General features: G+C 40.2%; 3 protein-coding genes, 1 non-coding gene and 1 pseudogene across 6 annotated transcripts; 3 read left to right on the forward strand and 2 right to left on the reverse strand.

Moving 5' to 3' along the window:
* Window positions 1-45,784: 45,784 nt before the first annotated feature.
* PLIN2 (perilipin 2) lies at window positions 45,785-54,624 on the forward strand. Its single transcript, XM_039244426.1, is given in 9 exon segments — window positions 45,785-45,821; window positions 47,175-47,226; window positions 47,314-47,509; window positions 49,499-49,581; window positions 50,645-50,930; window positions 51,853-52,034; window positions 52,944-53,078; window positions 53,755-54,135; window positions 54,137-54,624. Coding segments are annotated over 8 exon segments (1,446 nt in total). The 5' UTR covers window positions 45,785-45,821; window positions 47,175-47,196; the 3' UTR covers window positions 54,290-54,624.
* A 10,840-nt stretch (window positions 54,625-65,464) lies between these two features.
* On the forward strand, window positions 65,465-109,023 carry HAUS6 (HAUS augmin like complex subunit 6). Of its 3 annotated transcripts, none has more exons than XM_039244433.1 (17): window positions 65,465-65,828; window positions 69,748-69,843; window positions 71,750-71,828; window positions 72,365-72,497; window positions 76,011-76,158; window positions 78,336-78,401; window positions 79,160-79,208; window positions 81,990-82,160; window positions 84,248-84,441; window positions 85,068-85,194; window positions 85,677-85,779; window positions 92,901-92,982; window positions 100,721-100,787; window positions 101,011-101,193; window positions 102,581-102,716; window positions 104,272-105,318; window positions 107,150-109,023. In XM_039244433.1, the coding sequence occupies exons 1-17, from the start codon at window positions 65,701-65,703 to the stop codon at window positions 107,209-107,211; spliced, it is 2,871 nt and encodes a 956-aa protein (XP_039100364.1). In that variant the 5' UTR covers window positions 65,465-65,700; the 3' UTR covers window positions 107,212-109,023. The 3 variants fall into 3 exon arrangements, with proteins under 3 accessions (XP_039100364.1, XP_039100365.1, XP_039100366.1); XM_039244434.1 differs by having other exon boundaries at window positions 107,153-109,023; XM_039244435.1 differs by lacking the exon at window positions 81,990-82,160.
* LOC120239879 lies at window positions 65,900-69,702 on the reverse strand (annotated as a pseudogene).
* LOC120239900 lies at window positions 100,508-100,638 on the forward strand. Its single transcript, XR_005530533.1, has one exon.
* Window positions 109,024-112,633: 3,610 nt separating the features above from the next.
* RRAGA (Ras related GTP binding A) lies at window positions 112,634-114,311 on the reverse strand. Its single transcript, XM_039244437.1, has one exon. The coding sequence runs from the start codon at window positions 114,038-114,040 to the stop codon at window positions 113,099-113,101; it is 942 nt and encodes a 313-aa protein (XP_039100368.1). The 5' UTR covers window positions 114,041-114,311; the 3' UTR covers window positions 112,634-113,098.
* Window positions 114,312-124,929: the final 10,618 nt, after the last annotated feature.

Genomic DNA, 124,929 nt, shown 5'->3' on the forward strand with positions numbered 1-124,929 from the left:
AATCAAGAGTTGGAGGCTTAACTGACTGAGCCCCCAGGTGCCCCTCAATATACCTTATTCTATTTGATCCAAAAAAATTCTGTAAGATAGGCAGCAGATGTTTCCTCCTTAATCAGAGAAGCAAAAATGGAGGTTCAGTGAAGCAAATCAATCATTATAACTCTGTGCTACAATTATTAAGTTGATCACACCATTAGGTCTTTATTAAGCACCTCTTACATGTAAACATTGGGCTGAGGGCCAGAGACAGGACTTCAAGTCTAAGTGCATTATACCTCAAAGTGCTTTCTGTCACTTGGAGTGGTTCTTAAATGCTTCAGCTTAAAAGACTGAACGTTTAAAATCTGAGGAGGTTTTTTCTTTTTTTTTTTTTTTTTTTCAGTGTAAACACTTTGTATAGAGAAATCTTAATCCACAGAGTATAGTGTACCCAATGCCATTCTGTGACAGTTTAGGCCAGTAGAAAGAGAAAAGAAAAGGTTGGCTTTTCTAACCATAGTATTCGCCTGCGTACGCATCTAGGTTTTCATTTTAAGGATGTCCTAAGAAACCCCAATGCTACAAGGAAGTGTTGCTTCTGGTTTAATGTTTATCCTGCTGGGGCGCTCCACCCTTAAATGATCTTAGTGACTAATAAGACTGGCACCATCTCTCGCTTACCAGATGTGAAGCCTACTTACCAGCTTGTTTTGGGGACCTTCTGCTAATTTGTAGTTGTAGACAAATCAGACTAAAGAACTTCTTAAAATGAATGAGAATAGGCAACAATGCACTTGCTCTTTAATTTTTACATTGGCCGGGAACAATGGCCTCCCCTAAAAGTCATATGGTCAGTGATATGGTCAGTGAGTTGGTTTTGTGCTCCCTGGCAGTTAGAGGGCCCTTCCCAGCCACCCAAGTGACTCAAAAGGCAGTCACAGGGAACAGGAAGGCATGAGATTCATGTGACAAGCCACTAGCCTTCACCAGATCAGACCCTAAGGAGGTGGCACGTCTCACTCCTGCCTTCAAGCTTTCTCTTGCATTTTGGAGATTTTTTTTTTCCTTCTGAAATTTGTTTGAATATTCTCTTTGACCTAATTTCATCTACAGAAAAATGCTGCCCAGAAGGGCCTGCTGAGGTTTTGTCCGGGCCTGCCTCGCTGAAGAAGGCCAGCAGTCTGTTTGAACACCAAGAATGGAAAAAGTGTTTCTAGGCTTCCGAGATTAATGAACACATTCTTCCCAAAATGAATCCATTACTTCCAGCAGGGATTATTTTCACTAGGTGGGAAAGCGAAGCTGTCAATAGTCAAACCTCTAGATTGCAAGAGCCCACCTGTCTTTACCTTGTGTCTTGAGTTTTCTTTACCAGGATTGTCATTGATCCACAAAATGTGGCCTCAGGGCCACCTACGTTAGAATCACCAAGATTTAGGAATTGTTATTTCTTTTTTTTAATTAATTTTTTTTTACTGTTTATTTATTTTTGAGAGAAAGAGAGAGAGAGAGAGAGAGTGATAAAGAATGAGAAGCAGGCTCCAGGCTCTGAGCTGTCAGCACAGAGCCCTACACGGGGCTCAAACTTACAAGCTGTGAGATCATGACCCGAGGCGAAGTTGGATGCTCAAGGGACTGAGCCACCCAAGCCTCCCTAGGAATCATTATTTCTAGAAAAGGACCCAGTAATCTGTGATTTTAACAAGTCTTGCAACTCATGTTCATACACAAAATTAACTCAGCAAAATCAGAGTTCGCAAGGCTTCATTGGGAAAGCCAAAGGAGGCAGTCCTGGGGAAATGGGGTGTTGTTAATGTCACCCTGTCCTCACTTCCCATATTTCCCCCATCCTCCTCAAAATGCCATTTCTGATAGTGTAATGTGTCACTCTAGAAGGAAATAAGGAACAGAGTGGGAGCTAAGGAAACTGCACCATTCTCCCTTGATTGTACTGGTGTTGGAATTGTTCCCTGGCCTATGCAGTGGTGGTGGTGGGAGGGGGAGGCGGAAATGAGAGGTCAGACTCCCAAGATGGCCAAACAGAAGACAGGCTGAACCCAGCAGCCAATTCAGGACCACTGGTGCTTCCTCAATGTTGGGCCCACTCTTGGCGAGAGGAGCTCTGAAGCCAATTCTTAAGTCCTTTGTAATTCTCGCTTTCTCTCATAAAGCCACTTGAGTCCAGTCGGAAGAAAGGAAAGGAAAGGAAAGGAAAGGAAAGGAAAGGAAAGGAAAGGAAAGGAAAGGAAAGGAAAGGAAGAGAAAAGAAAAAAGAAAAAAGATTTCACAAATGGCTTTAAAATAAGCATTTCTGAAAGGACTGGTTTTGGAAAGCAAAGGACCAAAATGCTTAAGAATCACTCAGGAAGGGGCACCCGGGTGGTTCAGTTGGTTGAGCGTCATGACCTCGATCAGGGTCATGATCTTACCCTGATCATGAGCCCACTTCAGATCCTCTGTCTCTCTGTCTGTCTCTCTCTGCTTCTCCCCGACTTGCGCACACATACACTCTCTCTCTCAAAAATAAATAAACATTGGGGTGCCTGAGTGGCTCAGTCGTTGAGCGTCTGGTTTCAGCTCAGGTTGTGATCTCATGGTTTGTGAGTTCGAGCCCCACGTCAGGCTCTATGCTGACAGCCAACTCAGAACCTGAAGCCTGTTTCAGATTCTGTGTCTCCCTCTCTCTCTCTGACCCTCCCCTACTCATGCTGTCTCTCTCTCTCTCTCTCCCAGAAATAAATAAAACATTAAAAACATTTTTTAAATAAATAAATAAACATTAAAAAAAAAAAAGAGGGGCGCCTGGGTGGCTCAGTCGGTTAAGCGTCTGACTTCAGCTCAGGTCATGATCTCACAGTTCGTGAGTTGGAGCCCCTCATCGGGCTCCTCACTGACAGTGTGGAGACTGCGTGGAATTCTCTCTCTCACCCCCTCTCTCTGCCCCTTCCCCCACTTGTTTAAAGAAAAAAAGAATCACTCAGGAAGCTTGTTAAAAATGCAAATCCCCTTTCTCCCCATTCTAACTAAGTAAGGATGGTGTGGGATCTGGGACATACATTTGTTAAAACTCCTAAAGTGATTCTAATACAAGTGGATCTAGGGGTGCATCAGGTGATCAGTCACCTGTTTATTGCACTGGACTCTGGAGCAAGTGATAGACTAGCAAGATAATTTGCGACATCTACAACAAATAGGAGATTTAATAGTTAAAACAGTAGTTTTCAAAGTATTGTCTCTGGATGAGTTGGGTCTCTGAAAATTTTCAGGGGGTCTGCAAAAATCAAAATTAGTTTCTTAGTAATACAAAGATTTCACATGCCCATTTTATGTGTTGACTTTCACACTCATTGCCCAAAATCAGTGATGGCCTGGGTAACTTAGCAGATAGCAGTGTGTTAACCGAGATAGAAAACAGAAAGGATAGCCTGAGGGGAAGGGAAGACTGATTTTGGATGTGTTGGTTTTGAAGTCCCTATGGGACATCCAGATGGAGTTGACATGAAGGCATTTATGGATCTGGAGCTCAGCAGAGTTTTGAACTGGATGTGTGTGCAGTCAACCTTAACTAGGCAAGATGGGGAGGAATTCTGCTTCTTCCTACGTACAACCTAATTCTACTGCCTATGTTAAAGTTTCCTGACATTCTTTTTTTTACCCAAAAATACACAGCCAAGGATACACTTACCCATCTGTGTGACCTTGGGCAAGTTAAAAAAAAAAAAAGCTTCTCTCTGTTTCTCAATGTTCTCACCTGTAACTTTTATTATAGGATTGCTGTGAGGATTAAGGGACTTAATGCGTGTTAAAGGCTAAGAATAGTGCATGGGACACAGCAAGCACTCAATAAATATTAGCTATGTTTTATAATTACAGCACCTGTACTTTTCTTTGAATTACTTATCACAGTTTGTTAGCACATAAAATCACCAGGTTATAAGCTCCATGAAAGTTTGGGTCTGGATCTCTGCAGTATCCCTAGCACTGGGACATAGCAGATCCTCAGTAAATATTTATTTGATGAATTAATAAATATATTTCCCAGAGTTGTGGTTGTACTGTTTCAATCTTTTTTTCATTTTGCCTTCATTTTATTTTAATTTTTAAATTTTATTTAAATCCAAGTTAGTTAACATATAATAACGATTTCAGGAATAGAATTTAGTAATTCATCACTTACCTGTAACACACAGTGCTCAGGCCAACCAGTGCCGTCCTTAATGCCTATCACCCATTTAGCCCATCCCCCACTCCCTCTCACCCAGCAAACTTCTATTTGTTCTCTGTATTTAAGAGCCTCTTATGGTTTGCCTCCCTCTCGCTTTTTATCTTATTTTTCTTTACCTTCCCCTATGTTCATCTGTTTTGTTTCCTAACTTCCACAAATGAGTAAAATCATATGATATTTCTCTTTCTCTAACTGACTCCTTTCACTTAGCAAAATACACTCTAGTTCCATCCACATTGTTGCAAATGGCAAGATTTCATCAGATTGTATATATACATATATATATTCCACATCTTATTTATCCATTTATCAGTCGATGAACATTTAGGCTTCTTCCATAATTTGGCTATTGTTGATAGTGCTGCTATAAACATTGGGGTGCATGTGCTCTTTCAAATCAGCATTTTTGAATCATTTGGATAAACACCTAATAATGCAATTGCTGGGTCATAGGGTAGTTCTATTTCCTTTCCTTCTTCAAGCTGTCCTTGATTTAACTCAGATCAACAGGTTGGAGAAGTTCGCTGTGACTTGTTCCATGCTCTGTACATGGAACAAAATTCCATGCTCTGTACATTGTTTAATGGTGCAAGGGGTCAACAAGTGCTTTGGGGTTCAGTTATTGAGTGATGTGGATTAACCCTCATCTCTTGCCCGAACTTTGCCTGTTGTCAGATACAAGGCAAAGAGAAAAGCTGGAGAGGAAACTCTTAGGTTACAGGGGTCAAATCTTTACTTGGACTTTTTGCCTGACATCCATTGGAACTTGCCCACTTTTGTCCACTACTTGCCTGAAAAATCAAGTATCCCAAGGCAAGAGCCTAATGGCCAGTAACTGACTACTTCATTATGTCGAGCATTACAGATAGCATTAAATTCCAAACATGCCCCATATTGTGAAATAACAGGTGTTAGTATAATGAAAAGTATGTTTCATCTTGTGTTTTGCAAACAGATGGGTAAAGATTCACTATTCTTTGTTGTACCACAATAATAACTATACCAGAACCCCAATAATTCACTAGCTGCATGGCTTTGGGTATATTATTTCTCTCTGGAAGTAAATTTTCTCATTGATAAAATGAAGAGCTTGGATTCTGGTGTAAGGTTTCTTTCCATTCTAACACCTTTTCCTCCCAATATCCTTCAATGCATTGGACCCCCCAAATTAGTTTTTGTTCATCTTTTGCTTCTGTTCACAGGGAAAAGATAAGTTTCCATCTTCCCATAAATGTGTGGGTAAACTTATTTTTATTGCCCTTATGTTACAATGGACTTTTCCTTGAAAATAAAATAATGAAAATCTAGACTTTTCCCCCGTTTGGCCATTAGATGTCGCTCAATATCCAGAAAGTACAAGAAACCAGCGGCGTAGTCTATAACCTTTGTTAGGTCCACCAGGGCCCACCCCTGTCCACTGCCTGAATCTGGTTTGCTTAGTCATGTACTCATACTTGGGCATCTGTGCCCTGCTGTCTGTAGCCCCAAATCCCCTCAGCCATGCAGAAAACATGTTTTCCAAATGCCTTAATTTTGCCGTTTTGGTCAACAGAGTTGGTGAGCATTTGGCCTCCTACATGCCAGGATCAAGGCGCTCCATAGCCGAATTTCTGCTTGTCCTTCAAGGCCACCTCCTCTGTGGAGCCTCATCTGATTCTCTTTCCTAACCAAGAGCATGCAGGAAAATCTTTGTCACAGTACTTTTCAGTTGTGTTTGTTTACAAATCTCAGAAGAGATTCTGAATCTCCTTCACAAGAAAATATATAAATGAATAAATAAATAAATAAATAAATAAATAAATAAATAAAACTACAAAGAGAAGCCATTTTCACTTAGCAGACTGATAAACACCCAGTTTTGATACTGTATTTGGTTTAGAGTAACAGGCATCCTCATACATTCTTAGTGGGATTGTATACTGTTTTATGCCTTCTAGAAGACAATTTGGCAATATCTGTCAAAATTTTTAAGTTCACAGCAATTCTTCTAGACACTTTCCCCTCGTGATATATGATACTTGCACACGTGCAAATATCTGTATAAGAAGATATTTACTGCAAGACTGTGGTAGCAAAAGACTAGAAATGACCTAAATGTCCATTAACAGGGGAGGGGCAGAGAAAAAAGAGACACAGAACCCAAAGCAGGCTCCAGGCTCTGAGTTGTCAGCATAGAGCCTGGTGAGGGGCTCGAATCCACGAAGCTTGAGATCGTGACCTGAGCTGAAGTCAGACACCCAACCAACTGAGCCACCCAGGCACCCCTACGTTGTACATCTTATAGTGAATTACCATGCAGCTATTAAAAGAGGTATACTTTTAGGTGTCAATATAAAATTATCTACAAAATATATTATTAGAAAATGGCTAGGTGCAGAAAAATGGGAGAAGTTGTAGTAGTCAACATTTATTGAGTACTTTATTTTTTAATTAATAACTCATTTTTTAATTTACATCCAAGTTAGCATATAGTGCAACAATGATTTCAGGAGTAGATTTCCTTAATGACCCTTACCCATTTAGCCCATTCTCCCTCCCACAACCCCTCCAGCACCTCTCTGTTCTTTATATTTAAGAGTCTCTTATGTTTTGTCCCCCTCCCTGTTTTTATATAATTTTTGCTTCCCTTCCCGTATGTTCATCTGTTTTGTATCTTAAAGTCCTCATGTGAGTGAAGTCATATATTTGTCTTTTCTCACTGATTAATTTCACTTAGCATAATACCCTCTAGTTCCAGCCACATTGTGACAAACGGCAAGATTTCATTCTTTCTGATCACCGAGTAATACTCCATTGTGTGTGTGTGTGTGTGTGTGTGTGTGTGTGTGTGTGTGTGTGTATCACATCTTATCCATTCATCTGTCAGTGGACATTTGGGCTCTTTCCATACTTTGGCTATTGTCGATAGTGCTGCTATAAACATTGGGGAACATTGTGCCCCTTTGAAACAGCACACCCATATCCCTTGGATAAATACCTACTAGTGCAATCCTGGGTCATAGGGTAGTTCTATTTTTAATTTTTTGAGGACCTTCCATACTGTTTTCCAGAGTGGCTGCACCAGTTTGCATTCCCACCAGCAGTGCAAGAGAGATCCTCTTTCTCCGCATGCTCGCCAACATCTGCTGTTGCCTGAGTTGTTAATGTTAGTCATTCTGACAGGTGTGAGGTCGTATCTCATTGTGGTTTTGATTTGTATTTCCCTGATGATGAGTGATATTGAGCATTTTTCCATGTGTCAGTTGGTCATCTGGATGTCTTCTTTGGAGAAGTGTCTATTCATGTCTTTTGCCCGTTTCTTCACTGGATTATTTGTTTTTTGGGTGTTGAGTTTGATAACTTTTCTATAGATTTTGGATACTAAACCTTTATCTGATATATCATTTGCAAATATATTCTCCCATTCCATCAGTTGCCTTTAGGTTTGCTGACTGTTTCCTTTGCTGTGCAACTGCTTTTTATTTTGATGAGGTTCCAAAAGTTCATTTTTGCTTTTGTTTTCTTTGCTTCCGGAGATGTGTTGAGTAAGAAGCTGCTGTGGCCAAGGTCAAAGAGTTTTTTGTCTGCTTTCTCCTCTAGGATTTTGATGGCTTCCTGTCTTAAATTTAGGTCTTTCATCCATTTTGAGTTTATTTTTGTGTATGGTGTAAGAAAGTGGTCCAGGTTCATTTTTCTGAATGTCGCCACCCATTTTTCCCAGCACCATTTGCTGAAGACACTGTCTTTATTCCACTGGATATTCTTTCCTGCTTTGTCAAAGATTAGTTGGCCATATATTTGTGGATCCATTTCTGGGTTCTCTATTCTGTTCCATTGATCTGAGAGTCTGTTTTTGTGCCATATTGAGTACTTTAAAGTGGAGTTTCTCACTTAGTCTTTGTAAAACCCCTAGGAAGTAGGCATTTATTATTATCATTACATTCCAGATAAAACTGAGGCAGAGAGAAGTTTAAATAGTTGTCCAAATGCTGGCTGGTGATTAGAAGAACTGATATTTAAACCCAGATAGTCTTGATTTCAGGAGACGGGCTTTTAATCATTATACTCCACCTATGTGTAACAGTATAAGAGATACAGAAGGGCTCTATAAATCTTTTTTTTTTAATGTATTTATTTCTGAGAGAGAGAGAGACAGTGTGAGCAGAGGAGGTTCAGAGAGAGAGGGAGATACAGAATCTGAAGCAGTCTCCAGGCTCTGAGCTGGCTGTCTGCACAGAACCCGACACAGGGTTCGAACCCACGAACCATGAGATCATGACCTGAGCCGAAGTCGACGCTTAACCGACTGAGCCACCCAGGCACCCCAATACAGAGGGACTCTATAAAAAAACCTGGTTGCATCTAGCAGAAGAATTGGGAGCTAAAAATCAAGGATAGAAGAGGAATTTTCTTCCCATGCTACACCAGTGGGTGTCAGTCTTGGTTGCATATTAAAATCACCTGGAGAGCTTTTAAAAAGCTGGGTGCTCAGTTGGTTTAACATACAACTTCGGCCCAGGTCATGATCCCTCGGTTTGTGAGTTCGAGCCCTGCATCAGGCTCTGTGCTGACAGCTGGCAGCTTGAAGCCTGTTTCAGATTCTTTGTTTCCCTCTTTCTCTGCCTCTCCCCTGCTTGCTCTCTCTCTTTTTCATTTCCAAAAATAAATAAACATTAAAAAAAAAAAAACTACTGTTCCCCGAGCCCATTTCAGGTGAATTAGATGAGAGAAGGACTCAGGCACTGGTATTTTATTCAAAGCTTCCCAGGTGATTCAAATGTGAAGTTGGCATAATGAAGAAATAGACAAAAGACATGAATAGACACTTCTCCAAAGAAGACATCCAGATGACCAACTGACACATGGAAAAATGCTCAATATCACTCATCATCAGGGAAATACAAATCAAAACCACAATGAGATACGACCTCACACCTGTCAGAATGACTAACATTAACAACTCAGGCAACAGCAGATGTTGGCGAGCATGCGGAGAAAGAGGATCTCTCTTGCACTGCTGGTGGGAATGCAAACTGGTGCAGCCACTCTGGAAAACAGTATGGAAGGTCCTCAAAAAATTAAAAATAGAACTACCCTATGACCCAGGATTGCACTAGTAGGTATTTATCCAAGGGATATGGGTGTGCTGTTTCAAAGGGGCACAATGTTCCCCAATGTTTATAGCAGCACTATCGACAATAGCCAAAGTATGGAAAGAGCCCAAATGTCCACTGACAGATGAATGGATAAGATGTGATACACACACACACACACACACACACACACACACACAATGGAGTATTACTCGGTGATCAGAAAGAATGAAATCTTGCCATTTGTCACAATGTGGCTGGAACTAGAGGGTATTATGCTAAGTGAAATTAATCAGTGAGAAAAGACAAATATATGACTTCACTCNCCAGGATTGCACTAGTAGGTATTTATCCAAGGGATATGGGTGTGCTGTTTCAAAGGGGCACAATGCTCCCCAATGTTTATAGCAACACTATCGACAATAGCCAGTCTGGAAAGAGCCCAAATGTCCATTGACAGATGAATGGATAAAGAAGATGTAGTATATATATACAATGGAGTATTACTAGGCAATAAAGAAGAATGAAATCTGGGGTGCCTGGGTGACTCAGTAGGTTGAGTGTCTGACTTCAGCTCAGGTTATGGTCTCACAGTTCATGGGTTCAAGCCCTGCATCGAGCTCTGTGCTGGAAGCTGAGACCCTGTTTCAGATTCTGTGTCTCCCTCTCTCTCTACCCCTCCCCTGCTCATGGTCTGTCTCTCTCTTTCTCAAAAATAAATAAATATTTAAAAAAACCAAAAGGAATGAAATCTTGCCATTTGCAACAATGTAGGGGGAACTAGAGGGTATTAAGCTAAGCAAAATAAGTCGGCCAGACAAAGACAGATATCATATGACTTCACTCATATGTGGAATTTAAGATACAAAACAGATGAACAGAAGGGAAGGGAAGCAAAAATAATATAAAAACAGGGAGGGGGACAAAACATAAAAGAGTCTGGGGGTTGTTGGAGGGGCTGTGGGTGAGGGAATGGGCTAAATAGACAAGGGGCATTAAGGAGGACACTTGTTGGGATGAGCACTGGGAGTTATATGTAGGGGATGAGACACTGGATTCTATTCCTGAAATCATTGCTGCACTAAATGCTAACTAACTTGGATATAAATTATAATTTTTTAAAAATTTTTTTAAAAAAGAATCACTTTCTATACTCTCTTATATCTTTTGAATTAATTGTTTTTTCTTTTTAAGTAGACTCCATGCCCAAAGTGGAGCTTGAACCCATGACCCCAAGATAGAAAATCACACCCTCTACCAACTGAGCCAGCCAGGTGCCCCTTAAATATTTTTTTTTAAGTAAACACTATACCCAACCTGGGGCTTAAATTCACAATCCCGAGATTAAGAGTTGCATGCTCTGCTGGCTGAGACTGCCAGATACCCCTGAATTTTTTTTTTTTTTTTAACAGTAGTGTTACTTCAAAAAGAATCTCACAAGGAAGCATTGTGTCTTATAACACCAGTCTCTGGAGAACATATTTTGTGGGTTGACACACTTCTCATTGTGCTAAAAGTGATCTCTGTGAAATTTGATATGGGGTGCCTGGGTGCCTCAGTCTATTAAGTGACTGACTTCGGCTCAGGTCACAATCTTGCGAGTTCGAGCACCACATCAGGCTCTGTGCTGACAGCTCAGAGCCTGGAGCCTGCTTCGGATTCTGTGTCTACCTCTCTCTATGCCCCTCCCCTGTTCATGCTCTGTCTCTCAAAAATTAAATAAACATTAAAAAAAAAAGTTGATGTATTAGATGGGTTAATTTAGCAAAAATAAAACCTTTAGGTTTTTGCCAAAAATTCTTTTTATACAAAATAAATACACAAACACCTAAAAAAAAAATTCTTTTTATACATACTTCAATTGTCAAATTACCCATGACCTGGTATAACTGAGTTTACTCTATTTCCTTACAATATTATAAAAAGCCTCTGGCTTGACGTGTCCTTCAAATAATATAGATTTCAAAAAAAAATAATATAGATTTGTCAGCTTTATCTGTTGTTAAAATAGTGACCAACAAAATTATTTAAGTATATTTTAGTTTTTTGTTCCTGGCATCTTCATTCCCCTTTCTTGCATCACATCATTCTGCACTGAAGAGTCTTTGTGATCTATGCACAGAAGAGCTGAAGTTTCATAAGTCAAAAAGATGTTAGCAATTTATAGATAAAACATTTCCAGAACTGATTTACATTCTTCAGTCACAATTCTGTTCTTCTTCTTTTTTTTAAGTTTACTTATTTATTGTGTGTGTGTGAGAGAGAGAGAGAGAGAGAGGAGGAAGAAGAGGGGCAGAGAGAGAGAGAGAGAGAGAGAGAGAGAGAATTCCAAGCAGGCTCCATGCTGTTAGCATAGAGCCCCATGAGAGGCTCAAACTTACACACTGTGAGATTATGACCTGAGCCAAAACCAAGAGCCTGATGGATGCTTAACCAACTGAGCCACCCAGGTACCCCAATTGTGTTCTGTTTTATTGCCATAGAACAGCCAAAGATGGGCTTTCCAGAAAATTCCAGTGAAGTCTTTACTAGGGCTGAAGTAGGACATACAGTACGCAACCCAGGGATGAAAAAGTTCATGCCAAGTCAATAATTAACAGGGCCTAGGCTAATAAACCAAAAAGATTGGGGTTGAGGAAGAATAAGTCAGCTTGAGCGCTTTTTCGGCAGACTTGAGCGGGGGAAGGGAAACGTTGGCCTGAGAAAAGATTGGTGGTAGGTGGGTGATCAAAGACCCACTTATATCCCAAGACCTGTGGGTAATTCCATACCACCTTACAGTAGGTGGCTTTCTGATCATTAACTTGGCATCTTCTGACATATTTCTCTTGGGAAACAAATCTGGTATTCACCACCTCCACCCCCTTTCACTCTTCAGAATGCTGCTTTGTATATCTGAGTAGTGCTTTAAAATCATTTTTAATTGGTTGTGCATTTTACAATTTACACAGAGAAACTGAGGCACAGACTTTCCCATGAAGTGAAGTGCTCCAGCCTAATCTAACACCATGTTTCAGTACAGAACCTCGAGTGTAATCGTGGTAATGGTGAACTTTGGTTTCATCACATAAAGACTGAATTTCAGCACTGCAATTTTTATTGAGCCAATTAAGTAGATTGCTTAATTACATGTGCTCTCTCTCTTTTTAAGGGAACTCTACACCCAACTTGGGGATTGAAGTCACGACTCTGAGATCAAAAGTTGGTGAGGTTCACTGACTGACCCAGCTAGGCATCCCTTAATTGTTCTCATTTTTAAGATGTAAAAAGCCCTTCAGTAAAAGGCTCTTATTTGCCTCTCATGGGATTGTTACCAGAAAAAGAGAAACCTGGTTACATCCTAAATATTTCTTGCTACCTCAACAATAGATCCAAAACAATAATGGGCTACAATAAAAATAGAATCATGGAGAAAATGCAAAGTTAACTTAGCACAGAATGCTTATAATCAATTTATTTAAAAATTTTAAATGTTTTTTATATTTGAAAGAGAAAGAGAGACAAGTGCAAGCGGTAGAAGGGCAGGGAGAGAGGAAGACAGAGTCCAAAGCAGGCTCCAGGCTCCGAGCTGTCAGTACAGAGCCTGATGCAGTGCTCGAACTCATGAGCTGTGAGATCATGACCTAAGCTGAAGTCTGGATGCTTAACTGACTGAGCCACCCAGGTGCCCCTAACCAATTTAATATATCACCAGAACAACTAGGCATTTATTTAATAAACAGTTATTGAATACGCAGCCTTTTAATTTTCCAGCTGATTTATAGTTAATAAATATATTTGGATAGTATGTATGCTTTGTGTCAGGCGATATTATAGGCAGTTTGTGTATCACCTTATTTAAGCTTTCTTCTGGCTTCCCACTTGGATTCCCCTCCTCCAAACTGCCTTTTTCAATCTTACTTGCATCCGACTCCTATTCCTTTCCTCTCTTATTTACTCTGCTCACCTGATATATTTTTCTCTCTGTCTCACCACTCTGTCCTTGGAAAACTTCTTCTGTTTTCCCTCTTTGCCTGCTTTCTGTGTTTATTGAGCAATGGGAAGAAAATTCAGGGGAAAGTTACAAATAGGTTTTCTTAAAATATTTTTAATACTTTTTTTTTTTAAGAGAAAGAGTGTGAGTTTGCTAGTTGGGGGAGAGAGAGAATCCTAAGCAGGCTTCATGCTCAGCGCAGAGCCAGATGAGGAGTTTGATCCCACAACCCTGGGATCATGACCTGAGCAGAAATCGAGTCTGACACTTAACTGACTGATCCACCCAGGTGCCCTTAAAATACATTTTATTTGAGAGAGACAGATAGAGTGCAAGTGAGTGAGGGTCAGAGAGAGAGAGAAAGGGAGAGAATCCCATGAGAGGCAGAGAGAAAAAGAGATTGAGAGAGAGAGAGAGAGGGAGGTGGTGCTTGTATTCACCCAAAGTGCAGCTCGAGCTCACGTATAGTGAGATCACGACCTGAAGTCAGATGCTTAACCGACTGAGCCACCCAGGCAACCTAAAATACTTTTAAGTTCTAATTACCATCAACAATGTATGCGTTTTTGTTGCTCATATCCTCACCATTTAAAACATATGAGCTACTCTGCTGCATATTGGTACCTCATTCAAGTTTATGGTTGCAATTCCCAGATCACTACTGAGACTGAGCACCTTTTCTTGTGCTACTAGACACTCTTCATCTTCTTGGATGAAGTGACTGTCCAAATCTGTTGCCCATTTTGAAAATGAGTTTTTTGTCTTTTTATTATTGAATTCTAGGAATTCTTTGGATATCCTGGATACTGGACCTTTATTTGATATATGCTTTGCTAGTATTTTTCCCTTGTGTGTGGTTTGCCTCTTTATTTCCTTACAGGTGTCATTTGATGACCAGAAGTTTTTAGTTTTGATGAAGTCCACTTTACCCATTTTTCTTTCGTGGTCATTGTTGCTTTCTGTGTCCTAAGAAACCTCTAATCCCAAGTCATGCAGACATTTTCATGTTTCCCTGTAAGAGCTTTATGGGTTTAGTTTTTACATTTAGGTTTGTGATCAGAATCTCTTTTGTGAGGGACACCTGTGTGGCTCAGTCAGTTAAGTGTCCAACTTCGGCTTAGGTCATGACCTTGTGGTTCATGAGTTTGAGCCTCGTATTTGGCTCTGGGCTCACAGCTTGGAGCCTGCTTCATATTCTGTGTCTCCCTCTCTCTCTGCCCCTCCCCCCACTTATATGTGGTGCACGTGTGCTCTCTCAAAAATAAATAAATGTTTAAAAAAGAATATTTTTTGTGTATGCTGTGAACTAAGGATTGGGATTCATTTTTCCATATGAATATTTAGTTATTTCAGCATAATTTGTTGAAATTATGATGAGTAAAAGGAAATTGGTGCCTTTTTTGAAAATCAGAAAGGCCATATAAAAAGTTGGATGGTTTGCATTTAAAAATTATCTTTTTGTTAGTAATTTTTCAGTTTATTGTGTTGTGATCTGAGGATATGGGATCTTTTATTTTTGGACACCTTCTTTTTGGGTTACTACATTGTCAGTTTTTTTTTTTTTTAATGTTTTAAAGTATTTTTATTTATTTTTGAGAGAGACAGAGAGCATGCAAGCAGGGGAAGAGCAGAGAGAGGGAGACACAGAATCTGAAACAGGCTCCAGTCTCTGAGCTGTCAGCACAGAGCCTGATGCAGGGCTTGAACTGCTGAGCCGTGAGATCATGACCTGAGCCAAAGTCAAACGCTTAACCGGCGGAGCCACCCAGGCACCTCTGTACATTGTCAGTTTTATTAAATAATTCTATATGCTTTTATTTTATTTATTTTTTGATGTTTTTATTTATTTTTGAGAGAGAGACAGAAACAGAGCATGAGTGGGGGAGGAACAGAGAGAGAGGAAGACTCAGAACCTGAAGCAGGCTCCAGGCTCTGAGCTGTCAGCACAGAGCCTGACATGGGGCTTGAACTCGTGAACCATGAGATTGTGACCTAAGCCAAAGTCAGATGCTTTACTGACTGAGCCACTCAGGCACGCCTGATCCCGTGTGCTTTTAAAAGTATGCTTTTTCTCTAATTGTTAGTTTCATAGCACTCTCTCAGACCTTTGAGACAGTGTTTTTGTGTTGTACAAATTTCATACTCTTTAAAAATGTTTTCTTGGCCTAAGTGTCCATCAAATGATGAATGGGTCAGGAAGATGTGATTTATCTATACAATGGAATACTACATGGCAATGAGAAAGAATGAAATCTGACCATGTGTAGCAACATGGATGGAACTTGAGGGTATTATGCTGAGCGAAATAAGTCAGGCAGAGAAGGACAAATACCATATGTTTGCACGTACAGGAGGATTAGGAGGAACTTAACGGAGGACCATGGGGGAGAAGAAGGGGAAAAATAGTGGCGAAGAGGGAGGGAGGCAAACCATGAGAGACTCTTGAATGCTGAGAAAAAACTGAGGGCAGATGGGGTGGGGAGAGGGGAAGGGGAGTGATGGGTATGGAGGAGGGCACTTGTGGGGATGAGCACTGGGTGTTATATGGAAACCAACTTGACAATAAACTATTTAAAAAATTAAAAAAAATGTTTTCTTTGTCTGAGGTCTTATTTTTTGAACTGTATGTCATAATTTTCTAGCTTGTCATGCTTGCAGGATGGCAAGGAAGCCAGTGTGTGACTTAAACACAAAGGGGAGAGGAGTGGGAGTTGAGATCAAAGGGCCAGATTATGTCTTAAAGGCTTTGGATTTTACTAGGAGCAAGTTGAGCCATCTTTAAGGGCTGTGAGCAGAGGATTACACTGACACTGTGCTGGGAATTGAGTAGGATGTGGGGGTGGGATTCTGTATGAGTCTATTGTGGAAGGTCAGGCCATATGGATATATATATAATATATGTATTATATATATATAAAATCTGTGAGCTCCATAAAGATGTAACTAGTATCTTCTTTTTTTGCAACCTCTCAATAGTACCTTCATTATCAGAACCCCAACAAATATAATAATGCTAATAGCTAATATATATCTAGTATTTATGTACCAGGCACAGTACCAATAATGTAAATTTAGTAAATGTAAATTTAGTCTCTTAATGTACATTTATATTTGACCATTTAATCTTTACACAAACCTAGGTGAAATGTCCGATCGTTATTTCCAAGTGTAGCTCCTTACTTTTTCTTTAAAAACCATTGTTTTACAGGTGCCTGGGTGGCTCAGTCAATTAAGTGTTCCACTCTTGGTTTTGGCTCAGGTCATGACCTCACGATTGGTGAGTTTGAGCCTCCCGTCAGGTTCGGGCTCTGCCCTGAGAGTGCAAAGCCTGCTAGGAATTCTCTCTCTGCCCCTTCTGCATGGATGCTCTCTCTCTCTCTCAAAATAAATAAACTTAAAAAAATAGTTTACTTGGGGGGAGGGGGGATGGGCATGGAGGAGGACACTTGTGGGGATGAGCACTGAGTGTTATGTGGAAACTAATTTGACAATAAACTATTTGTAAAAAAAAAAATAGTTTACTTAAAAAAAGACTTTTTTAAAATTTTTGAACAGATGACAGTCACATCATTTAAAAGTGAAATGACAAGTTTCTCTTTGAACCTTTTTCTCTCAGCTCCCCACTTCCCCTCCCCCTGGCAACCAGTCTTGTTAGTTTCTTGAATATTCCCCCAGAGACATTCTATTTCTTAAATCAGCAGATATAAAATAGAGGATGCTTTCCTCCTTTTTTGTCTTTCTCACAAAGGGTAACATACTTGATACGCTACTTTGTATCTTATTTTTCCACTTGGAAACTTTCTACATGGTTATACCATAATTTATTTAATTGATCCCCTATTGGTAGGCACTTAGTATATTTCCGGTCATCTGTTATTATCAACAGTTCTGCAGTGAATCACCTTGCATTTACAGTATACCATTTGCAAAGGCGAAAGCCAGGAAAAAAACCTACAAGTGTGGGACCTTAAAGCTACTCACCTTCCACACCGCACTGCCTTCCCATATGTTGTTGGTTCCTTGAGGGTGATTCTTCTTAACCCCTCTCAATCTTATGAGAATGCTTTGTCTTTACCCCTGTGAGCCCTTGGCCCCCAGTTCCAAGTGTAATCACTTCTTTTTTTTTTTTAAACGTTTTATTTATTTTTGACATAGAGACAGCATGAGCAGCGGAGGGTCAGAGAGAAAGGGAGACACAGAATCTGAAACAGGCTCCAGGCTCTGAGCTAGTTGTCAGCACAGAGCCTGACGCGGGGCTTGAACCCACGAACGGTGAGATCATGACCTGAGCTTAAGTTGGACACTTAACCGACTGAGCCACCCAGGCGCCCCCAAGTGTAATCACTTCTGAATGCCTCTTAGGTTCATAAACACTCAGTCCCCTCAGGGGATCTGGGGCCTCATCCACACTCCTATGACCTTGATGACAGAGTCTAGAAAAGGGGAATCATAACCTCAGAGTACTTGAGAAAGATTTTCTTTGCCTATTGGTTTAAGGCAAACGTACTTTGGGAGGTAACCTGGAGGGTTAAAGTGTCTAGGGGAAGTGGAAAACATTTTTCAAATGAGACGATGATGGACCCCTGCCAAGATAGATGGCACACCAGTATCTTGAGCAATATATCACCACATCATTGTGACATTTAACATTTAACATCCTTTGTCTCTTGCACAACTTTTGATTGTGCGCGGGACTAACTTTGTTCTGGATTTGAGTCACATCCTGTTAAGTTTTACATCCACCTTGTGCTGCCAAAAGGTTAACGGGTCAAATAACTTAGCAACTCTATCTTGGCTCTGAACTTTGGTCTAGTTTGTGTTGCAATGACACGTACTCCTCTCTGAACTTTCACCTAGATACTGGATTCCCTGAAACTATTAATAGTTCTGTATGTGGGCCTAATAATTATTTTTAATACTGTATATTGACATTTGAGACACCTAAACATTTCATAAATGTTATCAGCACATACATTTGAAGTTAAAACCACTCTTCCAATCTCAGCCATAGAAAACAGTACTTATGGGGCCGCCCGGGTGGCTCAGTCTGTTAAGCGTCTGACTTCGGATCAGGTCATGGTATCATGGTTCATGGGTTCAAGCCCTGGGTTTGAACCCTGTGTCGGGCTCTGTGCTGACAGCTCGGGGCCTACAGTCTGCTTCAGAATCTGTGTCTCCCTTTCTCTCTGCCCCTCCTCTGCTCATGCTCTGTTTCTCTCCCTCTCAAAAATAAAAACATTTAAAAAAAGAAGAAGAAGAAGAAGAAAATAGCACTTGGGGGAAAAAAGACAGCACTTGCTTATCTTTTTCATTCTGTGGCGATAGTAATAAATAATATTTATTGAGCCCTCACTGTATGCTAGGTATGGTTGTAAGCCCATTAGATAGTACTCACAAGAGGTGAATTCTATTACATTATCTTCATTTTGTAAGCAACGAACCTGAAACTCCCAGAGGTTAAGTATTTGCTGCAGGCTATACTAGATGGCTATCAAAGGGGAATCGAAGATTTGGAAGCTTTGCAGTCCCGCTTTGGAGACCCTACTGTTAACCACTTAGGGCAAGAATTTGTTAAAACACAAAGCCCTCCGGCATGAATTTTAAAAACACAAAGCCCTCTATCTGCCTTACTGTTACTGCCATTTCTTATCTGCCCTTTCTGTTTTTCTGTTCTGTGATCACATCACCACCTCTGCTCTCTACTATCTTAGCCAAAAGTGATGAAGCTGAGTTGAGAAACCAGGAACCCAATTTAGTGATGTGCTGGAAAGTCAGGGTTCTCTGACTGGGAAATGGTTCTGTTAGCAATGGCTCTGTGCTAGTTGAGAACATTTCAATGAGTGCCATAGTCCTGTGTAGAGGCCAAACCACTGTAAAGAAAGTCAAACCATGTTGTGGGACAGGTTTGCATTCTAGGGAGGACCTCGGAATTACCCATGACCCACTGTGTGAGGAAGGTACAGGCAAGTTTTAGTCTAAGGAACAATTGTTTTCCCACCTCTGGCTTCCTAGGGATTTCAAACTTCTTCAAGGTTTCCATGAAAGCAGACAAAACTAGCTCTTTCTAGACAACAAAATAGCTTGCTTTCTTTCCCTTCCTTTTTGAGAGAGGGCACAAGTGAGCAAGGGGCAGAAAGAGAGAGAGAGAGATAATCCCAGGTGGGAGAGAGAGAGAGGGAGAGAGAGAGCGAGAGCAAGAGAGCGAGCTAAGCAGGGCTCGAGCTCACCCAAATTGGGGCTTGTGCTCACCCAATGTGGAGCTCGGCTTCACCTGAAGCAGGGCTCAAGCTCACCCATTGTGGGATTCGAACTCACAGACCGTGAGATCATGACCTGAATGACTGAGTCACCCAGCCACCCCTTCCTGAATATTTCTTGAATCCTCTGGTGATCTCGCTGCAATCCATCCTTCACACCGCTCCCAGAAACCATATAATCTCCTTCAAGGACTCCCCAACATCATGGTACAAATAAAGGTTCAACTCCATGGGGCGCCTGGGTGGCTTAGTCGGTTAAGCGTCCGACTTTCGCTTAGGTCGTGATCTCGCGGTTCGTGGGTTCGAGCCCCGCGTCGGGCTCTGTGCTGACTGCCAGCTCAGAGCCTGGAGCCTGTTTCAGTCTGTGACTCCCTCTCTCTCTCTGACCCTCCCCTGCTCATGCTGTCTCTCTCTCTCTCTCTCCTGGAAATAAATAAAACATTAAAAAAAATTTTTTTTAAAAACTCCTGTGCTTCTCGCACCATGCCTGAATGATCTGGTTCCTGCCTCTTTGTCTGTCACTCCCTCCACCAAATACCCTTCATTTCACTCCCTTCCACAACCACCAGTGGCTTGCCTCTGTTCTAGATCAGTCCCTTCATATGCTTTTCAAGGATCTCACAGATGTACCTTTCTGTCCTCATCTCCTTCTGTCCTTCAGTGTACCCTCTGTCCCAGCCTCACTACGCTAAGCCTCCCCCACATATATCGTGCATTTTGCCAGTATGGTTTCCTTCCTTGTTCCTCACTCATTCTTTTAGGATCCGCTTCAGCACCACGTCCTTTCTGAGAGCTTCCTGGTGACTACTCATACCACACCCCCAGTCTGAAGGAAGCTTCAGCTTCAGCTATGTCCTCAGAGAATGATTCTCGGTTTAGATTACCTTGCATCTTCAAAGTAGTGTATTGAATTGTTAACATTCTTTTCTCCTCCAATAGATTCCAGGCTCCTTGAGACCAGTGAAGGACGCCATTTCATTTCTGTAGCCTTCTGCAAGTTCCACTAAAGTAGCTAGTACATAGACCATGTTCATTGGAAAGTCCCTGAAAAGTCTATTTCTTATGAGTAAAAGAAATGCCAGGCAACGTTTGCTAAATCATTTGCTTTGAGAGAAGTCAAAGTAACAGATGATACAACTCCCTTTATTTTCATCAATGAAGGTATATCTTTCAGGTGTGGCTGAAAGATTCTAGAATGGCACCATCCAGTATGGTAGCTATTTAAGTTTAAATTATTTAAAAATAAATCAAATGTGGGGTCTCTGGGTGGCTCAGTTAAGCATCCAACTTCAGCTCAGGTCATGGTCTTGCAGGTTTGTGGGTTTGAGTCCAGTGTCGGGTTCTGTGCTGACAGCTCAGAGCCAGGAGCCTGCTTCGGATTCTGTGTCTCCCTTTCTCTCTGCCCCTTTACCACTCACACTCCACCTCTCTCTCAAAAATAAATAAACATTAAAAAATTTAAAAATAAACAAGATGTAAACTTCCATTCCTTAGTCACATTGTTCACATTTTAAGTGCTCTATAGCCTCATGTGGCCAGTGACTAGTATATTATTAGCACAGATAAAGAACATTTCCATCTATCACTAGCAGAAAACTCTATTAGACAGCATTGATCTAGAAAGATAATTGGTACAGATCAGTGGGGTTCAAATAAAGTTTATATACCATTAAAAAATTATTCTTAAAAGGACTTTAGGATTAACACTGATACTATCACCTTGGAGAAAATTTGTGAACTCTTTCCCTTTGGAATTATCAACACTTGATCAGTGACTCAGGGTTACAGAAGAGAAATCAGGAGAAAAATAGAAGCCGTTAGTAAAACATATGTGGTAGAAAATTGCTTAGAAGAAAATCTCGGCAATCAGAATCTTCTGCCTTAAAAGCAACTAACAGTTGTTAAAGGCACATCTCTATGGGCCTTTTCCAAGATGTATATGGTAAAAGATTCGCAGAGTAAACTAAATATCTATTTTGATCTTAGAAATCTAGTCCCACCAAAAGGCCAACAAGTTTCAATTTATCATCTTGACGCTTCAAAAAAGAAATCTTTCAATCAAGAGATAACGAAGATTGATAAAAGCAATTTCAGGCTTGTGCTCAGATACAATTTTTTCTTATAGAACAGTAATTCTGGCAACTCTGGACTTGCAGTTTGCTTTGAGCTCCTCCGGTCCGTCATGTATAGTCCCTGAAGGAGAAAAGAAAGTAAGAGGTTGTCTGCAGACAAGGCATGGAAAGACTGGGATTGTAAAAATGTGAGCATTCATTTGAATTGTATGGTTATCTTTCTGACATGTATGTTACCTTAAAAAGTAGCAGATGCCTTTCAATGAGACAAGGAATAGACCATATTCTCCAGATGTCTGATAGAGCATTATGCACATTTCATCTTAGAGAGGAGTTTACATTTGAAGACTAAATATTAATCCTCTCATGGGCCGCCTGGGTGGCTCAGTTGGTTAAGCGTCTGACTTTGGCTCGGGTCATGATCTCATGGTTCGGTTCGTGGGTTCCAGCCCCTTAGCGGGCTCTGTGCTGACAGCTAGATCAGAGCCTGGAGCCTGCTTCGTGTTCTGTGTCTCCCCCTCTCTCTGACCCTCCCCTGCTCACGCTTTCTCTCTCTCTCTCTCTCTCAGAGAAACTCTTGAATCCTGAGAACAGACTGAGGACTGATGGGTGTGGGGGTAGGGAGGAGATGGGCATGGAGGAGGGCACTTGTGGGGATGAGCACTGGGTGTTATATGGAAACCAACTTGACAATAAACTATTCGTAAAATAAATAAATAAAAAAACTGAATTTCTGGACAAAAAAAAAAAAGTAAAAGCCCAGAACTCATATCTGAACTGAAAATTTCAACCTAAACTCACTTATTCTCGTAAAACATATTTTTCTGGGTGTTATATGGGAACCAACTTGACAATAAACTAAGAAAAAAAAGAAATAAATAAAACATTAAAAAAATAAGTAAATATTAAACCCCTCAAAAACACTGCCATGAAGAAGGTAAGGAGACGGGTGTATAGAGGCATTTTATACAGTGAGGAATAAGAACATACATACCCGGTATCATTTGTCCTTGATTCTTCAAAAAAATTTTTTTTACATTTATTTATTTATTTTTGAAAGACAGAATGAGAGTGGGTGCTAGTGAGGGAGGGGCAGAGAGAGGAGACACAGAATCTAAAGCAGGCCCCAGGCTCTGAGCAATCTGTCGGCACAGAGCCTGATGCGGGGCTCGAACCCATGAACAGTGAGATCATGACCTGAGCTGAAGTTGGACACTCAACTGAGCCACGCAGGAGCTCCTGTCCTTGATTCTTAAGATGCAAACTTTTCAAGGCATTTAGAAAAGAGAGGAAGAGTTTGGATTTTTCATTAAAAATGTTAGAAAGTCAATGGGTCATGATTTGCTGGTACCAGTGAAAGTTGGTACTTCTCCCAGTGATTTTTCTCTGACTTTTTTGGCCAGTTCCCCAAAACTGGGTGTTCTTTAAGATTTTCTCAAAACCTCCTTTCTTTTCTTTCTGGACTCTTTCTTGACACTTAGCCAAATTACAAAACTCCAATTACCTCCTCCAAAGTAATGACTTCTAAATCAACCTTCCCTGCCCTGAGCTCTCTGTGCCTGAAGGGACAATGTATGCAGGCCGATGTAGCCGGTCTGGGGACCAAATCTGAGTAGCAAGGCTCTAGATAAGGGCTTGACAAACCTTTTCTGCACATGGCCAAATAGTTTCTGTCTCAATTACTCAATTCTGTCATTGTAGAGTGAAAGCAGCAGCAGACGATATATAATCAAATGGGCATAGCTGTGTTCCAATAGGATTTTATTTTCAAAAATGAGGCAGGCAGGATTTGGTTATAGTTTGCTGATTTCTGTTGATCACTGATTTTCAAACCAGAAGCCCCTGAGGAATCTGCTCAGAGAGAAAGAAGTAGAGGGAATGAGAGGGAGGATACTTCCCCCCATTTTCTTCAAGCAGAGCAATTCAACTTTAATCCATTTTGTTTACACAGCCGAGCATGATCTCATTTGCAGAAAGGGGTTCATGGCCCAAAAGTTTGAAAGCCACTCAGTCTACATGTTCTCAGAGGTTCATTCTCAGTATAAATCGGTCACCTCCCTCAATTGGTCTCTGTCTGCTTCTGCTTTGATCCATTTTCTGTGCCAAAGTAGTAACACACTTATCGACTTCTGACCATATCACTTCTCAAACTTCAGTGATTCCCATGGGCCATTCCCAGCCTGCCTCCTTAATCTCCCTCTAACTGGCCTCTAACATATTTTATGGCTCAGACACACAGGACTCTAGCACACCACTCTGCAAAGATGTTTTCTCTTCTGTCTTTCCGCATGTTCCCCCCTTTCCTGCCATCCCCTTTCCCTCCCAACCTACCTTTCCACTTGGCGATCTTCAAATGCAACTTGCTCTATGGAGTCCTCTATAATTTCACCAAAGCTTCTAGGTGCTTGGCTCAGTGGGCTTTTACGTGTCCAGGTCCCATCTCCTCTACTGGATTAGTGTTCCTTAAGGGCAGGGATCACATTTTATGGGATCTTTCTACCCAGCATAGATGCCGTATGCCTAATGCCCAATGGAGTTCTTTATTTGGATCAAAACATGGCATGCCCTGGTACAGTGCATCTCACCTGCCCTGGTTCTTCTTCACCTGCCCGTCATGTTCTCACTTCTCCCTCCTCTGCTGCCCATACAGGGCCACAGTTACAAGGCACAGGTGTTTCCCGTTATTCCCAGATAATAAGAATAGCTGCTTGATGCTTAGGAGCTGGAAGATCAAGTTCCAGGTAAGCTAGCAGTGAAAGGGACATAAGAAAGGGGCGGGGAGGGAGGGACAAAACCAGGAGCCTCAGGTGACAGGCAAACATGAGGCCTCTGGCCCAGATGAGCAAGGTCTAGGAAGGGGCAATTGACAGGGCTTTGAGAGCCAGAGTGGTGCAAGGGAAAGAGCAACAGGACTTCGAAAGGGACACATCCTTGCTGAACATTTACAGCTGTTTCACTTTGTATTTCTAACCCTCTGAGCCTTCAGTGCACATTAAGAATAAAAATATCTTGGGGCATCCGGGTGGCTCAGTCAGTTGAGCATTCGACTTTGGCTCAGGTCATGATCTCACAGTTTGTGGGTTCAAGCCCCGTGTCGGGCTCCGTGCTGACAGCTAGCTCAGAGCCTGGAGCCTGCCTTGGATTCTGGTCTCCCTCTCTCTCTGACCCTCCCCTGCTCACGCTGTCTCTCTCTGTCTCAGAAATAAATAAAACATTTAAAAATAAATAAATAAAACATTATCTATATATATATATTTTATTTATTTCTAAGAGAGAGAGAGACAGCGTGAGCAGGGGAGGGTCAGAGAGAGAGGAGACACAGACTCTGAAACAGGCTCCAGGCTCTGAGCTGGCAGTCAGCACAGAGCCCGACGCGGGGCTTGAACCCACGAACTGCGAGATCATGACCTCGAGATCGGACGCTTAACCAAGCCACCCAGGCGCCCCCCAAAAAATAAATAAATAAAACATTAAAAAAAAAGGAATAAAAATATCTTTTAAAATGTTCTAAGGGTTAGGAAAATAATGTGTCTGTTACAGAGTAGGGGCTCAATAAGTGGCACTGGAGGTAGTGAAGAAGGGGAGTGAAGAGGCAAAGGTGATTTAAAAAAAAAAAAGGAAATGTGGGGCGCCTGGGTGGATCAGCCGGTTGAGCATCTGACTTCATTTCACCTCAGGTCATGATCTCACTATTGTTGAAATTGAGCCCATGTTGAGCTCTGCTTGCTATGTGTAGAGCTTGCTTGGGACCCTCTCCCTCCCCCATCCCTCCCCAGCTGGTGCACACGCATGAGTGTGCGTGTACTCTCTCTCTTTCTCAAAATAAATAAACTTAAAACAAAAGAGGAAATGTTTTTAAAATAAGTGTTATTAATTGATCCTTATCTTCACCTGGGCTTTATCTAGCAAATGACATTGGTCTCCTTTCTAACTGGTTGAAGTGAGAAGGTAGTGGTCTAGCATATGGGTACGAATCACCTGGAGATCATTAAAATGCAGGTGTTCATTCACTGGGTCTGGATGGGTCTGAGGTCAGACTTTAATAATGTAATACTGCTGATCCATGAACCACAGTGTGAGTAGCAAGGTGGTGGTCCACCTATGCTGTTGACAGAAAGGAAGATGGATGGGTCTCCTGGCCTGACTGGTTTGCTTTTCTCACATGTCGGAAAGCTCCCATTCTTCACTCTTTAGAGGAATGAAGACTTGAACCAAGGGGGGTTAAAGTCTGTCAGAAAGCCTAGCACCATGTGCTACCAAAGGGCAGGGAAATTACGAGTGACAAAGAGAACTTGTGTTCTCTAGGGCTTATCTACAGAGGACATTCAGAGACAAGGGAATTTGATCTCTTCGGACTTTGCTTGAAATGCTGGAGTAGAAAAGAGTAAATGAGGAGCAAGATGGCATGTGAAGGTTTTGCAGCAAACCATGAATGAATACCTTTACCCCCTAGCAAATTAATGTGATGACGTGAAGGAAGTACTAACACACATTGTCAACAGACTTTTTGTAAATTACCTAGATGATCTGGACAGCTTCCCCACAATACAGTGGAAATAATAACTAAAGCAAATACAGCAAATTATTAATTAAGTGGTGGGCATATGTATTCACTGAACAGTTCCTTCAACTTCCCTGCTTATTTGAAAATATTTATAATAAAATCTTGAAAAAATTGTGTTTCCTACCTCTCCCATGGTTTCCATAAGGTAGAAATGAGATAAATTAAAATACAGTAGATGTATCCAAATAGCATTAACTTAGTCTAAACAGTGGGTACCCACTGAGGGATTTTTTTTTAATGTTTTATTTATTTCTAGGAGAGAGAGAGAGAGAGAGAGACAGCGTCAGCAGGGGAGGGTCAGAGAGAGAGGGAGTCACAGACTGAAACAGGCTCCAGGCTCTGAGCTGGCAGTCAGCACAGAGCCCGACGCGGGGCTCGAACCCACGAACCGCGAGATCATGACTTAAATGAAAGTCGGACACTTAACCGACTAAGCCACCCAGGCGCCCCTGAGGGATTTTTTTCATAGCAGTTTCAGAAATTGTAAGCATAGGGGCACCTGAATAGCTGATTTGGTTGAGTATCCGACTCTTGCTTTCAGCTCAGGTCATGATCTCATGGTTCGTGGGATCAAGCCTTGCATCATGGTCCATGCTGACAACACAGAACCTGCTTGGGATTCTCTCTCCTCCTCTCTCTGCCCCTCCCCCCGCTAGCATGCATGCATGCACACGCCTGTGTGCTCTCGCTCAAAATAAATAAATAAATATACATAAAATATATGAGAGGATACACAAGAAAATAGTAACATTGTTGGCCTCCAGGAAGGGGACATCGGTAGCTAGAGGTCAAGAATGGAAGGGAAACTTCTCACTGAATTTCCTTCTGTAAGTTTTGTATATTAGATGATATGTACATAGTACCTATTTGAAGATAAATAAAATAAACACAGATGTAGATCTCTCAAAGTCTAATAGTCTGCCCCTTTCAGTACAATAAGTGTTAAATTGCAGAACTTGCTGTGCTCAGAAGCAAAGAAGTCAACATCCAGCTTCAGGAAGTGGGGCATCATGGGGCTGGACCGACCCATCAGCAAGTAGCTGGCTCTATTTGAGGATGGTTTTGGCTATGAGCCAAAGGTCTACATTTTCCATTCCTGCTTCTAGATGGGGCTGGGCCAGGAAGTAGCCAGGTTGGGTAGCCCAGAAGAATGAGGGGTTCAGAGGCAGACTGGCAGTGGAGCCCACAGCTGTAGACTTGCATTAAAGGAGGCAGACAGAGATAGGGAGTGAGAACCATACTAGTGATTCGGGCGTAGTCCTGAGTAAAGTAGAACCATATTCCTGATTGGGGCGTAGTTCCTGAGTATTACGTATGTTACTGTTTACAAAGTGTTCATAAACACTACTTCCTCTGAGTGACACAACTGTCCTAGGAGGTGACAGGGATTTTGTCCTGTTTTACTGAAGAGGAAGCTAAGTGTTGTAGCCATGAGGTATTCCTGTCAGCTACCCTTCCAGCTGCAAGGAGCAACTGACTGAGGGCCCTGCTGTGTTGTGAATCCACCTGCGTGTTTGAGTTGAGGCCAGGCTACCCATGGGCGGCCCCTGCCAGTGACAGAGTACAGCAGGGGAATGAAGACAGGCTCATTCTCTGGAGAAGACACCAGACTTCTCTGGTGGCCCCAGTGCTCCCTGACAGCCTTGCTGGACTTTCTTCAGAAAACATCGTGAACAGGGGCACCTAGGTGACTCAGTCAGTTAAGCGTCCACCTTTGGCTCAGGTCATGATTCCCGGTTCATGAATTTGAGCCCCGTATTGGGCTCTGTGCCGTTAGCATTGAAGTGGCTTTGGATCCTCTGTCTCCCTCTCTCTCTGCCCTCCCTCGCTTGCACTCTCTCTTTCTCTCTTAAAAGTAAACATTAAAAAAGGAAAAAGAAAACACTGTGAAGTATTATGCTTCCACCCACCCTCCCTTCCTTCTCTCTCTACTTTGCTCGCAGTGAGGCCCGTGTCAGTCTGATGGCTCTCTCAGCCTCTCCTGGTTCCCTCCCATTTTCTCTTAGAGGCAAGTTGAATACTGTTTGGGCATCAAACATAGATCTGGGCGATTCTAGCTGTGCTGCTTCTTTTTCTTTTTCGAGAGACAGAGCATGCATATGCATGAGATGTGTGTGTGGGAGAGAGAGAGAGAGAGAGAAAGAGAGAGAGAGAGAGAGAGAGAGAGAGAGAGAGAATCTTAAGCAGGTTCCATGCTCAGTCTGGAGCCTGAAATGGGGCTCGATCCCACACCCGTGGGATCATGACCTAAACTGAAATCAAGAGTCAGACACTTAACCAACTGAGCCACCTAGGCCCCCCTAGACTGTGCTTCTAATCAATGCACTGTATCATCTTTCTTTTCATGAAATTCATTTCAACTTGAGTCACTAGATGGACACATCCTTTATGCCACCAACTTGCTGCATTTTTAATACTTCATTATTAAAAATATTTATGAATATGTGATTATGTCTGGCATATTACACAGGCATATAAGTTGAAGTTATTCTATCTTATTAAAAATGGAATTATGCTTTATTAAATTATGATCAATCACTATTTTTTTTTTTAAGTAAGCTCCACACACATCCTGAGGTTTGAACTCACAACCCTGAGATCAAGAGTCACATGCTCCACCGACTGAGCCAGAAAGGTACCCCTGTGCTTTATTAAGTTATGTAAACTTACAAGATTTAGGGGCACCTGGGTGGCTCTGTTGGTTAAACGCCCAATTTCAGCTCAGGTCATAATCTCATGGTTCGTGAGTTTGAGCTCCGTGTCAGACTCTGTGCTGACAGCTTATAGCCTAGAGCCTGCTGCGGATTCTGTGTCTCTCTCCGTCTGCTCCTCCCCTACTTGTGCTCTGTCTCTCTCTCTCTCTCTCTCTCTCTCTCTCAAAAATAAATAAACATTAAAAAAAGAATCAGTTTCACGAAGATTTCTGTTTAGTTTACAAGCACACTTTGAGGTTTCTTTTGTTGTCCTTTTTTTTTTTAAGAGTTCACATATTCTTTTGTTTTTGAGTAAACTCTATGCCCAACGTGGAGCTCGAACTTGTGACCCCGAGATCAAGGATCACATGGTCTTCCGACTGAGCCAGCCAAGTGCCACATGTTGTTGTTCTTTGTTAATAATTTGCCCTCTACCATTCTCCATCTCCACTTTCCATTGTCTTTATTAATATTCTGGGATTTGTAATTGTGCTGGCCAATTTAGAGATTCTAGGAATGTACACGGGCCAGAAGAACTACCATTTGCAGGTAGAACTACCATTTGCAGGCCACCCTTACAGTTTGGCAGAGAATGTCATAAACCCACAAATGCTAGTCTAAGGAGGAAGCTGTTGAAATGGTGTCACCAGAAGAATGGGGACATTGTAAGCTGTGAGCACAACACCGTATAACATGGGGTGAGAAGGAGGCACAGGAATCAGCAGGCTCTTGCTTCTAGGCTCTTCCTGGAACTGGCTGGCCGTAATCTGGCAGTCCTTTGGCATGAGTTCCCAGGACTCCATAGGGAGTTCCTTCTGAATGGACAGAATGTTTTGTCAGACCATTTAGGGTTTGCTTCCTAAAGTGTGCTTGGCTGGGAAAGAGAGCAAGAACCTTTGGGGGGGGGGGCCAACGTTCTAGGTGTGGTTGGTCCTGAAGGGATGTATGGAAGAAGGGCTACAGTGTAAGGATGGCAGAGGGGATTTTGAGCAACTTGAATAAGCAGTCTTGTGGAAGCAACCCTCATAGGCAGCCGACCTGAGCACTATAATGCTTCCCTCCTGCTCTTACATCCCTGGAGACAGGAAGTGTGGCTGCAGAACAGGAGAGCGCCAAAGCTAGAAAGGCCAGAGGCTAGAGCAGCAGAACTTGATTCGGTGAAGAAACGAAGAATGCCTTTAAGGAACTATGTATGTAACCAGACTGGTGATTAGCAGGAATCTATATCTTACATGTGCAAGTGCATGTTTGCACACATGTGCACACATACATACACACAGAGGAACAATATTACCTTGTCCTTTTACAACTGTCAGAATCTTCAGACATTAGCTGTGTTTGCGGCTCTTCAAGAATAGGGGTCATGAATTTCCCATTGGTTGCAATGGTTGCATGACGGAGCCTCCTTGAATACAGTGTATTATTCTTTTGGGCGTCATGGAAAAATGTGTTCTCAGCTCCCGGGCAATGTGCTCTGTGCTAACTGATTTGCATGTCCAGGAGCACAGAAGTTCCCCATCTCATTTCTAACATCTTTCATCCACACATTTCGAGAACTCTACCTAACATTCTAGTTTTAACACATACCTTTGACTAAGCATGAGGTCTCTTGTTGCCAACAGTCAATACTAGATTGGACCCCTACGGCCATTAGCTATTTCCTGAGAGGGAATCAGTTATAACAAAAATGGAGGATGAGGGCTATTGGTGGTGGTGGTAGTGGTGGCTGCTGGAAGGTAGGGGTTGGGAAGGGGGCACGGCAGGTATGGGCAAGGACCTGAAAGGAAATTGCTCATCCTGACAGGGAAAAGATAGTGTGTGCAGATCCAAGAGAAAGAGTCACAGGAAAAGGAAGCCTAGAGGGCTTCCATCTTCCCCAAGATTTATGTCTGCCTAATTTCCTATGTATTCAGAGGATTGGTAAAGAACTGCCAAGTCTTCTCAGGGACTCCACAGCTGCTTGAAGATTGTATTAGGGATTCTCAAAGGTGGGCAGGACTTCAAAAGAAAGTCTGTGTGGGGCCAATGATGGAAATATGTGATCCCTTTGTAAGAGTTATGCATGCTGCTTTTTGTGTATTAACTTTGTATTCTGCAATAATCTTTTCTATGATCACTTATTAGTTCCAGGAATTCTTTTTTCAATTCCTTTGGGTTTTCAACACAGGTTATCGTGTCATCTGTAAACAAAAATAATTTCATTTCATCCTTTCCAAACTGTATACTTTTTATTTCCTTTTCTTGTCTTATTGTATTAACTAGCATTTTCAGTACAATGTTAGAAAAGAATGGTGAGAAGGGACATCCTTCCCTGTTTCTGACCATTGTAGGGAAGCTTCGAGTTGCTCACGTTATGATGCTTTTTGTTTTTAAATTTTCTGGTATGCTTACCAAAGTAGAAATACAGGCTCATTAAACATTTTTGTATGTTTCAAGAAATATATAAAATGAAAAGTGGGAGTTTTTTCAGTCCCTAACCACTTACCCCAAGTTGCCTTTGCCAGTTATTTGGTATGTCTCTCAAGAGATACTTTGTGATTTTGAAGCAGATTGTGTATGTCTTAGCACATGATATCTCTGACCCCCCAAAAAATTGTGCCACAAACTGAGATTCCTTGGTAGTTTGGGGTAGAAGTATCAAGCTGTGTGTATGTTTGAATTTAAAAATAGAGACAGAATAAATGTGATAAAATCGCCCCTACTCTTTTTCTGGGAAATGCTCTTCAGTTCTTGATTTTTATCTTTCACGGGAAATTGCGTTACGAATTAGGTAGCTAGATCATATATTTAATATGGATATGTTAAAATTTCCTTCAGTTACAGAATGCCCTAATAAGAATTACCTATAAACAAACAAACAAACAAAGTAACTGGTTATGAGTTATGACCCACATATGTGATCACCTGTTGGACAGCTGTCCAGAACATGGTGGCCTATGTATGGCTTCTGCCCAAGGATCCTTGAAGTTCTTATGAACCCATGAAGGGAAGAAGTCATGTCTTAGATGCCTAGCAAAGATACCCTGGAGGAGAGACTTAAGGAGAATTCTTAAGGAAATGATTGGTTGGAAGACTCCTCCTGGAAGTGAAACCTTGTACCTTTGAGGATGTGCCACCACTGATCAATTCCAGAGATTGGTGGTGCCAGCTGTTTGGGGGCGTGTGTTGCTTGGGGAAGGCAAGTGCAGAGCCCCAGAAGGGGTCTAGGAATGGATCCTGTGATACTGTTGCTGCCTCTGCTCAGTATATGCCCCCATACCCAACTTTTTTTTTCTTTTATAGTTTATTGTCAAGTTGATTTCCATATAACACTCAGTGCTCATCCCAACAAGTGCCCTCCTCCATGCCCATCACCCCCTTCCCTTCTCCCCTGCCCCCATCAGCCCTCAGTTTCTTCTCAGCATCCAAGAGTCTCTCATGGTTTGCCTCCCTCCCTCTTCCCAACTATTTTTTCCCTTCCCCTCCCCCATGGTCCTCTGTTAAGTTTCTCCTGTTCCACTTATGAATGAAAACATATAGTATCTGTCCTTCTCTGCCTGACTTATTTCGCTCAGCATAACACCCTCGTGTTCCATCCACATTGCTACCAATGGTCAGATTTCATTCCTTCTCATTGCCATGTAGTATTCCATGGTATAGATAAACCACATCTTTTTGATTCATTCGTCTGTTGATGGACACTTAGGCTCTTTCCATGATTTGGCTATTGTTGAGAGTGCTGCTATGAACATTGGGGTACATGTGCACCTATGCATCAGCACTACTGTATCCCTTGGGTAAATACCTAGCAGTGCTAATGCTGGGTCATAGGGGAGTTCTAGTGTTAATTTTTTGAGGAATCTCCACACTGTTTTCCAGAGGGGCCGCACCAGTTTACATTCCCACCAACAGTGTAGGAGGGTGCCCATCCCACACCGAACTTTTTCAGAACTTTGATAGAGTATGTCTTGGCTCATGAAATAGATTTGCAATTTTGAGATTCCTAAATGGCCATCTCCAAGTGGCTATAGGAATTCCTGACTCCAGTACATGTGTAAAGTTCCCAGTTGGGTTTTCTAGAACAGGTAAACTGTATCCCATTACTGGCTTTCTGTAATCAAGTTGCTAGACAGAATTTAGCAATCAGTGGCTCCTGTGACTAGTCCTGTGTTTAGCTTTTGAGCATTAAGTAGAAGCTTATGAAAATCTTCATTAAGGGGCACCTGGGTGGCTCAGTTGTCAAGTATCTGACTCTTGATTTAAGCTCAGGGCATGATCTCAGGGTTTGTGAGATAGAGGCCTGCATCAGGCTCTGTGCTCACAGTGCGGGATCCTCTCTCTGTCTCTGTCTCTCTCTTCCTCTCTCTGCCCCTCCCCCCCTCAAAATAAATAAACTTTAAAAATTGTCATTAAAAAACCCTTAAAAAAACAAAAAACCTTTTTATTCTGTCACAAATGATATAGTTTATTTGTTTATTGCAATATAGTTCATTTTAGAGAATAGAGATAAACAACATGAAAAAATGAACTGTAATCCTCCTACCCAGTGATAACTATAATTAACATTTCTGTAGATTTCCTTCTAAAATTCCCATACTTTGGGGTGCCTGGGTGGTGCAGCTGGTTAAGCATCTGATCTTGATTTTGGCTCAGGTCATGATCTCATGGTTCATGGATTTGAGTTTCACGTTGGGCTTTGAGCTGACAGCATGGAGCCTGCTTGGGATTTTCTGTTTCCCTCTCTCTCTGCCCCTCCCCTGTTCATGCTCTCTCTTTCCTTCTCTCTCTCTCTGTCTCTCTCTGAAAATAAATAAACATTAAAAAGAAATACATAAAACTTAAAAAAATGAAATTGCCATACTTTAATAAGCTTTTGATAAATAGATATTTTATAGTTATATGAGAATGTTTTTCTTCTTCCTTTTATTTCAACTTAGGGATAGCTATGATGTTCCTTTCTTTTTTCTCTAAAATTGCGATATTATTTTTATTTTTCAAAAACGGTTGACCATGAATTCTTTTTATTCATCTTAATAACAACATTGGGGGATTTAAATACCATATCTGTGTCTTTATTTTCTGGATAAAGACACTGGAAGCAGTGATGTTTCTTTATGAAAGTATGAAAATCATGGATTAACTACAGGTTGAGAAGCAAATAAAAAATCAGTCTGCTTTGGTTATTTAAACACACATTCTGGGGTGCCTGGATGGCTCAGTCAATTAAGCATCCAACTTTGGCTCAGGTCAGTTCTCAGGGTTCGTGGGTTCGAGCCCCACATCAGGCTCTGTGCTGACAGCTCAGAGCCTGGAGCCTGTTTCAGATTCTGTGTCTCCCTCTCTCTTTGCCCCTCCCCTGCTCATGCTCTGTCTCTCTCTGTCTCAAAAAGAAATAAACTATAAAAAATAAAAAAAAACACACATTCTGTTCAAATAGCATTCTTTTTTACATACATCTTTGAGGAGGGTTATGTTTAAAAAAGAGCTTTAGATCCATAGACTGAAGTCTTTGACCTTGGTTAGCATTGCTTTGGACCTAAAAGAGGCAATAATATTTCTGCCCTCTAAATTCAACCTGGGTTGTTTCTGTATTCCTGCCTTCAGTGTTTATAAGTCTTTGGTCTTCAGAGAGACTTATTCAACTAAAGAGTCACGTTACTCAGACTGGAGTCATGTAGGCCACTGGGTAAACAGCCAACCTGGACACACAACTGTAGAATATTTAATGTTCATGACATATTTAGTGAAAAAGCAAGCTACCAAATAATAATCATAATATAAACCTACTTTTATGAAATATAAGATTAGATAGATACACTTACATAGAAAAAATATGGAAATGCTATAATTTAAAATATTAACTGTGGTTATCTCCAGGTGACATAGAGTCATGGGTGATTGTTATTATTTTATTCTGTTTACATTTACTTTTTTCTTCAATAAACATAGGTTACATTTTCATATATTATTTTTATAATCAAACATAATTTTATTTTATGGTAAAATCATAGTCTTTATTGATAAAAGATAAAATGATATTTCGAAAAAGGAAATTGTATTTATTTCCAACACATTCTCCTTCCCAATAACTCTCCTTTAAAAAAAAGTTTATTTATTTCTTTTGAGAGCAAGATAAAGCAGGGTAGGGACAGAGAGAGGGAGAGAGAGAGAGAATCCCAAGCAGGCTCCATACTGGGAACACGGAGCCTAACTCAGGGCTCAATCTCACGAACTGTGAGATCATGATGAGATGAAACTAAGAGTTGGATGTTTAACCGATTGAGCCATCCAGGCACCCACCCCAATACCTCTCCTTCTTATTTAAAACATTAATCTAGCTAACTGCTTTATGATTTCCTCTCAACTCTGAGAGGATGGTTTTAAGAAGCAGAAGATTTGCAAGAGTAGAGTGGGAAGAGGAATAAAACACTAGCCTGTGTTATATGTATGATATTCAACTGATTCAGCTGCATATTACCTCAGTACATATGGATTTAATTATTTGCATTTTCAGGATTACATCTTTCAACCTGTAAAACTAGCCTGAAGCCCCTTAATGTGGAATGGGGGGTAGGGAGGAGAAGTGTCTTTGAGTCTGTATTCCATTACCGTGCTGTTAGTTTTATCTAATCAGAGTAAATGGTGGACAGGAGGTATAGAGACTAGCTGATCTATATCTCAGTTTCAGAAGAATGGTTTTTCCTTTCTCCTGGGACAGTAGACTAGAGTGGTTTTAGTTTGTGAAAGCCAAATGTGAACACTTTTATAGCATTGGAAGAGTGACATTGCTGTCATAGATGCCATTCTTGCAGGCATAACTTGGTTACAGGACTATTTTTATTTATTTATTTTTAAATTTCAGTGTTCTAACATTTGAAGATTCTCAAAGACAGATTGGTTTTGCTTTTTTTTTTTTTTTAATGTTTTATTTATTTCTAGGAGAGAGAGAGAGACAGCGTGAGCAGGGGAGGGTCAGAGAGAGAGGGAGTCACAGACTGAAACAGGCTCCAGGCTCCGAGCTGGCAGTCAGCACAGGGCCCGACGCGGGGCTCGAACCCACGAACCGCGAGATCATGACCTAAGCGAAAGTCGGACGCTTAACCGACTAAGCCACCCAGGCGCCCCTTGCTTTGTTTGTTTTTAAAGCTCTGTTACAATGACATCAGGATTACTCGATCCCAGTATGGTCTTAAATTTTAGAAGATCAACTGTGAATTCTTGATGCATTTCATAGCATTCACAGTAGTGTGCTACCGCACATCTGCGGAAATTTGGAGATCATGTTATATCCCATTGTCTTTACTTACTGAAGCTTTTTGGGGTTTTCTGTCATAAAATATTAAATCGGATGCAGAACTTGAATTAATTGGCTGGGATAAAAAGTATGACTCACCCTCGGATGACACAAATTGAACCTGACCTTGGAGGTTTCATTCTACACCTCAGAGAGTACAGCAGTCCTGGAAATGGCACTGGCATTCATAAAGTCCTGTTTCCCCTAACTTCCTCAGTTGTTTATTGAGTCATGAAGGACCATTAATATTGCCTCTGTCAGAAGCCAGCCTAGGAATTGAATCTTTGCCCAATCACGTTCTAGAGCTAGGATGTAGAATGACAGGGTACATAAGAGCAAGTCACTCCTGAAACGTTTGCCTTAGTCATCTTTCCAAAATTAACATACTTAAACAAAACCAAAAACCAGATCACTCCTCTCCTGCCCCTGCTTCCCACCTTGCTCTTGACCAATAGGAGGACCCGCAGAAGTGGAAGGACCAGGTATCTTCACAAAGATGAAGCCAGGCCACAACGACAGGTTCCCAAGGGTGCTGACCACAGCTTTTGCCTCCAACACAACTGCTGAAGCAGCCACCTGAGGAGAAGGCGCTTGGCTGAGGATCTGTGCCCTGGCCCATTTTCATGCACACAGAAGCACAGAGAGACCCACTGAGTTAGATAAGCAGTAGGGTTTCTTCCTGCTGCAAAATTCTGTGCTTGTCATTTGGGCTTTGTGGCCCCAAATTAAAATGACCTGATTATATAATTCTTAATTCCCGAGAAAGAGCAAACAAGAAATAAACATGGTAACCACAGGCCTAGTGTCCTTTGGTAACTGACCAAGCCTGGGGATTGACACATCGGTAGCGTATGGGAGATGGTGCATGCATGTTGCATGCGTGTTTGGGGTAAGTGTTCTTAACTTCACATAACCTTCCCTATCTACCAAAAACAGTTCCTTTCTGGTCGCCTCAGGAAATGACCTTCACCTTTGTTTGTTTGTTTCTCTCTTTCTTACTTACTAGTTCATTCCCTCTTGCTCTTTATTTTTTAAATTTTTATTATTTTTTAGAGACAGAAAAAGAGAAGCAGTGTGTGAGTAGGGAAGGGGCAGAGGGAGAGGGAGAGAGAATCTTAGGCAGGCTCCACTCCCCAGTGCAGAGCCCGATGTGGAGCTTGATCTCATAATCCTGAGATCATGACCTGAGCTGAAATCATGGCTCAGTCACATGACTGACTGAGCCACCCAGATGCCGCATCTTGCTCTTTCTTTTAATATTCATTCAACAAACATTTACTGGCGACTTTCAGACATTTCTTCTTCAGAGATGACATGACATAGCTGAAGGGAACTTGACTTTGAAAGAAGCAGACAGGACCTGAGACCCAACTCCATCACTTACAAACCTGATAAGCTTGGACAAGTGACTTCGAGTCAGAACATAGAATGGGAGTAGCATATCCTTCCTACTCCAAGAGAATGTATATTTTGTAAATTGTTTAAAAAAATGAAAAGATTTTTATTAGTTTGTAGATGCCCCTATGGAAGGGGGCCTAATAAACTTGTGTTTAGCACTTTCGTTTGAATTCATCTCCGAAGTACATTTGACTTTTTGTTGTTGTTGAGAGCATAAGCTTGTCAGGACTGGGTTGTGTTGGAGAGGATACCTCAGTAGAGAGACTCAAAGCAGACAAAGAACATTAAACTAACTTGGGAAAGGGGGCCTCTTTAAGGAGAGAAAATGGCTGAATGAATAAGTGAGCGGCCCTCAGAAAATACTTTGCCTGCCTCAATTTTCCTGTGGTCAAGACCTGATTGTAATGACCTTGATACCCAGTGGACTGTGACCTCCAGGTGGAGCTGCTTAGGTTACTCAGGACAAAGGTCACTCATTTTGCAAATTGTTATTCTCTAGGAATCCCCAAATCACAAGTTCTTGGGTTATTAGGCTTTGAGGTTAGGATTTGGTTCTCTCTCTAGCATTGGGGTTGGCCAATAAGCTTGAATTAGAGGTTTGGTTTTTTTTTAAGCTTAATTACTTACTAAATTTTTAAAAATATTTATTTATTTATTTATTTATTTATTTATTTATTTTTGAGAGAGAGACAGAGACAGGGACAGAGTGAGCAGGGGAAGAGCAGAGAGAGGGACACACCGACTCCGAAGCAGCTCCAGGCTCTGTCAACACAGAGCCTGTCATGGAACTCAAACTCACGAACTGAGAGATCATGATCTGAGCCAGAGTTGGACACTTAACCGACTGAGCCGCCCAGGTGCCCCTTAATTATTTATTTTTAGAGACAGAAAATGAGTGGGGGAGGGATAGAAAGAGATGGAGAGTGAGGATCCCAAGTAGACTCTGTGCTGTCCATGCAGATCCTGACGTGGGGCTGCAGCTCACACACCATGGGATCATGACCTGAACTAAAATCAAGAGTAGGATGCTTAACTGAGCTACTGAGACACCCCAAATTCAAATTTAAATTAATAAAAAAGTTGACTCTTTTTTTTAAAATGTTTATTTTTGAGAGAGAGATAGACTGTGAGCAGGGGAGGGGCAGAGAGGGAGACACATAATCTGAAGCAGTCCCTGGGCTCCAGCTGCAGCACAGAGCCCGACGCAGGGCTTGAACCCACAAACTGTGAGATCCTGACCTGAGCTGAAGTCAGACGCCCAACCAACTGGGCCACCCAGATGCCTAAAGGGCAATTTTTTTTTATATCAAAATGACTCAATGAAACAGACCTCCTGGGGTGACTAGGTGGCTCAGTTGGTTAAGTGTCCGACTTCAGCTCAGGTCAGGACCTCAAGGCTTGTGAGTTCAAGCCCTGCTAGGGCTCTGTGCTGACAGCTCGGAGCCTAACGCTTGCTTCACGTTCTGTGTCTCCTCTTTCTCTGGCCCTCCCCAACTCACGCTGTCTTTCTGTGTCAAAACTAAATAAACATTAAAAAATAAATAAAAAAAGAAAAAGACCTTTTGAGTGACATTTTTGTATACATTGTGGGAAGGCCATGGAGTCAGGCTTCTCAGGTTCTGGTTTCACCTCTGCCTGCTGTGGTGCCTTAGGCAAATCACTCAGGAAAGTCTGGTTTGAATGCAGTATTTCTTAATTCTTAAATAAATATTTCTTAAAGTGTAGTTCTTGGGTTACCTGCATTAGAATGTCCTGGGCTACTTCTTAAACATTTCTAGATTATTTCTTAAGTCTGGTGAAAAAGAATCTCTGGGGATGAGGTCCCAGAATTGGTATTTTTAACAAGTGCTCTAGGCCAGTGTCATGCACACAGGGAGTCACTGGCTAGGACCATCACTAGGATCTCTTCCTCCTTCTCATCACCTAGATTTTACATAGTTCTATTTTCTGTGAATAAAATGAAATTAAAAGGAGAAAGGCCATGACATAGGCTAATAACCTACTATTTGCCTGGTGCTGTGTTTGGGTACTTCTACCCATTGTCTTATTTTTCTGCACAATAATCCTTTGAGGTAGGCGTTACTGTTATTACCAAAGTATGCATGGGTTCTGAGTTGAAACTTTGTACAAACTTCCAGCTATAAGAAGGGTAAGTTCTGGGGATGTAATGTACACCATGGTAACTATATAAGTTACAATAAGTTACAATAGTAACTTACCAGTACTATTTTATATATTTGCAAGTTGTCAGGAGGGTATATTTTAAAAGTTCTCATCCACACACACAAATTGTAACTATGTGACATGGTGGATGTGATAACTAACCTTATTGTGGTAATCCTTCTTCTCTCTGTCTTTATATATATGTATATATATATGTGTATATATATATATATAAACACATATATAAAATAACTACATTGTATATCTTGAACTTATACAAAGTTCCATGTTTATTGTATATCTCAGTAAAGCTGGGGGGAAAAAGCAGGGACTCCGATTTCAAAGATGAAGTTTTTTGTTTTTGTTTTTATCTTTGCCACAGTATCACACTATAGTAAGAAACTACAAAAGAACTTATAATTGATAAGCTCTAGTACTGGCACGTATATCTTCATACAATAGATTGCTATTTTAAGAACTGTTTCTTCATCCTTTCTGAGGTTCTCCTATTGTGAACATTAATTACCTAATGTGAAGATGAGAATATAAAAACAGTAAGCAGGGGTACCTGCTTGGCACAGTCTGTGGAACAAGAGACTCATGATCTCAGGGTTGTTGAGTTTGAGCCCCACATTGGATATAGAGTTTACTTAAAAAATAAAACAGTAAGCTTCATTTTAATTACTCTTTGTCTTATTTTTCATACCTATTAAAAATATATTCTTCTTACATTCTATGCATTTTATAAGGCAATATAAGTCCTTTGTGTGTGATAGGGAATGAATTGGATATAACAAACAAGAAGCTATATTATGAACTCATTTAATAATTGCATTCATTAATTCAGGGAAAAATACATGAAGTTGTGATAGCCTATGATAATTTCAGTTTATAAAATCTCAGACTTATAACTAGCTACAAGGTGGAGGGAAATAAGAATGAATCAGACAAGAAATAGATTTGAAATTTGATGAGATCTATCTTTTGCATGCTTCTACTTGAGGTTATCTACTTCAGAGAAGAGCCTGGCAGGCTAAACTACATAAAAAGTTCTTTTAGAAGGAGAAGGAGGATGATTTGTTTGGAAACTAAGTCCAGATAAAGTCCATGTGAAAGAGCAGTTGCCGTTTCCTTCCCAAACTAGTTGTAGGGGAAATAAGAATGGCAGAGGATCGAGTTTGGACATGATTAGGAAAGTACATTAATTGGGTCATCCAAGAAATTCCTCCTCCTGGTGAGCAGTTTACATGGAGTTTGAACTGGTCAAAACAGAGGTCATCCAGCCTCATGACTTATGACCCATTATCTTTGTCTCTGGCCCATGAGAAAAGCAGTTTTATCTAATTTCAAGCCTAGATGAAAATAAAAGATAGGCAAAGTGTTATTTTTCCTACGTTTGGATGGGGCTGTCTTATGATAAGGGAATAGGAAAAGGCCGCTGTGTGGTTTGGGATAATGTTTATAGAAAGAACATTGTAAAGCCATAAACCACATAAGGTATTGCTATCTTTTGGATTAAGATAACACAGCTGGAAGGAACCCTAGATACCATCTAACTCCTTCATGTTGCAGGCACTGAGGCCTATGAGGGTCAAGTGTATTTACTGCCTAAGGGCACACACCAAGTAGTGGTAAGGGGCAGAGATTCTGGAACCTGACATACCTGTTTGAGGCTCAGTCTGCCACTTACTAGTTTATGACTTTGGGGCTGAGGAGGGCCTCACAGACGTGAAGGGCTATGTCGCACAGAGTAGAGTTTGCCAGATGGGCAGGCATTCCAGATGGAGAGACTAAAGTGTGTCCAAAGAGAAAGGGACGGGAGGGAGAGAGGCCTGCCCAGAGGAGCCAGTGCAGGTGGATGTAGCTGGTGCACATCCTTACAGGGGAGTGAAGAAAACTACTGCGGGGGGGGGGGGGGGAGAAACCTGTTGCCCTGGCTCTTCGTGAGAACACTTTGTGGCCACGTTTCCCCCCCTTGCTATTCACTATTACTTTGTATCAATAATAGACTCAAAGAAGGCTGAGTTACTACCACTCTAGGACAGCTGTCTTTATCAACAGGGTCTCCCATATTTTGCAGTCCAGGAAGGAAGACTAAGCAGGGGTTGGGATATTGCTGGTCCCTTAGAATCCCTTCTCCTTCCCCTGTGAGCTGAGCTGTCTTCAGCCCAATGCCCAGCCCGGCCCTCTTGGACACAGAAAGCTCTGGATGTGGTTAGAAAACATTAATAATAGGGGCGCCTGGGTGGCTCAGTCAGTTAAGCATCTGACTTCGGCTCAGGTCATGATCTCACTGTTCATGGGTTCGAGCCCTACGTCAGGCTCTGTGCTGACAGCTCAGAGCCTGGAGCCTGCTTCAGATTCTGTGTCTCCCTCTCTCTCTGTCCCTCCCCCATTAGTGCTCTGTATCTGTCTCTCAAAAATGAATAAAAACATTTAAAAATTTTTAGAAAACATAAATAGCTACCATGCCTATGTACCTGGCATTGTTCTAACTGTTGAGTGTATTGATTAATTTAATCCTTGCAAAACTCTTATGAAGTAAGCATAACTATACTTTTTCCTTTTCTCAACTCCTCAAAACTTTTTTAGTATATATAACATAAATACAAAAATATATAGAAGCTTAATATATTTTATTATATATATTAATACATATATATGATTATAATTATATTAATTTATGTAAGTTTTTTAAAATGTTCCGAAGAGCCAAAAATTAAGTCCTCCATTAAGAGAAACCTCGGGCTGCACGTAGCCCCAATCCCCGTCCCAATCTCAGACTGTTCAAGGCTAAAGCCATCCTCGGACCGCCCTCAGATCAGCTATGAAAAAACATTCCAATGGTCTGAGTCAAGGCTGGGAACTGCAGATACAAACTAGCCAATTTCTCACCGCTTGCCCGAGCCCCACGTGGGCCCTTTGAACTCACCTCATAATTGGTCATTTTCAAAGGATTCTCAAAAGTCATGATTGGGTCCCCCAAAAATAATGAACACCTCACAGATACTGAATGGTCAAAGCTGTAATTGTAATTGGTGCTTATGTGATGATGCTACAAGTACTGTAACACCCCCATCCCTTACTCCTTAAAAACCCTATTCGCTATTGTTCTTGGCTTCATCTTGCTGCCAAAACACAGGTAGGCAGATGAGCCCCTGCTAGAGCTAGTAATAAAGACCCTTTTGTACTTGCATCGGTGCCGGCTCCTTGGAGGTCTCTGGGAACTCGCGAATCGGGCACAACAGTTCATTTTTGAGAGAGAGGGAGAGAGAGAGGGAGACACAGAATCTGAAGCAGGCTCCAGGCTCTGAGCTGTTAGCACAGAACCTGATGTGGGGCTCAAACTTACCAACTGTAGGATCATGACCTGAGCTGAATTGGGACACTTAACCGACTGAGCCACCCAGGCACCCCTAAATTTATTTAAGTATTTAAGCTGGCACGCCAACAGTCACTAGCTCCCTGCACAGGAAACAAAATTAGTAGCACCCAAAGGGCTTTTGGCATTCCCATTCAGTCAGCAGGTCTCCTCAGCCCCCAAAGCAATACCATCCTTACTGCTAACAGTAGAGCTCACTGAGTTTGTTTTGTATGATATTACTTGTAGCTTCTTTGATTTACACTACATTGAAGTAATTACAGGTCAGATCATTTTCTCTCTTTGCTACATAATTTCCTCTATGTATATCTTGAAACATTTTAAGATCCAGAAAAGTTGAAAAACTAGTACAGCGAATAGTCATATGCCCTTTATTTCCAGCATGAAGGACGACTATTATTTTCACTTTATAGGTGAGGGAACTAAGACAAAGAGAAATTAGGTAAGGAGCCCAGGTCGTGCATGCCCTTAGGATCTAATCTTGCCTGGCTGGCTGCTTAGTCAGTCATAAGACTGGGCAAATCCCACACTTGTCTGAGCCCTTTCTTCATTTATACGATGGGAGTAACAATCCCCATTTCACTGAGTTTCCAGACTGTTGTGAGGCTCAAATGTGAACGTGCTATGTGAAGAATAAAGAGGTGATGTTCAACAGGGGTGTTAAAAATGCAGACTCCTGGGGCTCACTCCTTAGAGATTCAGTAGGTCTGGGGGAGGAGTCTGAATGTTTAACATGCACCCAGGTGATTCTGATGCACGAATTCCCTATCTCACTATACAAAAACAATTCGTTAAAAAGAATTTTTAAAATTTATTTATTTTGAGAGAGAGAGAGTGAGCATGTGCATGGGAGGGGTGGGGTAGAGAGTGAACTCACAAACTGTGAGATCAGGACCTGAGCCAAAATCAAGAGTCAGATGCTTAACTGATTTAAGACGAGTCCCTGGAGCCATCTCTTTTACAGAAGTAAAAAAGCAAAAGGAAGCTTGCTCGCCTTTCAGGAGGACTAGTGACTCGGGAGTTTAGAACAAAAGAGGACAAGATGGAGCCACTGTAGGTGAAAGGGCAAGAGTTTTCTGTTGCAAAATGAGAGGTCAGATTAGAGGGAAGTAAAAAACAAAACAAACAAGACACTCAACTCTTACTCACATTTCAATATATTCCTGCCCTCTCACATCACAGCAGGGGGTAGATTAACAACTGACACACCAAACTTCTGCTGACAGCCCTAAAAAAGCTGGAACAACAAAAAGGACAAAAAAAAAAAAAGAGGGGGGGAGGAGAGAAAGAATTTGATGGTTTAAAAGCTTTGAAAAATGTCAACACAGTGGGGGGGGGGACCTAAAAACAAGCTCTGTACCTTTTTGGACTTCCTAACATTCATCTTACGGTTTAGTGTTGTTTTATTTTGAATCGCATGGTTCGAGAGGGAGGGAGAAATACTGTATTTTCTTTTTATTTATTTATTTATTTCTAGGAAAGAGAGAGAGAGAGAGAGAGGCAGCATGAGCAGGGGAAGGTCAGGGAGAGAGGGAGTCACAGACTGAAACAGGCTCTGAGCTGTCAGCACAGAGCCCGACGCGGGGCTCGAACCCACGAACCGCGAGATCATGACCTAAGCGAAAGTCGGACGCTTAACCGACCAAGCCACCCAGGCGCCCCGAAATACTGTATTTTCTTGCAAAGGGCCTCTAGACTCCTGTCTTGTATAAGGGATACATTTTTAAGGGTCAGCTTGGAGCTTTAGATATGATACACAGTATCTATGCGCACGCAACACGAGTTAAGTAATGGAGATGAATGTCTTCGGGGGCTTTCCACGGTTGAAACGCCACTGCTTGACAAAGAGAGTCCCGGGCTCCGGGAGGCGACGATGACCCGGCGGCCGTCCGGGGCGGGAGCTCCTCTCCACCTGCGGATAGTCCCTGGTTTAACCTTCCCCGAGAGCGGGTGGGGGGGTGGAGGGGGGCGCGAGGGCCGGCGGCGACGGGACGCGGAGACCCCCTACCGCCGGTCTGTTCCGGGACACGTCCACAGAACTCCTACCCTGCCCGGCGCCGCTGCACAACTCGTTTGCTCAACCAGGTTCAAGTCCCAGCATTTGAAAAACGAAACACCTGGGACTCCTGTGTTGACGATGTAACTACCTAACGTTTCCTTTCTTTCTTCGAAAAAGCATAACCAACAATTTTTCATAAAGACCATCTTGCATCATCAGGATAGGCAGCTATCATCCTGCAGTGATTGGGGAATAAGTGTCACCGAGAAAAAAAGAAGGGGACCAGCCGACGGTACTCTAAAGCTTTTCTTGTAAATTAAATGAGAACCACATTTGAAAAATCTTAAAAGAGCAATAAAACAATCTCTACAGGTCCATCATCAGGTTGGAGTTTTACCAAACGTGAGAAGTTATTGACTCGCTCAAAAGTCCAGAAGCCGCCGTTTCCATTTTTAAAGGCAGTTCTATTCTGAGGACGGACGGTAAGCAACAGGTTACGGTTCATCTGCGCGTCGACACCGCCAACGCCTTTTACAAAACCTGCGAGCCCGCCTGCGCACCGGTCGCCTGCGCCACCCGCCGGGCAGGGCGCCCACCCCCGAGGGAGCGCGACCCTCGGGCGGGGCCTGCGGCCGCTCCGGGTCGGGGCCGCGGGTCACGTGCTGCGGGGGGGGCGGGGCCGGCGCGGTATATATAGCCTGGAGGCCAGCGCCCTGCTTTGAAAGCCGCGTGGGACTCGCGGGGGTCTCGTTTCTGCGCTGAGGTCGGTAGGTAGGTGCGCACCCTCTGTGTGTCCGGCGGACTGACCCGGGTCCCCGGCGGGGCTCCAGACTGGGAGACTGGGCGGTGGTCCCAGAGTCAGCCCGCCTTGCGGCTTCCGGGTCCGGGCTGGGAAGGGGCGGTCTCCTGGGCCTGCGCTTTCCACCCTTGCTCCCCCCCGCCCTTCCCGGGATTTTTTCTGCTCGCAGTTTCAGTGCGGGTGTAGCTTCTTGGCTTGGTTGCGGAGTAAGAGTTTCCATTTGTCCCGAAAGCACATTCTTAGGAAGTGTGCTAGCAAATCGTCTTCAGGCAGAATTGTATGGGGTTCACAGCGACAGCGAGGCTGTGGGTACTGGCGCCTGACTTGCGCCTTCAGGGTTGCTCTTGCACATTTCCTGCGGCACTGGGACCCTCGGCGGCCGGAGGGTGAACTGACTGGCCCTGAAGTGGTGGAGAGTGGGCCGTGCAGATGCTTCCTTCCCAGCTCTGCTGCTTAGCGGTAAAGCAGTTTTATGTGGGTGTATAGGTCGTTGGAGGAACTAAATTAGCACTGGAGCCCGCCCTTCCTCTTGTGCTTGGTCTCCCTAAGACTAGTCGCAGTCCCTTCACAAGGAAGGAATAAATTCCCTTAAAGTGCTCCAGCTTCATAGTCATGGCTGTCGAAGATGTCTTCTACTTGAAATCTTTCACTTAAAAAATTTTTTATTATTAGGGGCATCTGGGTGGCTCAGTCGGTTAAAGGTCCAACTTTGGCTCAGGTCATGGTCATGATCTCAGGGGTTAGTGAGTTCCAGCTCCTCCCGCTCCCTGCTGGCAGCTCAGAGAGCCTGGGGCCTGCTTCCAATTCTGAGTATCTCTCTCTCTCTTTGCCTCCCACGCTTGCACGCTCTCTCTCAAAAAGAAAAAATAATTTTAATAACAAACAGTTTAAAGTAATCTCTATACCCAGCATGGGGCTTGAACAACCTCCAGGTCAAGAGTCACATGGTCTGCAGACTGAGCCAGCCAGACACCCACGTCTTTAGTTTTATCCTGGATTTTAACTTGGTTCTAAAATTTTTGTGAACAGATGTTCCACTTCCAAAGGCATTTCTAGTACCCTGGTGGAAAACAAGACAAACACCTGAACAACTTTGTTTATTCCCATAGACCCTCTTTTCTTTTGGAATTTTACCCATAATTTCTGAAAGCCAGCCTCAGAAGGTGTTTGCTTAGGGGACAGCTGCCAGCTTGAGGGCGGGGAGAAGTGCAAAAAACTACACTTTTTGTATCTTGAATGTTTTCATGAAATTAGCATTTACTTGGGTGGGGAATGAATCTGGGAGAGTTTATCCTGGTGTCCTGAAAGAAGTTTATCTTCCACAGATTTCTTTCTCTAAGAAGAAAAATGGCATCGGTGGCAGTTGATCCACAACCGGTATGGCCTTTAAATACATTTTCTTGATTCCTTTCCCTCCCCATGCGTGTTTTGAGGAATTAACAATTCCCTCTGCCTTGGTTGCAGAATGTGGTCACTAGGGTCGCTAACCTACCCTTGGTGAGCTCCACGTACGACCTGGTCTCCTCGGCTTATATCAGTACAAAGGATCAGTATCCCTGCTTGAAGTCTGTGTGCGAGACGGCTGAGAAGGGTGTGAAGACCATCACTTCCATGGCTGTGACGAGTGCTCTACCCATCCTCCAGAAGCTAGAGCCACAAAGTGAGTTCTGACTTTTTCCTCAACATTCACTCCAAGGGATTGGGCAGGGGTGAGCCAGGAACTGTCTAGAAGATGTGAATGCCAGCCTTATGTTCCTACCACTTAGAGGCAAACTCAGGGAACCTCCTCTGTCTTTCCTAAGGCACATACTGCCTTTACTTACAAACTGCTGGGTAGGGGCGCTGGGGAGGCTCAGTCAGTTGAGCAACTGACTCTGAGTCCTGACGTCGGCTCAGGTCATGATCTCACAGTTCTGGAGTTCGAGCCCCACATCGGGCTCAATCGTGACAGTGTGGAGCCTGCTTGGGATTGTAGCTCCATCTCTCTGTCCCTTCCACTTGTTCTCTCTCTCTCTCAAAATAAAAATAAATTTAAAAACAAAAACCCTGCCCCTTGGCCGTTGTTGCTATGGACAGTGCCTCCTAACAATAGCAGATGTTCACAGTAGTTAAACAGTCTTCCAGAGATGCCTGTTTGGCAGCTGAGATCACAAGGGGTGCTAGTGGGTGAAATGAAAAGCTGATTTCCTTGGCATCACACAATATGCATGAACTATTGTCAAAAGTAACATTTTTGAGATATGATTAGCACACCATACAATTCGCCCACTAGTTGTGCAAGTGTCTCTGTAATCTGTTGTAGAACCTTTTCATTCCCTCAGAAAGGGACCCTCATTCCGGTTTCTGTTTAGAATGTTGAAAAAGTTCTGGAAATACTAATGGTGATGATTGTATACCATTGTGAATAAACTTAATGTATCTGAATTATGCAGAGATAAAACCATTTTTATTTTAAAGTGTGAAAATGGTGAAGTGTATGTTTATATTTGGCTACAATTTAAAAAAAGGGTAAAAAATTAAAAAATGTAAAAAAAGGATGAAACCTTACATCCATTCGCAGTCTCTCCCCATTTCCTTCCAACCCCCCTTAGGCAACTAGTAATCTATTTTCTGTCTTTATAGACTTCTCTTTTCCGAACATTATATATAAATGGAACCATAAAAAATGTTTTTTCATGATTGGCTTCTTTAGTATAACGTTTACAGGGTTTATCCATGTTGTGTCGTATCAGTGCCTCATTTTTTTTATCGTGTGGGTAGATCGTATTTTACTTATTCATTCATCAGTTCATGGACATTTGGGTTCCTTCTACTTTTGGTGATGATGAATCATGAATGTTACTGTGAACATTTATGTACAAGATTCTCTGTGGACGTGTGTTTTCAGTTGTTTTGGGTGTATGCCTAGGAGTGGGGTTCCTGGGTCTTAATATTAACTGTTTTAAGATTTCGAGGAACTGCCGGATTGTTTTCCAATGCAGCTGCACCATTTCCACTAGTAGTATATGAAGGGTCCCGTTTTTTTCACGTTATTAACTGCTTTTGAGTAAAGGTTTAGATATTTCCTCTAAATGGTTAAATCATGGACTCAGAGGATTGTAAGGAACCGCTAGAGACCAGTTTTCCAACTCTGCTCCTTTCCAGATGAATTTAATACTAGTGCTTGGCTTGGCCATCATTGTGCTTGGACTAAAATCTGGGCTTTGTTGGTGAGACTCGGGGTGCTGTTAGCATACTGTTTTCTGGTCATAACCCCAAAATACACTGCCACTTACTGAGTTATGTGTAGGTAAGGATTAAACTGGACAGGAACACCCATTTTTAGAATTTTCAGATACCTCCCTCCCTGAATGAGGGTTCACATGAAGCCTGGCTTCTCTTGGCATTAACCTTAGATATCAGTTGATGAGGAAGACGTTTCTTTGCCAGCTTCCTAGCTGATTTCCTTGCTGATTTCCCTCTCTGTAGAAGACCATTGCCAGCAACTTGCTAAGCCTCTTCTGTCTGAGCTGGAGAAATGAGACAGTGCATCGTATTGTAAATGAAGACCAGCATTCTTCCATTTTTTAATAAAAAGGCCAAAGGTTCAAGGTATAATGTATGCATTCTTACTTGCACTTGACATCTCCCCCATTTGTGATTCTTCCAGTTGCGGTTGCCAATACCTATGCTTGTAAGGGGCTAGACAGGATCGAGGAGAAACTGCCTATTCTGAATCAGCCAACAACCCAGGTGAGCGTCGTTGGGCAAGAGCGCTAGGGCTTGCTGCCTCCCACTTCTTCATGTTCTGTCTGGTTAGCCTGGGCTGTGCGTGTCATAAACAGGAGAAATAAATAATCCTCCTGGATGTATTTTTGAAAGAGTGACGGCCACTCCCTTACTTGCTGAATTGTTGTCAGGTTCTATCTGAGGAACAAGATGAGCCAGCCCCCCTTTGGATGGTCCTGGTTTAGTCTGATCTTGATTGATTTGTGGTTTTGCCTCTGTAGATGATATTGCTGTTGCAAATAACTGATTCCCATGTGGTATTAGATCAATGCAGAGGCGGTAGATAAAAACTTTTCTCCCTTGGTTCTGAGAGCCCATCCGTTAGCATGGGGAACTGACGTCTCTGGCCAGGTGTTGGCCTTCTGGAGCTGTGATTCCTAGGGACCGGTGGGCATGGGGCCACCTGTCTGTGCTCCTAGGCATGCACGGGGTGCTGCCCTCACTGTGAGCGTGTCAACATGGAAAATTCCATTCTTCTCTGGAGTACTTTTTGTGCCTTATTATATGTTCATCCTAGTTTAAAAAAAATATTCTGACAAATTTTATATCATTTTACCTTACTTGCTCCTCCAATAACCCTGGAGTGGTGGCAGGTAGGTAGAGCAGAAATACCTGATCAGGAAATTGACGCTTCTCAACTCTTGGAGATTTTTCTAAGACCTGAAGCCAGAGAGCAAAAAGTCCAGATCCCTTGTTAAGCATTTCAGACCAGGCTGCCCTACTTAACACTATAATTATGGCGCGCCTGGGTGGCTCAGTCGGTTAAGTGTCTGACTCTAGGTTTCGGCTCAGGTCATGATCTCACGGTTCATGAGTTCAGGCCGCACATCAGGCTCCATGCTGAGAGTGCAGAGCCTGCTTGGGATTCTCTCTCTCTCTTCCCCTCCCCCACTCGCTCTTTGTCTCTCTCTCTCTCTCTCTCTCTCTCTCAAAAATAAATAAGTAAACTTAACAAATAGAAAGACTATAATTATATATTTATGCCTGCGTTTCTCCTCAGCCAAGCAATGTGTTTTTCTACTTGTAGGTTGTTGCCAGTGCCAGAGGTGCTATGACTGGGGCAAAAGATGCTGTGACAACTACTATGACTGGGGCAAAGGATACCATGGCCAGCACCATCACTGGTGTGATGGACAAGACCAAAGGAGCAGTGACTGGCAGTGTGGAGAAGACCAAGTTTGTGGTCAATGGCAGCATTAACACAGTCTTGGGAAGCCGGATGGTGCAGCTGGTTAGCAGTGGAGTAGAGAATGCACTCACGAAGTCGGAGTTGCTGGTAGACCAGTATTTCCCTCTCACTGAGAAAGAGCTAGGTAATTGGATCGTTGTCTTGAACTCCGTTTATTTCCTGAGCTCATAGTTAACATTATATATTTATGTCTTTTAATCAGTCTTTTAAAACTGCTTCATTGAGATCTGCTTCATATACCAAAAAGTCACGTTTGATTCTGAGTAAACAGTTCTAAGTTTCATGTTGAATTCTACAAAGTTGGAAACTGTTGTTGGAGGAATTTAACTTAGAGCAATTTTCTATAAATGGATTATTGTCAATGGCCTGCTTTACAGAATCATTAAACATTCAGTGCCTACTATGTGCCAGATACTGTGTTGCCCAAGAAGCTTACTCTACTGGGTTGAGACATGTATAGATAAATGTCAGATGCAGGGGCACCTGGGTGGCTCAGTTGGTTGGACATCCAACTTCGGCTCAGGTCACGATTTCATAGTTCTTGAGTTCGAGCCCCGTGTTGGGGCTCTGTGCTGGCAGCTCAGAACCTGGAGCCTGTTTCAGATTCTGTGTCTCCCTCTCTCTCTGCCCCTTCCCCACTCATGCTCTGTCTTTGTCTCTCTCAAAAATAAGTAAACATTAAAAAATATTTTTTTTTAAAGTCAGGTGCAGTGATACGTATGTTTTGGGTGGTCAAGTCCAGACAGGAGCTGTCCTGGGGGGAATGAGGGCATAATTGCCAGGTGGGTGGGTAGAATCAACAAGATGAGATCCAGGTTAGAGTCCAGGCCTCATCACTTCTTTTTTACAGACTCCGAAACAGCCTCCAGGCTCTGAGCTGGCAGTCCGCACAGAGCCCGATGCGGGGCTTGAACCCATGAACCGCGAGATCATGACCTAAGCGAAAGTCGGACGCTTAACCGACTAAGCCACCCAGGCGCCCCTGGGCCTCATCGCTTCTAAATGTGATCCTTTATGATTTTTGTTCCTTTTTTTCCTCATTTCAGAAAAAGAAGCAAAAAAAGTTGAAGGGTTTGACATGGTTCAAAAGCAAAGTTATTACGTTAGACTAGGGTCCCTGTCTACCAAACTCCGCTCACGTGCCTACCAGCAGGCTCTCACTAGTGTTAAGGAAGCCAAGCAAAAAGGCCAAGAGACCATTTCTCAGCTCCATTCCACTGTTAACCTGGTGAGTAGAACTTCATTTAAAGGGAGCTAAGATGAGTTCATTTCTCTGGAGGGATGAGAGAGAATGTACTCATGAAATCCAGGATTCTTATGAACAATCCAATAGAAAAATGGGCAAAGAATTATATGGACAGCTCACTGAAAAGGAAGGAGAAATAGCTGAAATACTTGAAGCAATGTTAGTCCTACTCTGAGGGGACAAGTTACAGCTGCTTCTCCTGGCCTGTCACACTGGCAAAATCTGATGCCATGGGCAGTGAGGTAGAGAAAGAGGCGTGTCTGTACTTGTGCCCTTCTGGGGAATACATGGGATGGTTCTAGGCAAGTTACAGTCATACCAGTGCCTTGGGCAGCTTTACTTTTAGAAATGTTTCCTTCTAGATATAAGTTTAGAGTTGCATAGAAGTTTAGAGTTGCAAAACACTATAAACAAGGCCTGTCAACTAATAGGAAACTAAATTGATACATCACAAAAGACTATTGTGTAGCCATTAAAGGTTGCCAAGTTGCAGAAGAATATGTATTGTACTACTGTTAAAAGCTAGTTTCTTCTTGGAAGGGGAAAGAGGTCCCTGGCAACAGGGAAGAGGTGGTTTTCATTCCTTTTCCTTTTGTAGCTTTATGTTGTATGTGTATACGTGTTAAATTTGAGCTGCCATTTATACCTGGGCTAAAGTAGAGGTAAATTTGGAGACAGTGGTTTAATAGTTAAGTAGAAGCAGTAAAGAATGACGATTACTTGGTTGATTTACAAAAACTGGTAATAAATAACAATGAGAGTGGGGATAACACTCCTTAAACTCTCACGGGAATTCTTGCTTTTTATATTATCTGATTTATGTCATCTGAGAACAGGCTAACACGAATGTCTGACTAGTTGGTTCCTTTTTGTTATTTCACCTTATTCTAGATTGAATTTGCCAGGAAGAATGTGCAAAGTGCCAACCAGAAAATTCAAGGTGCTCAGGATAAGTTCTATCTCTCCTGGCTGGAATGGAAGAGAAGCATTGGCCATGACGATACCGATGAATCCCACTGTGCTGAGGTAAGACAATGGGGACAGCCATCCACGACCGTTTTGGAAGATGTTCTTAAAACACTTTTCATTTCCATTTTCCTGTTATCTTCGAATACTGTCCTCTATCACAAGTTTGAACAATACTTTGTACATGGGTTGGTCTGTGACAGAAAAGCAAAATGTGCAGTAACTTCAGCAACCTAGAGCCCCGTGTCTTGCCAATACCAGAATACAACTAAATGGGAAACTCACAGGGGATCCAGGCACTTTTAAATGCCCCAGGGCTTTCTGGTAGCATTCATACGGGGGGCTGTGAGAATATATAGGAGAGGAACCTAACTCCCCCTTAGAGAAAGAAAGAATGGATGAGTCAGATGGCTTCCTGGACAAGATGAGTGCTAAGTGAGATGAGTGCTAAATTGAAGTCTCATGGGTGAATAAACTAGGTGAAAGGGCAATAAGGGCACGAATGTTCCAGACAGAAGAAATACCATGCTGTAGTCTTAGAAAGTGGTTCTTTGGGTTCAAAAAGGTAGTGTGCCTAGCCGAGAAGACAACAGTACTGCTCTGCTCCAGGTTCTTAGGAGGATTTTTAAGTCAAAGAAGCCACGTATATAGACACGACCCAGTTTGCTGTAATTGAACTGACCGATACATAGCACCGTTGGATCCACAGCTAATTCTTAAACTTGCTTTATTTTAGCACATTGAGTCATGGACTCTTGCGATTGCCCGCAACCTGACTCAGCAGCTCCAGACCACGTGCCACACCCTGCTGTCCAGCATCCAGGGGTTACCACAGAACATCCAAGATCAGGCCAGTCACGTGGGGGTGATGGCTGGTGACCTCTACTCCGTGTTCCTCAGCGCTGCCTCCTCTAAGGAAGTGTCTGATGGCCTCCTCGCTTCTAGCAAGGGGCAGCTGCAGAAAATGAAGGAGTCTTTAGATGATGTGATGGATTATCTTGTTAACAACACACCTCTCAACTGGCTGGTAGGTCCCTTTTATCCTCAGCTGACCGAATCTCAGAACGCTCAGGACCGTGGTGCAGAGAAGGACACAACCAGTCAGGTCCAGCAGTCTCCAGACAAAACCCCTTAAACCTGTCCTTGTCACCAGTAGATGGTGCGGGCAGCCAGATGATCCTGTCTGTTCTCTTGAAATTAACCTGCTAGACAACCTGGAATTGGGGAAGCAGCTAGCTAGAACAAAGGTCCCCAGTTGTAGTCTGTTCTAACTGCATTCAGATCTTTACAATTTTCTGGCATCAGCCGATGCGTTCTGTTGTTTACCTGGCTGGACAGAAAAGAATGCTAAGTGATACACTCGTCGAACTCCCCAAGTTTCGGTGATGGTCTCTGCCTGTTACTGTTGTTGCTGTTTATTTGTATTGAATAAAAACACCTCCGTGTGGGCCGTGGTGTGAGCTGGGGTCTGCTCCGGTTTGGTCTGAGCAGGCTTCGTCACTGATTTGTCTCACCAAGCATGCCTGTACAACTGCAGTTTTTTATTTTTCATAAAGGAATGTCTCCTCTGAACTCAATAAAATTCGCTGCAGAATAGAGAACTTCATGCTGTGTCTTCCATGTGCTTTGTGTGTTGCTTTCATAGAGCTGCTTGGCCTGCATGATGGGGGGATTAACACACATCTGCGAATTCCAGCGGGCCCAGCGGGGAACTTGAAGGCGAGTGCTAAAAATGGAGGGTTTGACAACAGGTTTTCTTTTCTTTTTTTTTTTTTAAATTTTTTAAATGTTTTTTATTTATTTCTAAGAGAGAGAGAGAGAGAGAGAGACAGCGTGAGCAGGGGAGGGTCAGAGAGAGAGGGAGACACAGACTATGAAACAGGCTCCAGGCTCTGAGCTGGCAGTCAGCACAGAGCCCGACGCAGGGCTCAAACCCATGAACCGCGAGATCACGACCTAAGCGAAAGTCGGATGCTTAACCGACTAAGCCACCCAGGCGCCCCGACAACAGGTTTTAAACAAATTAAAAGCTAATGTGCATACACGAATTTTCACAAGGTGACAGTTGTTGGCCTTTATCATCTCATCCACTCAACCTCTAAGAGGGGTTTTTTAGGCTGGTAGAAGGCTACTCCTGGCTGACTGCCTTGCTGAAAAGGAATCAAAACTGAAAGGAAGCAAGGGAGTGACTGTTGGCATTGGTTTCCTGTAAAGGCAGTAGGCCTTTCTTGCTAAAGGGCTGTCGAAAGTGGGAGCCCTGAGCTGAGATGAGACTCGTCAGTGGCCAGTCTCGGCTGAACTTGACTTGCCATGTTGTTACTTGGGGAGAAAGTTGCTAACAATAATAGTTGGTGAGGTTCCTTTAGGAGTAATTAGAAAAGCTTTGGACCCTTATGTAGGAGAGGATTCTTCTTACCTCTTCCAGAGGGTGTTCAGACTTCTAGTCCCTCAATGTTGGTCACCTAGGGAGGGAATCTCACGAATCTCCATATAACAAAGCTGCAGGATGCCAAACTGTTCCAAAAACAACTTGTCAAATAGAGCTACATACTTCTGCCTGTCCCTGCTAAAAGGTTAGCAAGGCTGCCCTTCAGAACTCAAGTCTAAGGTTTGTCTCCTTTTTATACTCTGGTTCCTCCCTCCCCTTGCTCCCCAAGAAAACAAGAAAGCCGCACATAACCGCACGTGCCTTTGATGTGAATGAGACTGTCAAAGCTTACAAAGTGACAGAACTAAATTTTTCCCCTTGAGGCAACTCCAGGTGAGATGATTTGGAGGGGAGAGACTGACTGAGATACTTGAAGCCAAGAAGCACACAGTTTCTGGAAGGTGGACTGCCATAATTCCGTCGGCTTCCAGGATGGAAACCCATCCATTCACTGGCCTGCCTGCTCCCAGTAACTGGCATTTTCTAGAGCAACTGCCTCTGAAACATTTTTTTACTTCTTAATCTAAAGTGGACGTGACCTTGCCCCAAAACTCCAAGGGTCTTGTGGTTTATTTTAATTTGATTGATAAATTATGTAGTGTAACTATACACATCCTTTCTTACCCTGAGCATAAACTTGTTTCCCCATCATGAAAGTTACAGTGCCAGCTGAGTTGCTTATGAAAATGAGACCGTTCTCAAAGCTATTCATGAGCGAGACTACTTAGCTTCCAGAAGAACAGCACTAGCCCTTGTCTTTTTTGCCATGAGCTGTGCTCTCTTGTGGTTTTGTCTGGCTTTGTGTCTCCAGTCTGTGCCTATGTGCATTCCATTCAGTTGTCAACATGTCTCAGAATCCATGTTCTTGCATCTTACAGCTTTGTTGTTGCATAAACTGGCAGTTTGGGTTTAACAGACTTTTCCCCAAAGAGGACAATTCTTGTGAGGGGAAAAAAAGCCAACTGAGCACAATATCTAACTATGGAAGGCTTTTAAACATTTGGCTGCATGAAGGCTGATGTGGCATGCTTGAGTGTTCAAAGGTTTATTTTTCTTTGCATGGAATAATAATGTGGACTCTCTGGTTAGTTCTGGGTAAAGAAATCAAAAGTATGGTGTGCTAGCCATTAATCTCTTAGCCTTAGTTTTGTCATCTGTAATGTAAAGTTAGCGACACTTCAACAGATGGAAGTGGAGTGTTTGAGGATGGGGTGTCTTTTTCTGTTTTGCACTAGAGGCATGGGATCACCATTGCGGGGCGGTGTCATACAGCATCTTTAAGTTGCCAGTCCAGGTGTAAGGACATAACAGGACATGATTATGATAGACAGGATAGACAGGAAAATCTATCCACTATCAAAATGCAGTAGGAATTAAAGGGCTAATGACGTGAGAAGGGAAGAACTGAAATTTGGTCTGTAAAATCTCTCTTCTAGAATATCATTTAGCTCATAGAGGTGGCTGGTGAGAGAGGGAGGAATAAAGAGCAGGATGGGTATTTGTGCATAAATCTTGAAGGAAATGGAATCTAAATGATGCCTGGGAGAGCAGATATGGGGGTATGGAAAGGAAGGTCTTTTGCTGGCCTGATCTCCCTGGGCTCTTGCGGACTTGGGACCGTGTCAGCTCCAGGAGTGACCTAGCACTGAGTCTGCATGGATGATGGTCTTGTGAGATGTAGGTAGCTATTCTATAAATGTAGCTGCAGTAAAGAATGATTTAATTCAGTGTTTGAGTTCCTAATAGTATAAGGCATGGACTCTGCCCTGATGAAAATGGAAAAACCAGAGACTTTGCTCAAGAGACTTTTATAGTCTCAGGAAACTTGTTGATGAATATTCAAATAACATCCTGGTATAGGATTCTATTTCTCCCTCAGTCTGTCCCCAGGCTGCTAATTTAAAAATTCCCTCCCTATATTGTAAAGTTAACCTGCAAAATATTAAACCTCAGCGTAAGGCAGTATAAGAATGGCTGGGCAACAATTTGGGTCTTCGGTTTTATTGACCAAAGCAAAAGAATGCTAACTTAGCATTCCTGAGAGACGGGAAGAAAGTTCTAATGTCTTCTAGAACGTAAGAAAGTAAGGAATGGAGTGTCTGGGTGGCTCAGTCAGTTAAGCATCTGATTCTTGGTTTTCGCTCAGGTCATGATCTCATGGTTCATGAGTTTGCTGACAGTGCAGAGCCCGCTCAGTATTCTCTCTCTCTTCCTCTCTCTGTCCCTCCCTTAGTCCTGCTTGCTTGTTCTCTCTCAAAATAAATAAACTTAAAAATAAAGTAGTGTTGTCAACTACATCTTACAAAAGTAATAAATAGACTAAATGGTACTTTATGTAGATAGTGATGGAGAAATACCACTTAAATTCTGTTTTCATATCTCTTGGGTATATATGTGGGAGTGGAATTGTGAGTGGGTCATCGTCCCTCTGTTTAATTGTTTGAGGAACTGCCAACCTGTTTTCCAAAGTGGCTGCACTATCTTACATGCCCACCAACAAGGGATGAGAATTCTGCTTTCTCCACATCTTCACCAGCACTTGTTACTTAGCTCTTATTCTATCCAACCACTTTTTTTTAGATTTAAAAAGTCTATTTAAAAAAATTTTTTTTAATGGTTTATTTCTGAGAGAGAGAGAGAGAGAGAGAGAGAGAGAGAGAGAGAGACAGTGTGAACAGGGGAGGGTCAGAGAGAGAGGGAGACACAGAATCTGAAACAGGCTCCAGGCTCTGAGCTGTCAGCACAGAGCCCGACACGGGACTCGAACTCACAGACTGTGAGATCATGACCTGAGCCAAAGTCGGACGCTTAACCGACAGCCATTCAGGCACCCCTAAAAAGTCTATTTTTGAGAGCAAGAGAAATCAAGCAAGGGAAGGGCAGAGAGGGGGACAGAGGGTCTGAGGTGGGCTCCATGCTGACAGCAGAGAGCCCGAGGCAGGCGGGAAACCCACAAACTGCCAGTTCATGACCCAAGCTGAACTCAGATGCTTAACTGACTGAGCCACCCAAGTGCCTCTATCCAACCGTTTAAATTAAAACTTAGCATTAATAATAGTAGAGGTCAGGTAGTGTGAATCAAGCACTTTAACTTTTGTTTTGTCTGCACAGGCTAGAGCACAGGACAATGCAGCTCAGGAGGTAGTTAATGGATTGGTTGGGCTGACGCCCTCATATAATATCTCAGTGCAGATAACAGCACATCAGGGAGTGTTCTCCCACCCTCTGTTTCCATGCCAGGGCTTAACTGGAGAAATTGACAAAATGCAGATTCCTGGGTTACTCCTCCAGAGAATCTATCTGGTTATGAGTCTGGTGGTAGTACCAGACATCTGCAGTTGGTTTTTTTTTTTTTTATACTTTTTAAAAAAGTTTTTTATTTATTTCTGAGAGTGAGAGAGTGAGAGAGAGACAGCGTGAACAGGGGAGGGTCAGAGAGAGAGGGAGACACAGAATCTGAAACAGACTCCAGGCTCTGAGCTAGCTGTCAGCCCAGAGCCCAACACAGGGTTTGAACCCACGAACCGTGAGATCATGACCTGAGCCGAAGTCGGACACTTCACCGACTGAGCCACCCAGGCTCCCCTAGACATCTGCAGTTGTTAAAAGCACCCCTTCAAAAAATCAAAGCATCCCTTAAAATAAAAAGTATCATCCCTAGCGATTCTACCGTAGGTGATCCACTGAATGCTGTTAGAGAAGCCGAGGGAACAGGACTAGGGTTACCTATAGTTCCTTGTCTCCAAGACTCTCAGGGTGGGTTCTATAAAGTGTCCTATGCCCTACTCTTGATTTGCTTGCTCAAATGAATAGAATACACACGAGATGAGTTAACAGTGACTAGCTGAATGCTGTGCAATGGATACATACCATGAATCACTTTAATTTTGCTGTGATCGGTGCCAACCTGCTTCCTATGCTAAGAGTTCTAAGCACTTCCCACAGACTCTTGTTAGCTGAGGACAAAGCATCAGGGTGCAAGAGGGTGTTTCTACAGTAGGGAAGGGGTTGCGCATGAGGCGATGGTACTCAGCTGTCCCAAATTGTTCTGGTAAAGCAGAACCAAGACACTCTCTGTTCTGTAGCTCACAAGCACATAAAGAAGCTGCATATGCAATCTGTCATGGATGGTAAGACGTTTGTGCTAAATCGAACTCTCACCAGGGTTCATCTTATGTATTTGGTGGTAGAGCTCATCCTTACCTCTTGCATGATCCTTTCATAGTCCTAGATATCAAATTACATTTAAACAAACTTAAATTTCTGTTTTTTCTTTTCACTTCATTAGCGCTTCTATACTTACTCTATTTCAAAATAAATAAATTTTTCTGATGCTGGGTCATATCAGCATCACAAACACACCTCTACTAGCAAGTTACATTACCACAGATGTTCTTTTTATTTCTGTAATAGTCTCACCTAGCCAGGGCCCAAGGCCACCAACCACTAACCTACTGTTAGGCATATTAGAAAATGGCTTATTCTCCACATGTGTAGTGCCACCTTCTGGAAAGCTGTTATAATATGTGAATCAGTGAAGTCTATGATATGAAAGGGGCCCCCAAGGTTGTATGGTGTACAATCTGCAACAGGTGCACAAGGTTGCAGAAATCTAGCATGGTCACTTGGTTTCTTGAAAAGCATGTGTTGATGGTTTCCTGTCCTTTCAGGGAGGGACTCTCATTAATTTCATAGTAAGTACCCAACTCTGAGTTTGGCCTCTGTCCCTGAATGGGTATTCTCCAAAAGAGTCTCCTCCTTACACTCCATCAATGGTCCAAACTACACTTGCTCATGTCAATGAAAAAAGGATTTGTTTGGGGCGTCTGGGTGGCTCAGTCGGCTGAGTGTCCAACTTCGGCTCAGGTCATGATCATGTGGTTCGTGGGGTTAAGCCCCGTGTTGGGCTCTGTGCTGACAGCTAGCTCAGAGCCTGGAGCCTGCTTTGGATTCTGTGTCTCCCTATTTCTCTGACCCTCCCCTGCTCATGCTGTCTCTCTCTCTCTCTCTCTCTCTCTCTCAGAAATAAATAAGCATTAAAAAAAATTTAGAAAGATTTGTTTTATAGATGTGCAAAATGATTTGTGCCACATTTCTAAAACCTTCATGAAGATGGTCAGGCACAATCACTACATTTTACATTAAACTCATCACAGAAACTTGATGGACTGTGACTACCTCTTAGCTGCCCCACCCTCTATTCACGGCCTCCAAATAGGTTTTGCTGGTAGCCAAGGATTGAATGGAAACCAGACACTCTGGATCATTCTGGATATATGGAATCGGAATTATTCATATGGCTCTTCTAAAGCATCTCAGGTACTAGGGGCCTCTGGGTGGCTTAGTTGGTTGAGCATCTGACCAGTTCAGGCCATGAACTCACAGTTTGTGGGTTTGAGCCCCATGTTGGGCTTTGTGCTGACAGCTCAGAGCCTGGAGCCTACTTCAAATTCTGTGTTTCACTCTCTCTTTGCCCCTCCCTGACTCATGCTCTGTCTCTCTCTCTCAAAAATAAATAAATGTTAAAAAAAAAAAAACTTTTTTAGGGGCACCTGGGTGGCTCAGTTGGTTAAGTGTCAAACTGGCTCAGGTCATGATCTCAGGGTTCATGGGTTCGAACCCCGTGCTGGCTCTGTACTGACAGCTCAGAGTCTGGAGCCTGCTTCAAATTCTGTGTCTCCCTCCCTCTGACCCTCCCCTGCTCATGCTCTGTCTCCTCCTCTCTCAAGAACAAATAAATATTAAAAAAAATTTTTTTAAAGCATCTCAGGTACTAGAGGATTTTTTTTTTTTTTTAGATGGTGGTGCTGAAAACTTTTCTCCTAAAATTCTGAGTATTGGATCCCCAACCTTCTGCAAAGAATTCTAGCCTAGGCCAAGTTACATAGCGCATAGGTGACTTTCGAAGGTGTGTGTGTGTGTGCGTGCGCATGTATGTATTGCTATTTAAGGAACTTATGAAAATAAAAGCTACTGTTTATTGAGCACCTTTTACAAGTTAGGCTCATTCTACCTTCACTCTTCATCTGTTACCAAATCAGGTTATCTTCCTCATGTGAGAGGTGAGGAAACAGATTGAAAAGAGATGGGTGGGTGGTAGGATGGGGATTTAGTTTGATGTCTTACTGTTATCAAATTGCATGTATTGTTTCTATTCTAGCACTCTAGCTCTGCAGGTTGCCTCTTTGTTCCGGGCCCAGAAAATTTCTCTGCCTGTATCTTCTTGTGTTGTAGCTTCCTGTCCTTTTTTATATTTGTTAAAAACAAAGTGATATTGGATTTAAAATGTATTATTAACAGACATAGTTCAGAAGAGAGAGCTAAGTACGGTATATCTTCTAACCTAATAAAGCCCAAATTGCAATAGTTGCCTTGTCTGACTAATGCTCTGAACCAATTTGTATAAGCATTGCTGGCTTTGGTGAATGTCAGGTTGGATTGAATCTTTGCAAAGTGAACATTCATAAATAGCTAGAATGTAGTTTGATCTACCCAAATTGAGAGTCTTAAAGAATAAATGGTAGAAATTTGCACTTCAAACCAGACAGTTCTCTGAGCACCTGAGTTCTTTGGGAAGATAAACAAGATTCCCTCTTCTTGTCTGTTTTTTCCTTGTTTCATTTTTACTCCTTCTTAATTGTGAAATATACGCAGCATCAAATTTGTCATTTTAGCCATTCTTTTTTTTAATGTGTATTCATTTTTGAGAGAGAGAGAGAGAGACAGAGACAGAGACAGAGACAGAGCATGAATGGGGGACGGACAGAGAGAGAGGGAGACATAGAATCTGAAGCAGGCTCCAGGCTCTGAGCTTTTAGCACAGAGCTTGACATGAGACTGGATCTCATGAACTGTGAGATCATGACCTGAGCTGAAGTCAGACACTTAACCAACTGAGCCACCCAGGCACCCCCATTTTAATCATTCTTAAGCATACAATTCAATGGCATTAGGTATATTCACCATATTGTGCAATCATTATCACTTTCCATTTCTAGAACTTTATTATTATTCCAAGCATAAACTCTGTTAACTATTAAATGGTAACTCCTCTTTCTTCCCTCCTGCTGTGTTTTGATGGATTTTTGTTGTTGTTTTGCCTCAGTTAGATAATTAGCTAACTTTTTCCCTCTGCTATCAAGATTCCAGCCTTTAGTAATTTATTATAAGTTACTAATTTTCTGCTTCTAATCTGCTGTGGCCTAAGAAACATCACGTAGCTTATCAAAATTGTATGTAAAGTAGAAGCTAACAGAACTTCTTATCCCTAAAAGCCTTTCCTATACAGAAAAGAGCTAGGACTTTATGATGACTATTTCAACTGTTAAGATACCTTTTCCTTGCTCAGTTCCTAGACATTTCCCAAAGAGTTTATATTTGTAAGTCAGAATTCTGGTAAAGTGGAGTATTACTGATTTTAAGAGAATAGTAGATTAATAGATGAATAACCAGAAATGCCTTATATTTTGTATTTTCAAAAAAACCCTTTCATTTACCAAGTTACCCCCTAGTTAGTTTCATTTTAAAGAGAAGTTTTATAATATGAGTGAACTGTGGTAATATGACTATAAATACCTTTTAAGAAGCATCGCTATGGAGAAAGGGAGGTTCATTCACATGCAGTAATCGGTGTTTCCACGAGCTCACTTGGACCTGACATGCTTTTCATTGGTGTTTGTTTTAATATCTAAGATTCTTCTTTTACAGGTATTTGATTTCACTGCCATAGACTTGGCATCTGAGACTGATGAAATTCCAGATATTATACCTTTGGAAGAGGAGAATGGATCAGATCATTCACATGCTAATAGCCCTGAGTCCTCTCAGGGCAAAAAGTTGAATAACTAACAAGAAAATATTCCTTTTGGCTCAATACACAATTTGTGTCACATTAAACTTCATGCTTGCTTGTGTGTTTATTCCTGAGGCTTTGGGGATTAATCCATTGTGGGTTAATCTGTTGGGGTTTTGTTTTGTTTTGTTTTTTTTTGGCTAATTGGTCTTAATTGTGATGAAACTGATCAAAACTTGTGTAAGAGAACCTAGTTCTGTATCGTATATCATTTTATATAAATCTTCAAAATTTAATAATTGAAATGCCTATAATAAAAATGGTGCTGTATAATTTCGAGTTAGTGACTTCTTTTTTTAATATTGAAGTAGTAAATGTTTGTTTTTGTTTTGATTTTGGCCTCCCAGTATGGGGGTGTCTTACTGGGTCTGTAGGTCAGGGTTTTTTTGCTTTCTCCTAGCCTAGGGGTGGGCATCTGAAAACAAGTCAACTGGGAGGAAGTATATCATGATGAGTAAAGATTGTGGATTTTAATCTTAGCTCTGCCACTTAAGAGTTGTGTGACTTTAAACAATTTACATAATTTCCCTGTACCTCAACTTCCTCATCTGTAAAATGGGGATTTAGTTTGATGATAATAATAGGTTTCTTATGAAGACTAAACAAATTAACATTTGTGAAAAGCTTAGAGCAATGCCTGGCACAGAGTAGTATTAAATAAATTGTAGAAACAATGGTTAGACCAGTAGCAATGAGCATCCCTAGTGTTTAAAAAAAAAAAAATAAAAGTTTCGGGAGAAGTTTTGCTCTAATAAGAAATGGAGTAGTAGCTAAAAAGGCATTGGGGTCAATGGATTTTTTTTTTTTAAACAATGGAAATACAGCATGTTGGTATACTTACAGGAAGAATTGGTGATGTAGGAGAGAATGAGACAGATGCTGGAGGAAACTCGTTGAGTAGGAGAATATGAACGTGACCTGATGAATAAGTCGAAGTACTAATCTTAGGGAGGTGCACCTTGATTCATTCAGATTAATGACATTAATATGGGCAACGATATAGGCAGGTTGGTAAACTGTTGATAGAAGGTCCTTTTGGAAGAATCTATTAACTAAGGACAAAAGACATCAATGAGAAGAGGAGAAAGGAAGCACTGGACATTTAATGGAAGAAGATATGCACAATTGTGTGGGGAGTGATATCTGGGAAAAATAGGGTGGGGAAGGCAGGCCTCAGAGCCCATTTGAGTTGTCATGAATTTTGAGTGACAACAGGCATCATGATTGTGTTTACAGGCTAAGTTGCAGGTGTGGGGTAGGCAGAAAACTGGAAGTAATAGGGACTTGGGTTCTGCCAAATAAATCTGGCAAAGAGAAAAAGGGGCTAGATTGCTGAGAAGAGTTCAAGGAACTGAAAGGCCAGGACATTGAAAGGTCATCTAAGTGGATACTGAAATCAGCAAGTTATCCCGAGAGTAAGGTGGGAGAGATAAGTAAGTCTAAACCTAAAAAATGAGGTCCAGCGCCCATCTTATACATGACCTCCAAAAGCAAGAGTTGTGGGAGAAAGCATAACATTCAAAGGAGCTGGTTTTAGTGAGGCAATATCGCCAGAGTTGACAATAAGAAATAAGCAGAATACCCCTTCCCCTCCCCTCTCCTCCCACCCCGCGCCCATTTCCAGACCCTGTTGTATACGGGGTGTGAGGGAGATAAGTCATCAGTGGAGAGGGTTGCTGGAGAAAGCTGTATACTTAGGGGAGAGCCAGATTTCTTACACCAGGAAGATGAAAGGAACATTTAGCATTTGAGGGCATACAAGGTTTTACTAACAATTGACCTGGGGCTTAGTGGTTAGATCTCACAGCTAGTGAGACAGGTGAAGATGGAAACCAATGCTCTTAAACTAGACCGAGTCACAGTCCTAAATCTACGGCTTTTAGACGACGAAATAGACCTACATGAGCAAAAAGAGTCACAGACACTAAAAATCAGAAAGCGCGAAGCTGCACAGCCCTGCAAGATACTTCTTGCAGTTACCCAAGCGCAAGAGTTCAATGGCAGCGCAACGCACTGTGGGTCTTGTAGTTTTTCGGCTGGGCCTGCGGGGAAGGGAAGGAGAGAAGGGTGCTTTGCATGGCGGGAGATATAGTCGGCTGAGGAAGTCCCTCCTCCACCGGAAGCCGCGCTGCGCCGGCGTCTACCGCTTTTCCGGAAGCGCGGGAGTCTTGGTCTGTGTTGGCTTCGCTTAGGCAGCTCTGCTGTAGTACCGTTAGGGACTCTATTTCCCTGGGATTTTACGTCCATTTGAGGTGAAATGACTCCGGGCGAGAGAGGAACCAGCGGTGGCAGTGGAGGGGCCGCCACTCCCTCAGGCTGCCCGTAGGGAGGGCGCATGAAGGCCCCCTGAGTCGTTCAGGCCTGCGCTTAGTTCCTTTGCAGTGATACTGCCTCCCGCGAAGATGAGCTCGGTGTGGGTCACCAATTTCGAGAAGGAGCATCTCTGGATGTATCTGCACGCGCTCGGTTTCGAGCCAGGCCCGGCCACCGTTGCCTCCGGAAAGATCGTGTCTCACACGCACCTCGGAGTGTAAGGAGCCTGGAGCTGGCGGGGCGGGGGAGTCCGAGCCCAGGCGCCCCGGTGTGACCCATCCTTCCGCGTTAGGTTGACGAATCTAGTAGCCGAGCGGTTATTGTGTGCCAGCGGTGGCTACAATGCCCTTGCTCCCAGTGGCGGCCAGCCTGGTTGCTGAAGCCGACAATTACGGGATGTGCCGGGAGGGCTTTATAGGGGAGTGATTTCTGCAATTGGGACCAAACTGGTGAGGGACCGCTTAATCCTGCTTTAGTGGTGATGCTGGGTGGTCTGTGACGTTGAGGGAGGGATGGCGAGTTGGCAGTGGAATTAGGATTCCAGAGAGACTTTTAATTTCAAGGTGGCTCTTTAGTTTGTAATTTTTACTTTTTGAATTAGCAAAAACTGTTTTCCGTAGTTCGCAAAAAATAGAAAAGAAAAAGGATATTAGGATGGCAAGTACAAGTCCCTTTTCTACATTGCCACTAATACAATAGTTATCATAAATCTAAATACTTTGTTTATATTTCTGTGTCTAAATTTATTAACTGTAGAGTATTATTTTACCCACTATAGGTAAAGAGAAATTTGAGATAGGTCATTTCCTGTCCTCAGCCTTTTGACTTTTCTGATTGTTATTTCAGTTCTTTTAGCGGCAGTATTTATTAAATAAAAAAAAATTTTTTTTTTTAATTTTAGAGAGAGATGGAGCGTGAGCAGGAGAGAAGGGGAAAGAGAGAGAGACAGACTGACAGAGAATGAGTATCTTAAGCAGGCTCCACGCTTAGTGCCCAGCTGGAGTCCCTAACCCTGGGATTAAGACCTGAGCTGAGATCTAGAGTCAGACACTCAACCACTGAGCCATTCAGCTGCCTCATAGATGTCCTTTTTTTTTTTTTTTTTTAAAGATGTCCTCTTTATAATGCTTCAAGCATGAGTGTACCATCAACTTTACTTAAAACATTTTTTAAGACTTTTTTAAAAATTCATCTATATACGGTAAAATTCTTTTTGAGTGAAATCCTAAGATTTTCTAGTTTCTGTGCGGAAGTAGTTATGTAACTGCTTATAAACGCTTAACATACATGATCCAGCAATTTCATTCCTGAGTATTTGCCCTCAAGGTTTGCATTTTGGAAAAATCATTTTGATTGTATTACAGAGAATGGATTAGAGGGGGAATTAGAACTTTGCAGTTAGCCTAAACTAAGCCAGCAATGGGAATGGAAAGAAAAGGTGATTCGTTTACTTAACAGGTATTAGTTGAACCCACTATTGGACCTAGATATACACTGGTGAACAGAATAGAAATATTTTCCCTTACAGAATTTCAGACTAGTGGATGAACAAACCTTTATTTAACAAATATCTTATTAAAAATCATAATAAGTGTCAAAGTGAAGACAATAGGATACTATGTGAAAAAATACATGGTTTGAGAGATGATAAGAAGGTAGGAACTTGATTTGTGTTTGTTGAGGAAGAGAAACATTTCAAGGACAAAAGAGTTGTTTGACAGAGGAATAAGCATGGGACTTTTAACTCTTTTTTTTTCAACTGCAGAACATAGCTTTATGTGTTCATAGAAGGAGTAGTCACGTATATTTGCCATGCATTACAGTGCTTCACAGTTCCTTTTGTAATTGCCTAACCCCTAAGCAGTTAGTTTCTTTTTAGGGTCCGAAAATAAGGAACCACCCAATTGAGATATCCCTTCAGATCATTGTTGACAATGTATTGCACATGGAAATATCTCAATTCCCTGTTCTAAATATTAAAAATATTTTATATTAAAAAAGTTTTTGTGGGATGCCTGAGTGCCTCAGTTGGTTGAGCCTCCGACTCTTTATTTTGGCTCAGGTCATGATCTCACAGTCCAGAGATTGAGCCCCAAATCAGGCTCTGTGCTGAGCGTGGTGCCTGCTTGGGATTCTCTCTCATCTCTCTCTCAAAAAAAAAAAATTACATTAGCATATAATTAGCATAGACTATCCTTAGATATACTCTATTATGTTCTAATGAGTTTCTGTTTTTGATAATGTCTTCAGTTCCATCTGAGACATTTCCTTTATAGTTATTTGGTTCCTTTGCTTTTAACTTTTTTTGATAATCCATTGGCAAGCTGTTCTCTTTTGCACCCATGCAAATGACCTTGTTACGCTAGTGTAATGGGGGAGCACTCTCATAATCTTTTTTTATCTGATAACTTTGGCAGGTTATTTCTTTTCCTTCTTGACTGTAAACTTTAACTTCTTTTGGGATATGTGTTCCATTTTTTTCCCCTTTTCATTTATCCAGAGAACTTAAATGGCTTTTTTCTTTCTTATTTTTTTAACTTAAAATTTTTTTTAGTGTTTTATTCTGAGAGAGAGAGAGACAGCAAGACAGCGTGAGCAGGGGACGGTCAGAGAGGGAGATATAGAACCTGAAGCAGGCTCCAGGCTCTGAGCTAGCTGTCAGCACAGAGCCCGATGTGGGACCCGAACCCATGAACTGTGAGATCATGACCCGAGCTGAAGTCAGACTCCCAACCGACTGAGCCACCCAGGCGCCCCTATTTTTTTTTTTTTAACTTTTTAATGTTTGTTAATTTTGATAGGCAGAGTTTCAGTGAGGGAGGGGCAGAGAGAGGGGCACAGAATCTGAAGCAGGCTCCAGGCTCTGAGCTGTCAGCACAGAGCCTGATGTGGGGCTCGAACTCATGAAATGCAAGATCATGACCTTAGCCAAAGTCAGATGCTGAACCAACTGAGCCACCCAGGCGCCCCTTAAATTGCTTTTCTCATTTTCCATTCTACTGCTCTGCCTTCACTGCTAGGCCTTTGAAAAATGGTGGCTATATCTCTGTGCCATGTTTTACATATTTTGCCTTGGGAATTGCCAAAGTCTAGCTTAGAATCCTGCAGGTAGGAGATGTAGTGGAACACCATTATCTGAGGCAGATCCTTTCCATCAGCAGGTTGTTGCTGTAGAGGAGGTTCAGAAAACTCTCCTCCTCCTGGCTGTGACAGTTCCTGAGTTTTCTGTCTTACCAGACACCAAGGGTTGAGACAGAGCTGTGAGGAGTAGACATCCATTTTAGAACAGTGGCTGCTGACTCTAGCCCAGTGACTGCCCTACTGCCCTTAGATTAGCTCTTGATTCCTCACAGCATTTCTTACAAGGTTTAGTTTGTTGTTATTTTTAACATATTGTATTTTTTTTTAGGTGTTGTCTTGATTAGTTAGGGAAATCAGAAAAACTAAAACTCTGAAAGACTTGCTAGAATTGCATTATATGATGGTGGTTCTGGGGTTAAAATGTAATGGTAAAGACACTGGACTCAGGTCAGAAAACAAGATTTTAGATCACTGCTCTTGCACATCCCAGTTATATGATTTTGGGTAATTTTCACAAACCTCTATAAATTAAAAAATTTTCATCTTTGTAATGAGAATAATCAAGCTATATTCTAATGTCATAAAATAATCCATGGAAAAGCAGGTAACACAGAACTTCATGGTTCTGGTGAAGATTAGATCAATTATTGCCTCTAAAAGGCTTAAAATAATACCTGGGAAATGATAAACTATTATTAGTTATTTTTATTGTAATTCAGTAAATGTTGGTTTGTATCATCTTCACGTGTCATAGGCCAAAGTTTTCTCCCTACCTAATTAGGCTTTTCTTCTTTTGTAGAATAGTCTCATTGCAATAAAGGCAGTTCTACGAGTTTTCTTCTATTTCATCTGTATTTTCAGAATCAGAAAGTAAAAGTTTGTTTTTCTTATTTATAAAAATGTAGATGAATGAAAAATTAATTTGCTTTGACCTCTTGAAGAGAACGGAAAATATTAATTTTTGTTAAACTCTTACACAGCTTATGATGATGTTTACATTTATTAACCATTCCCCCCACCCCCCACCCCGCTTCTATTTCTTTTTAAACTACTAGGAACATGTTTGACAAGCTGAATCGTGATGCCTTTCAAATTGTTTCTTATTTTTTGTTCCAAACGTTGGACAAATCTCTCACCAAAGAAGTTTTCAAGTGAGTCAAGTTACTTTTTTTTTTTTTTTTTTTTTAGGTAGTCATTCTCAAATTTGAAAAGAGCATATGCTTTTGTATAAGCCAGAATTTCAACTTTGGCCTTTCACTGTTATTTTGGATGGTTGTCACACAAATCAGGTTTGAGTCTTAGAAATTTAGTGCCTAAGTTTTGTAAATATGAGTGATTTTTCTTTGGCACTTACCTTAAAATCATTGATAATTTCATGGATACGATAGATTTTGTTTTATAAAATTATTTCGTAACATTCTTCATAATTATTAGGCGAAACAGTTAATTGGTACCAGTCTATCTATATACTCACTTTGGTCTTACTTTTGTTTATTTTTTGTTGATTACCCCCTGCCTTACTCCTTTTCATGTAGGCAGTGTTACTGGTTTTATCTCTATTTAGTTTTATTTAACACTTTATTTTTTAAATCTATTTTTACTTTTAGGTCTCTGTAAATCATTATTTTTGTCACTGATATATAAAAGTGTCAAATGCTGTAGGTGAAAATCATTCCTATTAAATTTAGTCTCATGTTAGATACTGTTGAATATTTAGTAGTTTGAGGAGGACATAAAAATGTGAATACCCACTAACCTTGGTTCCAAGTTAGTTTGCATGTGATTTGGGATTCCTCTGTCAGAAAAAGTGTTAAAATTTGTTTTAATATTTATATTGTGCCATTAATCTCTTAAGTAGAAAAGCAACAAGTAAATCCTTTGTTTAGGCATTGTTATTTTTGATAATTTATTCTTACTATTTTGTCTTCAGTTAAAGTTAGGAGTGACTAGGAGAACAGGTATTTTTAAAACATTTTTTTTTGGAAATCTATATCATTAAGCTGTAGGACTTTGTCTGCCCCAATAAAAAAATATATTTTCTGATTTTTTTTTCTGATGATAAACAAAATATAGCTCATTTTAAGCAATTCAAGAAATGCAAAAAATATAAAGAAGAAAGTAAAAATCATTCCTAAACTCACAAACTAGAAAATATCACTGTTGACATTCTAGCCTTTTAGTCTGTTTATTCCATGCATACTTATTTTTTTTTATATGACTATAGACTATATGTTATGCTATAGAAATATAAAAAAATTTGCCTCAGGATACAAATTTATCAGGGGAAAGCAATAGGTAAATTTTATAGTCTGTTATTTTTGACTAAAGCAGAGGCAAAACCTTTTAATAATTTAATAACTTGTTTAACCACAAAACAGTAGCAAAAACTGATTATGACTAGGAGTCAAAAGCTCTTAGGTCATTCCTTTTGTACTCTTCCTGTGTAACTATTTATGTTTCTCTCTCCCTTTCTCTCTTTTCTTTTTTTATTTATTTATTTCTAGGAGAGAGAGAGAGAGAGACAGCGTGAGCAGGGGAGGGTCAGAGAGAGAGGGAGTCACAGACTGAAACAGGCTCCAGGCTCAGAGCTGGCAGTCAGCACAGAGCCCGACGCGGGGCTCGAACCCACGATCCGCGAGATCATGACCTAAGCGAAAGTCGGACGCTTAACCGACTAAGCCACCCAGGCGCCCCTCCCTTTCTCTCTTTTCTAGGCTTAACATACTAATTTGTTTATACCATGTTTATGCATTAGTCCAGTGAATCCATAGACAGTGGGGTCTTTAGCTGATTCATAGTAATTGTAAAGGTGATTTATTCTTTCACTTAACATATCTATTCACTGATGATTTACAGTAAACTGACCTTAGCCTTATATTTATAAAGAAAAAGACCCAATTTCTCATAAGTTGGTGTCTTTCTTTAGTTAAAGTCTACAAATGTTAGCCTTGGTTCATTTAGTGCTAATGTTTCTAGTATAGGAGATAAGTTTCACTTTTAAAAATTTTGCTGAGTTTTCTTGTTTATAATCCTAATGCTTTTATATTTGTTTTTAAGGCTTTGTTGGCCTCCATTTGACCAAAAAAGTGACACTGAGTTCCGGAAACATTGTTGTGAATGGTTAAAAAAGATTTCTGTAAGTATTGTCTTTCTGGAAGATGCAAACTTAAAGAAGTTAGAAACTACATTAAATTTTTTGTTCTGGCTTTATTGAAGTATAATTATACATTAAATTTTTGGAGGTGAAATCTTTTTATTTCTCTTATGTTCACAGTATAAGAGCAAGGAAGTATTTGTTAGAATAACACTTTTTGATGGTTTGGTTAGGATTCTGTATGTTTCTAGGAAATCTGCTATACTTTCTAGATGCCATTGGAAATAGGCTTTCAAGTTCCTAGGATTTTATATCATAGTTTATGTTTAAAGAAAACGTTTTTTGACCATACATAATTTTAGCTTGTGTCCCCAAATAGTATCAGTAATTGTGGCTTTATATTGTAATTGTTTTTTGTGACCAAGTCCACTAAAAATTTAGAAAGATTCAAATAGTCAGCTTCTGGTTCAAGTGGACTAATCCTGATCATTCCTATTATGCTACAAAAACAGGATGATGTAAATATAAAGGTTATTATTGATAAGGTCTTCAAATCATCTTATTTCTTTTTTCCATAGGCTGAATGTGGAAGTAGCTTTCCTCAAGTTGTTGGTTCACTATTTCTTTCTCCTGGTGGTCCTAAATTTATTCATCTGATGTATCATTTTGCAAGATTTGTAGCAATAAAATATATAAAAGCCCATTCTAGAAGTAAGTTACATTTTTAGCAGGACTTGTTTTGTTTTGGGTTTTACATTTTTATTGTTTTTCATAATATGTAAGTTATAAAGAAATTTTAATACAATAAGATAAGATAAAAACAATAATTTACCTCAAAAGACATATAGTTAATATTCTACTGGAACTGTAGTTTGAAAGCTTGTAATGAATGTAAGTAACTATCCAGATTATTTTATTATGTTATAATACAATGGTTGGGAAATATTTTCTGTATAAGACCAGATGGTAAATATTTTCGGCTTTGTGGACCACAGAGGTCTCTTTCACATATACTTCTATTTTTTTTTTTTTTTAAAATACTACCCTTAGGGGCGCCCAGGTGGCTCAGTTGGTTAAGTGTCCGTTTCTTGATTTCAGTTGGGTCATGATCTCATGGTTTGTGAGTTTGAGCCCTGCAACAGGCTCTGTGCTGACAGTGCCGAGGCTGCTTAGGATATTCTCTCTCTCTCTCCCCCTCCTACCCATCCCTCCCACCTCTCTGCTTTTCTCCCACTAATGCTGTCCCTGTCTCTCTGTCTCAAAGTAAAACTTAAAGATAGAATATAACCTTTTAAAAACATAGAAAGCATTCCTAGCTTGCTACCTCACAGAACTAGCCAGAGGGCTAAATTAGACTTGGCAGGTTATAGTTTGCCTCTACTACATTGTATTAAATGTTGTGTTGTGTGAGGTTTACTTTGGCTACTGTCAATGTGTTTAATTTTTTTGTTAGAAATTGCTGTTTTAAAGGGATTTGATCTGTTTCTTCATTCATGGAAACAAAATACTTGATTTTTAAGCTAAGACTTAAAAAGCATCCTTAAAAGAATGCTATTTGTAGTTTATTAGATATGCTCTTCTGTTTAATTGGTTTATGCTTGGGGCGCCTGGGTGGCTCAGTTGGTTAAGTGTCCAACTTCAGGTCATGATGTCACAGTTTGTGGGTTCGAGCCCCGCGTCAGGCTCTGTGCTGACAGCCAGCTCAGAGCCTAGAGCCTGTTTCAGATTCTGTGTCTCCCTCTCTCTCTGACCCTCCACTGTTCACGCTGTCTCTTTCTCAGAAATAAATAAAAACATTAAAAAAATTGGTTTATGCTCATAAAACATGGGTAAGAAAATACAGAAAAGTGGATTCAACAAAACACCATCCATCTTCCAATTTCTGCAGACAACCATTGCTGACATTTTATGTCATTTATTTTCTTATAGCATTAAAACTTTTTTTATACATATTATTTCTATACATTTTAATTACTTTGAATAGGTAATATTTTTCATGATTCAAAAAATCGAAAGGTATACAAATTTATCTTTTTCTTCTGTGCTCTACCTAGTTTGCCTTCATAGAAGCAAGCAGTGTAATTCACAATACAGGCAAATGCGTGTGTAATGTATATTTATATATTATACATATATTCTTTTTTAAAATTCTAAATAGCAACATGCATTGGGTTTTGAATCTTGTATCTTTCACACAACAGTATATATTGGAGATCATCTCGTATCAGTTTATAGAGCTTCCTTCCTAAATGCTCTCTTTTTAGAACTGTATATTTGAATGGGATATACTGTAATACATATATACTTAATTAAAAATTTTACATTATATATATTTCTAATTTTTTATTTTATGTATGTATTTATTTAATTTTAATGTTTTATTTAGTTTTTGAGAGAGAGAGAGAGAGACAGCATGAGCAGGAGAGGATAAGAGAGAGAGGGAGACACAAAATCCAAAGCAGGCTCCAAGCTCTCTGAGCTAGCTGTCAGCACAGAGCCTGACGCGGGGCTCAAACCCACGAACCATGAGATCATGACCTGATCCGAAGTCGGTTGGACACTTAACCGACTGAGCCACCCAGGTGCCCCCTTGATAGGTTAAAATCTATCAGGGTAGTTTTAATTTGTATCTCTCTTATTATTTAGTTAGATTGAAAATTGTTTCCTATATTTAAGAACAATTTATATTCTTTTTTAATGTTTTATTTCTGAGAGAGAGAGAGACAGACAGTGTGAGCAGGGGAGGTCAGAAAGAGAGGGAGACACAGAATCTGAAGCAGGCTCTAGGCTCTGAGCCAGCTGTCAGCACAGAGCCCAATGTGGAGCTCGAACCCGCGAACCATGAGATCATGACCTGAGACGAAGTTGAATGCTTAATCAACTGAGCCACCCAGGCGCCCTGAGCATTTTATATTCTTCTTGTACTCTATAATTGTCCATTTTTCTCTTAAGTTACTGCTCTTTTTCATTTGTAGGTGCTCTTAATGTCCTTTCTCTATGATGTGATATGTAAACCTTTTTTTCAGTTTATATTCTATGCATGATTTTTTAAAAATTATACACGTGATCTTGCTATATAAATATTTGCATATTTAAAATTGAATGCAACATAAGCATTGTTACCAGTTTTTCTTTTAGTAGATGTTCTACTCCTATTACATGTAGCCCAAACTATTTTATAAGAAATCTATGTGGTTGGATTTAGCAAGAGTTTACTGTGCATAAGGCTTCGAAGCATGAATTGTCCTATTTCTGATTTGAAGCAATTCCAGTCAACATGTTCAGTCTCTAGATGACTTCTACATTCAGTAAACTAACCGCCAGTTAAATATTTAGAAATTGTGACGGCGCCTGGGTGGCTCAGTCGGTTAAGCATCCGACTTCAGCTCAGGTCATGATCTCACAGTTAGAAGGTTCAAGCCCTGTGTCAGGCTTTGTGCTGACAGCCATCTCAGAGCCTGAAGCCTGTTTCAGATTCTGTGTCTCCCTCTCTCTCAGACCCTCCCCTGCTCACGCTGTCTCTCTCTTTCAGAAATAAATAAAAAAACATTTTTAAAAAATTTAGAAATTGTGGTTTCTTTGGGGGTAACACTAGGACCTGGATTAGTAGTGCTAAGTGCAATGGGGTGATCCCTGTTTTCCAAAATATCCATTTTTATTGTAATGAATCATCCTAGAGCAGGATTACAGCTGAAAATGTGGGCTCTGAAATGTTTGGATTGATTGTTTTCAGGGTCTGCTTTGATCATAAGTAACATAGTTAAGAATTATTTGAGAAGTGGAGACTGGTTTTATTTGGTTGTCCTATTAATCTTACTAGGTAGGAAAATAAACTGATGACAGCAAAGGTGATCTCACCTCATCTCTTAATTGATTTCCTTCCTTTGTTGCAAAAAGATCATGTTAGGAAGTTCATATATAAGAAAGTATTTGTTCATGTCTGTATCAAGCTGTGATAATAAAAATTATTTGGAACAGATGTACGCTCAAAGTTTTTAATTATGTAAAAGAACTTAACTTCAGATACCCTTTTTTAGTTGCCTACTTAAAAGGTTTCCTTGTTTTTGTTAAAATTAATTGTATCTGTGTATGTGGCATACCTGCTTTTAAGGAGTTGTTAGTTGTATGAGTTGTTAATCTCTTAAAATGAATACATTTCAGCCTTTTGGATATCTGTTAGCTTTAAGTCAAAGTTTTCTGTGATCTTATTTGTGTTCCATATAGAATCATCTGTACATTTTACGGAGACATTTAATGTAAAGCCACAAGATATGCACAAATGCATTGCCAGATGCCATATAGCACGCAATAGATTTTTACATATTTTGCAAAGAGAAGATTGTGTTATCCGAGAGTATCAGGAAAATGCACAGTAAGTAATACTTGGGTAGTTAGAAAATGAAATTTCTGTTCTTTTTGAGCAAATGTCATCAATATACTGTCGGTGGCTATAATCCATGTCTACCTCAGAATCTTCCCAGTTTAAAGCCAGATAACTACTTTAAAAAAAAAATGTTTTATTTATTTATTTTGAGAGAGAGAGAAAGAGATAGAGCAAGCAGGGGAGGGACAGAGAAAGAGGGAGATAGAATCCCAAGTAAGATCCAAGCTATCAGTGCAGAGTCTGATGCGGGGTTCGAAGTTATGAACTATGAGATCATGACCTGAACCAAAGCCAAGAGTCAGATGCTTAACCACCTGAGCCACCCAGGCACTCCAAAGTCAGATAACTTCTGAGTAAGAGGTTTTATTTTTTAACGTAGGCTGCACACTCAATGTGGAGCCTAGTGTGGGGCTTGAACTCATGACCCTAAGATCAAGACCTGCGCTGAGACCAAGAGGCAGATGTTTAAGTGGCTGAGCCATCCAGGCACCTCCTCAAATAAGATAATTAAAAAATATGAATACTGTACATTAAAGTTTTGAGAAAGGGAAAATATTACCTTAGTTTAAAAATTTAGTATCTTAGGTGTTTTTCCTTCTTATAACATGGATTTACATCTTTAAGCTATAATTATAGTGCTCATTATATTTTGTATCCTTTTTGCTCTTCATATTTCATTTTGTAAATTTTTCCATATTGCCATAGTATTTTGCTTTCTTAAAAAATTTTTTTTAACGTTTTATTTATTTTTGAGAGAGAGAGAGAAACAGAGTGTAAGTGGGGAAGGGGCAGAAGGAAAGACAGAGACACAGAATCCGAAGCAGGCTCCAGGCTCTGAGCTGTCGGCACAGAGCCTGACATGGGGCTCGAACTCACGGACCGTGAGATCATGTCCTGAGTTGAAGTTGGATGCATAATGGACTGAGCCACCCAAGCACCCTGTATATTGCTTTTATTTACTTCTTTATTTGCTAAAATTTAAAAAAATGTTTTTAAATTAAAAATTTTTATTTTTAATTTTTTAAGGTGTATTGCTTTTAATATGTAATACTTTATTGAATATCTATTAAGTAGATACTCCTATAAGTAGGTATTCCATAGTTTCTTTAACCATGTCATACTATTTTATATTTAAGTTCATTTTGTCAGCAAATTTTTTTTTTTAATGTTTTATTTATTTCTAGAAGAGAGAGAGAGAGAGACAGCATGAGCAGGGGAGGGACAGAGAGAGAGGGAGTCAAAGACAGAAACAGGCTCCAGGCTCTGAGCTGGCAGTCAGCACAGAGCCCAATGCGGGGCTCGAACCCATGAACCGCGAGATCATGACCTAAGCGAAAGTCGGAGGCTTAACCGACTAAGTCACCCAGGCGCCCCTTGTCAGCAAATTTTTATTTGAGTTACCTCTGTCTGCCAGATATTATTTATCACTGATCCTATAGCATTAAACAAGATAGGCAAGATTCTTTTTTTTATTTTTTTATATTTTAATGTTTTATTTATTTCTGAGAGACAGCATGAGCAGGGAAGGGTCAGAGAGAGAGGGAGACACAGAATCTGAAGCAGGCTCCAGGCTCTGAGCTAGCTGTCAGCACAGAGCCTGACATGGGGCTCGAACCCACGAGCTGTGAGATCATGACCTGAACCAAAGTCGGACGCCCAACCGACTGAGCCACCCAGGCACCCCATGATAGGCAAGATTCTTACTCTCAAGAAATAGAGTGTGTTTAATTCTGTATGATTAAAAAACAACTCTAGTAAAATAACTTTTTAGATGACGTATTATCTATTGTGAAAGCTAGAAAATCCTTTGAAACCACCTTGAAACTACAATGTCGTCTGACTTGTCTTGGTAACATTTAGCTTTATCCTGTATGTATGTGATACAAGGATTAGAGAGCAGAATAGTCTTACCTCCCAACATATTTACTTGAAGTCAGAGGGTCTATGAGCCAAAAAGTCCTGGTACATCTTAGTAGCAGCCTATATGTTAGATCACTCCTTATAACTGTTAAAGTCTAGAGTTCTTTAGCTGGCTGCTGGGTGTATTTGGAAGATTAGGCTTCAGAGACCTTGAACAAAGATAAGAAATGGGAAATATCAAAAGTAGGCTATTAACTAGTTAATTGTAATGGACTTATAGTTGTCATTTATATGTTTTCTTGCAGATTGTTAGTTAAACAAGTACGGAATTTGAGATCAGAGTGTATGGGACAGGAAAACCAAATAAGAAAGTAAGTGACTTTTTTTATTAGAGCTGAAAGTTGCCTTAGTTTAGCTTCTGCATTTTACTAGTAAGGAAATTGAGAGTTCCAGAAGTATCAGTTAAAATAGTGTGATCAATAGCTAGATGATAGGATTAGAACATAATTTTGATTTCTGGTCCAGTTCTTCTAATTTATTGTTTTTTTAAAATTATTTCTGAGAGAGAGAGAGAGACAACATGAGCAGGGGAGGGTCAGAGAGAGAGAGGGAGATATAGAATCTGAAACAGGCTCCAGGCTCTGAGCTAGCTGTCAGCACAGAGCCTGATATGGGGCTCGAACCCACTAACTGTGAGATTATGACCTGAGCTGAAGTCAGACACTTAACCGACTGAGCCACTCAGGCGCCCCTAAATTTATTGCTTTGAATAAATAAATTTATTAGATAAGTTTATTAAATAAGTTATTATTATTAGAATTTTATTTGTGTTTTTATTGTTTATTTATTTTGAGAGGGAGAGAGTGGGGGAAGGGTAGAGAGAGAAAGAGGGAGAAAGAGAATTCCAACCAGGCTTTGCACTGTCAGTGCAGAGCCCAACCTCACAAGCTATGTGATTGTGACCTGATCTGAAGTTGGACGCTTTAACTGACTGAGCCACCTGGCTCCCCTATATTTTTAATTAGAATGGTTTTAGTGGGTGGGTTTGTAGATCGGTTAGCTCTTTAGGTGGTAAATTACCATGTGCTTTTTAAAGACTGGCTAATGAGATTATTTAATTTTTAACTAGAATGGAACCTTATGATGACCAAAGTAATATACAAGAGAAAATCCAAAAGGTGAGGCAACTTTTTAAGGGAGAAATTTAATCTCTCTTACTTTTGTCATACACAGTCTTTACTTAATCAGTTGGACTCTTTATTTCTCTTTATCATTTCTTTTTGTGAAACTGTTACTATTTTTTAAAGCTCATTAATAAGTGATGTATAGCAGTATCAATAGGGTGCTTCTAAAAAGCATGAATATAATTGAAAAATTAGCTTATAATTTATAAGACTAAATACAAAAGCAGTTTTAAATATTGTTAATTTAAAATCTTTCATGCCAGCAAGAAAAGTTGAGTCTGACTGTAACTTAATCAGCATTAATTTATCTACACAAAGTATGTTTTCTGAAGGGAGATGGTAAGTATGGAAGAAAAATGAGAAGTCACAGTGACGCTGGCTTGGCAGTAGGGAGGAATCTGGTAGACATAAATGATACGAGGTTTTCAGAGGTTTGGCTTTGGTGTGAGATTGGAGTGTTTTCTTAGGTTTTGTGTATAGGTGAAATCTCTGTCAAGCTCTTCTGATTTTATGATCACCAGGCTGCTTTGGGTGTTAATTTGGCTTCCCAGACAGTTTGTCACTGGAAAAATTGAGTGCCCTCCTCAAGAAATAATTACTCATCCATACACAGTGAATTTTTAAAAATATGTATTTATTTACTGAGAGAGAGAGAGAGAGCAAGAGCGAGAATGAGAGTGGGAGAGGGGCAGAGGGAGAAGGAGAGAGAATCCCAGGCAGGCTAGGTGCCATCAACACAGAGCCCCACATGGGGTTAGATCTCATGAACTGTGAGATCATGACCTGAGCTGGAATCAGGAGTTGGACGCTTAGCTGACTGAGCCACCCAGGTGCTCCCCTCCATTCGTTGAATTTTTATTGATCACCTGTCATGTGCCAGGCATTCTTCTGCATATTATACCTATAGCAGTGAAGGAAAGAGGCAAAGTCACTTCTTCTGTGGATCTTCCAACTTAGTGAACATGAATATTCCTATTAACTGAACACTATATCTTTGATTTTAAATTTAATAGGTTGATGTGAAACATGTTAAAGTCTTCACATTGATCTCTCCTGAGTTTGTTTAGTGTTCACTTTCCCCAAGTCCAGTCAATGTTTAGCCATTGACAGGAGAAAAGAATTTGAGAACCAGATCCTAGATCTTTGTCTACTGAGGAAATGCCATCCTGTGAGACCTGTAGATGATGGGAAGACAAACACGAACATTCTGTTTCCCTACCTACCTCCCACTTTAATAAATTCTTTTCAGACATTACATACAAACAAAAAAGTGCAAAAATCTTCAGTGTATATCTTGAAAAAATGTCACAAAGTGGATACACCCATATAACCAGCCTATAGTTTGGAAGCCTCAAGCCCTTTTTCATTCACAGCCATTTCCTCCCTCCAAGAGTAAACACTTTCCTCACTTCTTACATTAAAGATTAGTTTGTCTTTTCTTGAACACAAAAAGGGAGTGTATAATATTCTTTTGTGTTTGTCTTCTTTGACTCATGCTGTTTTATCTGTGCCGTTGTGTATGTAGGTCATAGTACATTCATTCCCAGTGCTATGTAGTATTCTATTTTATGAATATATAGCACAACATATATATATATATATGTATATATATATATATATATATATTTTTTTTTTTTGCTTTAGGTAGACCTTTGGGTTAATTGCAGTTTTTGATTTTTACAAATAGAAATGCTATGGGCATTCTTGAAAAAAAATTTTTTGTTGTTTCAATTGAAGTATAATTGACACCTAATGTTAGATTAGTTTCAGGTGTACAGCATAGTGATTGGACAGCTGTGTTATGCTTTGCTCACCATAAGTATAGCTACTGGGACACCTGGGTGGCTCAGTCAGTTGTCTGACTTTTGATCATAGCTCTGGTCATGATCCCAGGGTCATGGGATTGAGCCCCGGATTGGGCTCTGTGCTAAGTGTGGAATCTGCTTAAGATTTTCTCTCTCCTCCACTTCCCCTTCTGCCCCCCTGTCACTCTCCCTCCTCCCTCTCTCCCCTGCTTCAGAGTGTGTGCTTGCTCTATCTCTCGGAAATAAACAAGTGTAGTTATCTATAAACATCCTTATATATGAATTTTATTGAACAGAGACATGTTACTATATGCCTAAGATTCTTTGCATTTTTTTTTTTTAAATGTTCTATTTTGAGAAAGTGCACAGTGCATGCATACATGAGCAGGGGAGGGGCAGAAAGGAGGAGAGCAAGAATCCCACGCAGGCTCCATGCTGTCAGCGCATGGTTCATGAGCTCCATCCCATGAACCAAGACATGACCTGAGCTGAAATCAGTGTTGGAGGCTCAACAAACTGAGCCACCTGGGCACTCCTAAGATTCTTTGCTTTTAAAGGAGCATGGTTTTCACATTTTTACCTTTTGAAACTTGATTAACTCTTAAAATTGATGTGTAGTGGTTTCTGTTAGATTGGTGGCATATCAAAACACAGGAAATGCTAATTGCATCTTGGTACCATGCAAATTCTTAGATTTGTTTTGAAAATCATGGTGGGCTAAATTTTCCTGAGAAATTCTTTAGTTTTAGTTTAGTTTCCAAAGCTGCTTTGGAAGTAGTATCAGTGCTTTTAGACATTTATTTATTAAATGTAATTAATTGATTAATTTATTTTAGTGATTTTAGATGGTTAATTTTCTCAACAGAAATCATTCCAGGAATACTTTATTTGTTCCTGAGAGCATGTTTGTGTTTTACATTTCTTAGATGTATGTATAGATTTTGCATAGACTTTCTCTCTCTTTTCAAAGGTTCGGTCTTTGTGGGCTTCCGTAAATGAAACACTCACATTTTTGGAAAAAGAAAGAGAAGTTGTTGATGTAGTCCTTAGTCTTGTTAACCAATACACTTTAGATGGAACTAATGTTGCTATCAATATTCCAAGGCTCTTACTTGACAAAATTGAGAAACAGATGGGTCAGGTAAGCATCTAATATTAAGGACGTTTTTAGAGAAACTCTTTTCATGAAATAGTATATGTATAATTAGTATATACACATTAATATATATAGTTATTGTATATATACTCTAATGAATATATGTATTTAATATGTAATATATAGCAAATATATAGTATGTTCTTACAGTGTTTTTCTGTCTTTGGAATTTATTTTTGTGAATATATTTAGGAAAACTTTCATAAAGAGGGCTACTGTTTATATATATTTATAAATGTATATACACACACACACATACACACACACATACATACACGTTAGCTTTTATTAAGTTTTTCATTCCTTTTATGGTGTTACATCATACAGTGTAGAGAGGAGAAGGAAGTTACTTAGTAGGAAGATGATATGGTACTAGTTCTTTAAAGTTTGTTTATTTTTGAGAGAGAGAGAGAAAGAGAGAGCACAAGCAGGGAAGGGGCAGAGAGGGAGACACAGAATCTGAAGCAGGCTGTCAACCCAGAGCCAGACGTGGGGTTCAAACCCATGAACTGTGAGATCATGACCTGAGCCGAATTTGGGTGCTTAGCCGACTGAGCCACCCAGGCGCCCCTGGTATTAGTTCTTTATAAATTCTCAAGGAGAGCAGCAATGATCTCTTAATTGCTGAATTTCTTTTTAAAATGTCTTTTGGGGTGCTTGGCTGGCTCAGTCAGGAGAGCATGCAACTCTTGATCTCAGGGTTGACTTTGAGCCCCATATTGGGTGTAGAGGTTCCTTGAAAATAATAAAAACCTTTAAAAAAAATGTCTCCATCCTCTGGTTTCTTTTTCATCTTGATGCTAAGTATTTTAAAATCTTTGCTTCCCTTAGCTTTTGTGACCTTAATATCTTTGTGCTCGTGTTTTTTCAGACTGTTGTTCTCAGTTTTTTTTATTCTTTTTTCTCTGACTTTCAAATGAAAGTGCTTTCCATGGTTCCATTAATGCCTACTCTTTCCCACAGTACATTTATCTGTATTTTCTTACTCAGTTCTATGTTTTCATCAGTATCCTATACAATAATATTCCCAAATTGGTATTTCCAGTCTCTTGCCTTCAACCTAAACTCCATCAATTACTTCCACTTGCTTATGGGACATTTCCATCTGGCTAGCCTACATTTGTTTTCTTAGTAAACTCACACTCTATTAAGTATCTGATATGTCAGGTGTTAATGATAACATAGGGACTACAAAGGTAAAATATTGTGATCCTGAAGAGCTTTCACTTTAACAGGTAACATGCCAGCACTTCAAATTCAAAGTACATAAAAGTCTGCAAATTCAGATTCCTGTGTATAGAGAATAAGTAGGTAATATATGCTAAATTGTGTGTAACAATGAGGTCTTTGAAGAAATAGTAATATTTGTGTAATATCAACTTAAGATTTTTAGTTGATTGGCAATTAATTCAAATGACTATAAAATACTGGAGTTGTGGAGGCCAATAAACATGTCTAACTTTAGATTCAGTCATGAAGGGACATGAATTTGCAACTTCTGTTAAACATGAATTTATGGGGGCGCCTGGGTGGCTCAGTCAGTTGAGGGTTGCACATCAGCTCAAGTCATGATCTCACGGTTTCTGTGTTTGAGCCCCAGGTCCAGATCCGTACTGACAGCTCAGAGCCTGGAGCCTGCTTCGGATTCTGTGTCTTCCTCTCTTCTCTGCTTCTCCCCTGCTACAGTCTGTCTGTCTGTCTGTCTCTCAAAAATAAAACATTAAAAATTTTTTTTTAAAGTTTGAAAAACAAAACAAAACCTGAATTTATGATCTTTTACCAAATCTGCTTTTTCGTTTCAATCTTTATTTTGCTTTCTGCTTATTTGCATTTCTTTTATTCTAGTTTGCAACTTTTTTTTTTGCATAATATAACAATATAGCACAGCATGTTAATTCTTTTATGGTAGTTTTCTTTGGACCAAAATTATTTACTTGGTTTCATTTTTGGGTAGACATTTGACTTTTTTCACTCTTAAGGTAAGCTTTTTATGTAATAAAAAACATATATTTATGTAACAGTTCATAATCTTAAGAACCGCTTCTTTTTTTTTTTCTCCTTTGAATCCTTAGTTGCACATAGGAAATGTTTACGAGGCTGGAAAATTGAACCTGTTAACAGTTATTCAGTTATTAAATGAAGTGTTGAAAGTAGTAAAACATGAACGTTATCAGGCTGACCCAGCAAGACTGACAGTAGACCTTCAGTTCCTTGAAAAAGAGACCAAACTTCAGAGAGAAAGATTATCAGACCTGAAGCGTATGAGGTACCCCAGAAAGATCTTTTGTTATGTTACTGGAGAGGAGTTGGGTGGTTTTGGTAATTTCCAGCACAACTTGTGTAGTTGACAACTCTTCAGCTTTGGCAAACAAATTTGAATATTTTATTAGAACTCAAAAACCTTGTCATTGGCTCCTAGAGAGACACATGACGTGTGTTTTCTTTCTGTTTAGGATAAATTATTTGCCCAAAGGGATTATTCTTTATGAAGTAATTTTAACTTTTCTCAAGCTTTTCTTTTATGGGGTCTGCTAATAAAACTAAGTCTCAGAAAACTTATTTGAGTGGAGGAACCAGGAGGTATTGCCTTTAGGAATGGACAAAGAGTAAGAGTAGAGTTTGGACTCGCGTTTAGAACTAGGAAAAAATAATATTTTAAAGGGATAAATGGAATAATTAATGTGTGATTGCTTGCTGGTCTTAAAAGGAAGAAAGGTATTTTGGGTTTTGAATGTTCACTGTGAGAGTTTATTCAGTTCATACCTGCTGTATTGGTTGAATTTCCAGTTACATTTTCTTTCCTTTCTCTATAAACTGTTGTCTTAAATTTTACACAATACTTGTTTTATATATTCATGTTTTGAATGAAGTTCCTTTTTTATGCTATCATAGGTGTAAAATAAAAGAAGATCTCACAACTATAAAACATTTTGTTGCTGCAAAGCAAGGAGAATGGCATAAAAAGTGGAAAGATTTTCTTGGTGTGTCTCCTTTCTCTCTAGTTAAAGGGTCAACTCCAGTAAGTAGTGTTGGCTTCCTTTTTGGAGAGTAGTTTCATGTAAGACAGTCTTTTGATTTATCATGTTACAAATGATCTAGGAATGCTTTGCATGTATAAGTTTGTCATCTTTGCATCTGAGCTGAAAGTTTAAATGTTTTGGTTTCTCTAATTTTCTAAATACATATTCAAGTATTTATCAGCCTGCTTTTTGATTTATAGTTAATATTTTTAGACTCGGAGGATTATATTAAATAGAAAATGAGACATTTCTTTTGCTGTTAGGTAGTATTAAATTTGAGGCACAGTTGGAGGAGACAGAGTAGTCCCTTTGTTGTAATATTGTACTCCTTTGTTTAAAAATAGTTATGGGATAATTGCCATGCTTGGTAATTCCATCTTTGTTAGGAGGAAAAATCATCCATTCATAGAATAACTTAGCAGTATTATTATGGTAATGAGTAAATGTGCTTATTTCAAAATGATGAATTCTGTGTTTTAAGGCTGTGGATCTTTTACCACCAATGTCTCCCCTTTCATTTGATCCTGCCTCAGAAGAAGTGTATGCTAAGAGTATTCTTTTGCAGTACCCTGCTTCACTTCCAGGTTGGTTATTTGTTTTTCTCTCTTTTAATCTTCCCTCTCATCACTATTTTTCACTATGATAGCAGTTTCTTTGCATTCTTGTTCCCTCCTCATTATTTTTTATTGTGATGAAATGCACATAGTGTTTCAGTCATTGCAGTGTACTAAGTCAGTGGCGTTTAGTAAACTCCCAGAGTTGTACAACCGTCACCACTTTGTAGCTCCAGGATATTTTTAAGATCTCAAAAGGAAATCCTGTACACATGAAGCAGTGACTTCCCATTTTCCCCTTTCCCGGTCCCTGGCAACTGCGAATGTACTTATCGCTGTGGATATTTCATATAAATGAAGTCATATAATATAAGCCTTTTTTCCTTTTTAGATTTTTATTTAAATTCTAGGTAGTTAATATACAGTGTAATATTGGCTTCAGGAGTATAATTCAGTGACTCATCACCTAAATACAACACCCAGTGCTCAACATGAGGCTTTTTGTGTCTGGCTTCTTTCACTTGCAAAATTTTTCACTTTGCTCATGTTTTCAAGGTTCATCCAAGCTGTAGCATGTATCAGTACTTCATTTCTTTTTATGAATACATTCTGTTGTATGACTAAACCATATTTTGTTTATTCATCCATCCATCCATTGGTGGACATTTGGGTTGTTTCCACTATTTCACTATCATGAGTGATGCTGATACAAATATTTGTTTACAAGTTTTTGTTTAGAAGCTCACAACTGTTTAACATGAAAGATAGCACAGTAATTATCCGAATACCACCTGTTTTAATAATCAACATCTGCCATATTGCTTTATATGTATTTGTATTTTTGCTAAACCAAGTAAGTTCTTTTTCAGCATGCATTCCCATAAAAATAAATAAAGACTTTTTTTGGGGCGTCTGGGTGGCTCAGTTGGTTGGACATCCGAACTTGGCTCAGGTCGTGATCTCGCAGTTTGTGAGTTTGAGCCCCATGTCAGACTCTGTGCTGACTGCCAGCTCAGAGCCTGAAGCGTGTTTCGGATTCTGTGTCTCCCTCTCTCTCTGATCCTCCCCTGCTCACATGGTCTCTCTTTCTCTCTCTCAGAAAAAAAAAACAACAAAACATTAAAAAAAATATAAAGACTTTTCCTATATAACTACCGTAGTAATATCATATCTAAAAAGCCAATAATTCTATTGTATCTCATATTCAGCTTCCTCAACTATTACACCATCACACCTAAAGAATTAATTTCTCTACAATATCTAATATCCATTTTATATTCAGTTTCCCCAGTTACCCAGTACTTGTGTGCAAGAAATTATTGAGTTCGGTAAAAATTAGAAAAGAGGAGGAATAAATTGTATAAAAAATGTATGAATTATGTAGCCAGACTGGAGCAGGCATAGATACAGGCCATATTTGAGTTCATGCATGCCAAAGGTCATGCATGGCAGTAGTTAGCACAGGACTTACGAAGAAATGAATGAACACAAGTAGGATAGGTGATTGGTTTGGGAGTCAGGTGTACATGGGGAGGACACTGGCTAGGAAAGGTCACAGAACAGTGAGCAAGCCTCTGGATAGGCACTGGCAAAACAGTATACAGGAAAAAGACTGCGTGGCTTGATGAGTGAAAAAGTGCTTCAGATAGAGCATTGTGAAGGATAGTAGAATTACTCTTAGAGCTCTTGGCATGTGTGACCGACATTGTGTTTCACTTCAACTTGGAAAGGGCCATTGCACTCTGGCAAGACTTAGTTTAGGCCCTGGTAAACAATGACATTTTAGTCCTCATGTCCATCCGGAGATTTCTGTCTACCTTGAAAGTGAGGCATATTTATGTCTGTTTAGAAAGTGTAGTTGGAAGTTCACATTTTAGAAGTGCGTGATAGGTTCTTTAAGGTGATGCTCTCCTCTAGACATTACAGAGTTTGTACTCTTGGGATTCCTTTCTTTTCTCTTCAAGAGGTAGAGGTTTGATCATAGCTGGGGGACCTTAACCTTTTATGCTTTTTGTAGTAAAACAACTTTTTTTTCCTCCTATACCTTACATACTACATTTTATTTGTAGAAATCTTATTTTTTTATTTAAAAAATTTTTGACATTTATTAATTAAAAATTTTTTTAAATATTTTATTTATTTCTGAGAGACAGAGAGACAGTGTGAGCAGGGGAGGGTCAGAGAGAGTGAGGGAGACACAGAATCTGAAGCAGGCTCCAGGCTCTGAGCTAGTTGTCAGCACAGAGCCCGACGCGGGACTCGAACTCACAAACCGTGAGTTCATGACCAGAGCTGAAGTTGGATGCTTAACCGACTGAGCTACCCAGGCACTGCAAGAAATCTTCTTTTAAATTGTTTTTTATTATTTATTTATTATTATTATTTGTAATGCTTATTTATTTTGAGAAAGAAAGTGTGAGATGGGGAGGGGCAGAGAGAGATGGGGAGAGAGAGAATCTCAAGAAGGCTCCGTGCTGTCAGCGCAGAGCCCAGGGTAGAACTCTGTTTCAAGAAATGTAAGATCATGACCTGAGCCAAAATCAAGAATCAGTCACTGACCCTACTGAGGTAAGGCGCCTTTCAAATTGTTTCTAAAACAATTATATTTTAGCATATTGAAAAGTATGAAGGATAGTATTTTAAATACCTGTTTACCAAACACTTTTTGCCAAAACTTTGCAATATTGGACTTAGAAAAAAGTATATATGCGGGTCCCTGGGTGGCTCAGTCGGTTAAGTGTCTGACTCTTGATTTCTGTTTAGATCATCATCTCTGGGTCATGATGTTGGGTCTGAGCCCAACATCAGGCTCTGTGCTAGTCATGGGGCCAGCTCAAGATTCTCTTTCCCTCTCCTTCTGCCCCTCCCCCACTCACACTTGCTAGCGCTCTCTCTTAAAAAAAAAAAAGTATATATGTAATTAGTTAATCCTTGGAGACCCACCTTTCCTTGACCGTGTTCTTCCTGCATTTGCAGATGTAACCACTGTCATGAATCTTATACTTATTCTGATGTTTGTTTATAAAAATAATTTTACAACATGTGCATGGATCTAACTATATTTAAGATTATTCTGATAAATTTCTCTTATTGTACCGCAAAATGCCCTGTGTAAATATATATTTTTTGAACTAGGATCTAAGGAAGGTTCATTCATTGCATTGTTTGTTTTGTCTTCTTTTTTTTTTTTTTAAAATTTTTTATTTATTTCTTGGAGAGAGAGAGACAGCGTGAGCAGGGGAGGGTCAGAGAGAGAGGGAGTCACAGACTGAAACAGGCTCCAGGCTCTGAGCTGGCAGTCAGCACAGAGCCCGACGCGGGGCTCGAACCACGAACCGCGAGATCATGACCTAAGCGAAAGTCGGACGCTCAACCGACTAAGCCACCCAGGCGCCCCTGTTTTGTCTTCTTATTCTTATTCTAGAATAATGGCCATGGCCTCCTTTTTAAATGAAAGTGATAGAAATTGTTTTTAACAGTTTTTGTGTGTTTAGACTTACCAGCACATTTACTGATTTTTTTTTTGTGTGGGTCAAGATTACTTCTTTTATTCTACTCCTTCTCAGAAGTATATCTCAAAGTATATCCTTTAGTTCTTTTTGTGATGGACACTGGATAGTAAAATTTCTTAGTTCTTCTCAGAAAATGTCTTTATTTTCACTAATTCCTGAATATAGTTTGGCTCATTTTTTAAAAAACGTTTTTTAATTTATTTCTGAGAGAGAGAGACAGCGTGAGCAGGGGAGGGTCAAAGAGAGAGGGAGATACAGAATCTGAAACAGGCTCCAGGCACTGAGCTGGCTGTCAGCACAGAGCCTAGTGCGGGGCTCGAACCCACGAACCATGAGATCATGACCTGAGCCGAAGTCGGACGCTTAACTGACTGAGCCACCCAGGCACCCTTAGTTTGGCTCATTATAGGATTCTAGATTCATGTTTAATTTTCCTTATGACTTTGAGGATATGATCTCATTATTTTCTGCCTTCTAATTGTTTCTCAGACATCTGTTCCCAGTCTAATGGTCACTCATTTTTAGGTAATTTTTAATCTCTGGTTGCTATTTTAAGACCTGTACTTACTTAGTTTTGTATTATGCAGGTTCATTCAGATATGTCTAAATGTGGATTTGTTTTTATTAACCTTTGGAGCTGTTTGTGCTTATATAACATATCTTTCTTCTGTTTTGGAAGCTTATTCACTAATAACTCTTCTAACACTCTCTCTCTGTCATTCCTTTGATGTTTTCCTTCTGGGGCTCCTATTGTTGGGACTTCTAATTCTGTCCTCCATATCTCTAAACTTCTCATTTATGTTTATTTCATTGTAGCTCTAGGCTTATGGTTCACTAATTATCTCTTTAGTTATACTTAATCTCTTTTTTGACATGTCCATTTAGTATTTAGCAATAATGAATGTACATTTTATTTCTTTCATTTGCTACTGTTTGAAAAATTGCCTTTTTCACGGTGTCATCTTCTTTGATTATGGCTCCTATTTCTTTGACAAATATTTTAAATATATTGATTTGATCTTACTCAATTTTTAAATGTCCTAGTGTGTCAGATACTTCTGCTTCTGTATGTTCTGCTTGCTCATTTTTATAATGTTTGTTTCCTATTAAAATATTTGATTGTGGGTATGCCTGGCTGGCTCAGTCAGAGGACCATGTGACTCTTCATCGTGGGGTTGTGAATTCAAGCCTCATGTTTGGTGTAGAGATTACTTAAAAATAAAATCTTAAAAAAATTTTGATTGTGGCCTCAGCTTCTGTGGACCCACCCCTGAAGGAGTCACAAAGGCCCTGGCTTGTAAAATGGTTTCTACATGATAGCCTAGGATCCCTGGTATTTCCCATGAACCAGGCAGTTAATATCTTTGGTTTGGGATTTCAACCAGTAGCTAATATAATTTTGGATTTCATCCCTCTCTTTGAGTAGGCTAGGTATGTTTAAAACTTTTCTCCCCTCCTTTTTTTTTTTTTTTTTTTAAACCCAGAACCCAGGGAGATAGTAGAGCTTCCCTGTTACTTTCCTAGTCTAGTTGGCAGAATTTCTGTAATCTTTTCAGAGGCCCAGCAGACTTTGCGATATTCCAGCTTTATGGAACAGATCCTAGCCTCAGTGGTCTGAGATGATGTTTCTTGTTATATAGGCATTGAATCTCCATTGTACAGCCCCTGGAGCCTGCCAGTTAGCCTTCGTGTCTCAGTTTGAGCTTACATTCTTTCAGTCTTTGCTCCTGGTACTTGAGGATTTTTATTCTTTTGGGCATTCCTTTTTTTTCCTTACATTTTATTTAGTGGTTCTAGTGTGTTTATGGTAGGAGTCATTGTCTGCTGCAGCTTGGTTTGCCTTGTGAGTTCAGTTGTGTTTTTACCTCTTTATTATCAGTCTGTTGTGTCTGTGCCCTTTGTTCTCTTCACATCTGTAGTGCTGTAGTTTAGTTTTCTGTTTCCTGCCTTTAATTGTATTCCAGCGAGCTACTCTGCCTCCATATTCTATGTATTCCGTGATGTAATTGGTTATCGGTGATCTTTCTGAAATGTAAATATGATCCTTTTAATCTCCTGATGTAATACACATCAATGACTTTCTATCCCCTTTAGGGAAGAAGAGGTCTAGATGCTTTTTCACTTAGCAACTTCTGCCTTACACACTGTGTTACATACCAGCACAAATGTGTGTTGCCTCTGCCTACCACCACCAGCTAGTGTTTATGGTGGTGCCTGATTGTTATTTAGTTTCTTGTCTACTAGTTTTGTGATACAGTTTTTGTGTTTGTGCTTATTATTAGAATGTTTTATGAATATCAGTAATTCCATCATCATTAGGTCCAAAAGCAAAGGGTACTGAAAATATTTATAAGATAACATACTATTATGGTGGATTAAAAGGAAAAGTATGTAGTATATACTTGTATATACATTGGTTTCTTATACAGTAACACTTGGGACACATGTATAAATAGGGAAGGTCTTTCAGAAGCTAACACGTTGAAAGAAGAAGAGTTCCTAGAATATAAAGTCCATTATAATGGAGCCATGGCTTTCTTCCTCAATCTAATTTCTCAGCTTCCACTCAGTATACCTTGAGCTCTAGCATACTGAACTCTTACCCTATTTTTTCAGTACCTTTATGCCCTCTTCACATCCCCCAGTCCTAGCCAGGTGCCTTTCTGCCTCCTTGAATTCTGTACATATTTCTCCTAATACTATAGCAGCATGCCATAATTCCCTATTCATCTGTTGTCTTTTTCTAGACTGACTCTTTGAAGACAGGATCTCCATCTTTTTTTTTCTTCCTTCCGTTGTTAGTATTGCAGCTGCATATAATTATTCAGTGACACGTTGAAGAATAAATATGTAAATTGACTGATGTCTTAGATGCTGGGCTGAAATATGCCAAACAGTATAATTTTTGGCCTTGCTGATTTGATGTGGTAATTATATGATCTGTCTACCAAAATAAGAAGCACGGCTATCTTATGCTGGAGAACTGTGGACTGTCATTTTTTTTGAAACTTGGTTTCACTTTTTAAATTTATTTTATTTTTTATTTTATTTTATTTAAAAACTTCTAATGTTTATTTATTTCTGAGAGAGGGAAAGACCGAGCATGAGTGGGGGAGGGGCAGATAAAGAGGAAGACACAGAATCTGAAGCAGGTTCTAGGGTCTGAGCTGTCAGCACAGAGCCCAGCTTGGGGCTTGAACTTACAAACTGTGAGATCACGACCTAGCTGAAGTTGGACGCTTAACCAACTGAGCCACCCAGGCGCCCTGGTTTCACTCTTTTAAAAGAGCTTATTACTAGGCTAGGGGTGCCTAGGTGGCTCAGTTGGTTAAGTGACTGATTTGATTTTAGCTCAGGTTGTGATCTCACAGTTTGTGAGATCAAGCCTCACATTGGGCTCACTCATGCGATTGCACTGCACGTTCTCTCAAAATAAATAAACATAAAAAAAAAAAAGCTTATTACTAGATATTCTCTATCTGTCCTATTTGTACACTTAACAGTTGAGTGATTATTTTTTCCTTTAGCATTCATACTGTGATGTTTCTGTTTTGTTTAGAAGTTTTTCTACAATTTCAAGAGATCACTGAATATTAAAATATACAAACATAATTAAAGACTAATTTTATGTTCCTTTAGATATACCTAAGCAACATAATGAAGAAGATGATTGCAGGAAAGCCAGTGATATACCGGGAACTGTATGTGGTCTAACCAACAGGTAAAACAAATTTGATTTTCATACTGATTTTTTCCCTCCTTCACCAGTTTAATTTCATCTTCTTCATCTAATTTCTAAGCTTGTGTATTATGGGATCATCTACAATTTTCTTCTCCTAACCAGAGAGTATTTTTCCATGTGGATCCATATTTTCAGGAAAGATTGAAACATTTCTGACACATTTTTATTTTTCCTTCTTTTGTTTAAATGTTGGGATTCATAAGGGATTATCTAATTTTTGAAGAAAAACATGTATGGAAATAATTTTTACAAGTTTGGAAATTTTTGCTGTTTTGTGACTGTGAGCTTCTTTGAAACCACTTATGGCCAGTTGACCAAATCCAAATCCAGGAGTTTAAGGGTGTTTTATGATCTAGTCTCCTAATTTTCAGACTATGTTCTGCAGCGCCCTCTGGTGATGTGGATGAATCTAATTTAATCTGTCATTGGTCTAACCCTTTTCCACTTCAGCCTGAGCAAATAGTTCTTTTATCTGTATTACATGTTGGGGGGGTTTATATGCCATTTGATCAGAAGAGTTCTATGCTTTAAAATAAAGGAAGGGGCGCCTGATTGGCTCAGTTGATTGAACATCCTACTCTTGATTTTGACTCAGGTCTTGATGCTTAGGGTGGTGGGATTGAGCCCTGTGTTGGGCTCACCACTGAGCATGGAACCTGTTTACGATTCTCTCTATCCTGGAGCGCCTGGGTGGCTCAGTTGGTTTAGTGTCCAACTTTGGCTCAGGTCATGATCTCAAGGTTTGTGAATTAAGCCCTGTGTTGGGCTCTGTACTAACAGCTCAGAGCCTGGTACCTGCTTTGAATTCTGTGTGTGTCTCTCTTTCTCTGCCCTTCCCCACTTGTGCTCTGTCTCGGTCTCTCTCCAAAATAAATAAATGTAAAAAAAAAAAAGATTCTTTCTCTCCCTTTGCCCCTCTTCCTTGCTTTCTCTCTCTCAAAACAAAACAAAAAGGGAAGACTTCTGATTCAATTTAATCCCCAAATTTAACATTTGAAAAAAACTAAACCTTCATTTATTAGGATATACTTCGGGAGTAGTCTAAACTTTTTTATTGTCTGTTTTCTTTATTATCCCATTTTGGCTCTTAGAATAAATGCCAGGTTATATAAGCAAAAATTTCTAAATGTATATAGTCTACCTGGGGAATATATTTAATTTTTTTATTGAAACCAAGTGTTATTAAGTAGCAGTCAAACACAGACATACTGAACAGGTTTGTTATATTAAAGTTTTTTGTTTTCTGACTATCGTTTGATCTAAATAAGAGTCATTCAGTCCAGTTTCTCCATGTAATTGAGGCACAGTTATGGAAACAAAATACTTAGGATAATTCTGAAAGAAAATTTTAAATGAATTGAAGCTCTCTTCATTCTATATACTCTAAGCAAGTTAATAGCTGAAGCACCATAACAAGAGTCAAAACTTATATGTTAATTGAAGTCTTCTTCATTCTCTATACTCTTAATAAGTTAATAAACCTAAACACCATAAAGGAGTCAGAACTTATATGTGAAATTGAGCTATTGGCAGTTTCCTCTGCAGTAATTGCCTGATTCACAGGAGGTCAGGATTTCTTGTGAAGATTTATATTTTTATTCTTAGATCTGGATATGATGTTGATTCTTGGAGTACCTTAAGAAAAATGGTGCAGGGACGCCTGGGTGGCTCAGTTGGTTGGGCATCCGCCTTCGGCTCAGCTCATGATCTCACGGTTCGTGGGTTCCATCCCCATGTCAGGCTCTGTGCTGACAGCCAGCTCAGGGCCTGGAGCCTGCTTCGGATTCTGTGTCTCCCTCTCTCTCTGACCCTCCCCTGCTGACGCTCTCTCTCTCTCTCTCTCTCTCTCAGAAATAAATAAAAAAGCATTAAAAGAAAAGAAAAATAGTGCAATCTATTTTCTTTACAGGTTATCAAGTAATTATTTAGAAAAAAATAACAGTGTTTTAAGAACTTAATTCCAAAAGCTGGCAGAAAACAGCCTTTTGTGAGCAGTGCCAGATCAGAGCTGAGAACTGCCATAAGGGTCCACCAGCCAAACCAGGAGAGGGCCGCAGCCATAAAGCCCTTTATGAGTTGATAGTTGTGGCCCCTCCCCTTTCTAGGCTTCTGTTTGCCCCACTGTGGGTTCCTTGTTGCAGGCAGGATAGCTACTCCCTCATGAACCCACAACTGTCAACTAACACTGTGCTTCCGCATCCCAAAACAAATCCACAGATAGATAGTGAAGTTATTGGGCTTCTCTAGCTTACTCCTTGTCAAACTGTTCTTAAAGCATGCTAGAGGGGAATAGTTAATGCTTCCCCATCTAAATTATGTTTTCTGTTTCTCTTTACTTGAGAGAGCAAATAAAAGATATGATTATGGTCACTTTGTGGGACCTTAATGGGCTAAAGATTGATGGAGTTAGTAGATCGATTTATAGATAGGATTTTATTTATGAACTCCATTGAACTCATTGAACTTCAAGGTTCTTTTTTTTTTTTTCCTTATTATTTTGGAGAGAGGAGGAGACAGCATTTGCACTTCATGAGCAGAAGAGGGGCAGGAGGAGAGAGACGGGGAATTTTTTTAATGTTTTATTTATTTATTTTTAATTTTAATGTTTTTATTTATTTTTGAGAGAGACGGAGCATGAGCAGGAGAGAGGGAGACACAGAATCTGAAGCAGACTCCAGGCTCTGAGCTGTCAGCACAGAGCCTGAAGTGGTACTTGAACTCCTAGACCACGAGATCATGACCCGAGCTGAAGCTGGATGCTTAGCTGATTGAGCCACCCAGGCACCCCATTAATGTTTTATTTTTATTTTTGAGAGAGAGCATGCGTGCACAAGCTGGGGAGGGGTAGAGAAAGAGAGACAAAGGATATGAATCAGACTCTATGCTGTCAGTGCAGAGGCTGATGCAGGGCTCGAACCCATGAGCTGTGAGATCATGACCTGAGCTGAAGACAGAGGCTTAATGAGCTGAACCACCCAGGTGCTCTGAGAGAGAATCCTAAGCATGTTGTAGCGGGGCTCGATCCCACGGCCATGAATCATGACCTGAGCCAAAATCAGATGTTGGATGCCCAACTGATTGAACCACTTATTCATCCCTCAACATTCTTTCTTGAGGTAGAGTTTTGTACTAAGGTACACTATCAGAATTGTACAGGAGCCAAACACTTAGCTCCTAAGAATTTAGTTTAGATGCAAATCACTTGGTATAGGAAAAGAGATTGTATTAAATACGCTTTTATTTTTTTATTTTTTTAAAATGTTTTATTTATTTCTAGGAGAGAGAGAGACAGCGTGAGCAGGGGAGGGTCAGAGAGAGAGGGAGTCACAGACTGAAACAGGCTCCAGGCTCTGAGCTGGCAGTCAGCACAGAGCCCGACGCGGGGCTCGAACCCACGAACCACGAGATCATGACCTAAGCGAAAGTCGGATGCTTAACCGACTAAGCCACCCAGGCGCCCCGAGATTGTATTAAATACACTTTTAAAAAAATGTTTATTTTATTTTGAGAGAGAGAGAGCGCAAATAGTGGAGAGGAAGAGAGAGAGAATCCCCAGTGCAGAGCCTGATATCGGGCTCGACCCCATGAAACTGTGAGATCATGACCTGTACGAGATCAAGAGTTAGATGCTTAACCACCTGAGCTACCCAGGAACCCCTAAATACACTTTGGTTTCCAGATTTACCCTCTTCCACACTCCTCTTTTAAAATTTTATTTATTTTACTTTCATTTTTTTATTTTAGGGAGAGTACGCAGGGGAGAGGGCCTGAGGTGGAGAGAATCTTAATCAGGCTCCACACGCAGCACAGAGTCCAATGTGGAGCTTAATCCCACTACCCTGGGATCATGACCTGAGCTGAGATTAAGAGCTGGATGCTCAACCAACTGAGCCACCAAGGCTCCCCAAGCTCATCTTGTGATACTTATTTTTTTTTTTAACATTTATTTATTTTTGAAAGGGAGAGAGAGCGAGCACGAGCAGGGGAGGAGCAGAGAGAGAGAGAGAGAGGGGAAGACACAGAATCTGAAGCAGGCTCCAGGCTCTCAGTTGTCAGCACAGAGTTTATATGGGGCTTGAACTCACAAATCCCGAATTCATGACCTGAGCTAAAGTCAGATGCTTAACCATTTGAGCCACCCTGGTGCTCCTTTAATTGTTAAAAAAAAATTTTTTTTAATGTTTGTTTATTTTTGAAAGGGAGAGCATGAGCGGGGGAGGGGCAGAGAATGAGGGAGACACAGAATCTGAAAGAGGCTCTAGGCTCTATGCTGTCAACACAGAGCTTGGCGTGGGGCTTGAACCCATGAACCGTGAGATTGTGACCTGAGTTGAAGTTGATCATTTAACTGACCGAGCCACCCAGGCTCCCCTTGGGATACTTAATTTTAATAGAAGGTTTGGGATATTGCAGGGAGGTATAAGGGAAGGCTTTTGGTGATGGGAGATAAATGTATAATAGAATATGAATGATGATTACTATCTGATAGAACATAAGAAGGTGAAGAGTTGAGTCATGTGGAAATAAGCGTATTGCTCAGAATTACTTACTGTAAAGGTGTTTTGTAATAAAATGTTTCATTAGTAATATGTAATGTAGGTAGATACTTCAAGAAAATAATACCCCCTTTTTTTACAATTTTATTTTTCTAAGTAATATTCATACCCAACATGGGGCTTGAACTCATAACCCTGAGATCAAGAACTGCACACTGTATGGACTGAACCAGCCAATCACCCCCAATAATACCCTTTATTTACATGAAATTCAGCTGTTATTTGTAGTGGCATCTTATGTCAGTATCAAAGTAGTTAATTTGGAAATACATAGGTGGATATGATCAATACAACTATTCAATTAAAAAATGTGGAAAGAATGTAAGTTATTATAGCCCTTTCACATATGGTTGTCACCCACAGGTACCAGAATATAAGTAATGTTCTTCATAAATCTCATGGCTGTTTTTGATCAGAGTGAACTGATGGAGGCTTCACCATACTTAAACCCAGAATTCATTGATTGGCGATGCCTTTGCTGTAACTGTGGAGATTACCTTTCTTTGAAGTGGTTTCTGGAAGGGAGGGTTCCATGATATTTCTAGTATGATGATGCACTTCTAGACTTTTAACCTCTTGAGTTTCTTCTTTATTGCATTTCAGAGATGGTGGGCAGTATGATCTTGCCTGAATGCCAACTAAATATTTTTAGTCTTAGAAACTAAATTCTAATTACCTTTCTCTTTTTATAATTTCTGTTTATTTCTTTGTTAATTGTAGATATATTATCACAGCAAAAAAAAAAAATTAGATGAAATTTCTTTTTAAGTGTTTATTTTTGAGAGAGAAAGTGAGTAGGGGAGGGCCAGAGAGAGGGGGACAGGATCAGAAACAGGCTTTGTGCTGACAGCAGCGAGCCCAGTGCTGGGCTCTAACTCAACAACTGCGAGATCATGACCTGAGCTGAAATTGGATACTTAACCAACTGAGTTAGGTGCTCCAATTAGCTAAAATTCCTAACAAATTACTTGTCAGACTTTCTTCCCAAGTTGGTTTTTGGGCTTTATTTACAAACATACATAAGATTAATTCTAATCAAACTTTTCTAAACCCTGATATAATGTAAGTACAATTTTTTAGTGTATATATATGTTTATTTAACTTTATATTACCATTTTTCATGTATAAAGGCTTTGTAACATTTCATTTATTTTTAAAGTTTTTAAATGTTTATTTATTTTTGAGAGAGAGAGAGAGACAATGTGAACAGGGGAGAGGCAGAGAGAGGGAGACAGAATCTGAAGCAGGCTCCAGGCTCTGAGCTGTCAGCACAGAGCCTGACGTGGGCCTCGAACTCATGAAATGCGAGATTATGACCTGAGCTGAAGTTGGACACTTAACTGACTGAGCCACCCAGGCACTTCTCATTTATTTTTTGACTTTTAGATTTTCCTTAAAATTTTTTACTGGAAAAAAGCATGTTGTTACTTACTTTGTTTTGGATAGAATGCTGCAGTGGGATCAGCACCATCTCTCTTTATCCATTACAGTCCTAGGATTTTATGGGCTTTGGTTTTGGCATGGCTGGTGGATAGAGTAAGGACTGAGCCAGGGCTGTGTTCACGTTGGCTTGGATTGAGATGTTAGCAGGACTGATAGTGTGTTGCCAGTTCAGAAATGAGAGAGAAAAAGCTGGAGAATAGGTGTCTGTTTTGTTTTTTAATGAGGCTCTGTAGGAATGATCCAAATAAAAAAACTTGGTGGCATAAATCTATAGAGCCTCTTGCTCAGGTGACATTTGTTCACTGATTCACTCACTCCATCAATTAGTTACAAACATGTATTGCCAAGTACCAGGTACTGTGCTAGTTTGAGGGACTAGCCTTTGGAAGGACATAGTCTTTGTCCTCCAGGAGCTCACAATCTCGTGGTGGCATATTAGTGACATCTTAGATTGCTGGCCCTCCCCCAGAGGGCTTTTTAATCATTTTAGTGTTAAGGTTTTAGAAAAATTAAGATAAAATCATCATAGATGATTAATTTTTTCCTTTGACATCTCAATTATATCCTGTTGAGGCAAATTGAACCTTAAACAGTTTCCGTGATCTTGAATTGTGTTTAGAAGGTAGATAACAATTCTAAGAAGCACATATTTGAAAAAGTTTGAAAAAAACATATATGCTATTCCATGCAATTTTTTTTATTTTTTTTAATGTTTTATTTATTTCTAGGAGAGAGAGAGAGAGACAGTGTGAGCAGGGGAGGATCAGAGAGAGAGGGAGTCACAGACTCTGAAACAGGCTCCAGGCTCTGAGCTGGCAGTCAGCACAGAGCCCGACGCGGGGCTCGAACCCACAAACCGGGAGATCATGACCTAAGCGAAAGTCGGATGCTTATGAGACTAAGCCACCCAGGCCCCCCTCCATGCAATGTCTTAAAGCTGTTAATTTCGTACTTCTTTCTATGAACAGAATGCAAAGCACCGACATGCTTGCTGTTGAAAGTGATCTCTCAGGTCATCTTGTCTTTTGTATTACTTAGAGTGGTAAAGCTTTGACCAATAAGCATACCCATGATTGAATTTGAAAGTTACTTCAAGATCAAGTTATCATTGCTTTGCAGGCTTTAAAAATTTAATAACTTATTTTGTAATTGATGTGTATGGTTTTATGTTTATCCAAAGGGGCAAGAGAATCTAAGATGGTAAGAAATGCTATGTGTAGAATCCAGCAAACAAACTGATTAACCTTATGACTTTAGCGTATGTGCTATAGAGCAAGAGTCAGCAGAAGATAAATTGATTTTGGACATAAAGTATCAAAATCCTAATGTCTCTGTTACAGTGAAATTCTATGATTTGAAGCCTAAAGGTAATGTAATAATGTGGTTCTAGTTAATTGAATTTGTTTTTACCTTGTACTCAAGTTTTTGAGTGTTCATCAAGTCATTCAACGTTGTAAAAAATGTTGATTTAAAATATGTAGTGCTTAAGGAAAATGTTCACCTTTTGGGAGGCTGATACACAAATGGGGCTGAAGTACTGCTCTGATTGTCACCATACCTCCCTAGAATAAAGTGCCTTTTGATGACCGGGACGAATTGAGGGAAATCGTAACGGACAGATACGGGGCAGACAATTTTTGTAGATTATTCAGATAGAGCAAGTGAGTGGAATTCTTTCCTGTGTATAACTTGAATTTGTTATCTTTGTTTTCTTTTAGACCTGCTTCTTTCCTGTTGCAACCAGTTTCATCATCGGGTATACACAGTGTTAGATTGCTTGAAAAGGTATATTTTAAAACAATTTTTAAGTAATTTTCTCTATACTAACTTGTGATTAAAATATTATTTTTGTTTATATCCCAATTTGTATTTACATATTTCCTGTTGCTCCTAAATGAGAATATTAAAAATCTTTTATTGTGCCACTGAACACGATAACTCAAGAACCTCTAATGAAGCTCAGCCATAGTTATTAAGGTTTTAACAAATTCCATGTCTGTTTCTTCAGGACATGAAGATAACTCCTAGAGAAGGAAATGAAACACCTTCTAAGGAGTCACCAAAATTTGAAATGGAAGACTCTTCATCATCAAATACTGCAAGAAATACAGAGAATACTGCATTTGCAGGGTCTCTGCCAGCTAAAAATAGTGATCCATTCCAAAAAGAGCAGGATCATTTGGTAGAAGAGGTTAGGAAAAGATTGTAATAAGTGTACTGAAATATCTATTATTTTCTCATTGGTGTTGAGACTATAAAGAGGTTATAATTAATTATTGATTAACTGTGGTTAATTTGGGAAAGGAGGGCATAGATAATGAAAATCATTGTTAAAGCAACTTGGTTCTCCCTCAAAGTAGAAGTAGATATAATATAAACGTAGTTAAGATTATGTCCGTGGTTTAGAACCCATGTGCCAGTCTATAAATATCTCTAAAAGTATAAAAATAATATATGTGTGATATTTTTGGAATTAATCATTATGTAAATTATTAGATAATTACACCCAATGGTTATATTCTATTAAAATAATCTAAACGTCTGTTGCTTAGCCAAGCTTCCTCTTTTTTTGAATATTAGAATGAAGACTATGCAGTATCATATCACTAAGCATAGCTTTTGTTCTTCTACTTTCTAGATATTTACGAAGTAATTAAGTGTATAAAGATTGAGATAAAGGACGGAACTCCAATACCTGAATCAGTATGCACTAAACCAAATTTTTCTTTCAGTCTCAGGAATATAAAGTAGCTGATTACTTTCTGGCTGCTTAAATTCAAACAGTGCTAAGGGATGTGGAAAATGTAATAAAAGCAACATTAGAGAATGGCTTGAGCATTTGCGTAAACTTTGTACAATAAGTAGTATAGTATTACTATTGAACAATAGTAGCATTATGTAGTCACTTGCCAGTGAAACGTCTCTTGTCAGGAAAAGCCAACGTCATGAACAATGATGTATTTAATCACTTTTGAAATATCTAGAAAGTAGAAGTACAAAAACTGTGCTTAGTAGTAAATCCCCTAGAGCCGTTTTCATGCTGTATACTTTTCTGTATTTCAGAATGTATTCCTCTGCCTTGTTTACTAGTTTATATCTGGTAATGAAGTTTCTGGCAGAGAAGTATATTGTCCAGGAGCATTTTTTTGTTAGTGGAAGTGTTACTGTGCAGATGGATTACAATTAAGAAAAATCTGCTTGCTTTAAAACTAGTCATTTTAGCAAATACAGAACTGTCAAGTTCAAAGATGCGGCAGATAGTAGTTTAGGTCACTGTTTAGTTAGAATTACGTCTACATCTTCTCAATTATAAAGATTTTTACTTTTTCTTTCCTTTATAATGGGATATCCATTTAAGATGAGAAGGGAGGAAACAGTTTTGTGTTTGGTTTCACCTTATAGGGCCGTGCCTAGGCAGACTAAATGGAGTATCTGAGAGCTATGTTTTTGAGCAGCTTTTCATCCCAAGTGCTTTTGTAGGGGTTGCTGACCATCAGGTGCTGATTTGTTCTTATCAGAGCTCTTGTTGTATTCTGCCAGGGAGTATGGTAATATTTGCTTTACCTTTTCTGTTTTAGGTTGCAAGGGCAGTTTTATCTGATTCACCAGAACCCTCTAAAGGAAAAGAACTAAAATTAGAGGAACTAATTGATACTCTAGTTTCTAACCCATTCTTAACAAGGAACCAAATTCCCCGAACTCCAGAAAACTTGAGTAAGTTAGTAATAACTTATTTTCTTATAAGACATTACTGTTAGAACCATGGTCTAACATATCCTCGGGAAACTCACTTTAAATTTCTTTTCTAGGGGATAGGGAGAAACAGAAACAAAATGCTTTTTTGTATCTTTCAGTTTAGCGGCAATGATTCTTTGTTTTGATGTAAGTAGTAGTATTATGCTCTGATACTCTACAGTTTTGCTTTTGTTGTTTTATTTGGCTCTTTCCTAGAAAATATTTTAGTTGAGCATTTTTAAAACATCCTGTGCCTCCACATCTGACCTGCGATCAACGTTTATAGAGTATATAGGCTGAGTCCTTCCAGTCAGCAGCCAGCAGCATCAGCCAAAACTTGTGTGTATAGAAATCTTTTCTACCCCTTGCAAGCTAGTTAGATTGCCCAGTACTTTTTTCTTCTATAATCTGTGTTGACAAAATTCTGATACTGTCATCCATGTGAAGGCGCATCATCCTAGTTGAATTAAATAAAATTTCCATTTCGCTGCTAGAAACAACATATTCAAAGTTAACTTGATTCAGTTGAGGTTGAACCCAGCCACAGCCTAGATCAGTGGGTGCAGAATACAGCCTGTGACCCAAATCTAGCTTGCCCTGCGTGTTTTTTTAAGTAAAGTTATATTGAACACAGCCTTGCGGATTTGTCACCATATTGTTTATGGTTGCTTTCATGTTATAGTGGCAGAGTTGAGTCCTTGTCACAGACCAGTGGCCTACAAAGGCTAAAATATTACTATCTGCCGTTTTCAGAAAAAGTTTGCTGAACCCTGGCTTAGATGGACAAGAAAATATCTTTTTATTTTTATTTATTTTTTAAAGTTCATTTATTTTGAGAGAGAGAGCATGCACATGCATGGGAGGGAGAAGGGCTCAGAGAAAGAGGGAGAGAGAGAATCCCAAGCTGGCTCCACTCTGTCAGTGCAGAGCCCAACTTTGCGAGCTGTGAGGTCATGACCTGAGCCGAAATCAAGTGTCAGACACTTAACCAACTGAGCCACCCAGGCATCCCAGAAAATATCTTTTTAATATATATAATTTCTATGTGCTGTGTGCAAGTATATGCATGTTTCAGGGACAGCCTTTGTAATTTATGGGTGATCAGTTGGAGAAGGAGTTCTTTTATGTTGTTGGTCTCTGGTTTGTTGTGGAGTCTGGTCATCCAGTGAGCATATCTGTGGAACATACAGTGAGTCAGTAGCTTTATGTTGAGCACTAGAAATGAAATTTTTTTTTTTTTTTAAATATTTTTATTTATTTTTAGGAGAGCTAGGGAGAGAGAGACAGCGTGAGCAGGGGAGGGTCAGAGAGAGAGGGAGACACAGACTCCGAAACAGGCTCCAGGCTCTGAGCTGGCAGTCAGCACAGAGCCCGACGCGGGGCTCGAACCCACAAACCGCGAGATCATGACCTAAGCGAAAGTCGGACGCTTAACCGACTAAGCCACCCAGGCGCCCCTAGAAATGAAATTTTTAATTACATATTCTGTTTGGGAATATTAGTAATTGTGTTTTTCCCCCCTTCATTTAATTAGTAAGTGAAATTAGGAGCTCATGGAGAAAAGCTGTTGAAATAGAAGGTAACAGAAGTACAGAACTGATTCAGATGGATACCGAAGATAGAGAAATATCGCCAGAATCCTCACCTGTGTTGCATAACCAAAGAGAAGTGAGCAGGACCAGCTTTCTCTCAGCAACCACCGTATCCGATTCTAGCCATTGGCATTTGCCTGAAGAGAAAGTTCGTTCCGATTGCCTCAAGTGTGTGCCTCAGAAACGTGCAGTGACCAGTCACATCGATGGACTGTCAGCACATCAGTCAGGTTTGTTAAATAAGAAAGTAATATACCAGCAAGGTTTGGAGTCCACAGCGTTACAGAACAGGCTTTTAGAAACTAGCCAAACAGAGACATTGTCCCCTGCTGCAGGTAATAGGAGAGTCGTGATGGGTAGCAGTGAGGAGGAGTATGTTAAAATAGCAGACCACTCCAGAGCTTCTTACAAAGAACCTTCCATGCATAAAAGTATGTTCTGGGACTCTTTTCAACTATCAAGTGGAATTAGTTCCAGGAGTTTAAAGGATATTGATTTTGGCATATTACATGAAACTCTTCCAGAAGAAGTTGGTCACTTAAGTCTTAATAGCTCTAGTAGTACAGAGGCCAATTTTAAACTGGAACCAGATAGTCCTATGCACGGCGGCATTTTTCCTGAAGATGTTGTGGGAGAAAGACCGACTACTCCAGAATCAGACTTTAATTTACAGGCTATTTGCCGTCGGTACGAAGCTCTGAAAAAATCTCTGCCCAAGAAAAGAGAAGAAACTGACTTTTTGAATTCTGAAACACTTGAAAGACACAAACCAGAATTGAGCCCTATTCCCACAAACATGCAAACAAATGATATGCTTGACTTTTTGGACAGTTGGAATTTGCACAGTGATTATACAAAACCATCTTTACGCGTGTCCCTTGGTGAAAGAAAACGGTCTCTTTCACCACTAATTAAGTTTTCTCCAGTGGAACAAAGATTGAGAACCACAGTAACTTGTAGTTTTGGAGAACTTCTACCTAATTTAAAAGGTAAGATTTAACTAGACCTGTGCAATTGACCTATAGAAGTTTTTTCTCCACTTCTATGTTTTTTTTTTTAATTAAAAAAAATTTTTTTTTTTTTTTAACAATTAGAAGAGCGTGAGCAGGGGAGGGTCAGGGAGAGGAAGACACAGAATCCGAAGCAGGCACCAGGCTCTGAGCTAGCTGTCAGCACAGAGCCCGACACGGGGCTCAAACCCATGAACCATGAGATCATGACCTGAGCCGAAGTTGGTCGCTTAACCAACTGAGCCACCCAGGCACCTCTGTTTTTCTCATCTTCTAACAGTAGTATGCAGCGAGTGCTATGTGACCTTTATTGTGGATGTGACAAAATATGCTCGGTGTTCCCTCAACTTGGATGAGAAGAGGGAACATATCACTTCTGTGAGTTCTTTTTGAATCTCAAGTGATGTGTATATAGTTCACAGTTAGTGTGGGACAGGGGTGGAAAATGAAACCAAAACCCGGAAACCACTTGCTTTTAGAATACAAATAAATCTCGTCAAAATCTTGGTTGATGGAAGATGGTTCTAGAAATGTTGAGTAATGGGGGTTCCTGGCTGGCTCAGCTGGAAGAGCATGTGACTCTTCATTTTGGGGTCGTGTTGGGTGCAGAGATTACCTAAATAAATTTAAAAAAATTAGAAATGTTGAGTAACACTATGTTAAATAGCCTTCTTGTAATCATATAATATCTGTGATTGCTTTGAAATAAATTTGAGGGGGATGGGTGACAAAATAGGATAGGTTAGTGTATTAATTTCCTGGGGCTGCCACAAACTAGGTGGCTTCAAACGACAGAAATGTATTGTCTCTGAAGACAATACGTCCTGGAGGCTAGAATCCAGAATCAAGGTGTGGGCACAGCTTCTCCAGCCTCTAGAGGAAGAGCCTTCTTGCCTCTCCCAGCTTCTGGTAGCCCCCAGAAGCTCCTTGGCTTGTGGTAGCACAGCTCTCATGTCTATCTCCATCTTTACATGGCTTTCTCCTCTTGTGTGTCTCTTTGCCTTCTTTATAAGGACACTAGTCATAGAGATTGAGGGCCCACCCTACTCCAGAATGACCTCGTCCTAACTGATTATACCTTTAATGACCCTCTTTCCAAATAAGGCCATGTTCTGAGGTGCTGGGGTTAGAACTTCGTATTTTTGGGGGGACACAATTCAACCCCATAACAATATTAATAATTATTGAAGCTGGATAATGGATATATTGGGCAATTAAATTTTTCTTTACTTTTGTATATTTGAAAATTGTCATCATTGGGGTGCCTGGGTAGCTCAGTCAGTTAAATATCTGACTCTTAATCTTGGCTCAGGTCATGATTTCATCATTTTTTGTTTGAACTCTGTGTCGGGCTCTGTGCTGACTGGGCAGAGCCTACTTGTGATATTCTCTCTCTCCCTCCCTCTCTGCCCCTTTCCTTCCTGTGTGTTCTCTTGCTCTCTCTCTCAAAATAAATAAACTTAAAAAAAATTGTCATCATAAACATTAAAAAAAAACAAAACCCTGCTCTAAAAGTATTTTAGAGCAAATGCAGATCTGGTGATACAGATTCATTATATATCACTGTGTTTGCCAGTGGTAATTAAACACTCATATATTGAGAAGTATTCTAAGAGGGATGTATTGATACTCTGTGAGGAAAGGTATCACAGTGAGAATACTGTTAATTTTTATTGTAGGTAAGTATTGACGTGAACTTTTTACTTAAGAAGACTCAAATTTGCCATTTCTTAGAATCTGTCCTATTTAGTTTTTTTCTTTGTAATGAATGTTTACTTATCCTTTTCTCTTTTTAAAATTAATTTTGCAGAAGAAGAAGTCTTGAATAAGAGCCTTGATGCAAACAAATCTCCATCAGACTTGAAAAGATGAAGCAGAGTTTCCAGTTAATTTAACTATGATGTACTTAACATTTCAAGCAGTCACAGGATAAAAACTGATTTATAATTTAAATACACGTTGGAAGTGTAACTCTTTTTTCAAGGCCTAAAAAAATCCTAAATGATGCCTTTTAGCAAACAGTTTTTAGGTAAAGAGAGTATGTTTGGATTCTCTTTGTATGGCTATGAGGTTTAAATGTGAAGTATTTGGGAGGTAGACCTCATGTTATGTGAAGGCATTTTGATTCTTTGAATAACTTGTAAGCGTTAAGTAAATAGCAAAGTAGTTTAATTTATTATGTTATAATTTCAGTTGATTAATGTAAACATGAGTGGTTTTTGATATACTTTTATTAAGTGGTTAACATAATAGCCATTGAATATACTGACCTTTCATTTTAGGGAAATATAGAACTTCTACTGTTTCTTTATGGAACATTATAGTACTAACCAAAAAAACTGATTAAAGTAGTGCCTTGGGATGTGTAGTCAAGGTGAGGAAAATTTAAGTTTGGGAAAGCTCTAAGCAGGCTTAATGATTATTTAAGTAGGTTGGTCCTGGAAAATGTTTGATGGAATAAAATGTATGTGATGAAAAGTGAAGACTGGGGCGGGATGAATTTAGATAAAAGGAAAAAGATGGAAGATGACTAGACATTTTTAAGGAACACTGTCAAAAACTATAAATCCATTCAATGGGTTGTGCAGCAGATTTACATTTAGTCTAATTTAGACTTTGAGAATTTAGCCCTAGTTTTATATTTTAACAAAAGATGTAAATTAAAAAAACTTTATTAGTCTCTGTTTATTGTTGGTTTATTTGTGGGGGGGGTTGGTTTTTAGGGAAAGGAGCTAGTTTTGATTGTGTTACTTTTCTTCTCAAAAACCATCAGTTCCCCACTGCCTATGAATAGCCTCAGAATAACTTGAGAAAACTGAATTTGGGGTGCTTGCTTAGTCACATAGTGATGTCTTTGGTGAAGCCAAGGTTTGACCCTATTTTCTTCCGTAATATTCTACAAGACCTTCAAGAAGTAACTAAAAGGCCAGGATAAACAATATGGCCAAGGGAGTTGGCCTGTTGATCTTCTGAACTGAGTGGGGAATCACATGTGAGGCCTCCGGTTCAGTAACCTGCCTCACTCTGTCATGCTCCCCAGCTGGGAAAGTGACTTGTCTCTGCCATCCAGGTGTATGCATGCCATCGCCCTCTGTGGACCAGGAGGAATGAGCAGGCACTGGAAAGGTGATAGCACTTACCCTGTCTAGCCCCAACTCTTAAGCATTAAAACCTTGTTCATTTCTCAAGAAACTGTAAAGGAGAGGAGATTAAGTTGAAGGGGGGAGTTCTGGAAGTGCATGGGCTTAATTGTTCATCTTTCACTGTGGGCTTTCTCTGAGTTTGATCTCAATTTGAAGGCCAGTCTTTTTGTGAGAAAAGAGACGAAAAGTGTATATAACTGCTTTATTTGCTGTGGAAAAGAAAGAGGAAGAACAGCTTCAAAGGTGTTATATTCTCTTATTTGTTAACACAACCATTGGTGACTGTAGGTCTACTGGGAAACTATTCTCTATAGGGTGCCCTAAGAAAATGCACTAACCTGTAAATCCAAAATTAACATGGTAGGGAGGAGGTAGGGCTATCATATTAGCATTTACAAGGTGCTGGGGCCATTCCTAGACATTAATACATATTGTTTAACTGTCACAACCCTTAACTGTAAGATAGAGATTATTATACCTGTTTTATGGACAAAGATACTGAAGGTAGGGAGCTTAAATGATTTGTCTAAGATGGACTCAAGGAATCATCTGAGAACCTAAAAACTGGAGATTCTGTAGATCTTAAATGGGGCTTAAGAATCTACATTTTGATTATGCTTCCCTGGTAATTCTTAGGCTCAATAAAAAGACTGAGAACCACTGCTAGAGGATAGAGTCACATTAGCCTTGGGGTACTTTTAAAATGCAGGTATGTGATTACATATATACTGCTTTAGAAGTTAATGGATAAGGAAGCTCAAGTTCATCATTAAGGGTCATAGGCCCTTAATTACTGAAGTCAAAAGAAAATGTCTCTGGACAGTATGGGTTTACAACAACCACATTACCAAGTGAGACCCGTGGTAGGTTGGGAGTTTTGGCATTCTTTCCTGTCCTTTATATGCCAGTAGTATGAACAGAAATATCTCAGATCTATTATTTTCTCCTAAACCATTGTGGGTATGACTTACTGCCTTCAGCTTCTTCCTTATTCAGTATTGCCTGCGTAGCTACCTTTTGATATTAAGGGACTGTTTTGATCACTTAGTTTAAAATTCCATTCATGGTTTATTGCCAGTTCCAGGATAGAGTTCAAATTTGAAGGCATATAAGGTTCCCTATGTAGATTCCTTTATCCCCCCCTTCCACTATGGTTTCCTGTTTTTTTTACTTCTGAAATGAGATGGTGAGTGTGGGCCTTTAGAAACCTTAATTCACAATTACAGCTGTCTTTTAGGGCTCAGAACAAATCTCACTTCCACCTTGAAGTCTTAATCTGTCCCTTCCATATTCATGGGCCTACCCCTTCTCTGAAATCTATGGTTTATCTTTTATTCATTTAGTGTTTTTCACTTAATGCTTTTAGAATATTTTATGGTTGTATGTGATCTCAGTCAGTACATACAGACATATATACCTATGTAGATGTATGAGTCCTGTGTCCATGCATACATATCCTGAAGGGCCATGGATCATCTTTAGCAAATACTGAAGTATTGGAATTGTTTTCTTTGCCTCCTATGTAAATTAATTAAAATAAAATAATGGTAAAGACTTTACTGCTGTAAATGTACTTTTTCTCATTACATTCAAAACAGGTTATACAGAATGTACCTTGTTTTATTCACTATTAATTTGTAAGATGTGTGTGAATTGACTTCTGTGTCAACTTGAAACTAGAAATGAATGACAAAATGTCCTAATATTTTGTCCTAGTTGTTTTAAATGTTTAAAGAGGACAAGCAAGTAATGTTTAACATGGAAAATGTTATCAGTCAAATGGAATAAGAGGTTTTGAGACTAAAAAAGACATTTTGGGGGACTTTAATGAAAAAAGAAACAAGTATTTTGAGAATATCCTTTACCATCATCTATGAAGTCAGTTTTATCTAAAGGAAAAAACAGGAATTCTTGAGACTTTAATAAAGGAAACCATGTTTTTTTCCTACTCTTAGTATATTAAACTAAGTAAATATTTAAGGACATTTTCCTTAATGTAAAAGTACTTGCAAAGGTAAAATTCTTCCACATTATGTTGCAGATAAATAGTTGCTCTTTCTCCTTATGCACTGTGAAAGTCAAGTCCACAGGCTAAATTTAAAATATTTGTGAGTCCTCTATGAGACTATTTGTAAATATGTTCTACTTACTAGTCTTGAATATTCAATATTATTCCATCTGGCTCTGGAATTTCCTATATAATATCAAAGAACCATGCCCCGCAAATCCTAAGATGATCACATAAAAATGTATATCAGAGGGGTGCCGGGTGACTTCGCTCAAGTCATGATCTCATGGTTGCTGAGTTTGAGCCCTGCTTTGGGCTTTGTGCTGAAAGCCTGTTTCAGATTCTGTGTCTCCCTCTCTCTGCACACCCCTCCCCCCTCCCCCGCTCATGCTCTGCCTTTCTTTCTCTCTCTCAAAAATAAACATTAAAAAATTCTTTCAAATAAAGGTTTATCAGTAACTTGATCAAACAAAAGAAATTTGAGAGGTTAAGTGATTCAGGTAAAAGTATTTTGTTACTGCCATTTTAATTAGATTTACGAAGTATTTTTAAATGATTTTAAAAAGGAAATTTATCCTTAACAATTTTTAAAATCTGGAATCTTTATACTTACTGCCCAAGGCCATAATTAGAAGAGCTTAATAACTCACATAAGGACAGCTTTTGTGTTTTTAATTTTTTTGATGTTTATTTTTTAAAAAAAATTTTATAGTTTATTTTTGAGACAGAGAGCACGAGCTGAAGTCAGACGCTCAACTGACTGAGCCACCCAGGCGCCCCGATGTTTGTTTTATTTTTGTGTGAGAGACAGAGCATGAACAGGGGAGGGGCAAAGAGAGTGGGACACAGAATCCAAAACAGGCTCCAGGCTCTAGGCTCTGAGCTGTCAGCACAGAGCCCCACACGGGGCTTGAACTCAAGAACCGCCAGATCATGACCTGAGTGGAAGTTAGCGCTTAATGGAGTGAGCCACCCAGGCACCCCTGAATAGCTTAATTCTTCATGGGTAGGGACTTTGTCATTCACAGCTGCTGCTGTAAAGTGTTGAAATAAGTTGATAAAGCGTTGGAAATCCTAAACCCGTTATTTACATTTAATGTCTGTATACCAAGGTAATGCGTCATTTGTAAAATAAGAGGTGAGAGGAGTTGATCAGAGAGGTCTCTTGGCTCTAAAACACTTAGATTTCATTAAAAGAGTATGGGAGAGGATGCTTTACGTGTTTTCTGATTTCACTGTGCCCCATTGCCAATCCAAATTAGGAACCTGGAATCCTTCCCTAAAACTGGTGACCTAAGAATCTGATGCAATATTACCCAATTTCTGATAAAGATGGGGAAGTGATTTTGCCCAGGGTGAATGAAACACTTTCTTAGAAGTCCCTTAACTCCCTGGGCTGCAGTTTACGTAATCTGTAAATTTAGGGCAATTATATGGAGGAATAGCGTACAACTGAAAATCTAGGATTTTTATGATGAATTTTGCTGTCAATGGAAGAAGTAGTGGGGAGTAATGGTTAGGAGAGGGATAGGTCTGTAATACCGCCTGGGTTCAGCTGTTTGACCTTAATGAGGTCATATGTTTTCTAACCTATTAAGGGATTAAAAGTAATTTACCTCAGGTTGTGTGGATTAAGTAAGAAAATACACATCAAGTACTTAAGAATATCTGGCATTTCGTAAGGGGTCAAATATTTAGCTAGGCTTCAGTCTAGTAATTTGGGAGTAGGTAATTGGGAGCAGGTTAAAGAGAGAATGGCTCAGGTGGTGGATTGACAGCTGACACTTCCATAGTAGTGTGTCAGGCACCATTCTAAAAGCTTTCCAGGTTAAATTTTTAAACATAGAATGCTATAAGTAGTGCTAGTCTTATCCACATTTGACAAGTGAGAAAAGAAATTAAGTACCTGGCCCAGTTCATATAGCGATCAAGTGAAGGGAGGAGAATATGAACTCAACTCAGGTGGTGTAGCCTCAGAACCCCCTACTCTTAATTGCGGTTACAGCTAGTATGAAATACCGGTAAGGGGATAGGGGCTCAATCACAAATTTAAATTTGCCAGTTAAGCAATACTTGTGGACAGTTAGAATCTAGGTTTACATTACCTTTTAACTACCTTCAAATTATTTCAAGTAAGACCGTATTTTAACTTGCTGACAGCAAACGTTTATTCATGATTGAAGCGAGAAGAATTTGTAAATGCGTTTTAATATCTTGCTGATAAAATAGTAACATTCCATCTTTGCAATCTTGGAAGGAATACAGGGAAGATACTGTAAAGGCTTTAATGTGTATATCTATTATAACCAGGTAATCAACACACACACGCACGCACACACACCACCTACTTTAGTGTTACACCATACCAACTTTTCAGAAAGGCCATCTTGAAGGTCTACTGGAGAGCTGAGTAAATAGCGTCCAAAGTTTGAAGACAAGGGCGGGGGATGGGGGGAGTAGGAAAGAAAGAGATGGAAGTAGTAAGCAGCACACATTTCAAAGCCCACTTTTAAGCACACGACATTATGAATATTTAAAATAAAAAAGGATGCGGGGGACGGGGCAGGGAAGGCAATTCAGCATTTTCTCAAAGAGCATTTGGCAATATTCAACGCATAAGGAGGCTGTGCTTGGGCCCATCCACTCGCTCGAGCTTCTCAAAGTGTTTCCTGGCATTGCGAATGTTGATCAGGGTGGCCGCCGAAGGGATGGACGGATCCGACATAACCACCATCACGTACGTGTTCGACGTGAAGATGTCGATGAAAGCGGCGAAGTTAGAATTCCGAACCTCCATGCTCTGGAAGGAAGCGGCCAATTTACTGCAGCTCAGCTTGAACTGCTTAATGATGTTGCTGATCTTCTCAAACCGGTGGACGTCACGCTGCTCTTTGCATTGGTAATGGGAAATGACCAAGAACGTAGCTCTCTCGAACAGCAGGACTTCGTCCGCCTCGATAATTTGGGCAAAATTCCTTAGGTTCATCTCCAGCTGCTGGACATTGGGAATGAGCTGGTACACAATACTGGACCAGGCTTTGTAGAGCGTTTCGTCCCAGATGGAGGTTCGAAAACAAGCGCATTCCAGGGGGCGAGACAAACGCCGCAGGTCTTCCTCCCGCTCCTTGAAAATCAGGTCGCGCTGATCCTCCTGAACCAGATCCATTTTGTGCACCAGGCAGAAGATTTTGGCATCCGGAGAGTTCTGGAGGATGGCCTCCAGGCACGACTGGTAATAATGCATATCCTTTTCCAGTTCGCGGCTCTCCACGTCAAACACATAAATCAAAACCTCGACATTACGGAAGATGTTGTCGCGCTGGCTGGTGAAGTAATTTTCCATGAAGGTGTCCTGACCGCCACAGTCCCACAGGTTGAGCACCAGGTTGCCCAGAAATCGGACGTGGGAGTGCTCCACATCGATGGTGGCGCCCAGGCGCCGGGTGTCGCGGGCGATGTAATTTGCAAAGATAATCGAGCGCATGCTGGTCTTCCCCGAGCCGCTCTTCCCCATCAACAGCACCTTTTTCTTCATGGCTGTATTTGGCATCACCCGCCGGGGCCGCCGCGGACTGGGCCTCAGGGCGCGGCCTAACTGCAGCGCGGAGGGAGGGCGGGGTCGGGGCCGGCGGGGTCTCCGCAGACCGAGCCGCGCAGCTGTGCAGCCGGGGAGGCAGAGAGCGAGGGATCTGCGCTGGCAAGGCCGCGGCGGGGCGAGCTCTTCCGCGGAGGTGAGCTCTCAGGGCGTCGCGGCCGCAAAGCTTCGGAGAAAAGCTCGCCTTCCGGAGAGCGGAGCTGTGGCGTCCTGGCTGCCGCCCACTTCCGGCAGCGATCTCGCGAGAGCGCCTGCGCTCGGCAGTCGCAGCCCGACGCGTTTGACAAGTTGCCGTTTTGGTGAAACCGAGTAGGGTGCACCCGAAAAGATAAAATGGAAGGGGAGCCCAGCACTCCGGTGTCGTGTTTTCCTTTTTAAACCGGATTTAGGGTTGCAAGGTGTACGCGTGTGGTCGGTGGGGTGGATGCTGCCATCTGGTGGCCGACCACCCCCCCTCACCTCCAGCAGCCACTGCTCGCGTTCAGACCGCGGTGTGCTTGGGTGGGGGGCGTGGCTTAGACCGGGCCGCCGCCTGGTGAAGTGGACCAAGGCCGGGCACTTCACCCAGTGAGGCCTCCCCAGGTTCCTTGGTTTACTGAGTACGAGGGCAAGGCACGTGAACCGTACAGATGCGGAAAGTGAGACTCGGAGAAGTTAAGTGACTGAAGTTAAGTGACTCACAGTGCTACACAGTGAGATGGTAGTAAATCCTTATTGGGAGATGTACTGAGTGCCGCTTAGTGCTTTTTCCACTTGGAAGCAAGTTCCTTTCTCATAGCCGCTTTGCTGTTAACTTCAGACTTAAGCATTTATAATCAGAATTCAAAAACTCGAGGGCATTACGATATAGAACCCGTACAGTAGCTCGATCGTCACAATGACCGTATGAATAAACGAAAATAAATATTTTCGAGTAAATGGAAGCTTAGAGGGGTTAAGTAATTTTAACAACTTACACATCTATTGAATGATACAATGCAATTTACCTATTTTTGAAATATAAATTGTACATATTAAAAAAAAATTTTTTTTGATGTTTTATTTATTTCTAGGAGAGAGAGAGAGAGACAGTGTGAGCAGGGGAGGGTCAGAGAGAGAGGGAGTCACAGACTGAAACAGGCTCCAGGCTCTGAGCTGGCAGTCAGAACAGAGCCCGACGCGGGGCTCGAACCCGAACCGCGAGATCATGACCTGAGCGAAAGTCGGACGCTTAACCGACTAAGCCACCCAAGCGCCCCAATTGTACATATTTTAAAAAGTATTTTCTTTTTTTAAAAAGTTTCAGTTTATTTATTTCGAGAGAGAGCATAAGCAGGGAAGGAGCAAAGAGAGGAGAGAGAATCCCAAGCAGGCTCCACACCGCCTGCGCAGGGTCCGATGGGGGGGGGGGCTTGAACCCAACCAATCATGAGATCATCACTTGAGCCAATAAGAGGGTCGCTTAGCAGACTGAGCCACCCAGGTGCCCCCAATTGTACATATTTAAGGTGTACAACATGCTTTGATACAATGAAATGGTTACTGCAGTGAAACTAACATATCTCAAAATTATTTCTTTCTATGTAGTGAGAGCACCTGATATTTACTCTCAGCAAATTTTCAGTGTTCAATATAGTATTAACTGCTAACCATAGTATTATAGTCATCATGTGGTAGGTTAGAGATCTACACTTACTCATCGTGCGAAACTGCAACTTTGTACCCTATGGCCAGTATCTCCCCAGTTCCTCCACCTCCTTGTACCTGCTATCCACCGTTTTACTCTCTGCTACCACGTATTTGACTTTTTAAGATTCTGCATAATCGAGATCATGGAAATTTTTTTCTGCTTCTAGCTTATTTCACTCAGCATAATGTCATCCAGTTTCATCCATGTTGTTGAAAATGACAGGATCTCCTTTCAAAAGGCTGAATAATATTTCATTGTATATACAAACCATTTCATTTTTTAATTTAAAATTTTGATTTTGATCTTATGTTTAGAACTTAACACACTTTCAGTTTTATGAGCCATCAAGAATATTCTCTGACACCATATTCTACAAGCAAATATTAACATAGACTTTAGCTAAAATACATCAATAACAATTCCTGCTGTCCCTTGGAGAAGTTGAATTTTTTTAATTTTTAGCATTCAATTTATTTAAATGGTACTAGTATTTATGTTGGATTGTGGTGATGGTATTTTCTGCTAGTTTTATTGACATATACTTGACGTATAACACTTATTAGTTTTAGGCATACAAGATTTGATATATGTATATATCACCAGACGATTACCACAGTAAATTTAGTTAACATCCACCACCTCAGGCAGTTAACAATTTTCCTCCCTTTGGCCATGAGCACTTTTAAGATCTGCACTCTTGGAAAATTTAAAATATACATACAGTACTGCTAACTGTAGTTATCATGCTGTATATTACAGCCCCCAAACTTATTTATCTTACAATTCAAAGTTTGTACCTTTTGACCACCTTCACCCATTTCCCCCACTTCCCAACCCCTGCCTCTGGCAACCATCAATCTATTCTCAGTATCTAGGAGTTTAGTTTTTTAAAGTCCACATATAAAGGAGATCATATAGTATTTGTCTTTCTCTGTCTGACTTATTTGACTCAGCATAATGCCTTCAAGATCCATTCATGTTGTCCAAAATGGCAGGATTTCCGTCTTTTAAAAAATGGATTAATAATATTTATATAGATTATATGTCACATTTGTTTCATCCATCAATGGGCTCTTAGGTTGTTTCCATGTCTTGACTATTATAAATAATACTGCAATGAATGTGTGTGGGAGGGTGCAGATTATCTTTCCTAGATAGTGATTTTATTTCCTTTTGCTATATACCCAGAAGTGGGATCACTGAGTCACATGGTAGTTCTATTTTTATTCTTTTTTTGCGGAACCTCCATACTGTTTTCCATAGTGGTTGAAACAATTTATATTCCAGCCAACAGTGCACAACGTTTCCCTTTTTCTCATATCCTAACGGATACTTATCTCTTGTCTTTTTTATAACAGCCTTTCTGACAGGTGTGGGGTGATAGCTCATTGTGATTTTGATAAGCGTTTTTCTGATGATTAGTGATGTTAAACACCTCTTCATGTACTTGTTGGTTATTTGTATGTCTTTGGAAAAATGTCTTTTCAGGTCCTCTGCCCATTTTAAAATCTGATTTCCCCCCTATTGAATTGTAGATGTTCTTTATACATCTTGGCTATTGATCTCTTATTAGATAAATGATTTGCAAATATTTTTCCCCATTCCATAGGTTACCTTTTCGTTCTGTTGCCATGAAGAAGCTGTTTAGTTTGATGTAGTCCCACTTGTTTGTTTTTTATTTTCTTGCTTATTCTTTTGATGTCCTATCCAAAAAAAAACTGTTTTTAAGACCAGTGCCAAGGAACCATTTCCCTATGTTTTCTTCTGGGATTTTTATGGTTTCTGGTCTTAGATTCAAGTCATTAATCAATTTTGAGTTGATTTTTGTGTATAGTGTAAGGGAAGGGGTCCAGTTTCATTCTTTTGCATTTGGATATCCAGTTTTCCCAGCACAATTTATTAAAGAAACTGTCCTTGCCCCATTGTGTACTTCTGGCCCTTGTCAAAAATTAGTTGGCCATGTAAGCTTAAATTTATTTCTGAGCTGTCTAGTCTATTCCATTGGTCTATATGTCTGTTTTTATGCCATTGCCATACTGTTTGATTACATAGCTTTGCAGTATAGTTTGAAATCTGGGAGTGTGATACCTTAGCTTTGTTCTTTCTCAGGATTTCTTTGGCCATTCATAGCCTTTTGTGGTTCCATGCAAAATAGTTCGTTTTTTCTATTTCTGTGAAAAATGTCATTGGAATTTTGATGGCGATTGCATGGAATTGATAGATAGTTTTGGGTAATATGAACATTAAAACAATATTAATTTTGGGGCACCTGGGTGGCTCAGTTGGTTAAGCATCCAAGTCTTGATCTCCACTCAGGTCATGATCTCATGGTTTGTGAGTTCAAGCCCCACATTGGTCTCTGTGCTGACAGCACAGAGCTTGCTTGGGATTCTGTCTCTTTTCTTCTCTCTCTGCTCCTCTTTCCTCTTTCCCTCTCTCTCAAAATAAAGAAATAAATGTTAAAATAAATTTAAGAAAAAAACATTACTAATTCCTCTAATCCATGAACACAGGATATTTTTTCATTTATTTGTGTCTTCTTCAATTTCTTTCATCATTGATTTATAGGTTTCAGTGTACAGATCTTTCACCTTCTTGTTTAAATTTACTCCTAAATATTTTATTCTTTCTGATGCTCTTGTAAGTGGATTGTTTTCTTGATTTCTTTTTTGGATAGATTACTGTTGGTATAAAGAAGTGTAACTTGGGGTGCCTGGGTGACTTAGCTGGTTAAGTGTCTAACTCTTGGAGCACCTGGGTGGCTCAGTCAGTTGACCTTCTGACTTTGGCTTAGGTCATAATCTCACAGTTCATGAGTTTAAGCCCCGCCTTGGGCTCTGTGCTAACAGCTCAGAGCCTGGATCCTGCTTAGGATTCTGTGTCTCCCTCTCTCTCTGCCGCTCCCCCACTCACGCTCTGTCTCTCTCTCTCTCCCAAAAATAAATAAACATTTTTCGAAAAGCATCTGACTCTTGATCTCAGCGTCTTGATCTCAGAGTGGTGAATTCAAGTTCTGTGTTGGGCTCTGCTCTGGGCGTGATGCCAACTTAAAAAGAAAGAAAGTGTAACTCATTTTGTATGTTGATTTTGTATTCCGCAACTTTACTAAATTTATTAGTTCTAATGTGTTGTATGTGTGTGTGAAATCTTTAGGGTTTTCTACCTATAGCATCATATCATCTGCAAACACTGATAATTTCACTTCTTTCTTCCTGATTTGAATGCCTTTTATTCCACACCTCCTGCCTTTTTTGTTGCTTTTGTTCTGATTGCTCTCACTAGTACATGCAATATTTTGTTGAATAGAAGCAGCAAGAGTGGGCTTCCTTGCCTTCTACCAGATATTAGAGGAAAAGCTTTCAATTTTCCCTATTGCTTATGGTGTTAGGTGTGGTTTTTCATAAATGGCTTTTATTGTGTTGAGGAAGTTTCCTTTTGCACCTATTTTGTTGACTGTTTTTATCACAAATAAATATTGAGCTTTGCCAAATGCTCTTTTTGCAACCATTGAGAAGATCATGTGGGTTTTATCTTTCATTCTGTTAATGTGGTATATCATATTGATTGATATGCATATGTTAAAACAATTTTACATCCCAGCAATAAATCACAGTTGGTCATGGTGTATAATCTTCTTGACGTGGTTTTGGATTTGGTTTGCTAGTATTTTATTGAGGGTTTTTGCATCTATGTTCATCAGAGATACCGGCCTATAGTTTTTGTTTTTGTTTTTTCCTAGTGGTGTCTTTATCTGGCTTTGGTATCAACGTGATACTCATAAAATAAGTTTGGAAGTATTTCCTTTCCTTTTTTTTTCTTGGAAAATTTAAAGAAATAATGGTATTAATTCTTATTGGAATCTTTGGTAATTTTCAGCAGTGAAACCGTCTGGTTCTGGGTTTTTCTTTGTTGGGAGGTATTTGATTGCTACTTCAACCTCTTTATTTGTTATTGTCCTGCGTAGGTTTTCTTTCTATTTCTTCTTGATTCATCCTTGGTAGGCTGTATGCTTCTAGGAATTTATCCACTTCTTCTAGGTCATCCAATTTTCATGCATGTAATTGTTCATAATAGTCCCTAATGATCCTTTTTTATTTCTGAGACATCCATTGTAATGTCTCCTTTTTCATTTTTGATTTTGAGCCTTCTTTTATTCTTAGTCTAGCTATGGGCTTGCCAGTTTTATTTTTTCAAAAAACTCCAACTCTTAGTTTTGTTGATTCCTGCCCACCCCCGCCCCCTGCCATCACCATCTCCATTTGATTTACTTCTGCTCTGATCTTTAGTATTTCTTTCCTTCTGCTAACTTTTGGCTTCGCTTAGTCTTTTTTCTAGGTCCTTGAGGTGTGACATTGTAGGTTGTGTATTTCAGATCTTCTTTTTAAATATAGGTATTTATCACTATAAACTTCCCTCTTAGTATTGCTTTCACTGCATGAGGTTGGTAAGTTGTGTTTTTGCTTTCGTTTGTCTCAAGCTAGTTTTTGAATTCGCTCTTGATTCCTGTTTGACCCAGTGTTTATTCAAGAGTGTTACTCAGTTTCCATGTATTTGTGAATTTTCCATTTTCTTGCTGTTAATTGACTCCTAGTTTCATTTCATTGTGATCGGAAAAGATACTTGATATAATTTTAATCTTACCTTTGTTAAAGCTTGTTTGTGACCTAACATGTGATCTACCCCAGTATGCTTCAGAGAAATGTGTGTTCTTCTGCTGCTGGGTGAAGAGTTTTATATATTTCTGTTAGGTCCCTGTGTAGATGTCTGCTTGCCATACACTGTAGTTTAAGTCCACTTTTTATTGATTTTCTGCCCGGATGTTCTATTATTGCAAGTGGGGCATGAAGCCTACTATTATTGTATTGCTGTCAATTTCTCCTTTCAGGTTTGTTACTATTTGTTTTACATATTTAGGTGCTTTGATGTTAGATGTATACATATTTTTTTATTTACTTTCTTTCATAGTTTATTGTCAAGTTGATTTCCATATAACATCCAGTGCTCATCACAACAAGTGCCCTCCTCCATGCCCATCACCCCCCTTCCCTTCTCCCCCACCCCCATCAGCCCTCAGTTTGTTCTCAGTATTCAAGAGTCTCTCATGGTTTGCCTTCCTCCCTCTCCCCAACAATTTTTCCCCCCTTATCCTCCCCCATGGTCCTCTGTTAAGTTTCTCCTGTTCCACGTATAAGTGAAAACATATGGCATCTGTCTTTTTCTGCCTGACTTATTTCGCTCAGCATAACACCCTCAAGTTCCATCCATGTTACTACCAGTGGCCAGATTTCATCCTTTCTCATTGCCATGCAGTATTCCATTGTATAGATAAACCACGTCTTCTCGATCTATTCATCAGTTGATGGACATTTAGGCTCTCTCCATGATTTGGCTATTGTTGAAAGTGCTGCTATGAACATTGGGATACACGTGCCCCTATGCATCAGCACTCTGGATGTATACGTATTTATTATTGCTGTGTCTTCCTTTCAAGTTGACCCTTTTAGCATTAGGTAGTGACCTTCTTGGTCTCTAGAAGCATTTTTTCAATGTTTTATTTATTTCTGAAAGAGAGAGAGACAGAGTGAACAGGGGAGGGTCAGAGAGAGAAGGAGACACAGAATCCAAAACAGGCTCCAGGCTCTGAGCTAGCTGTCAGCACAGAGCCTGACGAGGGGCTTGAACCCGCAAACTGTGAGATCATGACCTGAGCCGAAGTTGGACGGCTAACCAACTGAGCCACCCAGGCGCCCCCCTAGCAACAGTTTTTGACTTATAGTCTACTTTAATGGTTATAAGTATAAGCGTTCCTACTTTCATTTACCATTTGCATGGAGTAACTTCTTCCATCCCTTCACTTTCAACTTCTGTGTGTTCTGGAATTTAAACTGGAGAGGACAGTTAGATCTTGCTTTTTTATCCTCTCAGCTACTCTGTATCTTTTTACTGGGAAGTTTAGTTTATTTACATTTGACAGAATTATTGATAGGGAAAGATTTACTATGGTCATCTTTGAACTGTTTTGTCTTGTAGTTCTTTTGTCCCTCTTTTCTCTCTTGCTGTCTTCCTTTGTGTTTTGTTGTGTGTTTTTTTTTGTATTATTAAGTTTTTATTATTTTCTCTTGTGTAACATCCATTAGCATTTTCTTTGTGGTTATCAAGGTTATCTAAAATATATCTTAGAGTTATTGAAGTCTTTCTCTCTCTCTTTTTTAAGTTTATTTAACTCTTTTGAGAGAGAGCAAGAGCAAGTGAGGAAAGGGCAAAGAGAGGAGAGAGAGAGAGAGAGAGAGAGAGAGGAGAGAGAGAGAGAGAGAGAGAGAGAGAGAGAGAGAATCCCAATCAGGCTCCACACCATCAGCACAGAGCCTGATGTGAGGCTCAAACTCATGACCCGTGAGATCATGACCTGAGCTGAAGTCAGGTAACCAACTGGCTGAGCCACCTGGGCACCTCTGGAGTCTCTCTTAAACTGATAACAACTTAACTTCACTTGAATACAAGAACTCCCGCATTATATGCTATTGATGTTGTAATTTGCACCTATTAATAGTGTGTATCCACTAACGTAATTCGTTAGTGTTGTTGAAGTGGAATTTGAACTCATAGTGTAACTTCAGGGTGTACTGGCCAAACCTAGGTCACAATGCCACAACCCTCCCCACCCCCCCAATATAGTATGATTCTGTTCTTGTCTCCAAGTAGATGGATGAATCCAAGTTACTCGGTATCATTCATTCAGTACGAATCAGTATTATAATGATACTGAAATTTCCTAAGTTAGGATACTCCGTATCTACCACAGAGCCCCTTTCAGAATGCTATCCTGTACCGAACAGGTATTCTATTCTTTCATTTATACAATAAATATTTTAATACCTTTGCGTGTAGAGCACTAAGTTAATACGTGTACAACTTTAATGCAAAGTTAAGAAATGGTCCTTGCTCTCATTTGTGGAAATAAAACATAGGGTAAAATGATACAGTACAAATAATGTGTGGAAAATCTCATTATATCCATTGAGATATTTCATCTCCTTGGTGACATCTGTTCTGGAATCTTCAGTATGTACAGGTGCACCAGTCTCCTATCACTATCATTCTTAGGATTCCCTTCCCTCTTCTGTGAAGTACCCCTTTTCCTTGATCCCATGACTTCCTAATTGTTGGCTTGTTCACTCATTTGGTGAAACACATTTTCCCAGTAGCTTCTTGATAAAAAGTATGAGGAAAGTAAAAGTTTCAAGGTATTACATGTCTGAACATGTATTTTTACTCTCACACTTGATTGTTTGGAAATGATTTTCCCTTAGAGTCTTAGAGTCATTGCTCTATTGCTTCTAATAAATTTGATGTCTGCTTCTTTGTATTTCATCTGTTTTTTTTCTGTCTAAAAACTTATTTGATTTTCTCATTATTTCTGCTGTTCTTAATAATTGACATTGTTGAGCCCCAATTTTCATTGTTTGAGGCCCTCCTGCGTCCTCTGATCTTGGAAAATGCTCTTGAATTTTGGGTATATATTTCTTCTACCTTCTGTTTTCTCTTATTAATACTCCCATGCTCTAGATATAGGATCTCAGAGAATCTCTTCTAAAGCTCATACATTCCCTTTCTTATTTTCTATTTATCTTTTTGTTCTACTTTTCAGGAGAATTGTCTCATGTTCCAAGTCTTCTTTGGAGCTTTAAATTTTGGTATTGTGTTTTTAATTTCCACAGGCTATTTCTCTCAGGAGAGAGAATCTCAAGCAGGCTCACACTCAGCAAGGAGCCCGATGTGGGGCTCAGTCCCACGACTGTGAGATCATGACCTGAACCGAAATCAAGAGTCGGATGATGAATCCGACTCTTGAGCCCCTCCGTAGGCTATTTCTTATTATGATTGTTCCTTTAAAAATATAAAGTTATTCCCTTGGATTAAATACCTTTTATCTTCCTGAGAAATATTTGTAATATTAAACAAGTTTTCATTTGTGTTTAGTCTTGGTTGCTTTGGAATTGTTTGTTCTTTTGATTTGGTTTTTCTTTTTTCACATTAGAAACTTTCCTCAGTTATCTAGTGATCTTTGGCTGTCTACTCCTATTTAACATTCGTGAGTAGCGCTGGCAAACTGTGAGATTCCTTGCAGGGCGATCTGGTCGAGCCAGTTATTTGAGCAAACTTCTGTTGTCTGCATCTTGAGACCTGTCCTCTGGCTGATTTGATTTCTCCTAAGATTCTTTTGGGCTAGGGTGAATATAAATCTGATAAACAGCCTTCTAGTCATTCTGAGAGAAGCAAACTAGATTCCAAATATTCAGTTGATAGACTTCATTTAATCCTCCTCTTTTTGGGGAGCCTGGATGGCTCTGTCAGTTAAGTGTCTGAGTCTTGATTTTGGCTCAGGTCATGATCTCACAGGTTGTGAGATAAAGCCCTGAGTTGGGCTCTAAGCTGACAGCACAGAGCCTGCCTGGGATTCTCTCTCTCCCTCTCATGCTCTCTCTCTCTCTCTCAAAATAAATAAATAAAACAAAATAAATAAACTTAAAAAAATCCTCCTGTTTTCAAAATGGACCCTAGTCCTCACCGTCCATGGTGTTCCCCCCACTTCAAAGACTCTCTGTTTTGCTTTTTCCAGAGAATAAAAAAAAATGGCCTTTGTTAGGTGAGGGAGGGAGAGCTGCTCAGCTATGTGGAATGAAGGTATCTGTGGGTCTAATTGCTCCTTAAATAGATCTTCAGCCAATCATCCTTTATTTAGTGTAAACTATTACTCTAGCTGATGCTGTCAATTCTTGAATATTTTGGACGTTCTGTGGTAAAAATAATGATTCTTCTTGGCTTTCCCCATTGCTGGATGAGGGTTTCAGTTACTATGCTTCCTTGTGCTTTTCTGCTTCCTCACATTTGGTTTTATGATCTCATATATCATATTTGTCTTTATCTTCTCCTCTCATTAATCTCACTTCAGAAAGAGACTGATAAATGCACGTGTTCAGTGTCTGCCTCCTGGCTTGGAAGCAAGAGAAATATTGACCTAAATGATTCAACACTGAATAATAACAATTTGATAATGTTACGGAAGGGGAATTTTTGGAAGGTTTTTTTTTTTTTTTTTTTTTTTTTGGTACCTAAAAAAGCCTTATTGAGGGGTGCCTGGGTGGCTCAGTCAGTTAAGTGTCCAACTTCAACT

Source organism: Hyaena hyaena, unplaced genomic scaffold (assembly GCF_003009895.1).
Source record: "Hyaena hyaena isolate Hyena2069 unplaced genomic scaffold, ASM300989v1 scaffold_240, whole genome shotgun sequence".
Classification (NCBI taxonomy): Eukaryota; Metazoa; Chordata; class Mammalia; order Carnivora; family Hyaenidae; genus Hyaena; species Hyaena hyaena.

What these genes read in the sequence shown, in the direction of transcription:
- HAUS6 (XM_039244433.1), top strand. Translation starts at nt 65,701, where the DNA reads ATGAGCTCGGTGTGGGTCACCAATTTCGAGAAGGAGCATCTCTGGATG. An exon ending in TCTCACACGCACCTCGGAGT is followed by an intron (nt 65,829 to 69,747) that starts GTAAGGAGCCTG and finishes TTAAACTACTAG; the next exon opens with GAACATGTTTGACAAGCTGA. An exon ending in CAGGAAAACCAAATAAGAAA is followed by an intron (nt 78,402 to 79,159) that starts GTAAGTGACTTT and finishes ATTTTTAACTAG; the next exon opens with AATGGAACCTTATGATGACC.
- RRAGA (XM_039244437.1), bottom strand. Translation starts at nt 114,040, where the DNA reads ATGCCAAATACAGCCATGAAGAAAAAGGTGCTGTTGATGGGGAAGAGC.